Raw genomic sequence first — 133130 nt, 5'->3', positions numbered from 1 at the left:
GGATTCATGTCTGCATTAACCACAATACTTGCAGTCAAAATGCAAACAAAAAAACACTGATAATGTATGCTAAATTCTATGCTAATTCCTTTGTCAAGGAGTGCCTCTGCGGATGTGTATACTTTAACTTAGCTATTTCAATGCTAAATTCTATGCTAATTCCTTTGTCAAGGGGTGCCTTTGCGGATGTGTATGCTTTAACTTTAACATAGCCTTTTCTGTGACCAGCCACAAGCTAATCACTCAGCCATTTCAATGCTAAATTATATGCTAATTCCTTTGTCAAGGCGCTTTGTTTCTTCTCACACAGCTTAAAGGTCGTGATCTCAGCGTGGCTTTCTCACTCCAGCGCTGTCCTCCAGACAGTCTCGTCCCCTTCACCTGATGAAGGCCGCTTGTGTTGTGGCCGAAACGTCGTGAGAATATTGTGTTATTTTATTTGATCAATTTATTATTTTATTCTCATTCTACGTGACTTTACCGAAAGAACCAAAGAAGATGAATCCTTTCAGTCACGAAAGCTTTAAATCGAAATATATGCATTGTCCTTGAAACTGGTCCACACCAGAGACAGCTTTCTTTCGAGCCTAGTCTCAATTTGGTGCTCGACCAGATGACGCCAAAAGGCGTACAGCTCAAAGACTGCAATTCTCCCAGGTTTCAGTTTTGTTGCCAGAAGAAAGGGAGAAAACCCCTATTATATTTTGGTACTGGCAAAGGAGGTCCAATGATGTAGATGCTTATCCCGAGCCCTCATTACTTTGATAGTGCATTGTCTTTGAGCTGTACGCCTTTTGGCGTCCTCTGGTCGAGCACCAACTGAGACCGATCAGTTTCAAGGACAATGCTTATATTATCAGTGTTTTTTTGTTTGCATTTTGACTGCAAGTATTGTGGTTAATGCAGACATGAATCCTCGTAAAAAAAGGTTTGAGTTTTGTTGCCAGAAAAAAGGGGAAAATCCCTATTATTATATTTTGGTACTGGCAAAGGAGGTCCAATGATGTCAATGTCACTGTTAACCGAGAGACGACTGTTCAGTCACTGGTGACCGGGCTGAGAAATCTGTTTGATCATCGGTGGGGGGGGGGGGGGGTCTGGATTACAACCCAGGGATGTCTGCGGTTCATGGGTGGCAAGGCGAAGTTTAAAACAATTAGGATTGATAAGTTCTAGATTTAAAGCTTTCGTGACTGCAAGGATCCATACTCTTTAGTTCAAAGAGTAAGGATTGATAAGGTTTATATAAAAAAACCCTCTATCCTGAAGGGCCAGTTAAGGGGTGAGGTTTTGAGGTTTATTATAAAAAAGACGCCATTTTGGGTTTTGCAGCAAGTCTGACGGTACCAGTCTCTGAAGTTTTGCCGGATTTTCACGCCATCCCTGCTGAGTTTGCCAAGCTGCACGAAGACGGTCATGCGAGCACTGAAGAGATCAACTCGCTGATCAAGTTGGCAGCAAGTCGCTTTCAGTTCATGTACGGAAAGGCCCATGGACTGGCATACCTATTAGATCCTCGCTTCATTGGAGAGGCCTTGAGCCCGGCTAATCGAAAAGAGCTGGAGAACATCTTACCGGAGACACCGATCGACGATGAGATGGCGGTTGATGGCGAGAGGCGCTCTTTATGCAGCTCACCGAGTACGTAATTTCGGCGCAGCAGGAGAAGGATGCTGGCGTGTTTAGATTCATTATGCGGCTTAAGGGACGTTAAGATACCTTGGCAGTATTGGCAGTCTGACGGCGTGGCCTGGCCCGATCTTCAGAAGATCGGCGTCGAGCCATTCACGATGGCAGTTCTATGTCCGAGGGCGTGGACTCGGAGGACTAGTACTGATCTGGGAGAATTGCGAATAAAACCATGAGGTTTATTAAGGTTTGAATCTCAAACCTCAAATTCGGATCTTAAAAAAATTGGTTTATTTCCACCCCTGCTGCGGTTACAGCTTGGCACTGACCAGTGAGCCATCCCGGGGCCAGCTCTAGAAGTGTGCAATCTTCTGAGTGAATCGCACCCGGTCACTCTACATCAGTGGCCCTTAACCTTTATTGCAGCCTTGAACCCCTTTTGGTTTGCAATATGTAGGTTTCATGAAACATTGTAAGTTGCTCTTACGTACCCGTGCTTAATTTGTTTCGATGATTTACCTTCTATAGAAAAAGTGGCCATATCTCGCACCCCCAGAAAGGGCATCTCGCACCCCCAAGGGGAGCGTGCACCCCCAAGGGGAGCGTGCACCCCCAAGGGGAGCGTGCACCCCCAAGGGGAGCGTGCACCCCCAAGGGGAGCGTGCACCCCCGGTTAAGAACCACTGCTCTACATTATCAATTTAATTCTTAGTTCTGGGTGGAGGCTCCGTCCCTCCCGAGGTTACGAACTGGAGCTCGCGGTAGCTAGGAGATGTTAACTACCTCGCCTGCTGTGCAGGAGGCCGTCGGTTTGATCTCGACCCCGACGCCTGCTGCTCTATATCTGGGGTTTGCCTGCCTCTCCCCGTGGTCGCGTAGATTTTTTCTTCGTCCACGGTTTTTCCCCTCCACATTCAGAATCGACATCATGCGTTTAGAGTATTTGGCCGCTGCTATAAATGTCCACATTATAAGCCACTTCGGTGAGCTATCATCTAGATTATTTCGATTTTGGTGCCGTAAATGTCCAAATTATTGGCCACTTTGTTGAGCTATCATTTGTGGCCAGGTCGCTTCTCAAAAATAAGTTAATACCTCGGTAGGCTTTGCCTGGTAGGATGGGGGTGGTTTAGCTGTATATGTTCGGGTGATTTGTTTATCTTTCTACTTTGCACTGCTATCGTGTCTTGTACTGTTTGTTGTTGTAACGTTCTTACTCCGTGCCCCTACTGGAGATCTGTGGAAAGAGAGCGCTCAATAGCGCATCGGATTCCTCCAGTATAAATATGATTCCGATAGCCAGGTCGCTTCTGAAAAAAAGAGCTATGTGTAGCTCAGTGGGCCTTGCCTGGTGAAATGTAAATAGTTTAGTTTTAGTTTAGAACGTCTTGTGTTGAGTTCTTGACTCCCGACTCGACCTATAATGCAAGAAGCCTGGGTCACGGGAAGGGTTACCAACCCGTCCCAGATTGGCCAGGAATCTCAACTGGAATTGGCATCGATGTTCATAATAAATAGAAGATTAATAAAATACAATGATAAATGAACTATCTCCCGGAATAGTTTTGGTCTGAGTTGGCAATCCTAGTAGAGGAAGTGGCGAGGCTCTTGTGCTGAGGGGGGGGGGGGGGCGTGCAGTGGGGGAGGGTCTTGGCTCTGGGTGCTGGTCGCGTGAGCAGCTCCCCTTTTTGAGGGAAGGTCACTGGGCAAGATGCCCAGCGCAGTCAGTGACCGCCCATGACCACCGGGTTTCACGTGCAATACGTTCTACTCAAGCCCCCTTTAGGTGGTTCACATCACCCTTGGTTGTGACCTCGATGCCGTAACTCAAAGGCCCCACGGGTCGCGTAACTCCCTGCTGCTCTGGGATGGCGGTGAGCGGTGCCACGCGGTGCCACGCGTTGCGTCGACCTTGCAGGCTCCTGCCGGGCGCGCGGAATTCCTCGCTCCCTCTCCAATTCTCTTTCACGACGCGACATCTCAGGGTGGTTGGGGGGCATAGCGCAAGGCAAGGGTCGTGACCTCATCTAAACCGCCCCCCCCTCCCCCGGTTACCGTGACCCCATTCGAAGCGTGCGTCATTGAAGGCGTAAGAATAGACTTTAATCATTGGGATAAAGCAGCGTTTCGTTACACAATCCATTGATGAACTCTGCCCGGTTACGCGTGTGACTTCGCGTGTGGACTTGCGTCTTAAACTTCCAGTGGGGAGCGGTGGCGCAGCGGTGAGCGCCCTGCCGCCACGAACCCGGCCACCCGAGTTCGATTCCCGCTCATGGCCCATCAGCACCGGTGACGATGATCTGAACCGCTTCTGGGCCCTCCCCTTAGTCGGCTCGGCCTCAATTGAGTACCTGGTACATTGTGTTATATCGTCACTGGGGAGACAAAGGCGGCCGGGCGTGGTGCTGGCCACCAGTGTGTCGTGCCGGCCTTCATAGGTGCTCGCTAACAACACTTGCCCTAACAGTCTAGTAAGGCTACACGGGGGATCTTTGTCTTTGTTGACTCAAGTCGCCCTCTTCCTCCCACCCGCTCTGTGGACCTCTCAGGGTCACACATCAACCTCTCAATGTGCAAAAGAGCTTCATAGCTCATCGGATTTCTCCATTCTGACTAAATATTCTGATGCGGTTGATGGTTCCACCACCGGTGTCTTCGAGGAGAAAGGGGAATGTCAACATCAACTGGTGATGAGGTGATGCGTAGTCACACCCGAATTAGGTTACAAACGTTGCACTGATTCCTAGGTGCCAGGTTCCGTCTGGGTGCAAGAGTACTGGTGATTGGTCATCACATGCAGTCGTTGAACGAAAAATATGTAAAGGCTTTAACCCTGGTTTCAATTAAAAATGCGCGAATTATCAAAGCACATCCGCATGTTCTACCACAAGCATGACGTGTGGTTAATGCAGATTTGATGGCTCGGAATCGGTGTCTGTCTGGTGCTTGGAACGTTTTAACGCCCCCTTGGAAAATATTGCCAGAAAGGGTTAAAACAACAACAACAACGCCTTTTCTCGAGACCGGCAAGAAACAGATTTGCTCCCACAGATATAACGATACTCGCCAAAGCGTGACCCGCCGGGGCAATGAATGCGATTAGTGATAGCGAATTTGGGGATTCCCCGTCTTTGGTATGCCAGGTATCTCGTTCCTCTCCAGAGTCTCGTTGCGGTCGTCCGGTCGCCACCTCTTGCGTCACAACGTCTTGATCTGCGGAGGACAAGTGGGCCACGTGTTATTCCATTCTAAACTAAACTAGACACCTTTTTTATTTTACCAGGCAAGGCCCCACTGAGATATGTGGCTCTTTATCAGAAGCGACCTGGCTAGGACAAATGAGATAGCTCAATGAAGTGGCTTGTGGCGTGGAAATTTCTAGCAGCAGCCAAACACTCTGAATGCGCGACGTTGATCCTAAACGTGGAGGGAAAAACCGAAGGACCCCGAGAAAAATCCACGCGACAGCGGGGAGAGAGACGCAAACTCCAAATATACAGCAGCAGGCGCCGGTGTTAGGATTGAACTCACGACCTCCTGCATAGCAGGCGAGGTAGTTAACATCTTCTAGCTACCGTGATAATGATGAGAGAGACGCAAACTCCAAATATACAGCAGGCGTCGGTGTTAGGATCGAACTCACGACCTCCTGCATAGCAGGTGAGGTAGTTAACATCTCACCACTGCGAACTCTGATTATATGGCGTAGGCCCGATCAGTTTAAAAGACAATACATAAATTATCAGAGCATGTTTGTTTTGCATGTTCACCACAAGCACTGTGTGGTTAATGCAGACCTGATTTTTTTGCAAAATGTTTATATTTGGTTTTTGAACGTCTTAACACCTCCTGTTGCAAAGGGGTAACAACTCTTCAATCCAAGTAATGTACAAGATCATTCTTTGCCGCAATGGCTAAACAAATATCACCAGTTACACATTCCCCGTTGTCCTCGCTTTATCGTTGAAAGGCCTGAACAAACTGCACAGATGGTCACAGATGGCAAACATCTCGGGCATATGGGAAAATGCCTGTTGAAATGTCGACGCGGAATGCCGACTACCCCAGTGGACTCCAAGTGATGCTGGAAGACCACACGAAAAGCAACTTTGAAATGTTCGTTGTTCATCTTGTTCACGGCAGAATAAGCGGTGGGAATATTTGCCAATTCAGTGAGTTTTATTTTGGTTTCGTTAACGAAATTGACGGGTTGGAAAATCATTCAGCGTGACGATGATGAACGACTGCCCAACCAGTACCACCATCATCACCATTACCATTACTACCACCGCTATCATTACCATGACTACTACCACCACTAGCATCACCATTACCATCACTACCACCGCTATCACCATTACCATCACTACCACCGCTATCATCACCATTACCATGACTACTACCACCCCTATCATCACCATCACGACCAACATCACCATCACGGCCACCACCAGCATCATCACCACCAGCACCACCATCGCTACCACCAGCATCACCACCACCATCATCATCACCACCATCATCATCACCACCATCATCATCAACCACCACCATATACCCAATAAAGACCAACGCGTGACTGACAATGAATGACACTGAATGACAAAAGTAAGACTTGTCCCAATCTTTGGAGTCATTTTAATAAGCAGTTTTTAAAATAATATATATAATCGGAAGCATGCTGCTTAAAAATTGGGAAAAATAGAAGATTATTATTTTGTTAGGCTGGATAACAATGCATCTTCTGGAAGAAATAATTTTAACTTTCACTCTCAACATACGGATTTAAAAAGATATATTATCCAAAATTAGAATTTTCCGATTATTAAGGAAAATTTCCAATGTTTTTTTCCCAGATAATTGTTACTGTGGAATGTCACGCGTCTTCGTGCTTACAAAAAGTGATGTCAGCCGATGCCACGGCTGACGTAACTCAATGGGAAATTCCGGAAACGTGACGTCATGTCGTTTGCACCACTTCCAGTGACGTCACGTTTCCAGATCAATCCGAGACAAAACGAAGCGAGAAACTCAATGGGAAATTCCGGAAACGTGACGTCATGTCGTTTGCACCACTTCCAGTGACGTCACGTTTCCAGATCAATCCGAGACAAAACGAAGCGAGAATCATCCGAAAATGTGAATATTTCAAATTCATCGGACACAAAAAAAGTTGTACACTTACTTACATATGGCAATATATATTTATCAATGTCACCGATCGGCCGTGTGGCTCACCCATCGGACGCGCTCCTCGCTGCTGTCGCTGTCCGACTCCTCGCTGCTGTTCGGCTCGCATCTCAAAAAGCGCACAGCGGGCGCCTCCGTGTTGACCCCCAGGAGAAACGCCTTGCACTCCCACATCGCCTGCGGTGGCGACACCAGAGCCGTTACACCAGAGCCGTTAAACTGGAGCCGTTACACCGGAGCCGTTAAACTGGAGCCATTATGCGAGAACTGTTACACCAGAGCCGTTACACCAGAGCCGTTACATCAGAGCCATTACACCAGAGCCGTTACGCCGGAGCCATTACACCCTGGAGCAATTACGCGAGTACCGTTACGCCGGAGTCATTACACCGGAGCCGTTACGCGAGAACCGTTACACACGAGAGCCGGCTCACACATTGGGGCCATCTCTGCAATAGGCGCGGCACTGGAAGCACCGGGGGCTAGCATGGCTGAGAGGAAGGGTGCGAGCGAGGGAGCCAGCGAGCGGTGCGGGGGAGCGAGCCAGCGAGCCTCACCGGAGAGGCCGTCCGGCTGAATTCACAGGCACCCTGGTCCTGCACTTGTGGCCGGCTGCAGACCGTCTCCTTCACGTCAAACTCCGCGATCATCAGCCCAACTCCCCGACTCTGCAGCATCGACATCACACCCGGGTCGGTCAGCAGCAGTGTTATTTTAGTGGCATTATCATCGCTGTTGTTGTTACGCTGAATTGCTTTACCCAGAAAAGCCTCCACCGAGTCTCAAGACTCTTTCAGGAGATTCACTCTATGAATATAAAAATAGGTGTCCTCTCAGATGCCTTCTATCCCATGGCTGCCACTTCAGTTATTAAATAATCTTAACGAGTATTGACCATCGGTAGTAGTAGTAGTATAGCACATGCTTGCCTTACTAACACGTGGAGGCAGGTAAAGTTTCAAGTCATTTTATTCTACACAGCTCCCTCCTTCATCCACAGCTCCCTCCATCCACAGCTCCCTCCTTCATCCACAGCTTTCTCCTTCACCCACAGCTCCCTGCTTCACCCACAGCTCTCTCCTTCACGCACAGCTCCCTCCTTCACCCACAGCTCCCTCCTTCACGCACAGCTCCCTCCATCCACAGATTTCTCCTTCATCCACAGCCCCTTCCTTTATCCACAGCTTTCTCCTTCACACACAGTTCCGTCCTTCACCCACAGCTCCCTCCTTCACCCACAGCTCCCTCCATCCACAGCTCCCTCCTTCATCCGCAACTCCCTCCTTCATTGGCAGCTCCCTCCTCCATCCACAGCTCTCTCCACCTGCAGCTCCCTCCTTCACCCGCAGCTCCCTCCTTCACCCGCAGCTCCCTCCTTCACCCGCAGCGCCCTCCTTCACCCGCAGCTCCCTCCTTCACCCGCAGCTCCCTCCTTCAGCTCCCTCCTTCACCCGCAGCTTTCTCCTTCACCCACAGCTCCCTCCTCCATCCACAGCTCCCTCCTCCATCCACAGCTCACTCCTCCATCCACAGCTCCCTCCTCCATCCACAGCTCCTCCTTCATCCACAGCTCCTCCTTCATCCACAGCTCCCTCCTTCATCCACAGCTCCCTCCTCCACCCACAGCTCCCTCCTCCACCCACAGCTCCCTCCTTCATCCACAGCTCTCTCCATCCACAGCTCCCTCCATCACCCACAGCTCCCTCCTCCATCCACAGCTCCTCCTTCATCCACAGCTCCTCCTTCATCCACAGCTCCTCCTTCATCCACAGCTCCCTCCTTCATCCACAGCTCCCTCCTTCATCCACAGCTCCCTCCTTCATCCACAGCTCCCTCCTCCACCCACAGCTCCCTCCTTCATCCACAGCTCTCTCCATCCACAGCTCCCTCCTTCACCCACAGCTCCCTCCTCCATCCACAGCTCCTCCTTCATCCACAGCTCCTTCATCCACAGCTCCTCCTTCATCCACAGCTCCCTCCTTCATCCACAGCTCCCTCCTCCACCCACAGCTCCCTCCTTCATCCACAGCTCCCTCCTTCATCCGCAGCTCTCTCCTTCATGCACAGCTCTAAACTTAATCCACAGCTCCCTCCACCCACAGCTCCCTCCACCCACAGCTCCCTCCTCCATCCATAGCTCCCGCCTTCACCCACAGTTCCTTCACCCACAGCTCCCTCCATCCACAGCTCTTCCCTCGCCCCTCACCCCATCACTTCTGACATCCCCACTTATCCCCCAAGTCCTCTCTCACATTCATACCCCCCTTCTTCATCTCCAGCCACCAATCCCCCTTACTCTACACTGTGGGGTCACTCCCGGTCAACTCTGTGCAGCGGAGGGGGGGGGGGGGGGTTGATGTGTGAAAGAAGTTCACCAGACGTGTGTACAGCGTGTAGTAGGGGGTAGGGGATGCTGTTGTTGTGTGGACGGCTATGGGGGACCATTGCAGGAGCAAACAAGAAGCACGTTCCTTTGTCCAGCGACATATGCCGGAGGCAACGTCACGTGGCCCGTTGCGCTGTAGCGCTCGTATATTGAACTTGTGTAGTATGTATGTTGAACTTATTTCGCACCATACGTAGCCAAGAGTGGTAACTGGAGGGTGCTGGAGGACAACAAACTAAAACAAAAAAGTAGTTCTAAAGAAATCAGTTTGTCAATTGAGAGGATTTAAAAGAGCGTAGCTCCCAGTGGCTTCCTTATATCGGAAGGGAAGAGCGTTCCAGATGGCCGCAAAAGCGCATCTGAAAGCGCACGATGCGGCGACTGTCTTTGTTCGATGGCCAGCCAAAACCCACCGCTGCTGCGAGGATGTTGACCGGGGGGTTCTCGCGCGATGATGGTTCATGCGCCTTGACGAGATCAGCGAGGTGAGAGTAATTGTACACGCGCCGCTCGTCGATTGATCGATAACCTCTTGGGGAGGGGTGCAGCGGAGGGCGCTATGTGGTGCCACGACAGCGAAGCCGCTCCGTGGGAGCCGTGCCTGCAATGGGAGTGCTGCGAGAGAGAAGCCACCAGGCTGCCGTCACGGCGCTTCCCGCACCGCCCTCCACATGAACACACCACACACGCACTCACGTAGGGCCTCGTGGGGGGGTCACCTGCCCATGAGTTTTCACCCGAGGGCCCCCCTCGTGGGGGTGCTCCACGGTTTCTCAGGGCCAGGGAATTGGCAGGCCCCCCCCAGGCCAAATGGTACTGCGGCACCGTGGATTGACTTAAAATTGCACGGCCACGGCGAACTGCTGAGAACCGCAGTGAGGAAACAGCCAAGGGCACACGCGGACCAGCAGGCAGGTGGCGGGCGGGGCGGCACAAGTTGATCCCTATGATGCGGCGCACCTTTAGTGTCGGAGGTGCACTTAGCTAAACAATGGGGGGCGGGGCGTCGGAGAGGAGGCTCCTGATTGGATGAGAAGCCAGCGGATCGGCGGCGCGTGGGCTTTGAAGTAGGAGCATAAAAAGGGATGAAATTGGGAAGCTCTTTCTCTTTTGCCTGGGGTCTTGTGGAGTAAGGGACCGAGGGGTGATCGTCCCCTGCTACTCGAACGTCTGTGAGACGGGTCGCAGAGCAGCCAGATCCAGCTCCCAGCAAAAGCCACGTGCAGCATCGTCTTTCCGCGACTTCCAATACCACGAGGTCGGATCGTAAGTACGAAGAGGAGAGGTAAGGCAAAGGGGGAAATTCTAATAGAGAGAGTGGAGAGAGGACAGGCTACATGAGTATTAGACCGTAGAGAGATAGGTTAGATCTGCCCTGCTGGTCCACACTGACACAGATAGGTTGGCTGCATTAAACCAGAGAATAAATCGCCAGTAGACATTAAACCGTGTCGTGTTGTCTCTGTGAGTACGGAGAGGGGTGCGTGGTGTGGTGAGCCTGCGCGCTGTGGTTTCTTGTGTTTGCGCACGAGCGTATATTTTGCCTGCGCGTGCGCGTTCGCCGTGCACGTTAACTTGTGAGCCCGGGCGTTGTGGTGTCCCGTGTATTCTGTACGCGTGGGTACTCTCGCCACTGCGCAGCTCGTGGTTGGTGTGTACGAAAAGGGCACAGCGGTGTATTTGTAAAGTGGTTAGTATAGACATTTAAATCATGCCACAAGGGGCAGCCGTGAGGGGGGGAGAGTCGGAGAAGGGGGGGTCACAGGAGAACGGGGAGGCGGGGGGCAGTCTCCCGAACAGCTACCCACCTTCACTTTCCGCACGCGGTACATTCCGAACAGGGTCCGCACGTCGAACTTCTCGTTGACCTCGTCGACGAGAATCTTCTCGATCTTGCCATCGAGCCGGCCTGGGTACGGGGTGGCAGCGACGCCCTGCCACTGCAGGAGGCACAGCAGCAGCAGTGGCAGCGGTGTCAGCGCAGAGACGACCCCCCCTCCTCCTCCGCCGCCAAACAAGGACACGGCCATCTCGCTCTTCCCCAAGATGACTTGGCACCGCGTGACAGACTGCTTGGGATTTGAACGACGTGGATGCTGCGGTCGTGCGTCGTAACGGCCTCAGCCGACAGGGACTTCCCCAACGGTGCTTGCTTGTGCTGCTGCCGCTGGTGCTGATGGTTCTCAATATATACACGCACGCGGACGCACGCATAGACGCGCGCACACACGTGTACAAACAAGCCGCGACAGGTCACAAGGTCCATCAGGTCAGCCGGGCATGTGGCCAATACCGGTGTCCTCCCTCCCCGCTGCCCAAATATTTGTAGATAGGGCTAAGAGACACCCACGGCAATGTTTGATCAAACCAATCGATCCAGCAAACTCTTCTTTTTTTTAAAGGAGACTTTCTTAAAAAAATTATTATTCTCTATTAAAACTTTTATATTACACATTTCACATTGTCATTCGGTTTCACTGCAATCGCACATTTTGTAACATTCGTTTAGACATGGCTAAGAAACAACAGCACCAGAAGATATGGCTGTGACACGATTTTAGATCTTCTTCCGCATGGATGTGACGTGGAGTGGCAGCTATGAAGTGAAGTCCAAGTTGTGAATCCAGCTGCTGGCTTCAGAGCGTCAATCGCTGATTGACGCTCTGCCCCGGAAGGTCGCCCGCAATGGAGATCACACAGAGACCCATAGCCTCGCGCACAGACCCATAGCCTCGCACAGAGGGCCATAGACTCGCACACAGACCATTAACTCACGCAGCGGGATATGTTCCCGGAGCGCTGCTGCTGCTGCTGCTCGACACAGCCGTGTGGTTGAACGTGCCAGCCTCGATTCTCACTGCCCCAATTCAAACGGCGTCATCGACGTCCCTCGCATGCGATGAGCTGGGCGGCCTCGGTGATCATCGCATGGCAATAGATTACTGGGAACAGCACAAATCGGATGTACTCATCCCCGCCAAAGGAACGTGGAATTCCCACCACTGGCTCAGGATGTAAACGGGAGATGGAGCACTGCCTCATTGGTCGTTTGAGCAATGTTTGTATGTATGTGTAGTGACATAGAATGGATCACTACGGCGCGTAGCGCTGGTTACTGGTAGAGAGCGGCATCGTGGGTGTAGTCGCTCGGTCTACCAGCTGAGCAGGTGAAGTGTGCCGCGGAGCGCGTAGCGCCGGTTGAAGGCAGTGAAGGGCATTTGAGGATACAGCGGCCGGGCCTGCCAGTAGGGCACGTGATAGGCACGGATGTAGGGTAATGGCGACAGAGGGGACACTTGGGGCAGAGCCTAGAACCTTCTGGTAGGTTCCATAAGGGGGCGTGGCCGAGGGCGGAGCCAGGCCACGCTGGGGAGGATAAAAGAGAGGCCCCGACGCTGGGTTGGGGCTGCTGCCGTTTGGGAATGGAACCCGTCGTCTTCACAAGTCTTCGTCCCCGTCTTCACCTCCTCGGCGGTGTTGGGTCAGGCAGTGTGCCGGCTGTCCTATAGTTATACCCTATACTGTGGAAAATGTAGAATAAACGCGTATGCCTCCTACTATTCGTGTCTCTGAAGTGGCTCACTACATATGTGTATGTTGAACTTCTTCTGCACCGTACGTAGCCAACCGTGTTGATCAGAGGTGCAACCTTTACGGTACACAAAACACTAAACTATCTTTTATTTGACCAGGTAAGGCCCCCTGAGCTATGCAGCTCTTTTTCAGAAGCGACCTGGCCAAAAATTATAGCCGTAGCCAAATACACGCGTGACGTTGATTCTACATGTCTGGGGGATCTGGAGGACCCGGAGAAAATCCACGTTACCACGGGGAAAGAGAGTGGCACGAAAACTCCGAATATACAGTAGACCAGGGACTGGCGGTCAGGGGAGGCAGTGGAGGCAGAGCCTCACCTGTCATACTCCAATGAAAATAGCTGTCCCCAAAAGTAAAAAAAGGAATAATCAAATTCAATAAATATGAAGATTTTTCCACTGATCTGTGTTACAAATGTCATTTCTGTACGATTCCAATTGCCAAATTTGCGGAGCTCCGATGCAAATACAGGAAGAGACGAGAGGTGAGGCAGCGACGAGCTCAGCCTCCCCTCTGATTGCGCAACCCCTCAGTAACTGGATGGAGCGCGGGCAATAAGCGCGTTCCTGTTACTATCTCAGTATGTCACCAATGTGATGTTTGTAGACCCCTTAATTTCATGTCCTCGCCTTCCATACTCCAGGTAATTCATTTCACGTATGTGTACAAATATATTTAGGCTCGCTGGTCTCGTCATGAAACTGCAATGAAAAAGCACCAGGGGAGGCAGCCATCACATCTGCCTCACTGAGGGGGACGAGTTTAAAACGCCCCCCTCAGTTAGGACACGCCCCCCTCAGTGAGGCCACGCCCCCCTCAGTGTGCAAATCTGCCTCCGACACGAGCCAGTGCCTCCCCAGCCATTGACCTCACCGCACGTCATTGCAGCAGACGTTAGGGTCGTGATCGAACCCATGACCTCCTCTATACCAGGCGAGGGAGAATAACATTTCGCCACCGTGGCGAGCCGGAACCATCCTCCCGTGGGCAACGGCTCGATGTCGCTGAGGTCCGCGTGCTGGCGTGTGTCCGTAGCACCGCAACGACAATCCCTCCCCGGTGGGTTTTGTGGCTCTGTCGAGACATTCTGAACACAAAGCGGAAGCGACTCACGACTGATGTTTAGGGCGCACCGTTAAGGGCCCTCCACCACCCGACGCAGCAGCCAGCGGAGCGTATTAAGGCGTCGTTCAACGAACTCGCCACAAGTTACCGTTCCAAGCTCCGTCGCCAGCTCGGTGGAAGGAACAATCCTTTACGACCGAATTCGACGGCGAGATATTTTTTGTTTGGAAACATTTCTTACGTGGGCCCCCCCCCTCCCCCCCCTCCCCCCCCCAAGCCAAAATAAAGAATGATGCTGTCAAAGTTTAACACGTGGTAGGCTATCGCGACCAATATCATCGATAATGGAGGGTTTTTTTTAGTTTGGGTTAGATCGCGTAAATATATAAATGTGTCGTTAAATCGGCCACCACCCGACACAACCAATTAGTGAGGTTTGCCACGTAAACAGAACGTGGCCAATTCGTTGCTAGTACAGCACACCGGTCTGTTGGAGAGCAAATCCACAGCATTTACAATCTGAGTACGACGTTTCGCCAGTAATTACAACTAGCTTCATCAGGCGGCAGTCAGATTTGTGGAGAGATCCCGAGACGGGTCGATGTGTAAATTACAATGGGTGTCCATTACCGGTTGGGTTCTTGATATGGTAATAAAAAAACACCCTGTACATGTCAAGCAAGCGGAGATTGTCGGAGCGGGTCAGAGCGCAATAGAAGCAAAGGAGCCGTGGGCAAACTTGGGAGTGGGAAGACAGGAAAAGTACACGCTGTTCAAATGCCACCTTTATATAACAAAAGGAAAAAAAACAATGCACTTGGAAATATGGAAGCTCGTAAAAATGTGTTTAAAAAAACAAATAAGACACAGGGGGTTAAATCCAGTAAGTTAAAACAAACAGATCAGCGGCTCTCCCCCGTGTCTTCTTCTGGTCGTAGTGCTTGCGTTGATTGCTCGGTGGAGCCCGAAGTGTCCCCCCCCCCCCACCATACCCCCTCCACCAATCGACGCCTCGCGGCTCCGTCGGTCGGGCCAATCGCACGCGGCTCAAAATCGGGTGCCTCCGGCTTTAAAGAGGTCTCTAGAGACGTCTAGAGACGTCCGCCGACGTTTCGCGCCAGGGAGCTTCACTCCAGGAACCCCGATTGAAGTTCCTGAGATGGGCTGCTCCCCGGCACGTGGAGGGATAGGGTGGAGGGGGGGGGGGAAACGTCGGACATCGCGCCGGGCACGGCAGATGCGTCGGAGAACCGTTGCAGCGCAAACTGCAAAAAAATAAAACCTACAATGGTGAGAGTTAAACGAAATATCAGTCTAGAGTTATGAACGTAATTCTCTGCAGTTTGGTTTTAAGGTAAATATTACTTTTATTTGAATTAAATGATGACCGACTACGTTAACGCCAGAACTAATTAGAGCAAGAATAACAACATCATCAAAATAAACTCGGTAAAAAAAAGAGTTACGTGTACATTTGATCTTTAGCAAAGTGGCCCAGCAGAATCCCTTGTCGGGGAAAGGACTTTCGTGCTGAACATGTTCACGTGAAAAACACGGACACGGTGCAGCTGAACGTCATCGAAAGATGACGACTCCGCCCCCCCCCTCCCCACCGACCACCATCTCATCAGCGTTCAAAACGACCCCTTTTTCTCTTCTTATTCCTCTTCGTCTTCATCTTCTTCGCCGCCGCGGGAAATTTGTACGCGCACAAAAAAAAGGCAATCGGACGCGATCGGAGTAACGTTCGAACTCGGGGGATGACGACAAAATAATAAATGGGGTCTGTTGAATGTTCGGGAAGCCGCGTCAACATGAACGCAGCAGTCTCGGACCGTACAGCGCACGCGGTAAGGTTAGCGTGGAAATTACTCGACGATTTTTTTTTTATATTGTGACTCGCAGCGAGCTGGGGGGGGGGGGGTGGTGGTGTGGGTGCTGGGCTGCCCCCCTCCCCACGTGACACGAAGTGGGGGGGGGGGGTGGTTAATTGCGGATGACGATCACCCAACACGGGAACCGATTGGCCACAGTGGGGAGCGTTCAATTCACTCCACGCGTCACGACGCCGTGGTCGGAAGCATTGTGACGTCACAGCGTTAGTGCCTTCGTTGGGTGCCGGCGGTTCCGTATCGCCATCCTCGTTAGAGCGTCCGTGTCGCTTAAGCACAAACAAAAATCGAGGACAAAAAAAATGCACTAAAGTTACACAATTCGGATTGGCCCGTTGTTTGCATCCCCTTATTGGACGTTACATCTCGGCGGACATTTCTTGTCGCCGACGAGTAGCGGTGACATTTTTGTACTTTAAATAAATTCCAGCAAGGAACGTGGCCCAAACACGCATGCTTTTGCCCATGCTTTGTTTAATTTCTGGCCATGCTTTATCCGAAAACATGCCGAGGGGCGCCAATGCTCCTCCGCTGTGTAGCCTGAAAAGACTGTCAGTGTGAGTGCTGTTAACGAGCACCTATGAAGAAGGCTGAAATGGCACACGAGGGGGTGTGTGGGTGGCCAGCACCACGCCCGGCCGCCTTCGTCTCCCTTAGTGACGATGTTTACACACCGCACCAGGTACGCATTTAAGGGCCCCAGGACCGGATCAAACAATCGTCACTGGTGTTGGTAGCCGCGAGCGAGAATCGAACCCGGGCCACCGGGTTCGTAACGCGGCGGCGCGCCAACCTGCTGCTACGCCACCGTGACGTAATTGTGGCATTGTGACGTCATCGTGTCAGTGGACCGGAGAGACGACGCTACGCCACTCCACACCCGCAGGACTTTCCACTCGTCCCGGCGTTGGCTGCGGTTGGCGCTGGGGTGTTCGTGGACGAGCCCCTGTCAGGATCCGCCGCCTGTGGGGAGGCCACGGGACTAGTGGACGGGGAGGGGGGGGGGGCAGGGTTTGCCGCGGATAACAAAATGAAGGTTTGCCAGTCAAGAGAGGCGGAATGTGTAGTTTGGTCGAGGAAGCAAGGCAGACTGACCACTTGTGTCTCTCCGGCGCTCATATTTGACCGCAGGACGAGTTCTGCTGCTGCTGTAGTGGATAACCAGAAGGCACTATACACGTTGGGAGGAGTTTTTGTTTTAGCACGGATGAGAAGTGTGGAAGGGCGCCGCACCCGCCACCCGCCGCGCTGCCTGTAGGCACATTTCATTTGGCTCCGACGTCCGACGTTCACGCTGCGACATCCTCGGCGAATCGCAGCGACCTCGCCCCCGGCGCTTCGATTCTGGCCCCGACTCCCGGTCACCCGACGACGCTCCCTAAATCCCGCGGAGCGAAGCGCCCGGAACGTCGGATGCCGAAGGACGACGACGGCGGACGAAGCCGCGGACACGGCGCTTGCCGCCGCCGCCGCCGCCGCCGCCGCCTGCGGGAGGCGCGACCGCCGAGAGCCTAACGCGAGCCGGCACCGGCCGAGGGCCGCGCCGACGGCGAAGAGACATCCCGCGGCTGCGGCCGCGCAGCAGCGAGGGCGCCGCGGGACTCGGGGGGGGGGGCTCCGTTCTGTTGCGGAGGTTTGTTGGTTCAAGCGCCCGGGGGGGGCCCCGTCCTGGTTGGTACCGCGACGCGGTGACGAACCGTGGATTCCGCACCCTCGCCCGTGTCACAGTAGAACGTTGAAGACCGCGTGACGTTGAAACCGAGGCGAGAGTTAAGCCGCGCGCTACGGGCGTCGCGGCCCAAGTGATCCCGTATTGCTCGCGAATGACTTTTATCGGAACAACGAACAGCAACGCCAATCCCCTCCTGACGAGACTAATGGACACTTTGTTCGTGTCACCTTGGGCCGCAATGGGAGCCAGCTAAAAAAACCAAAAGATACAACTACAGCTTGGCATTAATTCGAATGATTGAGTTGTGTGATGTAATTGGCAAGCATTCAAGTGTTGAATGTTTCCACCTTCCTCATAGCGATGGCTCACCATTACATGGTATGTAAAAAAGAAGTGCTTAGCTACGGCAGCAAACAGGAGAACCCGGAGGGGTAACCCATGCCGAACAGGGAGGGGGAGAGAGTATGAACTCTGCAAAGGGAAATGCGCCCGAGCCAGGAATCGAACCCAGGCATTGTTCTTGCTGCGAGGGGGCACGAGGGCTAACACTGCTGGGCGGCCAACGCTGCCACCCAAAGTGAATTGTGAATAACCGCCCCCCCCCCCCAGCGTGTCTCCAAGGGCACGCGAAAGAACAGCAGCAGCAGCAGCGTGACTCGCGATGACTCCAGAGAGCACGTGAGTGCGTGTGTCACAATGGGTAAACAGTCACGCGTCACAATGAGTAAATAGTTTTAACCCCCTCCCCGCTGTGCACGTGGAGGGGAAACAGCGATCGATTTTTTTCTCGTGGGGGCACTTTTTTTTTTAAACAAAGGACAACAAACAGCGGCCTCCCCCCTCCCCTCACACCGTGGCTTCAGGACTAGCTCAGATCAAGGTTTTGTTGACCGTCACCTCTGAACTGAGCACGAGGTGCAGGAGAGTTTATTACAACTCCTCCTCCTACGCGGGCAGAACTAGTTGGGGGGCAGGAAGGCCATATCTGCCACAAACCAGACGGTGCCCTTAGGATTAGGAATTATATCTTCACGCCAAATTTTGTTTCGTTGAACCGAGGAAAGCCTCGCAGAGCCTCAAGGGTCCTGACCAAGTTTTCCGCAGCAGGTGGGCGGGAGGGCGGAGTGGGGGGCTGAGGGGGGGGTGTTGCCGCTGTGTGCGATTCCCCCAATAGTCATTTTGCACGAAATTATTTCCGCACTGAGATGCTGCTTTGGCCAATGCCGGTTTTCTTTAGCTGTGGGAGAAAAACGGAGAACCCGGAGGGAAACCCATGCAGAACAGGGGTGGGGTGGGGGGGGGAAGAGAACATATGTCTGCACACGAAGGTGCCGGAGTCGGGAATCGAACGCAGGGGCTCTTCTTGCGAGCGTTACCCACTGCGCAAAGCCTGCCGCCCAAAACTAGAGCTACGGCAAATCACTCCTACCTCTGTTCCTTAAGATACCGGAGACCAAGCTGTGAGGAGCCATCCTCTCCTGGTTGCCGATGTCATCAACTAACCTCAATAGCTTTGAAAGCAGGCATGGCCACCACTCGTCTCGCGATCGATTTGCTCTCATGGCGGCTCCAAATCAGGTGCTTGAGTGCACAAAAAGAATGCTGTTTGAGATCTCTCGCAAAGTCTGGCAGGCCATGATTGTGGTAATGATTACAAATGTCGTATGAAAAGACCGATCGCAAGTTTAAGTAAACACGGGAGTCGTAGTGAGATTGTAACTCTCGTAAGAGTTGTTGCTAGGAATTACAGCATCGCTACCACTACATCAGCCAATCACCTGCCAGGACGACAACCCCCATGCAACATGGCCCCCATGGAGACCCCCATGCAACATGGCCGCCATGACGTCATCGTTTAGGCCAGTCTGTGGCTGAGGTAAGCATGTTGACGTTCTTAACGATGATGTTAGTGTTGTGATCGACTGCTATAATTACATGTCATTAGCTGCGCTCAGTTACTGTCGGTTACGTTCAACATGCGAGTTGTCTTGACGATGACGACCCAGACGATTTATCGTAACTTTAGAACTACACCCAGGTATCGTAACTCTTATTTCGCTCATCGTGGTGGCTACGGAGTCACAAACACTCTTACGGTGCTCTGGGCCCCCCAGTTTTCATACATTCTAGAGAGCGTACAAAGCGGAATGCACGGAAAGCATTTGTACGCATTGCGAGTGTACGTACACCACCGTGCTGCTAAAATGAAACATTGCTCGCGGTACATCAAATAGGCAAGTGCGGATCAATGCATCCGACGTGTATAGGTCAATCTTTGAACCCATGCTGTCTTAGTCAAGTGAGAATACACAAATGTGTAACTAATTGATCTAGGGCAGTGGTTCAGTATCCCCACCCTAGGACATTGCCATGTGGTACCCCCCACTCACCCCCGGTTGAGAAGCACTACTCTAGATAACTCAAGTCGGGGAGGGAGGTGGTGACAAGGGCAGAACTTGGTAAAAGTGGCTGGCGGCGGTGGTGGTGGTTCGGATCCAACAGGATCCAACAGGATCCAGCAGGAACCAACAGGATCCAACAGGAACCAACAGGAACCAACAGGATCCAACAGGATCCAACAGGATCCAACAGGAACAAACAGGATCCAACAGGATCCAACAGGAACCAACAGGAACCAACAGGATCCAACAGGAACCAACAGGAACCAACAGGATCCAACAGGACCCAACAGGATCCAACCGGAACCAACAGGATCCAACAGGAACCAACAGGAACCAACAGAATCCAACAGGAACCAACAGCATCCAACAGGAACCAACAGGATCCAACAGGAACCAACAGGAACCAACAGGATCCAACAGGCCCATCCCGGTTCACTGCTGCGGGCTAAAGAAACCGCGACGGTCCAAACTTTTTTTTGCCCAAATTTGGAAAAATGCCACCAGTCCAATAACTCAACGGAGTGGCGGGTGAGAAAGAGGGGGGGGTGGGGGGGGGCCCTTGCCTTGCACGTTTTGACCATCGCCGATAAACCCACCGACTAAATCGTTGTAACAAAAAACATATGAACGGTTATTAAACGTGGGCTCGGTGTGCGAGCTCAGACGAGCCCTTCAATCGGCGGCACGAGCGCCGCGGTTCAACCCCGGGACGCGCGGCGTTTTTGCGTTTTTCGTTTTCGCGAGAGGCCAGCCGCCCTTCCCGTCGCGCGCAGGTGACGGGAGAGGGGGAGGGGTCTGTTCCCCAGAGGCACTTTCCTAGTATTGCATCCTACGGCGGCGCGCTTGCGGCGAACAACGATAAGGTGCACGTTACGGTTGCATGTCAGCACGTGTTACGGAACGTAAAGGAAAACGGATAAAAAAATTAAAAGGAGCGACAGGCGCATCCCCAGTTCGTCACTGCGGGCGAAATGAACCACGACGGTCCCAACTTTTTTTCGTCTCCCAAATTTGGAAAAATGCCACCGGTAAAATCCACGGTCGCCCGTCGCGCGGTTTGGAGGAACGCGCGCGGTCGGACTCGGTGCTCCCGGACTCGGCGCGATAGGGCTCGGCACGCGGTCAAACTCGGCACACGAGCGACATCGTGCGGGGCTCATCGTGACCGCCGCCGGGCAGGCGCAGTCGTACGCTAAAGCCGCCCGCGGACGTTTCGGCGGGAGGCGCGAGTTGACCGGTGACGTTGGGCGCCCTTCATGGTGGGTGGAGAGGGGAGCATGGTGAGCGTGCCCGTGCGCGGTTGCTGGAGTCTCGGGTGTCCGAGCCTCGAGCGATGCCGAGAGACGGGCCCCAGCCACCAAGGCTGCACCGCTACGGTCGTTGGCTCACATCGTTGCCCGTTATTATTTTCTCGCGGTTCTCTTTCATCATCCGTTCCCTACCCATTTCTTATTTTTCTTCAAAGAAGAAACTCACCCCTCCCCCCCACCACCCTGCAGGACAGCATGAGTACAGTACAGCGGCACGGACGAGTCCTGGAGGTGGAGAGAGACAGATGGCGGTGACTTCCAACGGCCTCCGAAATGAGTTGGCGGTGGCGGCGACCAAACTTCTCCGGAGAGCCTCGCCAAACTGTGGGGGACCACCAACTGCGCGTAGACCTCGCCACCGACAGCCCTGGAAGATTTTCTGTTGGTTCTCCGGACGCGTCCGTTTACAGTTAGAAGCTTATAAAAAGGCAAGGACGCCGCTCGCCTATCGGCCGCGTCGCTCCCGATGGAACGTCCGGAGCGCCGACTGGCGTGTGGGCGGTCGCCGCCGCCGCCGCCGCCGCCGCCGCACGCCCGCGTGGAAGACGGTGGTAGCAGCCGAGACGCTGGAAGCGTTGGGAAACGGAAGGAATAAAAATGTAAAAGTCTCAGAATTTCTGCCCTCGTTTTTTTTGTCTGTTGATAGGAGGGAGGGAAAACGTCCCGCTCATGTCCAGAGGTCAGTGGGCATCATTCCCTCCTTCGTGTTGAAGGCCGGGAGAAGGTTCTCCTCCTGTAGGAAGCCGAGCGGCATGGTGACGAGGAAGCCCTGCACCTTCTGCAGCTCCTCCTTTGCCTGCGCCGGGTTGGTCTGCATGAGCGGGTTCTCACCCCAGTTCTCCAGGTCCTTCAGGCTCAGCACGAAGTCCGACGGCAGGCACATGAACACCTTGCACGGGGGAAGACGGTGCGGGTGGCGGCGGGGGGGAGGGGAGGGTTGAGAGAGAGGGGGGGGGGGTCGATGGCGTTACAGCGTTTACGTGGATCCATCTCATCATCTCCCACTCCGGGACGTCTGCAAGTTGCAGGGTCCCGTTCACCGCCGGAATCTCGGAACGTGCGAAGCGGCTCAGCGTTGATGTTACTTAGCGAGGCGTAGTAGCGTCGCTGGTTTTGAAAGACATCACACTCGTTTTGAAAAGGGAAATTACTGCTTTTCGTGCCGATATAAATGATGTATTGAAATAAATGCTTAAAACTGTGAGTTTAAAGCGAGTGTGTGGGTGAGTGTGTTGTTGTGACCTGCAGTGTGGTGAGTGAGTAGGTGGGTGAGTTAGTAGGTGAATGAGTAGGTGAGTGAGTGTGTTGGTGTTGTGACCCACAGTGTGGTGAGTGAGTAGGTGAGTGAGTAGGTGTGTGGGTGAGTGTGTGTTGTTGTGACCTGCAGAGTGGTGAGTGAGTAGGTGGGTCAGTAGGTGAGTGTGTTGGTGTTGTGACCCGTAGTGTAGCGAGTGAGTAGGTGGGTGAGTTAGTAGGTGAATGAGTAGGTGAGTGAGTGTGTTGGTGTTGTGACCCACAGTGTGGTGAGTGAGTGTGTGAGTGAGTAGGAGCGGTAGTGTAGCGGTTAGCGCGCTGCGCTATGAACCTGGCGACCCGGGTTTGATTCCCGCTCACGGCCAACACCAGTGACGATTATCTGAACCGGTCCCGGGCCTCCCCTAGGTCGACTCAGCCTTAAATGAGTACCTGGTGCGGTGTGTAAATATCGCCACTAGGGAGACAAAGGCGGTCGGGCGTGGTGCTGGCCACCCACCCCCTCGTGTACCGTCCCGGCCTTCATAGGTGCTCGCTAACAGCACTTGCCCCTACAGTCTGTTAAGGCTATACGGGGGATCTTTATCTTTGTGTGTTGTGACCCGCAGTGTGGTGAGAGAGTAGTTGAGTGAGTAGGTGAGTGTGTGGTTGAGTGTGTTGTTGTGACCCACAGTGTGCTGAGTGAGTGTGTGAGTGTGTAGGTGAGTGTGTTGTTGTGACCCACAGCGTGGTTTAAGAACACGGAGAGACTTGAGACTAAACGTTCGGTCTAATCACCCCGCTATGGCCTCACAATGGGGCTGCTGGAGTGGGCACGCAAACGCGAATTGTCATTCCTGGTCGAGGTTATCGCACACGCGGCTCGATCGTCACGTGCTGCAACCGCACGGGGTGGGGCACACACCAGGGGGCTCCACACACCACGGTTACCCTCACTAGGGGGCTCCACACACCACGGTTACCTCACACCAGGGGGCTTCACACACCACGGTTACCCACACCAGGGGGCTCCACACACCACGGTTGCCCTCACTAGGGGGCTCCACACACCACGGTTACCCTCACTAGGGGGCTCCACACACCACGGTTACCCTCACTAGGGGGCTCTACACACCACGGTTACCCACACCAGGGGGCTCCACACACCACGGTTTACCAGCGGCAACGACTCCGATCTCACCCCAACCGCCCCCTCCCCGTGGGGTATCAATCCGTAAGAGTCATTTGCAGTGTACAAATATTTAACAGGTCCCTGCAGGGTGGGCTGGTAGGAACATTGGAATTTTTCAAGTCTCTGCGCTGTCTATTGCTGATTTTACACCCACGAGATTTCACTTCGTTAAAGTATTGAAAGGGGACGGACGGACACATTAATCTATTGCAGGCTGGTACACTCAGTTTACAACTTCGTTCCTACCAGTATTACTAAAATTGTATTACTTGGCAAATCCGGAAGCGTGTTGGCGTGCGTGTTGGCGTGCGTGTTGGCGTGTTGGCGTGTGTGTTGGCATGTGTGTTGGCGTGCGTGTTGGCGTGTTGGCGTGTGTGTTAGCGTGTGTACTGGCGTGTGTGTTGGCCGGCGTGTGTGTTAGCGTGTGTTGGCCGACGTGTGTTAGCGTGTGTTGGCGTGTGTGTTGGCCGGCGTGTGTGTTGCCGTGTGTTAGCGTGTGCTGGCGTGCGTGTTGGCGTGTGTACTGGCGTGTGTTAGCGTGTGTTGGCGTGTGCTGGCGTGCGTGCCGGCGTGTGTGTTGGCGTGTGTGTTGGCGTGCGTGTGCAAGCGATGGGCCCTGCATGTTCCAGACGACGGCCAAGGGACCCCTCAATGCAGGGCCTCCCCCACACTCCGGTCCACGCGACGCCCCACCGCCACTCTCCGTCTTTCCCCGTTTGCCGATTTACTCCTCTCCATTGGAGTACAAAACAATCCCCTTCCACGCAGCGACGCGCCGTGCCCACTTACTGTTGAACGCGTCCCACTTCACACACGCAGAACACGGAAAATTCACGCACGCAATACGTGTACACGCACACACGCGTACAGGCGTACACGCGCGCACGGAACAGGCGTGCGCGCACACGTACACTGGAATTGGCTGCGTTAACGCAGACTGCACGTGGGACGCATTTAACGGTCACTGGGCGCGAGTGGCGTCGAACCAGTCAATTTGTACGTGGGAGGGGTACAACATCCGTGGGTCCTACTCCGCAGGCCCTCCACTCACCTTCTCGTAGACGGTGGCGTTGATGGCGGCGGTGCTCATCCAAACCTCCTTGTAGAAGTGGTCGGTGATGGGGTCCGAGATGTCCACGTGGGGACTGTCCAAGAGGCCCAGCACCAACCTGCGGAGAGGGTCGCACGATTACAGAATAAGAATCTTTATTTATCACGGAGAAATCCTATGTGCCATGAAGCTCTTTTGCAAAATAATGGCGTGACGCGGACGGTATCAACGATAGATCGCGCGAAGTGAAACAAGTGTGTCGTGCACCCTCCTCCACCCGACGTGGCTGATCACTAGAGTTGTCACGTGACAAACAGACGCGACCACTTTGTTCCTGCTTTGGCGGCGGTAGCGGCAGCAGCAGCGGCATCGGCGCAATGATCGAGAGGAGCGCTCCGCACACCGTTAGCGATTGGAGCGCGGGCGTTTCGCTGGCAGTTACGACCGACAGCATCAGGCAGTTGTCAGAATTGTGAAAATGTCCTCCACACTTGAGCTTTAAATAGGTGGCGTGATGCCATCATTGTGCACCTAGAGTTGAATATATTTACATAAATTATGTTAGTTTCTCATTCATTATTTTAGATATGTCAAAAGAAAAGGTATTAAAAATATTACATACCAGAGACGTGCTCCCAATCAAGATAAAAAACGTGACAGATATTACATTTCGGACGATTCAGAATTCTTCTCTAACGTGACCCCTGCAGCCCCTAGTGGCCGCTACACGAACCAAAAAATAAATAAATAAATAACAATAGTTCCTGCGCACCACGACAACTCATCGAATCGCCGGGGAAGATGAATTGTTGCCAATCACTACCCCACCCTCCCTCCCCCCCCCTCTAAGGAGACAAGGAGCCGACTCGGTCACAGTGGCCGTTCGTTCGTAACACCGCACCGGCGCAATGCGCGCGCTCGCGATCGTCATCGCCGTTCGTCTTTAATATTCAATGGGCCCCCGCCACCACCACCGCCATCACCGCCATCACCGCCATCACCGCCACCACCGCCACCTGGGAGGCGCCACCGCGTGCCGCGCTGCGGCACCAACGCGGCCGTCTCTCTCCCACGTCTCCGCCACTGGGGAGTGAACGGAGGGACGGCCGCGATGCCAACATGAGAGACGCGTGGTGACGCCGGCGTCGTTTTGTCAATGGCCTCTGCGGGGACAGCTCGCCGTGAGCGGCGTCGCCCCTTACCGGAAGCAGCAGTTGCGCAGGTTGTAGGCGAAGCGGCCGGCTTGGTAGGGCTGCCCGTCCATGACCGACTCCTGGAATTCCGTGTCCTCCACCATCACCGCCATCTCGCTGTCGCGCTTGCCCAGCATGCTGCGATCGTTGATGTTTGCCGACCCTTCAGGAGAGAGCTTTTTAACACGTGTGTGCACACGAGCGCACACGGGTACATGCGTACGCACGCGCGAAACACGTGCACGCGCATAACACGTGCACGCGCATAACACGTGCACGGGCATAACACACATGGAACACGTGCACACGCGTAAACACGCACGCACGGAACACGTGTACATGCGTACACACATACAGACTAGGTGCACGCACCCACATATCTACACCGAGATCTCAATCTTAATTGGAATCGGCTGCATTAACGCAGACAGCACGTGGGACGCGTTTAACAGTGATCGGTCGAAGGAGGCAATTCCTATTTGAATGGAAGGGCGGGGGGGGGGGGGGTGGAGGTTTTGGGTCATCAAAGCAAGGACCACCCCCCCCCCACCGCAGATCTTTTAACAACAGACTGTTGGGGCAAGTGTTGTTAGTGAGTACTACCTGTGACCTAGTGAATGCATGGATAGGCAGATGAATGGTTGAACGACGGATGGATTTATGAATTGATAAATCGATTAATTCAATAAGCAATGATTTAATTAAGTGATGGGTGGATTAAAGAGTAAATTAATTAAACGATGACTGGATGAATTAACTAAATGTTGAATAGATGGATGGGTGTAATGATTGGAATAAAAGAGAGTGGATGAATTTACGAAGAGGCTAATTAATTTTTTTTATGAACTGATTGATGAATTTATGGATTGATACATAAATGGACAGATAGATTTTATGAATGAAAAAAGTATATAGATGAATAACTTAATGCATCAATAGGTGGAGGAGTTTCTGAATGAATGGATAGATAGATGATGATTAGATGTATTATTTTATTAATGTAAAAAAGTAGGGCTAGATGAAAAACTTTATTTATGGTTGGAGGAATTTATTAATGGATAGTTGGATAAACGGATGTTATAAATGGGAAAAAGTATGGAGAGATGAATGACTTCGTTTATGAATGGATGGAGGAATTCATTAATGGATTGATACGTAGACGGATTACTTCATTAACAGGGGAGAAGTAGGGAAAAACGAATAATTAAATTTATGAATGGACAGCTGATTGTCTGTTATCTGGACGAAGGGGTGCAGCATTTACTCTCGGACAGACAGCTGAACGGAAAAACGGACGGACAGACGGAAAGAGAGCTACGCACCGTACATAGCCAACCGTGCTAACCGTGTGTGTCGAACTTCTCTTGCGCCCTACGTAGTCAACCGCGCTCACCGATGATGACGGTGCGGTCGTCGACGATCATGAGCTTGCTGTGCACGTAGATGAGCTCCGTGACGAGCGTCCCGGCCAGCTCGGCGTGCGTGCGCAGGCCGCACACCGAGATGTAGTTCATCCACGAGTTGCCCACTGCGCGTAGCCGCCACATACACGCACACACGCACACACGCAGAGACGAAGCTTCTCCCACTGCACCCGTGGCGTAGGAACGACATTGACAACTCAGGGTGGGGGGCGATCGGTCTTGTGGGGCCCCCTCTCCACCCCAACGTTTGATTAGTCCCTTCGCACGGTCGCACCCTAGGGGCGATTATCCATCGCGGCTCCTTCTCTTGCCAGATCGCATCGTCGTCACGCTCACCGTCTCGATTGTTTTGACGCCGTATGGGGGGGGGGGGGGGCGCAAAATGCAGCCACTGCAGCGCCGTATTAGCAGTGGTAGTTACCCTCTTTGCAATATAAAGTTACCGCTCTCTAATTACACTAAAATGAAACGTGGGAACGTAAATGAAAACGTTATCAGAAAAATAAATGTAAAACCGCGTTTTAAATAACATTTTGTTCTTTGACACCGTCCGTTGAAAACAAATCTCCCAGTGATTACCCCACAACTGGTAGCTTTGGCCATAGAGGGGGGGGGAGGGGGTCGGTCAATGCACCCCCTGTGGCCACGCTCGTTACGCTCACGGCTCACGGCTCTTCCCCCCTACCGCCCTCCCCTTCCCGTGCCGCCCACGGGGGGGACCCGTGCCGTCCCGTCACGCTGCCCGTGCCGGGAAGGCGCGTGGGGTCAGGGTTGGGTTTACCCCGCCCCCGCCCAAACCGTGCTGCTCGGGGCCAAGCAGGGCCCGGGAGGGGGGAGGGGGGGCGTGGGTGCCCGGTACGCCCGTGGGGGCGCGCAGCCACGCGGCGGCGTTGCCGGGTTGAGGTTTGGAAAGGTCGCACACATCGCCCAAAGAGCTGCGAGTGGTTAATGACCGGATGACGCCAACTCTTAGAGCCTTTGTGCTCTAAGAGTTGGCGTGAATACCAAAGCAGCTCTCTTTAGTCCATTATGCATTCACAAAAGGCAGTTAAACGGTTCAATGAGCTGAGTGGGCCTTGGGCAGCACACATTGCAGGATCGTGAGAGAGGTGGCGGTGGTGGTGGTGGCGGCGGTTTGGTGACGCCTTCATCCAACAGTGGATTCACCATGGCCGACGATGGTGAGCGAGCGAGTGAGCAGTGGGTGCCACTTACTGTCCACCTTCAGCCGCTCGATGATGGAGTACTTTCCTCTGCACAGCGTCCTGAGAAGCAAGAAAATGCAGGAGGGCCCTGGTCAGCACCCTCTCTTCAGTCGCCAAATCAACGGGTTAGAGGCGCAGCCCCGCAATTCCCCGCTTCTACCGCTGCTTCCTCTCTCTAGCTCCCTCCGCCAGAGGGAGCTAGAGAGAGGAAGACCACCTTGGGAGGGTGTTTTTGGCCTACTTCTCCACGCTGGTCGCAAGTCACGGAAGAGGGGGAAGCGCCGACGCGCTCAGCGAGCAGATCGCCGTTTCACATTCGTACGCCGTTGCACGTCAAAAGAGGTTTCCCCACGTGACCCCGCAGCCGCTAGTGGCTGCTACGCTCACCAGGGGGAACTAGCCAAGCACTGTTCGGGTCTGGCTCTGCGACAGTCGTGAAAATGCCCGCCGACCAATCACGATACAAATGACAACACTTGAATTTTATATAGCGGCGTGATTCATGCCAACAGCATCCCAAGAGCGGTGTAAATTGCTTATACGGGACTCCTCTACTTACGAACATTTCGACTTTCAGAGACGTGAACAAACCTGTCCGTAAGTTCAACTGCAGCGGTGATGACATCTACAGAACGTGAAGAACCAGTGGAATCTACATCTACAGGAGATTATATAACTTTTAAAGCCATTCCCCGTGTTTAGTGTACACGCCGTACAACATGTTTGGAATCGATTTACGAACAGACCTCTGGAACCTAACTCGTTCGTAAGTAGAGGAGTCCCCATACACAAGGACCAAACCAATACACACGGTTGGCTTTGTACGGTGTGAAACAAGCCCCCCACACACACACGCGCGCACACACATACACACCAAGCAAATGAAAACCCCTACTGCTACTACTACCGCTTCTACCGAGCAAATTCAAAAGCACCGAATAAACCAATCAAGATAGGGCACCGAATCAAGGAGCGCAAACAACGCCTGAAAAGTGATCGCAGCGAAGGGACGAGCCCCATCGCTCCGTCAGGTGGCGCTCGTGCCCTGCTTGGGAGCCAAGAGGCAAGCCACCAAAGCACATTTATACTGGCGGAGGAATCCGACGATCCGCGTAGCTCTTTGTCACCGATGTCCAGCAGGGGCCACGGGGGCTTCAGACCGTTACAGGAACGGCGCGGCACGGTTTCGGCTCCGGTCTTTATCGACGGTCGCCCGTACTCCCCGCCCCCCCGCCCCGCCCCGCCCCCCCACCCCACCTGACCTGTAGTTGAAGTGCAGCACGGCCTGGATGGCGCTGCCCCCGCCCGTCGAGATGTCGCCCTCGAACCCGGGCAGCAGCGGCACCACCACGTAGACGCGGAAGCGCCGGCCATCCCTGCGCACGCACGCACGGAGAGTCGGCTTGAGCGAGGAGGACGCCAGCGGCGCCGTCGGCCGTGGTGGCGCCGAGAGGGCTCGGTGGTGGTGGTGGTGCTGGGACTCTGCGGTGGTCACATCCACCGGGGTCATCTTAAAAATAAATAAAAAAACTACTAACTATTTTACCAGGTGAGGGCCCGCTGAGCTGCGTAGCTCTTTTTCAGGAGCGACCCGTCCATCGCAAATGATAGCTCCACGAAGCGACCCAACGCGTGGGAAATGTAACGACGCAGTCAAATACACGAAACGCACGACGTTGACTTTAAATGTGGAGGGGAAAAACCGGAGGACCCGGAGGAAAAATCTCACGACCACGGGCAGAGAGCGACACACGCAAACTCCAAATACACAGCAGCAGGTGTCAGGGGTCGAGATCGAACCCATGACCCTCCTGTGTGTACCAGGCGAGGTAGTTAACATCTCGTTACCGTGGCGCCCAAAATCTACCATCAACGTCAACATCCACCCTCCACATCGATATCATCACCCACCTCGAACATCCACATCACCAACATCACCAACATCACCATATCTCACCGTCATAATCCACATCAACATCACCATCACCTGCACCGTCCACAGTAACATCGCCACCACCTCCACCATCCACATCAACATCATCAACCTCCATCACCATCACCGAGAGGGGTCAGTGACCTGTGAGCCTCCAGGATTTTGTTGACGATGGCGTCTCCGATGCCGTTCCACACGATGCGGTTGTCCGTGCAGCTGATGAAGAACTGGTTCTGTGTGCGGGGCCACGGAGGAGAATCAGAAAATCAGGCAAAGGCGCAGCCGTGCAACTGCTGGTGGCAGGGGCCGTCTAGAGAGCCTCGCTCGAGGGGATTCTGGCCTACTCTTCCGCGCCGGCAAGACGTGCGGGGAGAGGTGGGCGCGTATCCCCGCACACTTCACCCCAATGCAGAAAACCTCCCTCCCACCGGCTCCACGCATTTCTTCCCGATCGCCACGGGGAGTGGCGACTTCTGTCTCTGCCGACCGGCCGTTGCAGCCGCCTACACCCTGGGCGGGGGGTGGGGGGTGGGGGCAGAGAGCCGCACCTCGATGTAGATGTAGTGGCGGCTCGTGCGGATGGCCTCCACGTACGCCTTGTGAATGGACTCCTCGTGCTTCTTGATTCCCACCGACCAATCGGAGGCCGACCTCAGCACCTGGGCGGCACGCGCAGCATCGTCCGGTGAACCCCCGCGGTGCGCCCGGCCGCAGAGACACCCCGTGGCTAGGAGGAGGCTCAACGGGGGACACGCGGACCCCTCCCCCTAGCCCCCCCCCATCGCAAAGTTCCACCGACGCAGAGTGGGAGGGGTAGGGAGGGATGGGGGAGGGCGCAGGGAGGGCCCAGGGAGGGCCCAGGGAGGGCCCAGGGAGGGCTCAGGGAGGGCTCAGGGAGGGATGGGGGAGGGCCCAGGGAGTGGCGTGGAGGGTGCGACCGCACCTGCACGTTGGCAGGGACGCAGCCCGTGACGACGTAGGGAATGCGGTCGGCCATGGAGAGCGACTTGGGCAGCAGCATGGGGAAGTGCTCGATGGACTTTTTCTTCTTGACCGTCTGCACGGGGGCGGGAGACGGTGAGAGACGGGGTCCCACGTCGTCGCAAGCAAACGACGCGCGTGCCGCTCGCAAGCAAGAGACCCGTCGATTCACTGCCTGGGTGAAAGCTTCCCCAAAGGCCTTCGAACAACACCGCGTCGTTGACGGACGGAGAGAGAAAGAGAGAGGGATGACCGCACGACGCCCGGGGGGGGGGGGGGGGGGGGGGGCCTCGATCTTTGCGCCGAATGAAACCCGCGGCTGTTGAGACCCCACGCTCTCTCTTTGTGTTGCGACGGGGGCCTTGTCATCGTCACTCACAGGTTGGACTCCACGGAGAGAGGGAGTGATGGAAGAGAGAGAGAGAAAGGGAGTTGCACGACGGGGTAACGGTCCAGCCGGTTTTACCGTCGGTGCGCGGTAGCCACGTGAGCAGGCAACGAAACAGAATGTGCTTGGCAGCGATGGCTAGACGGTGCTGGTGGCGGTGGTGGCGGCGGCGGTGGTGGTTAAGAGAGTGACCGCGAATCGGCAGTGCCACGAAACGTCGCACGACAGGAAGCTCCGTGGCAATCGACTCGCCCGTTTTTGGCGTTGCTCGTTTCTTGTTTAGTGAGCGAATCTGTCGCTGACGAACTCGCGCAGACGTCCGGTCACTATCACTACCACCAACAACAAACAACAACCGCCATTCGTCACTAAGTGGCAGTGACGTCACCACGACGCTTGTGCCAGGCCATGTGCACCTTGAGGCCACGTGAAGTGTCGAACGCCCGCTGGCAGGAGGTCACGGTAAAGACCCAGGTGCCACGGGTCGACTGACTGAGATGACTGAGATGACTGGCTGATGCACCACCTGTGCCCCCTACTGTGCCAACTTGCTGTGCTTTAGCCACCCGGCGCTCCGCTCGTTGTTGTGAGCGTCGCTCCACCGCCTTCCGTTGTTGTTGGAGGGCGACTGCCTCCAACTGCCCAGTAGCGTCCTTCACGAGCCTCCTCCACAAAGGCCGATCTTGACACCACTGGTACCAATCATCGTTAAGTCCACTCAGCTCCACGTCCTCCTGTACCACATCACTCCATCTCTTCTCTAGCCCGTGCCGCACCCGTTTAGCCCCCTCGATCCGGCCGAACAAAAGCTGTTTCGGCATGCGGTGGCTGGGCATGCGGGCTACATGACCCAGCCAACGCAGCCTTGCCTGCCGGAGGAGGTCACCGATGGGACCTTGCCCAGATCTTTCGAGGATTTGTGAGCTCCTCACACAATCCAGCCTGGTTAAACCCAGGATGGAACGTAGGCAGGCTAGCCTAAATGTTTCTAACCACCACCACGACCACCACCATCACCACCACTACCACCACCACACCACCACCACGACCACCACCATCACCACCGCCACCACCATCACCACCGCCGCCACCATCGCCGCCACCACCACCGTCGCCACTCACCATGGCGAAGTTCCACCGCTGGATGAAGTGTCTCGCAACGTCCCGGGCCGCGTGGCCGTGCACCACGGCGCCGATGTCGTGCCACGGCATGCGTGGCGTCGTGTAGCGGTCGATGAAGTCTGTGCCGGGCGGGGAACAACGCCGACCGCGGTTTTAGTTTCGGCGAGAGCGGGCGAGGCCACGGTCCTTCCCCTCGCGGCTCGCGGCCACTCATCACACCTTGCCTCCTCCTCCCGGGAAAATACTTCCGCAACCGGCACACCACGTCCAGTCACGGAACCTCTCCCCCCCCCCCCCCCCCCCCACCGAGCCTAACATAACATACCTACGATTAACACGGTCGGCTATGTACGGTGAGAAAGAAGTTCAACCCACACACACACGCAGAACAAGAACGCCAAGACACATCCCTCGTCCGACAATGGAGGCTAAGGCCCCTCAATAACAATTACTAATTCAGCTAGGAATACCGCATCGAGTCCGAAGACTCTTTTTGAGGAGGGTCCTGCATTGGGATGTTTGGCCAACACCAATTATATATAGAATGTTTTTTTTTATTCAGCTACAGGAGGAAACTGGCAAAAACCCGGAGGGAACCAGTGCAGTAAGGAAGGGGGGGGGGGGGAGATGGAACACAGGGCCCTTCTTGCGTCACCGCCACGTGGGGGTGGCCAAGGTGGAGGGGGGGGGTGGGGCCTCACCATCGAAGGGCTTCTCCAGCTGCACCCAGTCCTTGAGCACGAAGTTGCAGTAGTCCTTGCCGTGCCAGAAGCGCGCTTCGCCAAACAGCTCCACGCTCGTCCTCCTCGTCGAGCCGTAGTCTACGCCGCACGCCGGGACACGCGCCTCCAATGAGCGCCGTTGGCTACGTACGGTGCGCGAAAGACGTTCAACGCGCGTACAACAGTGCGTGCACAAGCGTGCACGTTCCGCAGCGTTTGCCGGAGGGCCTCGTGGAAGGTCGACGCCGGCGTTGTGACCGTCGCGACGTCGGCCATCGCCCGGCAACCTCGGCGACGGCAGCCGCGCCGCCGTGCCGAGTGGGGGTGGGAAGGTGGGGCGGGGGAGGCGGGGGGTGGGGGGGGGTGCGGCACTCACCCTCACGGATGTGCATCTTGTGCGTGCGCAGAGGGTACTTGGGCTTGTCGAGCCACCGCTGCTTCAGCATGCTCCTCCAGCCTGCGCGGCGGACACAGCGGCACGGTGTCATTCGCCTTGGCCGATTAAGCTTGTGTCAACAACAACAACTATTTTGATGTAAAGCTTTCGTAAAGTCCCGTAGAATTTTATTGTTTTCTATTTTTATTATTTTATTGTTTCCCTTCCACGTGACTTTACCGAAAGAACCAAGAATAACAACAACAATGATGATAACGACGCAGTTTGTAGTGCGCGCAATAAGGCGCGCTTAGAAACTAGGCGAGAGGTCGTGGGGCTTTTAAAGAAGGTGACGGGGCCTCCAAGCGTCTCCGAAATGTCGGTGCGGATTGAATGCTGCGGTCTGAAGACGATGACGATGATGATGACGAAAACGATGATGGCCGTGTTCCGGCAAGGGGGGGGGGGGGGGGTGCGAGGTGGGGGGGTGAGATTTATTTTTAAAATCGCCAAATTCTGGGCACCAACCCCTTGGCCCAATTTGCCCGGTTTGCTCTCTCGGTGGTGAGTCACTAACCACAACGCAGCTTGACCCTCAAGTTTCATCCACGCCGGCTCATCTTTTCGAGTGTTGTACATTTGGAGTTTGCGTGCCTCTCTCATTCTCTCCACGTGATCGGGGTCCTCCAGTTTTCCCCCTCCACATTTAGAAACGTGCGTCTATATTATTCAGATTATGTGGCTCCTATAAATGGCCACGTGATGATAGGCCGCTTTGTCGAGCTATCATTTGTGGTCAGGTCGCTTCGGAAAAATAAGCTAATAGCCCAGTGGGCCTTACCTGGTAAGATACAAAAAAAACGTTGAGTTTTATTTGTGTATAAATGTTTAAGTGATTTTTTTTTACCTTTCGGACACTTTGCACTTTGTTGGCAACGGCCCCCCAGCCACTGCCCAAGAGTGAATGCCCCAGCGGGCTTAGTTTGGTTGGATTGGGATGGTTTAGTATTGAATTTGTTTGTGTTTGGGAGATTTATTTACCCTTCTTGTACTTTGCACTCCTATCGTGTTTTTGTAATTGTTTGTTGTAACGTTCTTACCCCGTGGCCCTTACTGGACATCTGTCAACAAAGAGCTTTATAGCTCATCGGATTCCGGTGTGCGGCGCGACGTCTCTCACGGTGCACGATGCCGTCCATGACGTCGTTGCTGTTCTGCCGCGCCGCCTCCGCGTCCTCCTCGTCCATGCTGTCCGTGCGCCGCCGCGTTGCCCGGTACCTCTGCTCCTCCCTCCCGCTCTCCGCCGACGCCGTTTTCATCGCCTGCATCGCCCGCTTCCAGCCGGCCATGCCGGGCCTCGCGGCCGCCTCCGCGGCCGCCTCTGCCGAGCCCGCCGGCCTCTCCGCGTCGGTGGAGGACTCGCGTAGGCCGGAGGCGCCGGCCTCCTGCGGGGCGGCCGCGGAGTCGACGACGTCCGGAGAAGCCTCCTCCTCCTCCTCCTCCGGCTGCTGCTGCTGCTGCTGCTCCACCGTCAGGCCCGGGTTGCTCTTCCCGTTGGCCTCCTCGGCCTGGCGGCGACACCGGCACTGGCGTCAGTTTCATCGGCCTCAACCTCCGCGGTCGAAGTGTGTACGCGCGTGCGTGTGCGTTGAACTTGTCTCGCGCCGTACGTAGCCAACCGTGCTGATTGGAGGTGTGGGCAAAGGACAACAAACTGTAGGTCTCTGTGCGAGTCTATGTGTGTGTGCGTGTAAGTTGAACTTTTTTTGCACCGTACGTAGCCAACCGTGGTGATCGGATGTGCGGTAATGGACGGCGACCTGCGACCGCGTCCACACGCCGTCCCCGCCGGTATTTGGCCTACTCATCCGCACCGGTCACAGCTCTTAGGAGCGGTGGGAATTGCCACGCTCTACCACACCACACACGACCTGCGGACTGGCTAACTTGCCGTGGGCCCAATCGTACTGCCGGACGGACAGAGGAGGCAGGTTCAAGAAACCCACTCCCCCCCCCCCCGCCCCCCAATCGTTTCAACCGCCGCGCCGGAAGATGGAATTGAACCGTGAGCGGCCAATGAGACCGCTCGTGATTTATCTAACCGGGTAAGAGCACAGATCGCAACAGCGCACCACCCCCCCCCACCCCCACCCACCGCCGACAGATTAACGGCCACTCTATAGGCCGGCGTTGCCTTCGCCTTGAGCCGCACAGGGAGAGCTGCCAGCGGGGGGACCGCCCCCCCCCCCCACACCCTGCCACAAGCCCAGGGCGCATCGAGGCGCACCGCACTGGGAGGCACGGCATGATTATCAAGCAACGGTGATGACGACGGCGACGACGGCGACGACGACGAGGACTATGATGACGACGACGGCAATGACGACGATGACAATGACGACGACGACGATGATAACAATGACGACGATAATGATGACGATGACAATGACGACAATGATGACAATGATGACAATGACGACGATGATAATGAAGACGATGACAATGTCGATGACAATGACGACGATGACAATGACGACAATGACGACGACGATGACAATGACGACGATGACAATGACGACGACGACGATGACAATGACGATGACGGCAATGACGATGACAATGACGACGACGACAATGACGACGATGACAATGACGACGATGACAATGACGACGATGACAATGACAAGGACGACGGATCCGGCGCACCTTCGGCTGGCGCGAGGGGCTGTCCGTCGCGGGCACATTGGTGCGCTGCACGCTGCCGATGTCGGTGAGCCGGTGCTGGTAGTCGTCCCAGCGGCCGTACGCCAGGTCGATGCCGCCCAGGAAGGCCACGGTCTGGTCGATGATGACCAGCTTCTCGTGGTGCGCCCAGAACAGCACCGTGGAGGACACGTGGTCGGGGTGGCGCAGCACCTGCACGCACGGAAGAGGGCGAGAGAGAGGTGGGGGGGGCGATGACGGAGAGCAGGGCGGACGTGGAGGTAGCGGTGGCGTCGTCGATATTGGCGATCGTCATTCGTTGGCGCGACGATCATCGTCGTCGTCGTCACAGTCATTGCCATCGTAGACGTCGACACGGACACCATCGTCATCACCGTCATCATCATCATCATCGTAGTCGTCGTCGACATGAGTGAGCAACAAAGCACCATTAGTGCCTCCACTGCCGCTTCCCCGGTGAGCGTTCACGGTGCACCAACACTCGCGCGGCCACCGAAGGCAGAGAGGACTTCACGACGAACGCCGCGACGCGATCAGCAGGAGCGGGCGAGCGAGCGAGCGAGCGTGCGGGGTGGGTGGAGAGGCCTTGCCTTAATGTTGGGGTGGAGTCCCATGAGCGTCTGTTTGCTGTAGTCGCTGTTAAGTCCAAGAGCCAAGCCCACCTCCTTGTAGAGCAGCACAAAGACCCTGACGCCGGCCTCCTGCGCCACACGGACCGGCGTTGAGCATGTGTGAGGAGCGGGCCGCGCAGTTCGGACGTCAGACAGACGTCAGGAACCGCCACCGCCGCTGCTGACATCCTGGGCTCGAATCCGGGGTCAAGCCGCACGGCCACCCCCGGCGATTGCGCCGGGCGGTCGAGCGCAGCGACTCGATGGGCTCATCGCGAGATTCAACACCGGGTGGAGACCGATTGACCCACGGATTTGCGTAGCGACGCGTGCGCTTGCACGGGGGGGGGGGGGGGGGGGAGGGGAGGACCCGGAGACTCACGGGCTCACAACCCCAATTGTCAGTGAAGCAAAGCGTGAATATTGTTCCGCAAATTCAACGGTGAGTTGAGCTCGAGCGGTAGTTACTGGGAGCGTCGTCAAAACGCTTGTGTGCTGCGTGGCAGCTCAATTTGGTTGGCCGCGTTGGGCGGTGGAGGGTTCTTACAACAGACACATTTGTCCAGATCTTTCCGCAGTGGCCTAACCCCCCCCCCCCCCCCCCGAAGAGATACATCACGAATCGTGGGAACCGCGTAGGGACGGCGTCAATCAACGTTGCCATCCGACGACACTCACGGCTTTCCTCTTCAGCACGGAGTCGAGCCTCCAGTAGTTTCCCTCCACTGGCGGCCTCTTCAGGAATATCTCGGGACTTAGCCTGGAACGACGCACGGGGGGGGGGGGGGCGGGGGCAGACCCAGGTGGCGCCACCGTTAGGTGACACGCAACCCACCGCGTGTTCACCAATTTAGCGGTTTGATACATGTGTACAGGGCGGCCCACAAGTCTGGAATCGTAGTGAGAAATAACTGATATTTTGTTTGTTTCAGTAAAGGAGGAAGGAGTCTAGATAATTCTATTCGTAGGAAATCGGAGTCGGAGGGAGGTCCCCGTTGAATTTAACAGACTGCATCCAGACCGCGAGCCAATAACACAGAGCTGTGTTTTTCCTATGATTCCAGACTCATGGGGGGGTAGGGCAGGCAAGGAGGGCGGTGGCCAGAAGTGTCCAAAACAATTGTCCAAGCTCTGTGGTCCTACGGTGGGGATGGGTTCGGCCACCTCCATGAATCGAGCGTTTAGACAATGTCAGTTGGCAGCGTAAATTGGGAGTGTAAATTGGGAGTGTAAATTGGGAGTGTAAATTGGGAGTGTCAATTGGGAGTGTCAATTGGGAGTGTAAATTGGCACGCCGCAAGTTCCGTCTATGATCGGCGGGTCGTGCATTGTGGGTAAAGTGTGGGTAACTCCCACGTTTTGCCAGATGCCTGACCGGCGTGGAAGAGAAGGCCAAATACATAGACCGCCCTAGCGGGGCTCTCGTGAGCTCGCACAGAGTGGAGGCCCTTTGTCATAGGGCAGTTGCTGGAGCGAGCAATTGCAGGGGCTGCGCCTTTACCCTTCGCGCGATTGCGGCGTTTGCCACCACCCGTGTCCAGGTGGTGTGCCGGTCGGAGGGTCAGGTTGGGGGGGTTGGGTGGTGGGGCAGGGCGGTGGGGCCAGGCGGTGGGCCGGGGGGGAACCGCAGAGACACTCACCACCAGTCAGTGATGAAGATCTCCTCCTTGGCCTCCTCCAGGGCGTAAGCCATCTCCGTGAAATACCCAGAAGAGTTCACGAACCTACAAAAGGCAAAGATCACCCACCGTACACGGCCTTACCAGACTGTTGGGGCGAGAGCTTTTAGTTGACGCCTATGCAGGCCGGCACGGCACACGAGGGGGTGGGTGCCCAGCTCCATGCCCGGCCGCCTTTGTCTCCCCAGCGGCGATGTTTACACACCGCACCAGGCACTCATTTGAAGCCGAGTAGACCAAGGAGAGGCCCAAGACCAGTTGAAATATTCGCCCCCTGTTATTGGTAGTGACCGGGAACTGAACTCGGGTCGCCGGGTTCGTAGCGCAGTGCGCCAACTCCTCGCCCAACCAATATACACACGGACTCACATGCACACCATACACACAACCATGGCCACACGAGGGCTAGGGGCACTTATGAGGCCATCACGGGAAGGGTCGCAAGCTCGCTGGCAGCAGGCCTCAGGACACCGACTGGCATCGTGGGTTGACTGCTCCCCACTCGCCGAGTGGTTAGCGGCGCGGCGCTCCACTCGTCGTTGCGAGCGTCGCTCCTCCGCCCTTCCCCGTTAATATTAATAATATAATTATAATTAAAATGTATAAAGCGCATTCCATCCTAGGATCCCAATGCGCAGTGCATGAAAAGCAGTGAAATTAAAACAAAAGCAGGGGGGGGCAACCGACCAAACTAGAGAGGCAAGGCCGCTCCAGAGAGACGGGGTTTTCAAAGCGGACTTGAACACATCCACCGACTCCCGATTGCCCGATTTCAAGTGGCGCGGGGTTCCACGGCTTTGCGGTTTCCACGCGAACAAAAGCACCGAGCACCGAGCGAGCGCGCAGCCTAGGCCCGGGAGATGCCAAGGAGTTGCTTGAAAGCCGACCGCCCTCCACAACGGTCCGGGCAGCGACGCCGAGGACGCTGCAAGCGTCGCCGCCCGGTCCTCACCATCTAGCGAGCGTTTTCTCCCTGACCGGAGCGAACGCTTCAAATCGGTTGGGCTGCATGTAGTCCTTGCCGTGCGTCTCCGCAAACTGCTGCAGGGACTTCCCCCACCACATGGCGTGTCGGAACGAAGGGCACTTGATCGTCAGAGTCCTGCGGGGCGGGTGGGGGGGGGTGGGAGGGTATCGTGGAGATGGACGGGGAGGTTTTGTGGAACGCGGAGTGACACGAACATCGGCCAGGATTTATTTAATTTATTCGACCTTACTGAGAACAGCCGCCCCCCCCTCCCCCGAACCCCCCACCACCCACCAAAAAAGGTCCACTAATGCCAAACGGCCAGCCACAAACAGAACTCCTGAAGGAGTAATAGATAACATTTACCATTATTCTCCACATCATGAGATGCTCCGGGAAGTAAAATATACCTCAAACTTGTGCTTGGTGTAAAATAAGATCATATAAATCCGGTCAAAGATGAAGATCGCCAGCACAGCCTCAAGAGACTGTTGAGACAAGTGATGTTAGTGAGTAGCAGCACCTATGAAGGCCAGCACAGCACACGAGGGGGTGGGTGGCCAGCACCACGCCCGGCCGCCTTTGTCTCCCGAGTGTCAATGTCTACAAACCGCACCAGGTACTCATTTGAGGCCGAGTCGACCTAGGGGAGGCCCAGGACCGGTTGAGATAATCACCAACGGTGTTGGAGGCCGTGAGCGGGAATCGAACTCGGGTGGCCAGGTTCATAGGGCGGCGATATCGCTCGCCTCGGTAGTGAGACGCGGTGGTACAGCCACACACAAATACCCCTACAGGCTTACAAAACATTAAATTCTTACTTGAACACACAGAGAGAAAACGGGCCTCAATCTGGAGAGTAGCGTAACACCTTTCTTGAATGGAGCAAGATGAGGGGTTACTGGGAGACACGGACGATGGGAGGGAGGGAGGGTTCCAGAGCGGAGCGGTGCGAGGAGAGGAGCAGAGAGAGAAGTGTTATGACCGGCATTGAGGTGAGTGAGTGGGTGAGTGGGTGGGTGAGTGGGTGGGTGAGTGGGTGGGTGAGTGGGTGGGTGAGTGGGTGGGTGGGTGAGTGGGTGGGTGAGTGGGTGGGTGAGTGAGTAGGTGAGTGGGGTGGGTGAGTGGGTGAGTGGGTGAGTGGGTGGGTGGGTGAGCGGGTGAGTGGGCGGGTGAGTGGGTGAGTGGGTGAGTAAGTGGGTAGGGTGGGTGAGTGGGTGAGTGAGTGAGTGGGTGGGTGAGTGGGTGAGTGGGTGGGTGAGTGGGTGGGTGGGTGAGTGAGTGAGTGGGTGAGTGAGTGAGTGTGGGTGTGCTGTTGTGATCTGCAGTGTGCTGTTGTAAGCACAGTGTGGATGAGCCACACAACAGCATCTGGTAGAACCGAGTCCTCAACACGAATGAAGGAATGAATGAGTGAAGCTCACAGGAACAGTACCAATGGTGGTCGTAGTAACCAGTAACCGTGACGAACAAGGAATCATCTGTACTTACCGATGCCAGAACAGGACTTTCAAACAACCCATGCCAACCGAACCGCACCAACAGACGGACAGGTGAGATGGGGTGAGGCAGGCGAGCGGGCGGGCAGGCGAGCGAGCGAGCGGGCGGGCTGAGGGTCTCACCTGGTCAGGTTCTGGATGACGACGCCACTGCGCACCTCCGTGTGCTGTTGGCCGATCTTGACCACGAAATCCGAGTCGAAGAGCATCACCGATGAGATCTTCCCCTCGTCCAGCTTCATGTAGAGCACGAAGGAGTCCTTCACCGCCAGCCACCTAGAACACGCCGCACCACCACAACCACCGTCACCCACCGGTCGTCCCTCTGCTATGCATGTCTGGTGAACTTCTTTCGCACCGCACGTAGCCAACCGCGCTAATCGGAGGTACGGGGGAAGGACAACAAACTAAACACAAAAAGTAGTTTTAAAGAAGTAACTTTTCAATCTCGCTCTTCCGTCAGACGTCATCCGCTCACCGCCAAATGGGGTCAGAATCGGAATATTTATTTATCCTAGAGAAATCCGATTAGCTATGAAACTTTTTTTTTTACATAGATGACCTGTGTTCCAGTGACTACCCCCCCCCCCCACCCTCCGGGCCACTGTGAAGCTTTTGTATAAATCACGATTTGTTGCAGATTTTTAAACATGTTGGCTTCATGCTTGACACACGGTGCGGGCAATGGGTGAAGCAAGTAGTGGGTGGGGCTACCTGAATAGTGGGCGGGTCTATCAGAGTTAGTGGGCGGGTCTACCTGAATAGTGGGCGGGGCTACACGAATAGTGGGCGGGGGCTACCCTGAGTAGTGGGTGGGGCTTCTCGGGCAGTGAGTAACTCCCATCATTGAGTAGGTCCAAACTTCCCTCCCTAAAACCCTCGGCTGCAAGACCTCCCAGTAGGTCCTAATCCAGGACCTACTCAATGATGGGAGTTACTCAAAAATTAAAAGTGATCCTACTAACAGCCTAACGATAAAAACCAACACCACCTGGTCAGTGAATTAAAACATGTACATCTGGCCCTCAAGATGAACGGATACTCTGACCGTACTATCCGCCAAGCTGTTTCTTCCACCATACAGATACAACCACCTGATACTCCGATCAAAATCATCACGTTACCATACATAGCAGGCGTTACCAAAAAGATTTCCAAAATTCTAAACAAACACAAGATCCAGGTCGGTTCAATACAGCACACAAACTCCGTGATCTGATCCCATCCATAAAGGATGTCATTCCTGACTTACAGTACCCCGGTGTTTACAAATTGATTTGTACCTGTAGTGACTGCTATATCGGGGAGACGATACGACATTTCTGATCGAATCCGCGAGCACAAATCATATTTGAAACACGGCAGAACGAATTCTTCGGCCGTGGCTGATCATTGTTTCAACACAGCGGGTTCCCATGATATCGTTTTCTCTGATACCAAAGTTCTCTGCAAACCTCCCGGTTATTACCAGAGATTTGTCCATGAAGCCATCCAGATACACAAACACAGACACAACTTCAACGAGAGGATGGTTTCAAATTGAAGCAACCATTGGAAAGATGTCATAAACCAAGTCAAACGTTAGCTGCCTTATAATTGTACAGCCATTGCTCTCAGTGGGTTGTATGTACTGGTGCATCTCTCCCCCCGAACCCCCTGCAGCATAACAAAAGGCGGCTTAACTCAGCCCTCCCCCTCACCCACGTCCCTTTTTGGCTCCTCCCAGCTAAACTATTAACCTGTATATATAATCCCGGTCGTCTCAAGAGCTGTCCACATGGTACAGCGATTCTGCTGTAACTGTTCCACCTGAAGACGGAAGCTTGCGTTGCCTCCGAAACGTCGTGATTTAATTTAGTTGTTTTATTTTATTTTACCTACGTGACGTTACCGAAAAAACAAAGAGTATGAATCCTTGCAGTCACGAAAGCTTCAAATCCAGACAGTATTTGTTAGGGTGCCACGGTGGCTGGGAGATATTATCTCCCTCGCCATGTATGCAGGAGGTCGTGGGTTCGATCCCGACCCTGACGCCTGGATATTTTGGAGTTTGCGTGTCTCTCGTGGCCGCGTGGATTTTTCACTGCGGTCCGCCGATTTTTTCCCCTCCACGCGATAAGCTACTTCTCATTGGGCTACGATTTGTGGCCGGGTCACTTCTGACAAAAAAAAATCTGTTTTCGCTCAGTGGCTTTACCTGGCAAAATAAAAAAATAGTTTTAAGTTTCTATCGATGAGGGCCTCTCGAGAGCTCCCACGAGCGGAGAGGCACCCCCACACCTCTGCCAGCAGCGGCGAGAGCGAGACATTGCAGGGCTGCCCCTCTACCCTTCACCTGAGCGGCACTGCCGCTTGAGCTCCGTACCGTTTCGACCACCGGAAGCAGACCTCGCGCTTCCCGCAGCAGTGTAAGCCGGGCATCTTGTAGCCACCCGATCGCTTCTCAATGTAGCCCTCGCTGCAACAGATCAAATCATTACATCGGTGAGGATTTAATTCCGGCTCCCGCCCATAACAAGCCATCGTTCCAAAGCCATTTGCATAGAAGCAGAATTAGAATATTTAATTATACTGGAGGAATCCGATGAGCTATGAAGCTCTTTTTCACAGATGTCCAACATCGGTCTAGCCCCGCCCACCAACCGTCCCTTTTCTCCACCTGCCACCGGCGCCACAAAAAGTTTTACCCAGCAGCCACCGCTGCTGCAGGCGACGGTGACCAATTATTGTGCGGCTGCTTGGGGAGATCAGGGGGTCACGAGAGGTGGTGTCGGCATGGGGAGGAGGCCTTCATCCAGCAGTGGATTGACCACGGCCGACAATCATGATGACGATGGTGATGAACCAACGCACGTATAAATAAATGTAATTTCCTGCATCGGTGTCGTAATTAACCCAAGTGACTGAGCAAACAAAGAATACTCTGAAACGTTGCACCGAGGCTCCTGCAAATTGGTTCGTAGGAGTCGTCTCAGTGAACTCCATCAATGGGCAGGGGGCTGCCACCTGTTCCACTGTAGACCAAACCCAGACCTATACCTCACGCGGCACTGGGTCTATCGTCAGAGCCACGTGGCAGCCTCCTGCAATGACGTTCAACGCAACACCCACCGGTCGCAGATCAAATCGCTTCCAGCAACCGCCCGAAACACAGACGCCAATTCCCGGACTGTTGGGGGTTCTCAAACCCGGGGACAGGCGGTCTCTTGCCGGAGATGGCAGAGAGACAAAACTCACATGCCCTTGGGCCCCAGGTCCGCGATGAAGGACAGACCGCTGACCTCCAAGAACTCCAGCTGCATCACCCAGGGAGAGGAGACGAGAGAGAGAGAGAAAGACGCAGGTGAGAGAGTGGATTCACAAGCCGCGTAGAAACACTCCTTCATGTAGTTAGCAGGCAACATCCAAACGCAGGAACCACAAAAGATATAAAAGACAAAGATCCCCCGTATAGCCTGAACAGACTGTTGGGGCAAGTTCTATTAGTGAGCACCTATAAAGGCTGGCACGGCACACGAAGGGGTGGGTGGCCAGCACCACGCCCGGCCGCCTTTGTCTCCCCAGCGGCGATGTTTACACACCGCGCCAGGTACTCATTTGAGGTCGAGTCGACCTAGGGGAGGCCCATGACCGGTTCAGATAATCGTCACCGGTGTTGGCCGTGAGCGGAAATCGAACTCGGGTCGTCGGGTTCAAAGCGCAGCGTAGCGCTGACCACTCCCACACACACGGGCGTCGTACTCGCCACCCCCCCTCCCACCCCCCCCCCCTCTCCACGTGCGCGGTGTCAGCCTTCATAGGCACCACTAACTAAAAGCACTTGCCCAAACAGGCCGAAAACCTACACCAGGGGATCTTTGTCTTTGGAGGAGCTGTAGCCGAGGGGGGAACGCTCCCCGCGCCACCCCCCCCTCCTCTGCCACCCACGCCCCCCTCCCTTTGTAGCTCGGTGCCCTGAGCCCCCCTCCTAGGCCCCTGGGCGCTGGCGCCGCCTGCGCTCGGTAGCTCCGCGCCACCGTTTCACAGCCCGTCGTGCTAACAGCCCCGCTTGCGATTTGGGAGATTACATGAAGGGGCCCCTTATCTGTGGACATGCGTCTCCTCGCTCGAGTGTGAAAGGTTGGCCGCGTGATGTCAAGGTTGTTTGAGCCAAGTGCGTGCGCGTGGGTGCGTGCGTGCGTGCGTGCGTGGGCGAGTAGATAGCATCGAGATGTGGTTTAATCTGCTGGGTGGATGATTGGTGAATCCAAGACGCTTCCCATACGAAACGGAAAATCCACCCAGACGTGGGTCAAGGTCAGCAGATCGTCGTCGTCACCTCAAATATTCTGCGATCTCTTTAAGATATTCCACAGCGAGGAATTGCTGTCCGTGAACACGGCGGCTTCCTGGGATCAACGTTTCCCAGCAAAAATTTGTGGAGCTGCCCTCACCCGCCCAGATGTTGCCTGCCAAATCGAATGCTGCTGGCAAGCCAGCGGCCCCACAAAGGCAACTCCCCCCCCCCCCCCCCACACACATTAGGCAGGGCAGATTCCTCCAGCCTGTCTAAATAAAGATTCAAAATTCTGACAGGAGACGTTCACAGCCGCCTCGGGCATTGCTGAACGAAGGGGCCGGGCCGTCGAACCAAGAGGGCGAACTGGCGGATGAGAACCGCTCACAAGCCGTGCGGCCGCTCCCTACCGCGCTGGGGCCCCTTACCGTGGCCGCGTGGTTCCTGTAGACGGGGTACTGCAGCAGGCCGCTCAGGTAGTTCTCGATTTGTTTCTGGAGCACACACGGAAGCGGAAACGTCACGGGGGCAACGTCTCGCCTAAAAACGTGCTTTCATTTTTTTCGTATTTCATACATCTCACCATAATAATTGACAATAATTTACACTTCAATAGCGCCTGTCACTCCCCGGAGGTCACAAGGCGCTGTATATATCGCGTACAATAGAGGGTGCTTAAAGAAATGCTAACACTTATATGGGACCATCGTCGACTATCTGTAAGATGATAACAAATGTATGCTAAGAGTTTCAAAACATCAAAGGGTCCCCACATTTTTCTCCATCATTCTGCTCTCCAGGCACATTTCTTGTGGTGTTGTTGCAAACTCTCAGAGGTGTTTCCATTTTTGTGAAGCCCCCTCTATACCCCGTGCGTGTTTCCACGTACGAGATCAATCTGCAGAGGGACGCCCGCCGCCGAGCGTGGGTGGCGTGGGCCCCCACCCACCCACGTCACATGACGTCATTCAACAAGGTGTAGGCGGGTCACGTGCGGCCGGTCTCGCGTCCCCACTTTGCCAAATCTGACGACTACCGCGTGGCTGCCCTCGCGCAGTTGCCCCCGGACTGTGTGAAGTCGCACCGCAACATCGGTCCGGCGAGCTCCGGCCGGCCCCGGCGAGGGACCGGAACCCACCCACCTTACGGCTGGACACGTAGTCCTCCCTCCTGGCGAACGGATCCTCTCGCCGCGTGCCCTCCAGGCGGCACGGCAGCTCGGGGATCTTGGAGTCGGCGCCCTCCCGCTTCGGTTTCACCGTGCGGCGGCGCTCGAGGTGGCTGCGGGCGGGGAACGGAGGCGTCGGCGGTGGCGCCGGCGAGAGGGGGAAGATGCCGAGCGACGAGAAGCTACGCGCGCGCTCGCACGGATTTTTGTAACGGCCCCACCCCCCCCCCCCCCCCCTCCTTGCCGTGACCGCCGCGGCGTTGGGCGGAGGGGCCCTCATCCAGCAGTGGATTGACGGCTGGGCGAGGAGCGGCGCGGAGGAGCTGCGGCCGCGGTGACGTCGCTGAACTCAAGCGCAGCACGGGCGGCTCGTCGATTGGCCAGCCAGACCCGCTCGTCACGAAAACAACCCCAAACAAATACTCGCCTGCTTATTGTAAGCATCATCACCTGCATCGTGTCTCTTCCCATTGATAGAGGTTTTTTTTTTGTTGCAACCTCTATTTATGGATGATATTGGCCGTGAAAGCCTACTTGTTAAACTGATAATTAATCTTCACTCCCACTGCTCCCCCCCCACCATCCCCCGCTAACCCCCCCTCCCCCCATGCAGGCTTCTGTACCCCCACCAATTTATGAGACCCACAGGCGGCCACCGCACCGCCTCCGATGGAGCGTGCACGATTAAAACCTAAACAAACATCGTCCTCCTTGTCTACAGCGTCTCTCTCTGTCATGTGGCCTCGCACGGGAGGAGAGACTGGTGGGGGGGGGGCATGTGGGGGGGGGCATGTGGGGGGGGGCATGTGGGGGGGCATGTGGGGGGCATGTGGGGGGCATGTGGGGGGGGCATGTGGGGGGGGCATGTGGGGGGGGCATGTGGGGGGGGCATGTAGTAGGGGCCATGTGGGGGTGGACATGTGGGGTGGACATGTGGGGGTGGACATGTGGCAGACATGTGGGGGTGGACATGTGGCGGACCTGCGGGCGGGCTCCAGGATGCGGTGGAGTGCGCGGTAGCGCTGCAGGTCGTGGTGGAGCTGCTGGAAGTCCTTGTACTTGCGCTTGATGTCCCAGGAGAAGTCGCCGTGAGTGAACCGCACCGTGTACATGTTGGCACGTTCCATCTGGGGGGGGGGGTCGTGGCACAGAAGTGCGGTGAGAACGTGGGGCACGCGCAATCGGCCGCATCGGCTTCCCGTTACCGCGCTCCCGTTACCGCGCTCCCGTTACCGCGCTCCCGTTACCGCGCTCCCGTTACCGCGCTCCCGTTACCGCGCTCCCGTTACCGCGCTCCCGTTACCGCGCTCCCGTTACGCACAGTCTGTGCTTCCCGTTTCCTGGCTGGTTCCTGGCTCGGTTCCTGGCTCGGTTCCTCTCCGGCCCAATGGGTTCTCAGAATCAAAATATGGTTTATTTATACTGCAGGAGGAATCCGATGAGCTATGAAGCTATTTTTTCACAGATGTCCAGTAAGGGTACGGGGTCAGAACGTTCCAACAACAAACAACACGGATACACGATAGTAGTTCAAAGTACATGAAAAGGTAAGCAAACTAGAGGCCCACCGAAATTCGTTTTCTGTTTCGGCGCCAAAAGTTGGCAAATGGCCTCTTTCGGCATCGTTTCTGTTTCTGCCCTAGCCAAAAAGTTAACTTTAGGTTTCGGCCCAAGCCAAAAAGTTAACTTTAGGTTTCGGCCGAAAGTACATTTTTAACTTTCGGTTTCGGCCGAAACCAGAAATTCAGTTTCGGTCGGCCTCTAAAGCAAACCACCCAAACACAAATTTTCTTATCTAAAGCATCCCCATCCTACCAGGCAAAGCCCACTGAGGTATTAACTCTTGAGTAGTGGCTAGAGGTCTTTGCCACCGAAGCTAGCTGGGTAACTGGCTAAATGGGATTTTTATTTGTCAAAAAAAATAAAGCATGGAATTGCATTCAAACGGCCGAATAAGATGTTGGGAAGAAATGTAACAGATAGCGACTCCGAACAGTTGGGACTAATGAACACGGACCACGGTTCATTTGAACATTACTCTAACTTCTCAATCTGCGATCCTGTTAATGCTATTAATATTCTTTCAATCTTAGCGAATATATAAAAAAAAAAACATCACGAGGAAATACATCTTTGCATCGTATTATTACACACAAAAGCGGACACGTGTGTGTGTGTGGTCCGAGTACGGGATCGTTGTGCCAACACTACGAACATGACTGCTGCTGTCTCCTATTTTCTGTTGCAGGTTAAAGGGTTCTCTACCACTCATCAACAATTGTGACTTATTATTACACTTGTTTACCCAGGAAAGCCTCGCCGAGTCTCACGAATCTGTACGAATCTCTCTTTTATGGCGAGCCATGGGAGGGAAGCCCACGCAGAGAACTCAGAGAAAACCCACTCAGAACCGGGGGAGAGAACACACAAACTCCACGCAGAAAAGGTGCCCGGGTCAGGAACCGAACCCAGGTCTGTGGACACTGCGAGACACCAGCGTGACGTCACGGCGATACACGACTCCGCCGCTCCTGACACGGTTGCGTCTGGCTTGACCACCTGAATGTGACATTGTAGTCTTTTTGCTTGCTCGGCATCTGCACATCAGCAGCAGCCGTACAAAACAATGAGGAAGACGGCGGCCAGGGTGGTGACCACTGTGCGTTGTTGTTTAACAGAGAAAGAGAATAAGAGGAGGAGGAAGGTGCCGAGTCTGGCAGGGAGCCGACAGCACAGACCTTCTTGGAGTTCCCCGTCTTCTCCACCTCGGTGACGCGGACGCGGATGGGCGTCGAGTCCAGGAACACGTAGCCCTGGGCGCTCTTCACCTGACTCAGGTGGAAGACGGCGATGAAGGGAATCCTTCCTTCGACTGCGCACCGCGCACAAAGACAAAGGCCCCCCCCCCATCGCCGTGACCGCCGGGGACAAGTGCTGTTGGCGGAGTCTGAAGACTTCCGTTTGGGTTACGTGCAATCTGAGGTTTTATGTTTTTATGAGCCGTGGGACGAAGAAAAATCGGACGACGCGTAGGAAACCGAGCACACAGGACAGGCGGAAGAGAGAGCGGGAGAGAGCGAACTTTTACGACGCATCAGATATCGGAATATTTATTTATTGCTGGAGGAGGAATGTGATGGACTATGAAGCTCTTTTTTTCAGAGATCTCCATTAAGGGGGCACCGGGGTCGGAACGTTACAACGACAAACGATACAGAGGAAAAAAAAACACGATAGGAGTGCAAAGTATAAGAAAGGTAAACAAATTACTTGAAAAATGCACAAACGAAACTACATTCTTTTATCTCACCAGGTGGGGCCCACCGAGGTGTTTTACTTATTTTTCAGAAGCGACCCCGGCCACAAATGACAGCTCAACAAAGTGGCATAATCACGTGGACATTTACAGCAGCTAAAACAATCCAAATAATCTCAATGCACGAAAAAAAAAGATCCACGGTGGAAAGAGAGAGACGCAAACTCCCAAAATACAGCAGCAGGCGTCGTCAGGGGTTGGGATCGAACCCACAACCTCCTTGCAAGGGGGCACCACGACCCGCCGCTCACCCGTCCGCCGGTGCGAGTCGGTCTCCTCGGTCCCTCCGAGCTCCTCCAGCTCCTCCTCGCTCATCACCAGGTGGGCCATGCTCAGCGAGAGTCCGGGGCTCGACGGTGGCGGGGGACCGGCGCCGCCGGTGCTGTCGCTTGCGCCGCCGAAGGCGTCCCGCGGTGGACGCTGCGGTGCGTCGAGGGTGGCGTCGGCGCCGTCGGTCTGACGGGGCATGTCGGGCCCGGCGGAGTCACGGTCCCCTCCGGGACAGCAGCAGGAGGGCCTGCGCGGCGGCACGGGGAAAAAAAAAAGAGATTTCCCCGGGCGTAGACTTTAGCGGACCGTCGGGGGAAGTGCCGGTTAGCGAGGGGCTGCCTTTGTATCCCCAGCGCCGATGTTGTTTACGCACCGCCTCAGGCGCTCGCATTTGAAGGCCGAGTCGACCCAGGGGAGGGCCCAGGACCGATTCAAATATTCGACGTCATTATTGGTCGCGAGCGGGAACTGATCTCGGCTCGCCAGGTTCGTAGTGCAGCCCGCCAACCGCTACGCTTCCGCGTAGCACACGTACACACGTTATAAGCGTTACACAGGTTACACACACACATACACGTTACACAGGTTACACACACACACACACGCTATGCACGTTACACAAGTTACACACACACACGCACGTATTCCCATAAAGCCAGATATAGGGGCGCTGCCGTGGTTTAGTCAAGCAGCTTGGGCAAATAAAACTCGTGCCAAGCAATCTCGATGGGACCGCGGTGTGGGCCAGGTGGCCACAGAGCCCCTGCGTGCTCACCATCACTCAGCCGCGTGTGTGCGAGCCATCCGTGGTCATCGCGGCCAAGGCCGCTGCTAAACGCCGGCGTTCTATCAACGCGGAGAATTCAATGCCCCCGCGGTGTGAGGTTGATCGACGGGGCCAACGCGTTCACGAGTTTAACCCGGCCACTCGCTCGCCGCTCTGCTATCACCGCTGCTATCGTTGGTGGTTCCTCGATCACACCCTGTGTTGAGGACTCGTTGCTGTACCAGACACCGACTGTTTCCGCCTCATCCACCATCACACTACAGGTCACGACAACGCAAAAAGACAAAGACCCCCGTATAGCCTCAGCAGACTGTAGGGGCAAGTGCTGATAGCGAGCAGCACCTATGAAGGCCGGAATGGCAGACGAGGGGGTGGGTGGCCAGCACCACGCCCGGCCACCTTTGTCTCCCCAGTAGCGATGTTTGCACACCGCACCACGTACTCATTTGAGGCCGAGTCGACCTAGGAAATGCCCAGAACCGGTTCAGATAATACTCGTCACTGGTTTTGCCCGCGAGTAGGAATGGGACCTCGGGGCCCGCCAGGTTCGTAGCGCAGCGCGCTGACCCGAGTTTGCTTCCCGCTCGAGGCAGACATCGGTGCTTCTTCACCAACCTGCACCGCCCAGCACGGCGGAGCGTGCTCACGCACACGCCCCGTGATCGACCTGGCAGGGGGCGTCGTTTTCATCGAGCAGAGGGTTAAAGAGGTTTTCGTCGTTATTAATGACCGCAGGCTTATCGGACATTGGGGGCAAGCGCTGCGTCAGGGAGCACCTATGAAGGCCGATGCAACGCGCGAGGATGCGGTGTGGGTCAGCACCACCACGCTTCAGCTTTTCCCTGCAACAGTGGTGGCGAGATGTTAGCCACCTCGCCTGGTATGCAGGAGGTTCGTGGGTTCGATTCCAACCCTGATGCCTGTTGCAATATTTAAAGTTTGTACGCTCTCCCCGTGGTCGCGTGGATTTTTTCTCCGGGTCCTCCGGTTTTAACCCCTCCACATTTAAAATCAACATCACGGGTTGAGTGTATTTGGCTACCGCTGTAAATGTCCACGTGACAATCCACTTCATTGGGCTATCGGCTGTGGCCAGGTTCGTTCGTGAAAAAAAAAACAGCTACGTAGCTCAGGGGGCCTCACCTGGTAAAATTAAAAATAGTTTATAGTTCAGCTTGGGAGTGTCTATCTGCCTAAACGAGAGCGATTTAGTACACGAGCCACGGCTAATTGCCCGCGAGAGACGGTGTGCCACGTTTAACTCCCCCCCCCCCCCATGTCATATCTCACCCCGCGTTTAACCCTCCACTCCTCCCCAGCGTCAACACTTCCCCCCCCCCCCCGCGTGTTTAACTCTTCCACCACTCCATTGCTGCACCACTCCAGCCACGCCAACCACGCCAATCACGCCGGGCACGCCGGCCACGCCGGCCACCTGTGCTTGGGACCCACAGCCTTACAAGTAGACCCACAGACTGGAATCGTACCCACAGGCTCACATCCCCGGTGATCGTCCAACAGTTTACCAGTTTTAAACCACATGCCAACGCTGCTCCAACACTGCACCTTCACTTGGGATTCGACCAACAGACTAACACAGCATCACAGACTAACACAGCACCCATAGACTAACACAGCACCCACAGACTAACACACACCCATAGATTAACACAGCACCCATAGATTAACACAGCACCCATAGACTAACAAAGCACCCATAGACTAACACAGAACCCATAGATTAACACAGCACTCATAGACTAACACAACACACACAGACTAACAACACCCACAGACTATCACAGCACTCACAGACTAACATATAACCCATAGGTTAACATATAATCCATAGACTAATACAGCACCCATAAACTAACACAGCACCCAGAGACTAACACAGAACCCATAGATTAACACAGCACCCATAGAATAACATATAACCCATAGGCTAGCATAGAAGTCGTAGACTAATACAGCACCCACAGACTAACACAGCACCCATAGGCTAACATAGAACCCACAGACTAACACAGCACCCATAGACTAACACAGCACCCATAGGCTAACATAGAACCCACAGACTAACACAGCACACATAGACTAACACAGCATCACAGACTAACACAGCACCTAGACTAACACAGCATCACAGACTAACACAGCACCTAGACTAACACAGCACCCAAAGACTAACACACACCCATAGACTAACACAGCACCCATAGACTAACATAGCACCCATAGACGAACACAGCACCCATAGACTAACACAGCATCAGAGACTAACACAGCATCACAGACTAACACACACCCACAGACTAACACAGCACACATAGACTAACACACACCCATAGACGAACACAGCACCCATAGACGAACACAGCACCCATAGACTAATACAGCATCACAGACTAACACAGGATCACAGACTAACACAGCACACATAGACTAACACAGCACCCACAGACTAACACAGCACCCAGACTAACACAGCACCCACAGACTAACACACACCCATAGACTAACACAGCATCACAGACTAACACAGCATCACAGACTAACACAGCACACACAGACTAACACAGCACCCACAGACTAACACAGTACCCACAGACTAACACAGTACCCACAGACTAACACACACCCACAGACTAACACAGCACACAACCTAACACAGCACCCATAGACTAACACAGCATCACAGACTAACACAGCATCACAGACTAACACACACCCATAGATGAACACAGCACCCATAGACTAACACACCATCACAGACTAACACAGCATCACAGACTAACACAACACACACAGACTAACCCAGCACCCAGACTGACACAGCATCTCAGACTAACACAGCACACACAGACTAACACACACCCATAGACTAAAACAGCATCACAGACTAACACAGCACCCACAGACTAACACAGCACTCATAGGCTAACATAGAACCCACAGACTAACACACACCCACAGACTAACCCAGCACCCAGACTGACACAGCATCACAGACTAACACAGCACCCACAGACTAACACACACCCATAGACTAACACACACCCATAGACTAACACATCACCCATAGATTAACACAGCACCCATAGATTAACACAGAACCCACAGACTAACACAGCACCCACAGACTAACACAGCACCCACAGACTAACACAGAACCCATAGCTTAACACAGAACCCACAGACTAACACAGCACCCACAGACTAACACAGCACCCACAGACTAACACAGCACCCACAGACTAACACAGAACCCATAGCTTAACACAGAACCCACAGACTAACACAGCACCCATAGATTAACACAGAACCCACAGACTAACACAGCACCCACAGACTAACACAGCACCCACAGACTAACACAGAACCCATAGCTTAACACAGAACCCACAGACTAACACAGCACCCACAGACTAACACAGCACCCACAGACTAACACAGAACCCATAGCTTAACACAGCACCCACAGACTAACACAGAACCCACAGACTAACACAGCACCCAGACTAACACAGAACCCACAGACTAACCCAGCACCCAGACTGACACAGCATCACAGACTAACACAGCACACACAGACTAACACACACCCATAGACTAACACAGCACCCATAGATTAACACAGCACCCATAGATTAACACAGAACTCACAGACTAACACAGCACCCACAGACTAACACAGAACCCACAGACTAACACAGCACCCACAGACTAACACAGCACCCACAGACTAACACAGAACCCACAGACTAACACAGCACCCACAGACTAACACAGCACCCACAGGCTAACACAGAACCCCAAGGAGACCAGCACATGCCACCTGTGCTCCGCGCGCGAGAACTTCAAGTAGTGCAGGGTATTGATTGTCGCTATAAAATACGATTATACTTAGGCTTATCCACACGCGCGCACACGCCGTGCTCACTGCATCGCACCGAACATTCACGGGCGGTGAATTCAACACTCGGGCTGACACGCCGCACGCGGTCAATAGCAGAGTGGGGGCGCCAGATCGATATCGGGGGGCACTCCTCACCCACCACCACCCACCACCACCACCCACCACCCACCGGGCCAGTCGTTTGCTCAGTCGAACGTTCGCCTCGAACCCCCCCACCGCCACCCCCCGGAACACTCACGATCTTTGTTTATTAACTCCCCCCCCCACCACCCCTCTTCTCCCTCCACGAACTCGGTGGTCAGTAAATGCGCGCCGCATCAATAATGCACCGGCGGCAGCAGGCAGAGCGCAGGGCGAGCGAGCGAGCGAGGGTCCATTACAGCCCCCGCGACGAGACACCCGGATCATCAGAGCCCCCCCCCGCTCGAGCAACCGCCGCTTACAATTATTTTAAGTTTCACGCCAAAATCCGCCGGATTCTCGCCGGCGTCTCGAGCCGCGCTCATTACGACTCGATGCGTTCATAATAACAATACGTGCGCGCGTGAATTTATTTTGCCGTGCTCTATCACCGAGTGCTGAAAAGCCTCGTCAGCTCAAGTCTACTCACGTCACCATCTCACGTCGCACGGTTCGAAGGGCCACCCCCGGTGGCAGCTGTCCCTGTGTGGACCAAGCTCACTGAACAGCGGACACCCTGTAAGTGGGCATTAGTCTCCTGTCAGCAGCAGCGGGCGATGATTGCCGCTGTGCGGTCTAGCCTAGGGCACCCCCAAGTGGCAGCTGTCCCTGTGCGGCACAGGGTGACTGAGCACCTGGCCTGTGAGTGGGCATTGGTCTGCCAGTAGGGGGCAGTGTGATTGCTGCTGTGCGAGCGATTCCAATTTGCGCAATGTGCGGTGCAACTTCTTCAAATGTGGCAACTTTGGACCGTGACGCCATCACACGCAGTGGTTCTACTTATTTACGGATCGTGACGCTGTCACACGCAGTGGTTCTACTTATCTACGGATCGTGACGCTGTCACACGCAGTGGTTCTACTTATCTACGGATCGTGACGCTGTCACACGCAGTGGTTCTACTTATCTACGGATCGTGACGCTGTCACACGCAGTGGTTCTACTTATTTACGGATCGTGACGCTGTCACACGCAGTGGTTCTACTTATCTACGGATCGTGACGCTTTCACACGCAGTGGTTCTACGTATTTACGGATCGTGACGCTGTCACACGCAGTGGTTCTACTCATCGTAAATAACGTCGGGGGGATCCTTGGCATCAACTGCGAATGAAGCGGACGGCGCGTGGCAATTTACGGTTCCACGCACACTGGAGCACAGTCCGTGTTCGCAATCAGTATATTTATACTGGAGGAATCCGATGAGTTATAAACCCTTTTTTTCATAGATGTCCAGTATGGGCATGGGGTAAGAACGTTACATCAACAAACAATAAACAAAACACAACATGACAGTCGTGCAAAGTACAAAAAAGGTTAACAAATGACCCAAACACACACAAAACAAAAAAAACTAAACCATCCCCACGATACCAGGCAAAGCTCAGAGGTATTAACTTATTTTTCAGAAGCCATCTGGCTGCCACAAATTGACAGGTTAACAAAGTGGCCCCTCATTTGGACATTTACAGCAGCGAAAATAAACCAAATAATGTCGGTTTCTAAACTGTGGAGGGGGGAAAAAGAAAACCAGAGGATCTCGTGAGCTACGAGCACCCTCCACACCACGTCAGAGGCCCGATGCTTTCGTGATAACAAAACCACCTAGTGAATTGTACAAGCGTACACAGATGAAAAATTCCCCCGTGTAGCCTGTAACAGACTGTTGGGGCAAGTGCTGTTAGCGAGAACCTATGAAGGCCGGCACGGCGCACGAGTGGGTGGGTGGCCAGCACCACACCCGGCCGCCTTTGTCTCTCCAGTGGCGATGTTTTTACACACCGTACCAGGTACTCATTAGAGGCCGAGTCGACCTAGGGGAGGCCTAGGAACGGATCGGACACTCGTCATTGCAGTTGGCCGTGAGCGGGAATCGAACTCGGGTCGCCGGGTTCGTAGCGCAGCGTAGCGCTAACCGTTTCGCTACCGCTCCCCACAAATGCACACGCACACGGGTGGGGTTCAGGGCATCAGCGTCCGCTATCGTTACGCTGCTCACGCATTGCCGCCTGCCACACACAAAAAAAAGCGCCCAGGATCTAGCGTCATTGGAGTTTGGCAGCTCATCTGTTAGCTCAGTGAGCAATGAAACGATGAGGCACGGGGGGAGAGAGAGAGAGAGATGCACGCCAGGAATTGCAATGAGAAGACAGGAATGAGAACGCACACGGATTGGAAGCGTCGCCGAGACGAGATTTTAACCACCTCGCCTGTTCTATCCCGACCCTGATGCCTGTTGTCGATTTGGAGCTTGCGTGCTCTCCCCGTGGTCGCGTGGAATTTTTCTCCGAGACCTCCGTTCCATCCTTTCACATTTAGAAACACGCATTTAGAGCATTTGGCTGCTATACATTCCCACGTGATAAGCCACTTCTCGTTGAGCTATCGCTTGCGATGGCCAGGTCGCTCCAGTCGTGGGACCTTACCAGCTAAAATATAACCAAAATAGTTCCTAACAGTTTGAATATGCAGGCCAATCGCACCGTCTACGAGACCCACGATGGAGTGGTAGCGGCCCAGGGGGGGGTGCTAAGAGGGGCGGGCGACCTCAAGGCGAAGCGACGGGAGTCGGACCGCCATGCGTGCAGCTGCCCGGTGGATCGACGGCGCCGCGCGACCGTGAAGGGAGGTTGGGGAGTTGTTATTTGACTTGTTGTTGTTATTGTATGACTTGCATCCCACTGGGATTTTTGCACACAGCGTTGGTGTACGGTGCTATTTCAGGAATATTTTGATGTTTTTTTTCTCCTGGATTTTCTGTTTGCACAGTCACATAGTCACTTTAAGATGTTTTCTTGTTCATGTTTTTGTTTGTTGCGGTTGCACCCGATTCAAGAGCCGAATGGCTCACAGGGCTATACCAAATAAATTAACTATGGAACTATGGAGTTCTCCATCCAGCAGTGGATTGATCATAGCCGAAGATGATGGTGATGATGATGAGTTAATTATTTTTTGTGACGTGTCATGGCTGGATTGGACGACAGACGGTGGTCCAGACTCATAAAGGAATGTGAGCTTGGGGGGTGGGGGGGCTGACTTGAGAGGGGGAGTGCTGGCTTGCGGGCGGGGGGGGGGGGCTTGGGGCGCATGGGCTTGGGGGGCGGGACAGCACTTGCAGCAGTAGCCAAGGACGATCCCTCACCACCTCAACTAACCTCAGCAGGAGGGCCCCCCCCCCCCTGTACCCATCGTCGGCTTTGCCCCGTACGCAGAACGCCACGGGCGCAGTTGTACCCCCACCCCCCCTGCTGTCACTAAACACCACGGGCGAGCCGCTCGCGTCTCTCGTGGATGCCAGGAACCCCCCCCCCCTCCCCCCCGTCCGCGTGGGCCACGCGGGACGAGTCGCCCATTTGTTGCGCCACTGCGATCGGCGGTTCTCCGGCGTCATTAACCCGGCACGGGCGTTCGTGACATCCCTTCGCTCGATGGAATCAAGGAGACGCCGCGCGCCACCCCCCCCCTCCCCCTCCCACCCCCTGGACGAATCACCTCCAGTCAGAAGCTTAGGAGACGAGCCCTCGCCCGAGTGTTAGCGAACTGTGCGGCACACACCACGGAGTTGCCTAAGCCGGGATTGAAGCCAGATCCCAGCGTGACAGCCACAGAGAGCTTCTCTCTGTCTCTCTACAAAGACTGAGATCCCCCCCCCTCCCCAGCCCCCCTTACACCTCCTGCCCCTCTATAGCCTTGAAGGATTGTTGAGGCAAGTGCTGTTGGAGCGCGGAGCACCTACCAAGGGCGGCACGGCGCACGAGGGGAACGGTGGCGAGCAACCACCCCAGTGGCGATGTCCGCACATCGCAACCGGGTATTTGGAGGCCGAGTCGACCTAGGGGAGGCTCAAGACCGGCTCAGATCATCGTCACCGGTGTTTGGGCGTGGGCGGGAATCGAACTCGGGTCGCCGGGTTTGTAGCGCAGCGTAGCGCTAACCGCTGCGCCACCGCTCCCATTTTCCTCGACACATACCGATAGACGCACAACACAGCTGATCGAGAATGCATGAACCTCGTCATCAACGTCATCTGGCGGCATGGTGGCCATGCTTGCGGCTCACAGCAAGCAAAAACAACATTTTCCTGGGTTAGATTCCCGACTCGGGCGCCTTTCTATGTACGTACATTGTGTGTACGTATACGTGTGTGTGCGTACGTGTGTGTGTGTACGTACGTGTGTGTGTGTACGTACGTACGTTGTGTACGTACGTACGTGTGTGTACGTTGTGCACGTACGTACGTGTACGTACTTGTGTGTGCACGTACGTGTGTGTGAGTGTACGTACGTGTGTGTGTACGTACGTGTGTGTGAGTGTACGTACGTGTGTGTGTGTACACGTACGTGTGTGTGTGTACATACGTACATATGTGTGCACTTACGTACATGTGTGTAGGTCCGTGTGTGTGTACGTTGAACTTCTTTCGCACCACACGTGACCAAGCATGCTAATCTTGAGAGCTGCTGCCGAGGGCACTGTCGTGAGGCCTACTCTTCCATCCTGGCCACACATTTTTGGGGAGAGGTAAGAGTTACCCACACTCTACCCCACCACACAGGGTGTGTGTGTGTGTGGGGGGCATTCGTTTCAATTAGCAGGTTAGTGCACGGTGGGGTAAAGCGTGGGTACTGACACCCCTTTCCAATAATAATTTTAACGTATAAAAAGCCCTTAAATATTCGTTCTCAGGGTACTGTGCACGAATAGACGGAGGTAGTTTAACATCAACCAATAGTTAAAGAGAGGGAAAGTAATTTTAAACGGAGACTTTTTGTTGCTGTCGAGATTTGTAGGTCTGTAAAGTGTCTCGGTAGTGCCCTGACATCGAAGGGGCAAGGGGGACTTCCAGAGTTCAGTTGCCGCAATGGCAAAAGTTCCGTCACCACCCCCGAGTGTGGAGCCGAGAGAGAGGGCTGAACGATTTGGGGGAAAATATCAAATTGTGATTTTTCTGGCAGACATTGCGATTTGATTTGCGATTAAAGTTTTTTTAAAGTCAAGCTTCAGTTCAATATTCAGTGTGTAATAGATTTAAAACATGTGATGGAGCATTACCATCATGATACCATCAAAATATGAACTGCTCTCTATATTCTAATGCAAGGATGATAACTTAAAATATATTAATTGCTTCCAACATGTATTGTTTTTTTACCTACGTGACTTTACCGAATAGAACCAAAGAGTATGGATCCTCGCAGTCACGAAAGCTTCAAATCTAGAATTGAAATAAAACAATCAAACATAAAACAATTAAGTTAAATAAATAGAGTTATAATCATAAAAAGATTAAACGATTCCAATAGGATTGTAATAGGACTTTTCAAATCGCAAAAAATCGCAGCCTTTGCAATTTTCTAATTGGCGAGCAACGCGCGATCTGATGATCTTAACGATCTTGGTGGAACATTCGTGGCTGAAGGAGGTCACGGGTGTAGGGGCAGGAGCAAGTCCGTTTCAGGCCTTGAATGCCAGCAAGAGAATATTAAAATCAATACGGGGCACGGACCTGGAGCCAGTGAAGCGACAAGAGGGACAGTTGTGTGATGTGGATTCCCAAAGGGTGTATAGCGGTTAGCATCCTGGCGGCCCGCATTTTTAACGTACTGCAGCCTATTCAGAAGCTTTCTCAGGGTTACAAAAATTCATGGACATGACTGCAATCAACGCGGGGGGAACACAAATGCGTGGATTTAAGGAAGCGTGGCAGAGTATGATAAATACCCTCTGGAGCGGGGGGGGGGGGGGGGGTTGATCCTCCCCTCCAGGAGAGGCCCTTCTGCCAGCAGTGGCGTGAGTGAGCAATTGCAGGGGCTGCGCCTTCACCTTTAAAAGGTGTACGCACGGCTTTGCACGAAAGCCCAGTGCGGAGATCGGTAAACATTTGAATGACTGCACGCAAGGACATAGTGACGCGTGACCTTTCACGGATGCAGGGCAATGGGTGTCAATAGAGAGAGAGAGAGGAAAAGAAGAAGCGTAAAACCAAACTAAACTAAACTTTTCATTTTACCAGGTAAGGTCCACCTGAGCTCAGTAGCCCTTTTTCAGAAGCGACCTGGCTAACACAAATTGAAGCTCAACCCAAGGTGGCTTATTGTCACGCGACAATTTACAGCAGTAGCAGCCAAATATTCTCGACGCCTAAATGCGGAGGGCAAAACCGGAGGACCCAGGGGAAGAATCCACGCGGCGACGGAGAGAGAGAGACGCAAACTCCAAATACACAGCACGCGTCAGTGTCAGGATCGAACTCACGACCTCCTGCATACCAGGCGAGGTAGTTAACATCTCCTAGCCATCGTGATGATGTAAAGAGAGACAAGCAAACTCCAAATACACAGCAGGCGTCAGTGTCAGGATCGAACTCACGACCTCCTGCATACCTGGCGAGGTAGTTAACATCTCCTAGCTACCGTGATGATGATGATGATGAGAGAAAGAGACATGTAAACTCCAAATATACAGCAGGCCTCAGTGTCAGGATCGAACTCACGACCTCCTGCATACCAGGCGAGGTAGTCAACATCTCCTAGCCACCGTGATGATGAGAGAAAGAGAGAGATGCAAACTCCAAATATACAGCAGGCCTCAGTGTCAGGATCGAAGTCACGACCTCCTGCATACCAGGCGAGGTAGTTAACATCTCCTAGCCACCTCAGCGCCCCTGACATTTTAAGAATCTGACATTTTAAGTGATCTCACTGTAACACAACCCCAGCGTGACTCGGCCACGTTTGTACAGTGCACAGAAAACGTCCCTGCACTGTTTGACTACCAACTAATCTGTCCCAGAGTACAGTTTAGGTTTTTTTTGTGTTCCACAGCAGGAATTGTTTTTAGGCTGCGTCATCCTGACCGCACGCCAAAGCGAATTCCTTCTCGAAAGAGCCACACCGAGGCATCGCTGCTCATATTCCACTTGCAATCCCCGAAGAGCCAGCGGTGGAAATTCCACATTCCTATGGCAGGGGCGAGCCTCTACATCGGGCAAGCACTGCAGACTCCCTCCCCCCACCCCACAAAGTTGGTACTCGTTTTATCCACCCCGGAGAGAGGGTTGATGGGCCGAGTCGAACATCTCAACCGGGATGAGAACTCGCAAACCTTGCGATCGTGAGCCTCCCCTCCCCGCCCTGTGACTGAAGCCCCCGGACCGGATGGGACGGAGACGACAACGCGCGCGCGTGTGTGTGCCTGCCCGTGGGGCCACGCGGCCCGTGGGGCCACGCGGCCCGTGGGGCCACGCGGCCCGTGGGGCCACGCGGCCCGTGGGGCCACGCGGCCCGTGGGGCCACGCGGCCCGTGGGGCCACGCGGCCCGTGGGGCCACGCGGCCCGTGGGGCCACGCGGCCCGTGGGGCCACGCGGCCCGTGGGGCCACGCGGCCCGTGGGGCCACGCGGCCCGTGGGGCCACGCGGCCCGTGGGGCCACGGTCACGTGACGCGGCCACCGCAGGACTCCCGCTTGTTGGGCAACAACTCTCCTGGAGCGGCGCTTGTGGTGACAACCAGAGAGAGACGACAGAGAGAGACGACAGAGAGAGAGGCGACAGAGAGAGGAGACAGAGAGAGGGGCGACAGAGAGAGACGAGAGAGAGACTACGGAGAGAGGCGACAGAAAGAGACGACAGAGAGAGACGACAGAGAGAGAGGCGAGAGAAAGACGACAGAGGGAGACGACAGAGAGAGGCGACAGAGAGAGGCGACAGAGAGAGACGACAGAGAGAGGCGACAGAGAGAGGCGAGAGAAAGAGAGGCATGACAGAGAAAGGACGTCGTATTCTATTATTTATTTTCTTTTCTACGTGATTTTACCGAAAGAACCAAAGAGTAATTCCTGCAGTCACGAAAGCTTACAATCAAGTTTGAACCATCTCTACGGGGAGGATTTACACACAACTCACACTTAACTTCAAATTTAGCAATCTTTGGAAGAATGTAATCAACCAGGCTATGCGTTAACCGTGTGTTGGCCGACTCTCTGTGTTGCATTGCATTACATTTCCAAAATTTTGCCAGATTTCTTTTCTCGGACTTCCCATTTCTCTCTCTAAAATGTATTCGGCTTCCCACTTCACTTTTTTTCTTATTCATTTATACCTGATGACGGTTGCTTGCATTGCAATCGAAACGCCGTAGTTTATTTTCTTTCTACGTGACTTTACCGGAAGAACCAAAGAGTAATTCCTGCAGTCACGAAAGCTTCAAATCAAGTTTGAACAACAGTATTTCTTACACAACCCATTATTATCTGCACGCACGTTCTTCTGGGAGTCCACTGTTTCAGCAGCCTGAGATGTCATCGTGGCCACAAGCCGTTTGATAACTCAGTCGCGGTATTGGGAGGCCCTGAACCATCAGAGGGGTTTACAAACCGCTGTAGATTTTTATTGTTGTTATCATCATCATCGTTAATACAGCCATGCAGACTGTCGAACCAAAGTGCTGTTAGGGAGCACCAATTAAGGCCGGCATGGTGCACGAGGGAGGGTGGTGTGCCGATGGTGATGATGGAGATGATGGAGATGACGCTCATTGGCGCCACGGTGGCTAGGAGATGTTAACGACCTCGCCTGCTCTACAGGAGGACGTGGGTTCGATCCCCACCCTGACGATGCCTGCTGTACATTTGGAGTTTGCGTGTTCTCCCCGTGGTCGCGTGGATTTTTACTCCGGGTCCTCCAGTGTGCCCCTCCACGTTTAGAAACACGCGTTTAGAGCATTCATTTGCCCGCTATATATTTCCATGTCATCAGTCGCTTCTTTGAGCTGTCATTCGTGATAGCCAGGTCGTGTCTTGAAAAGAGCGACATTGCTCAGCGGGCCTTACCTTAAAAAATAAAATGTTTATATATATAATTTAAAGTACTTAACTCCCACCCCAGAGAGATCCACTCCTGGTTGCAGGAGTGGATCTCAGGCCGTTGAATGGATCGCTTAACCTCGACATCAAATCACGACCGCGTCCCCAGCCATACGAAGAAGAAGATGATGTCGCGTGAAGACCCTCTTGAGCTGCGCGAGCGCGATTCAAGAGGGGCTTCACGCGTCGTCGAGAGAGCCCTCGAGACGTCTCGCGTGATTCCCCGACTCAATCTTGTCGTCTGCCCGGCGCTGGCATTGCTGAAAGACGGCGAAAACCTCTTGGCGGTGGCGTCTACGCTGCACCGAGCGGCGACCCGTTCCGATTCCAGCCCCGCGGAGGCAGCGGCCGCGGCGCGAGCGAGAGTTTGTGGATCGCACACGGATGGGCTGCGAAACTCCCGTCTCATCATCACGAGGCGGTGTGCGGCAAAATCCAGCCTCATCATCTCCATCTGTAACTCCCCATCGTTCTGGGACGGAGCGTTGTCTCTCAGGGAAACTATTTTACCATTGCCATTTTTATGCCTTTTTTGCAATATATTATTTCACCAAAATCCTCACTTTAGTAAAATATTTAAAGGGTGCTTTCGTAATATACTCTACATGAGTTGATTTCTAGCAATGTTTTTTCTTCATTACCTATTTATCTTTTATTTAAATGTTTCTGGCGACCTTAGCATGATATTATCAAGGATTTTAAACAGCACTTTGGTCAAAGCACTTTACAAGCATTATAAAGGGTACATTATAGTAATTGGCCGATGGGGAAAAGAGATGATGGACTTTGAGTGTTGGGGAGGGGAAGGGATGGGCAAAGAAGGGCGATGATAGGGAAAAGGGGGGGGGGGGGGGCTGGCGATGTTTATGATACGTTGTGTTTGCCAAGTAAATCGACGATGCTTTTGTTGATGAAACCCTATTCAAGAGCTTGTGAGCTCACAGGGTACTTCAGAATGAACCCACAACTTAACTTGAACCCATCGCACACGTGGAGTTTTCTTCGGGCGCTCTCAGTTTCCTCCCGCGGGCACGAACATTCGTTGTCTTGGAAGTGTCTCAATATACAAGACCACTTTGCCCCTGCCACCCCAATCACCTCTCATTGACGCTCAGCCTGTCGCCCTACTCACCCGACCCTATCATTCCGTACACTCACTTCGTACCGTACTATCCACCCCACGCCACCCCCTTCCTACCAGAATCATCCACTATCACGCACCACCCATTCCTCCTTCACCCCCCCCCCCACACCGTTGCACTATCGCCTCCTTCCCCTGCTGCCCACATCTCATTCCTTTGCCAAACCCGGTCACAAACGGCCATAGTAACCCACTCACCCCATCCACCCACCCCACCCACAACATCCACCCACCCCACCACACCCCACCCACCCACCCTCCCTTTACTCACTCCACCCTCCCCTTACTTTGCCATTAATTTTGTACCGCAGTCAGCAAAAGCATTGTCCAGCGCCTTCGCGAAAGGCGCTTTACAAATCCAGAAGAGAGCGGAAGAGCGGTGATCGCAGAGCTTGTCCAACTATTGGAGTTAGCTCAACGGGCTGCTACAATGCATCCCCTAGGCCCCAGGGTGCACCGAACCGGTGACTCCACCCCCCCCCCCCCCAGGGCACCACCAACGCGTGTCAAAGGAAGCCGACCGCCCCCACGAGTTGACGCTTTGGGGCTTTGCTCGCGGCGATCGGGCGAAGGAGGTTAACCGAGGCCAGGTCGTCTTCTCGAGTGACCCGAGTCTACCGCCGGGGTGAGAAGCCAGACCAGTATTTCCACACGGTCGAAACCTTTTTTTTTTGACAAATTTGTATTGGGTGTCCGGAATAAACAAATAAAATAAAAGATTCAACAGCACCAAAAAAAGAAAGCATCCATTCGCAAAGGAATGCTGTGGCACAAATAATACTGCATCGAGATGCACATACGACAAGCGAAAAACAAAGCAACGTTACCGGCCAGAGCACATTCCCTGCCAAAAATAAAAACGACAGTGATTGAACCCACCCGCATCCACCCCGTCCCAGCTACCGAGTGTGTAAGGAGGCGCGATAGCACCGGGCCCGGCGGGCGGCAAGTGCCCAGGTGCCGGACTACGAAGAAGGGGGGACACATCGCGTAGGGAGTGCCGTGGTTATAACTGGGGGCAGGGGGGGGGGCGCCCTCCCTGGCACTGCCGGATTCATGCGTTGGCAACCGAGGAAGGAAGTTGTGCTTCCGGGCTTTTCTACGAGTCTTGTATTCACCCACCCGCACTGACCAGAGTGGTGAAAAAGAGCTTCATAGCTCGTCGGATTCCACCAGTATAAACAAATATTCCGATTCTGAAGTACGGTCAAATAACCCCCCCCCCCCCATGACTCACGCGGCACGGGAAGGCGGCCGTCCAGCAGTGGATTGATAGGAAGATCAAATGGGATTGGACACGGGTGGCGGGCACATTTCATTCCTTGTATCAAGGCCGTGGATCGTGTTGCCACAGACCAAGGTGATGAACGTTGTTCTCAATCAGCGTAGGCCTGTCCATCCTGTCCATCCTGTCTAGCAGAATGCAACGAAGTTCAACGCAATGTCACCAGATCTCAGTCGCAATCAATTCCCAACACCTGGACACACACGCGCCAATTCTCAGGCACGTGGCAACCCTCGTGGGTAAGTGAACGTGGCGCCGAGTGGACGGGTGGGTGAGCGAGTGAATGCGAGAGTGAGCGGGCGGGTTACTTGCCAAAGTGAATGAGTGAATGAATGAGTTGGTAAAGTGCAAGGGGGGGGGGGGGGGTTGCCACTTTATCCACTGTAGGCCAAACCAGGAAATATTCCTCAGTGGGCACTGGGTCTATAATTTTCAGAGCTGTGCTCAAGTTTACTGTTATAGTTATCAACACAAAACCGCCGTCGACAGACCTCGACATAAATCACTCCCTGCCACCCGAACACAGACGCCAATTCCCCGGGCTGTCCGGTCCAAACCCGGGTGGGTCCGGGAAACGAGCATCTAGCCCGGGGAACATTCGGACGCGGGGGGGGGGGGGGAAACCGAGGCACAGGAGGCAACGCAAGCCCATGCCACTGGGTCAGCATCGCCAAACTTGCGTCGGCCCCGTAGGAAAGGCAAAACCGATTGGTGCTGCAACGTCGGAAGAGTGGAAGCAACGCGAATAAATATCACGCGCCGTCAGCAAACGCCACACACGCGCCAAGCTGGATGTCGAAATGTCACCGCGAGTGGCTCCGGGCTTAACGTTGAGCCCAAATGAAGCTTCAGCTGATGCTGGAATGCTGTCGCTGTGTGGTGCAACTCTAAAGCATTACTGCACAGCGAAGGCCTCCCCCCTTGTCATCAATCCACTTGTGGATGAGGGGGGGGGGCTCCATCCGCCCCCCCCCCCCCAAGCCCGGCTGGGTATTTGCCAACACTTCACCAAGCCGAGTCAAGTCGCTCTTTCAAGCTTATTTCGTCGATTCAACCAGGTGAGAACTTGGGAGAGGTCATTTGCAAAAGTAACGGGGGGGGGGGGGGGGGGGTGGCGAAGGTGGGCAGTGTGGTGGACAGCAGGAGCGATGAAGTGTGATACAACATCCTTATTTTTGTTGCACTGCCCCCCGTAGCGCCCTCCACCCCCCCACCCCCCCGCATTATCCTGCGAGTCCAAACGCTAGCCAGGCCTAACCAAGAAAAGTGGGTACTCGCTTTATCGACCCGGGAGAGATGATGGGCCGAGTAAAGCAGGATTAGAAGCGAGTGAAAGCCTCCCGGCGCTGTTGACGGGCCGTCTCGCCGCTGGCGGACCACTTTCATTCGAGATCGCGGCCCCCTGCCATCGCGCGAGATTCATCCCACAAGCTACAAAACACAAACGTGCAACATCACTGCAACTTTGTGCTGTCGTGAAAGTGGCAGGAACCTTCTTGGATAGTCACGAGACTCGCTAAGGCTTCACCGTGTCATCAAGCACAGCAGCAACAATAAGAACTTGTATCATTTGCAGCTCACACAAAGACAAAGATTCCCCCGTGTAGCCTTAACAGACTTTTGAGGCAAGTGCTGTGGGCGAGCGCCTATGAAGCCAGGCACAACACACGAGGAGGTGGGTCGCCAGCACCACGCCCGGACGCCTTTGTCTCCCCAGTGGCGATGTCTACAGACCACACCAGGTACTCATTTGAAGCCGAGTCAATCTTGCGGAAGCTCATGGCCGGTTCAGATAATCGTCACTCACCGGCGTTGGCCGTGAGCGGCAATATAACCCGGGCGGCCGGGTTCGTAGCGCAGCGCTCTACCCGCTACACTACCGCAACCCGCACACACACTCACGCACGCTCGCTCGCTCACTCACGCACACTCACGCTTACTCACACTCACGCACACTCACGCTCACTCACGCTCACTCACGCTTACTCACACATCGCACACACGCTTACTCACACTCACGCTCACACTCACGCATGCTCGCTCACTCACGTACACTCACACACACTCACGCACACTCACTCACACTCACGCACGCTCGCTCACTCACTCACGCACACACGCTTACTCACACTCACTCACGCACACACGCACGCACACACACGCACGCACACACACTCACGCACACACACTTACTCACACTCACTCACGTTCACTCACGCACACACGCTTACACTCACGCACACACACTTACACTCACTCACGTTCACTCACACTCACGCACACACACTCACGCACACACGCACGCACGCACACTCACGCTCACAGACTGGGTCTTCCGCGATTTTGCAAGCGGTTTGGTGTCCGTGCGTACATGGCACCGATGGTGTTCCCACTGCCCGCACCCACCGACACAGAGACCCAGCCTCGTTGGCAGCGATCGCTCGTACCTCGTTATGAGCGGCGCGACGAGCAGAGGTGGTGGTGGTGGGGGGGAAGGAGGTCGGGCGGCCCCTCCTCCTTTAGCGAGCGGCGTCGGCGGAGAGTTCGCGACTCACCGGGGTGTGCGAGTCTGGGGGGACTCTCCGAAGAGAGTCGCGGGGGGGGGGGGGGCGCGTTGGGAGAGCCTTTCGCTGGGTGAGGGTGGAGAGCGGTGAGCGCCGTGGAAGTGGCTGCGCGTGAACCTGGCTGACGAGTGACTTAGGTGGCGCTCAGGACTCGGGGGAGGTGGCATTTGCGGGGTCTACTAAAACCCGCTCGGCGAGTTCTTTTGCAGCGATGTCTCCACCACCACCACCACCCCCCTACCCCTCCGTTTAGATTGATAAAATAAATAATGAAGACGAAGATCACTCCCGTGTCGCCTCTAACAGACTGTGGGTCAGCCGTAGCAGCACCTATGAAGGCCGGTACGGGGTGGGTGGCCAGCACCACGCCCGGCCGCCTTTGTCTCCATAAGAAAACAACAATGCCTGGGACCACTCCTACTCCACAAAACTCCACGTGAGGTCCCCACCCACCTTGCCTTGAAGATGGAAATGACTTTCTGTTTTTTTCTTTCTCAAAATATTTGTGGTCGCTAACGTGAGCACGTGGACTTTGCCCGCATCAAAATCTTGCCGAGTGAGTCTCTGCCATTCTCCCTCACCCCCCTCCACCCTCCCCCCGCCCGCTACTGGTGCCACCACGGCAGCGTGGAGGCAGTCCTCCCGCCACCCCCCACCCCCCGTGGGAAATGAAAAACGCGCGCGCTTGCTACGGCGCGCGCAGCGAAACGTCGTACATCGTCGCGGGGGAAACAACCGCCCCCACCACCCCGGTAAAACGAATTGGAGAGCGGCAGGGGCCACTCGACCGCAGCGCGCCCACAGTCAATGCGACTCTTCATGAGTCTTTTATCTTATACAGATGTATATATATGTGTGTACACAGATGTATATATATACACACAGATGTGTACATATAGACAGAGCGCAGTATTATTCTGCGGCGCCGGGACGGGTGGGCCGTGGGTTACATCGCGGATCGTGGCGGAGGCTCGGGGAGGCCTTCATCCAGCAGTGGATTGATGACGGCCCGTGATGAAGACAAGTCGGGCTCGAACACGGACGGAACAAGAGTAAAACCCCTTTTTGCGCGTTATAGCAAACACCCTCGCTACAGCAAAGACAAAGCCGCCACCACCCCCCCCCCGCCCCGCGTATAGCCTCAACAGAGTGTTGGGGCAAGTGGCGTGAACGAGTAGCAGCTGTAGAGGCCGGCACGGCAGCGCACTAAGGGGTGGGTGGCCAGCTCCACCCAGGACCGCCTTTGTCTCCCGAGCGGCGGCGATTACGACATACCGTACACCCATGTACTCGACCTGGGGGACCGGTTCAGACATTCGCCACTCGCGTTGTGGTCGGTGGGGGAGCCGTGAGCGGGAATCAAACTCGGGCCGCCGAGTCCGTAGCGCTGTGCCGCTCCCCGCGGTTGCTGTGTAGCTGCACGCACGCAGCATCCACGCCCGGCCGCCTTTGTCTCCCCCGTCGCGATGTTTGCACACCGCGCCTCGCACGGACGCGCCGTTTAAAGACGAGGCTTCGTCACATCAAAATGCGCAACTTTAAATAAATATAGACAACACGTTCTACTTAATTAAATAGACTTTTTAATAAATGTTGTCTCCTACAACATCAGAGTGCAGCGCCACATAAAATACGCACTACAATGACAATAGTTTAAAGCGATTTGAAGCATGTTTTATATATATATATTTTTTTTGGGGGGGGGTAGAGCTTTGTGACGTCATATTTGAGGGGGGGGGGGTCTGACTTTTTGTGACGCCGTGTGACGAGGGGGGGGGGGGGGACAAAAATCGTCCAAAATCGCGTGACGTCATTTATGGACGGCCCCTAAGGCTCACCGAGCTACGGAGATATTTTTCAGAAGCGCCCTGACGATCACAAATGATGGCCCAACGAAGATGGCTTATCACGTGGAAATGTGTGGCAGACAAAGTGCAAACCGCATGTTGATTCTAAACGTGGAGGGGACAAGCCGGAGAAAAATCCACGCGACCACGGGGAGAGAGAAAAAAAATGCAAAACTCAAATATACAGCAGCAGGCGTCAGGGTCGGGATCGAACCCACGACCTCCTGTACACCAGGCGAGGTAGTTGACATCTCCTAGCCACCGTGATGATGATGAGAGAGAGACACGCAAACTCCAAATATACAACAGGCGTCAGGGTCGGGATCGAACCCACGACCTCCTGTACACCAGGCGAGGTAGTTGACATCTCCTAGCCACCGTGATGATGATGAGAGAGAGACACGCAAACTCCAAATATACAACAGGCGTCAGGGTCGGGATCGAACCCACGACCTCCTGTACACCAGGCGAGGTAGTTAACATCTCCTAGCCACCGTGATGATGATGAGAGAGAGAGAGAGACGCAAACTCCAAATATACAACAGGCGTCAGAGTCGGGATCGAACCCACGACCTCCTGTACACCATGCGAGGTAGTCAACATCTCCTAGCCACGCACACCATTTGTTTTTTTCCTTTCCCGTCTCTGAGACATCCCCGATGGAATCGTGACATCCGACTTCACGATAGATGCGCGCCCTGCACATCGCGTCTGCGTTATTGTTATGATGCGTGTCAGATCGTGAGTGCAATCGGAGCGCGCGCGCGCGTGCGTGCGTGCGTGCACGCGAAGTAGGTGCCTCGCTAACAGCACTTGCCCCAACAGTCTGTTGAAGGCAAAACAGACGTGGGATCTCAAGGTCTCAGGAGTGGTGAGCTCACGACGGACAACAAGTGGCCGATATCTGAACCGGTTGCGTGCGCTCCCAAGCGCTGGCCAGGCTCATGCCCGGCATCGCGAGATCTCGCGACATCGCTCGCAAGGTGTCGTTCCGCGTCGCGACAACGCGGCAGCAATAAAATATGTATTGAGAACGACGGTCACAAGCTCCGGGAGGACACTTGAGATGACGAGCAGGCGCCTGGTGCCTAGCTGCACGTTATTCGAAGTAAATATATATGTCACGGCAGCTGAGGAGCACGGTTACAAAGGCACAAAATATGAAGCTGTGAACGCACATGGACCCGCGTTCCATTCAGGGCCACGCACGCCCTTGACAAATCAGAGTTTTGAAAGGGTGAGATGTAACGTACGGAATGCTAAGTAAGGCGCGTGGTGTTCCATGTTGTGCGCCACGTGTGTTTCGTCGTTCCCCGTGCACAATCGAAAAGTTATCCTGCACGGTATCCACGCCGCAAGCCTGCGCCGCCTGAAAGACCCCACTCGTGAGGGCGGGAGGGGGGCGAGGGGGGGAGGGGGGCAGGTGGGGGAGGGGGGCGGGGTTTGAAACCCACTGTGCTTCAACCACTCCCGGCCCTCAGCTGGCCCGCGCTGAAGGCCAAAGCGGTGAAGAACGGCCAAGCGACCGCCAAGAGCCGCCCGGCACGTGGGGCTGCCACCTATCCAGCAGTGGATCGGACGAACGGGATAGCCGCGCATGCACGCGGGCGCCGGCTAACCGGCGGAGGAGGAGGTGGACCACGTTCCGGCGTCGGTTCGTGGCGAGCGAGAGAGCCGAGCTCTCACCTGCTGCTGGCCCGAGAGGGCGCCCCGCGTGGCCATGGCGGATGACCTCCTGACCCCGGCAGACGGCGCGAGAGGACCGGGTCCTCTCTTCTGCTCCTCCTCCTCCTGCTGCTGCTGCTCCGCCACGGAACGAGACACAAATCAGGATTATTTACATCGGCATCGTCAGGGCTCCACCGGATGCGGTGTGCCCCGTGCTCAAATATTTTCCGGGCTGCTGACCAAGACGCGACTGGAGCTACGCCCCTTTTATTCTTTCTTTCGTACGGCTGTTGCTGCTGTTGCTGCTGCTGTTGTAGGTGCAGAGCAACAGCTACAATGTCACATTCAAGTGGTCAAGCCAGGCTACCACCTGCCACTCTATGATATTTAATCTGAACCTCATGACGAGCGCCAACTAGGGCTGGCACGATCCCACGGTTTATTTGCCGCGATTCGGATACGTGCGTTGCAGCGGGCTCATTTGAATCCCCGCAGAAACGAGAGGCCGCTGCGCCAACTATTTAAAAAAAAATTAAATTATATTTTATTGTGTTGACCCCTGTATTGTGCCGAATTGATGTATTCACGCATTTTTAACTCATATTTTGTGATTTATTTTCCTATCGTGTTTTGTACTGTTTGTTGATGTGACTTTCTGACCCGCCCCTACTGGACATCTGTGGAAAAGAGCTTCATAGCTCTTCGGATTTCCACAGGATAAATTAAGATTATGATTCTGTTTTGGGGGAGGGGTGAGGTGAAGTGGGTGGCTGGAATTTCCAGCTAACCCTTTATTCACTACATGCAAATAAAATGCAAACACGTGTAAACCGCAATACAAATAATACGCGAACAATGAAATTACGTTAATCTCTGAAACATACAAACAGGTGTGCAAGCGAGCCCAAAAGAAAACACACGTGGCTTTATCGAAAGAACCAAAGAGTAATTCCTGCAGTCACGAAAGCTTCAAATCAAGCTTAAACACACACAAAGTAAAAAAAACAACGGACAATGCAAACAAGACAGTCGCAAATAAACTCCCGTCTTACACCGAAATCATCCCGAGACGGGGGATGCGGTGGGATTCAGGAAATCATCCGGACCCTGATCAAGGACCTCTCGGCCCGAGTTAAAGGATCTCTCAGCGAGCTGCCCAGGCACATTCGTCTTCATCACGGAGGCGGCAACGAGAGAGCGTGACGCCAGCGAGTGAGTGAGCGAGCGAGCGAGGAGCGAGCATTCGAGCCGGCGCTCTCCAATTCACCCCGACAGATGTGAAGATAGCTGCTGAGAAGTAAAATACTCGGTTGCGGTGGCGTAGCTGCCCTAGCCAGCCTGCTACGTTTATAACCGGGTTTCCAGGCTTTATTTAACCAGGTAAGGCCCACTGAGCTAGGTAGCTTTTTTTTATATAAGCGACCTTGCTATCACAAATGATAGCTCAACGAAGTGAATCGTCACGTGGAAATGTCAAGTGGCAGCCAAATATTCTCAACGCGTGATTGTTGATTCTAAATGTGGAGCGAAAAACAGGAGGGCCCGGAGAAAAAAAATCCACGCGTCCACGGGGAGAGACACGCAAACTCCGAATATACAGCAGGCGTCAGGGTCGGGATCGAACCCACGTCCTCCTGTATATCAGACTAGAGGGAGATAACATCTCACCACCGCGGCACCCCAAGGGACATTCACCCAAGTCCCTTTTTTCAAGAGGCTCCTGCCAAGTGTTTTTATTGTGTCAGTAAGGGGCAATGTTGCTGCCTCTGTGTAAACCCAATTGAGATCATGCTTGCAGGCAATATTAAAGCATTGTGATGATCACGGCCAATGCCGGTTAACATTTTTGTTTAGCTGCGGTGCTTGTGGGTGGCACGGGGGGTGAACAGGAGGTAATCCATGCAGACCAGGGGGGAGAACAAACACACGCCACACAGGGCACCCCAACCGGGAGTCGAACCCAGGGCCTTTCTTGCTGCGAGGCACGTGTCACCGCTGCACCGCCGTGCTCACCCGGAATGTATTTATCGTATTATAAATTACCGTTTTACAATGAATCGATTCATTAATGCCAGACGTTCGTTTGGCACCCCGCTCCGACCAATTACTCCGTGTGAATTGTCCCTTCGTTGAATTGGCTTCTTTCTTTCCGTCGCTAAAACTATTTCATCTGCTCGATGAAACATCGATGGCACGCGCAGGCTTGGGGGTGGGTGCGAGGGTTGGGGGGGCAGGAAATACTGTCGTGACCTGGGATGACACGTGGGGGACCCACCACAGGGAGCCGTGCCGAGCTCCTCCTTCCAGACGGGGACGCAAGTTGTGCATCTCGTTATTAATGCCCTAAGCCTTGGCGTTACGGCACCACCATTTGTCAGGATATTTATCAGTAACCCAAAAGGCGACTGTTTAATGTTATTGCTCGCTTTAAGGACTGGGCATAGATCTACCCACCTCCACCGCCCCACCAATCACCACGGCGACCTACTGTGTAATAAACCACGATAAACATTGCGCAAGAGCCTGGCTGCTCACTGAACAGCGGCTGCGTGCAAGCCCGAGGTTCTACCGCAGTACGTTGGATCTCTTTCGCACCGTAACACGTAGCCAAAAACGCGCTCATCCGAGCAACCTCGTTCCATAAGTGCGCGATTACACGACGTAATATTAAGTGGCCGTACGCGTGAGGTTGTTAAAACCATTCTCTATCCACTGCTGGTCAACCCATTTGTTTGTTTGCCCAAAAGACGACTCCCCCCCCCCGTTCCCGACGTCGCTACATTGCCAGCACTCATTACAACGACCTCCAACCTACCGGCACTGACCGGCGCGGGGATGTATGGTCAATATGACGACCACTCTCCCACCGTCTGGCAACCGCACGCCGTGGGTCAGGCCCTCATCCGTGGGTCAGGCCCTCATCCGTGGGTCAGGCCCTCATCCGTGGGTCAGGCCCTCATCCGTGGGTCAGGCCCTCATCCGTGGGTCAGGCCCTCATCCGTGGGTCAGGCCCTCATCCGTGGGTCAGGCCCTCATCCGTGGGTCAGGCCCTCATCCGTGGGTCAGGCCCTCATCCGGGGGTCAGGTCCTCATCCGTGGGTCAGGCCCTCATCCGTGGGTCAGGCCCTCATCCGTGGGTCAGGCCCTCATCCGTGGGTCAGGCCCTCATCCGTGGGTCAGGCCCTCATCCGTGGGTCAGGCCCTCATCCGTGGGTCAGGCCCTCATCCGTGGGTCAGGCCCTCATCCGTGGGTCAGGCCCTCATCCGGGGTCAGGCCCTCATCCGTGGGTCAGGCCCTCATCCATGGGTCAGGCCCTCATCCGAGGAGAGACATACAAACTCTAAATATGCAGTAGGCGTCAGGGTCAGGATCGAACCCACGACCTCCTGCATATCAAGTGAGGTAGTTGACATCTCTCCACCGATCTGGTCTGGTTTCTCACGTGCACCAACAACAATTGCCATACACTATTGACCGAGTCGTCACCACGGCACGGCGCTTGTGCCAGGGCCTAGGTGCACCTTGGAGGCCATTACCTGAAGTGTGGAAGGCTCGCTGCTGGCACGAGATTACGGGACAGACCCTCCCAGGTGTTATAGGGTTGACCGACTGAGACGACGGGCAGATTGCAACACTGTGCCAAAACCCACGGAGAAAACACAACCAACGTACAACACAAATGCACAAAGACAGATGCCTCCTGTATAGCCTACACAGGCTGTTGGGGCAAGTGCTGTTAGCGAACACTTTTAAAGACCGGCAAGGCACACGAGGGGGTGGGTGGCCAACACCACACCGGCCGCCTTTGTTTCCCCAGTGGCGATGTTTTCTCACCGCACCAGGGGCTCATTTTAGGCTGAGACAACCTAGGGAGGGCCCAGAACGGGTTCAGATATTCGCCAACGGTGTCGGCTGCAAGCAGGAATTGAACTCGGGTCGCCGGGTTTGGAGTGCAGAGGTCTGGGCTAACCGCTGCGCCACCGCTCCCCACACGCAAAACACACTGGACAAAGATCCCCCCCGTATAGCTATGTCAGACTGTTGGGGGAAAGTGCTTTTAGCGAGCAGCAACCTATGAAGGATTACAAAACACACCAGGCAATTGTTGGATTAAAATACAGCGGGGTGCGTTGTATAATCCGGAGAATGCCGCAGAAGCCAACGTTGTTCGGAACATTTGGCTCCGAATGAGATCCATTCGGTAGCTCAGAGCTACGGCAAAACTGGGCAACCAAATACAATAATAATACATCAGCGTAATAAAACTCCCACGGAAATGGAATGGTGGCGAGATGGATGTTCAAGGGATACACAGATCCCTCCGTATAGCCTCCAACAGACTGTCGGGACAAGTGGTGCGAGCGAGCAGCAGGACCCTATGAAGGCCGGCGCGGCACACGAGGTGGCTAGCACCACGTGGCGATGTTTAGCTTACACACCGCAACCAGGTACTCATTTGAGGCCGAGTCGACCTAGAGGGATAGCTCCATGTGTACATCCCGTTTGTCAATCCCACCGTTGGATGATGAGGGGGCCTCAATCATGCCGCGTGGGTTCGCGGGGGGTGGACGGCGGGGGCGGGCGGGCGGGCGGGGGGGGGCGTGGAGGAGGGGGCGTGGAGGGGGGGGGGTCATTCGACCGCACTCAGCCATGCTGCTCAGCACGTCTCGGCAGGGTGGTGGGGGGGGGCACGAGGCAGCACAGAGGCACAGCAGCAGCACGAGGCGCACGCGCGGCGTGTGTCCTCGTTTAACGCGCGAGATGCGCTCCCGACGAGCGGTGCTCGCACGGCGAAAACCGCGACATCGCGTTGAACGCCACGCGCGTGAAGCGACGAGGCCTCGGCGGGGGGGGGGGGGGGGGTGGGACACAGCCACCGGCGCGCCGCCCATGCCAACCCGCGGTGTGGTGCGGCGGTGGTGTCGGCGATGGACAGGGGCTCGACGCCTGCTGAGCTTTCCGAGACCGCACGGCGACCAGGAGCACGTGCCGGGGCGAACCTGCGCATCCCCACGAAGGGCCGCACTTTTGTTCGCCGCCGAAGGCCGCGACACATTCCAATGGCGCGTTCGTCTTCCCACCGCTCAAAGCCGTCGGCCAGCTTGAAAAATAACCCCCCCCCCCCCAATTCTTATTTGGGCCCCGTTTCGGATGCCGTGACGAGCAGCCGACAAAAAAGCTGGGCCGGATTGATTATCGCCAAACAAAGCGCTCCCGCGCACCTGGGGAATGAACGCGCCGAGACGGACGTCGAGCTCGCGGCAGGCAAGCGGTGGCCACGGCTTCTCGTTTCTAAGAACGGGCGAACTCAAGGCCAAGGGCTGGAGAGAGGAAGCGCGCGTGCCTCAGTCGGGGGAGAAGGGGTGGCACGCGTTCCACTCCCCACAGCTCGTACCAAGCGCGCGGCAGCATCGAACGGCAGAGCCGAACGGCGCCTTGCTGGCATCGTGGCGGTGTTACGAACAGTTGGCAGCGGCACCGGACTTACAACGCAGGCGGTGGCCGCTTTGATTCCATCTCCCCCTGCCCCCACCCCCCCCTCCACTGTGTTAATTTGGGTGCCAGACGGCGAGTCGACAGGCAGGCTGGGTCACACGTGGCGAGTTAAAGTGTGGGCCCTCCGACCTCTTCCAATACTCCAATACTTCCAATACGTCTCGTGCCAGCAGTTCCAAGGTTGCATCTTCAGCTCTCTGCCATGCTGGCCGTCTTGGCGACCAAGCAGGATCGACTCGCTACTGTGGTGAACCCATTTGCAAGAGTGAGGGAGGTCATTTAAGCAAATTGCACCATTGTCTCAACTTTCCACGACGGGAGATCAATCCAGATTTGCGACCTTTGGATTGCAAATCCAGTGTGCTCACAATTACGCCACTGCAGGATCCTTGGCGTGTACTCTGCGAATGGCACTGGTGGACATCGGTGACGATGATCAGAACCGGTCCTGGGACTCCCCTAGGTCGACTCAGCCTCAAATTAGTATCTGGTGTAAACATTGCCACTGGGGAGACAAAGGCGACCGGGCGTGGTGTTGGCCACCCACCCCCTTGTGTGCCGTGCCGGCCTTTATAGGTGCTAATCGCGAACAGCACTTGCCCCAACAGTCTGTTCAGGCTATACGGGGGATCTTTGTCTTTGTTTCATGCGTGTATATACACACACACAAGACACGATTTTCATTCAGAATATTCAATTTCCCCATGCCGTTTCCATCTCTGTTGCACAGATAGCCCAGGGGCGCTCCGTTTACAAATGCAACGCCAGCTGATGTCAAACTGGATTTCATCCAAGAGTGCGACACGGAGGGGGGTAGGGGGTGGGTAGATAGGGGGCTTGATGGAGGGGGAGGGAGGGGGGGCGTCTCGAGACTCCTTGCTGTACACACACTACAGACGCTGTCCACATAATAAAGACAAAAATATCTTCCCGTAAAGCCTTAACAGACTGTTGGGGCAAGTGCTGTCAGCGAGCACCTATGAAGGCCGAGGGGGTGGGTGGCCAGCACCACGCCCGGCGCCTTTGTCTCCCACGGTGGCGATGTTTACACACCGCACCAGGTACTCAACAGAAGCCGAGTCTATGCACACACACACACACGCGCGCACTCGCAATGGACAACGCCTTTATTTCGAGTCCGTGTGCTTCCGTGACTCAGCCACTCCTGCATAGACGCGCCCTGATACATTATGTCGAAGCCGGTTCATATTTGTTTGCTTTGAACCAACACTGATGAAACGATGCACTCCCGCGAAGACCGTGGCGGCTGATGGGATGTGTAAATAAGTATATGTACGTGTCAAATGTGAAGCTAAAGCAAAAGTGACTCTGCTTATGAGCAAATGAATGTCGAAACCGGTCCAGAGTTGTGCTCGCATTGAATCGATGCTGCTGATGAGACGCACTCCCAGTAGAAGCACCGTGCGACTGATGGTATGTGTCGCAACAGATATGCGGAGGAGGCTAATTGTCTGGGGAGATGGGGAGGGCAACAACATCCATGTGAGTCTGAGTGTGTGGGTCTCTGTGTGAGTCTGTGGGTCCCTGTGTGGGTCTGTGGGTCTGAGTGAGTCTATGGATCTCTGCGTGAGTCTATTGATCTCTGTGCGAGTCTGTGGGTCTCTGTGTGAGTCTGTGGGTGTCTGTGTGAGTCTGTGGGTGTCTGTGTGAGTCTATGGATCTCTGTGTGAGTCTGTGTGTCTCTGTGTGAGTCTGTGGGTGTCTGTGTGAGTCTATGGATCTCTGTGTGAGTCTGTTGATCTCTGTGTGAGGCTGTGCGTCTCTGTGTGAGTGTGTCGGTCTGAGTGAGTCGATGGGTCTCTGCGTGAGTCTGTGGATCTCTGTGCGAGTCTGTGGGTCTCTGTGTGAGTCTGTGGGTCTCTGTGTGAGACTGTGGGCCTCTGTGTGAGTCTGTGGGTGTCTGTGTGAGTCTATGGGTCTCTGTGTGAGTCTGTTGATCTCTGTGTGAGGCTGTGGGTCTCTGTGTGAGTGTGTCGGTCTGAGTGAGTCGATGGGTCTCTGCGTGAGTCTGTGGATGTCTGTGCGAGTCTGTGGGTCTCTGTGTGAGTCTGTGGATCTCTGTGCGAGTCTGTGGGTCTCTGTGTGAGGCTGTGGGTCTCTGTGTGAGGCTGTGGGTCTCTGTGTGAGGCTGTGGGTCTCTGTGTGAGTATGTGGGTCTCTGTGTGAGGCTGTGGGTCTCTGTGTGAGGCTGTGGGTCTCTGTGTGAGTCTGTGGGTCTCTGTGTGAGTCTGTGGGTGTCTGTGTGAGTCTATGGATCTCTGCGTGAGTCTGTGGGTCTCTGTGTGAGTCTGTGAGTCTCTGTGTGAGTCTGTGGGTCTCTGTGTGAGTCTGTGGGTCTCTGTGCGAGTCTGTGGGTCTCTGTGTGAGTCTGTGAGTCTCTGTGTGAGTCTGTGGGTCTCTGTGTGAGTCTGTGGGTCTCTGTGTGAGTCTGTGGGTCTCTGTGTGAGTCTGTGGGTCTCTGTGTGAGTCTGTGGGTCTCTGTGTGATTCTAGCAGCATCAGAGTAGGATGGACTTCCCACGGAACGGAGGTTGTGATCGGATGGACGTTTTGTTTGGCACCGAAACATTTTTTTTCCACTGCACAACCGAGCCGTGCCAGGGGGCCAGCGCTGGTTCGGGAGGTGCCAGGTTGTCCCCCCCCCCCCCCCACCGCGTCACGACAAATGACACTGGTCTACACATGTTTTTAGACGTCGTCTGCTTCAGAGATGGAATGTGCCGTTCATTATGGATTTTCACGTGCCGAATTCAAATATGACAATTAAAACAACCGATTGGCTACTCTTCCCAAGATATAATGCTCCCCTTCCCCCCAACCAGAGCCAGATTCAAACGTCGTGTGGCCAGATATTAACGGTTCGATTCACGCTCGGCTTGTCTCGGCAAGTATTCCAGTGTGTGTGTGTGGGGGGGGGGGGGGGTGGACAAAAATAAAACACCCAACGCACTTTAGCGAGGGCCTTGCGGCTGATGAATGCGCAGCTCCGAAGATTTGCCGGTGGCATCGCGGCTAATCGGTCCCGCCTCATTACGCACCTCAAGTCGTCTCGGGCAGAGCGGTGGCCAATTCCTCAGCCTCGCCCGGCTGTCGTCTCTGGCACTGAAGCGGGCTTTCATCGCCGAAGCCACCCAGCCACGACGAGATTGCCGCGACAGAGAGGGCTTCCCGCACGGCTCTCCATCAAGCCGCACCGCGGCTTACCGCAACACTTGCGATTCGCGATTGCGTCATTAACGTAGAATGCAATAATGATAAAATTATAGAATGCAATAATAATATTATTATTATTAAGACTCGTAAGGGGCCGTCCATAAATGACGTCACGCGATTTTGGACGATTTTTCACCCCCCCCCCTCGTCACACATCGTCACAAATGTCTGACCCCCCCCCCCCCAGGTGCGTGACGTCATTTATGGACGGCCCCTTAGCGTGTGTGTGTGTATAGATTGCGGGGAGCGGAGGTGTAGCGGTTAGCGCGCTGCGCTACGAACCCAGCGATCCGAGTTCGAGTCCCACTCACGGCCAACACCAGCGACGATGATCAGAACTGGTCCTGGGTGTGGCCTAGGTCGACTCAGCCTAAAATGAGTACCTGGTGCGATGTGTAAACATCGCCACTGGAGAGACAAAAACGGCCGGGCGTGGTGTTGGCCACCCACCCCCTCGTGTGCCGTGCCGGCCTTCATAGGTGCTGCTCGCTAACAGCACTTGCCCCAACAGTCTGTTGAGGCTACACGGGGGATCTTTGTCTTTTTGGTGGGGATTTGATGTCGGAAAATGCAGAGGGAGGAGGGGGGGCTGTGTCCGCTTTCTTTCAGCTTTGGTGCCACACTCCACCGAAGGCAATTTACTTGGTGCACTGATGAATGGTGAGCAGGAGAGGGCCGGGTCGATTGCCGAGACGGGGGTTGTGGGGTCGTCCCCACGAGTCGGGCCAGGTGCTGGGATACTGGTAGGCGAGGTCTATGGGTCTCTGTGCGAGTCTATGGGTCTCTGTGCGAGCCTATGGGTCTCTGTGCGAATCTATGGGTCTGTGTCAGTCTGTTGGTCTCCGTGTGAGTCATGGATCTCAGTGTGAGTCTATAGGTTTCTATGCGAGTCGATGTGTCTCTGTGTCAGTCTGTCTATGTGCCTGGGAGTGTATACGTCTCTCCAAGTATCTAGGTTCATGATGTTTGGGTCTGAAGCACGTTGTTGTCAGAAAGGACGGCCGCGCGTAATTCGAATTGTGGATAATCCAACAGCATCGATTTTCTGCGGCTCTCGAAGCCAAAAACTAACGATCGATGCACGTGCTCGGCCCACTAGATGGATGATAGCAGAGCCACGCCAATAAACATCAATCAAACTCCTCCCACTGTTGTAAAGATATGGCAACTACCGTACTGTAGAGGTGTTCACGTGGGTTTCAGATTAAACCCGGAGCAACATAATTATTCGGTTCAAGCACGTGACTTTTCATAAAAATTTCCAAGAATAACGATGTATGACTGTTTTTTAGATTATTAATTTGGGCTTAAGGGAAAATCCACGAGTTATTAATTTCTGTCACATTTCTCAGGTGCGCGGTTAATCCGCAAATCGTCAAACCCCACGCGGATAATTGAGAGTCTACTGTGTCATTAACTGCGTGTGGCCCGCTCTCCAACACGCCGGTCTGGCACGTTTTGTTTGACAAGGCCAACTTTGTGTCTATAGGTTTTCGTCGGGTGGCGGAAGGCGGACGACACAACATTTCAACGATTGCGCTATTATCGACACCAAATACGAAGCCCTCGTACGTCGATCAAACGTAAGAGAAGACATCGCCCTCGGTAACGGCATCCCTGTATACAGTGCAGGATTAAGCTAGTGCGGGGCCCATAGCATATGTTAGAAAGGGGCCCTAAATAAAAAAAAACCCACTAAACATTAAAACACAAATATGTAAAGTGCACAGTGAAGTAATTGTATTTTTTCATTTGCTATACAGCCAGTTAATACGTCAAATCGCTAACCTTAAACAACTGGCCGTTCATAAAAGTTTAAGGCGGTAAAGTACTATAAGTAATAGAGCAAGTGCAGAATCACTGAACCGGAATTGATAGCTTGAAAGCATTTAGCATGGGCCCTTGAAATTGCGGGGCCTGTAGCTACATATGTAGCTACTTTTGCTACTAAGACAATCCGGCACTGCCCGTATACGCAACGGCACAACGAATCCCCATTTTTATTTTTGCAAACGGTTTGACGAGTGCTCGCTTCTCCGGGAACGCATCGCGAGGGCGCTTTGGGCCAGGTTCGAGTGCGGTTCTCTGGTCCTCTGCTATTATTTACCAGAAGCAAAGAAAAAAAATAGTTGCTCAATTGGGTTCACGCGCAGCAACATTGCCCCCCTTACCGTGAAATAATCGCTGCAAGATTGTCCGTGGAAACACTGTGCAGCGCCTTCCTTTGCGACGATATCCCAGCGCCGTAAGGAACGCCAGGCGCCAGTAACAAATGGACTAAATAATTATTATTTTGAACGTTACTGTGAGATATTATTCATTTGTTCCGGCGATATGTTTACGATTCAGAAGCAGAATACGTTTTTTTTATACCGGAGGAATCCGATGAGCTATGAAACTCTTTTTCATAGATGTCCAGTAGAGCCATGGGGTAAGCACATCACAACAAACAATAACAAAAAACATGAGAGTAATGCAAAGTAAAATAAAGGTCAACAAATCATCAAAACACACACACAAATTAAACTAAACCATCCCCATCCAACCAGGCAAAGCCCACTGAGTTATTAACTTATTTTTCAGAAGCGACCTGGCCACAAATGATAGCCCAACAAAGCGTCCCCCATCATCTGGACATTCATAGCAGCAAAATAATCTAAATAATCTCAATGTCCAGTAAGGGGAGGGTCAAAAAGTTTAAACAAACAATATACAAAAATAACCCGAAAGGTGTGCAAAGTATAAGAAAGGTAAGACAAGTAAAACTAAAACTCAACTATCTTTTATTTCACCAGGTAAGGCCCACTGAGCTATGTGGCTCTTTGTCAGAAGCAACCTGGCTGTCACAAACAATAGGGCCACTTTGTTTTGACATTTATAGCACTGAAAAATACTCTCAATGCACGTACCACAGAGGTCGGCAAACCTAGCCGATAAAGAAAGATCTCGAAATATATGTTGAATCACGCTCCGCCCCCCCCCACTCTTCAGAGAGAGAGAGCGAGCGAGCGTGACAGGGAGACGCTTCACGTGCAGAATGAGAACGGAGGAGGCGGTGGAGCGTTTGCAATGTCACTTTGCCTGGAGGCGGGCAGTCAAGAACCAAAAAAAAATCTTAGGGACCTGTGGGTGACATCAGCCCAGCAGCAGTCAGAGAAACTGGACGAGCAGGCTTCTTGCTGCTCCTGCATGTGACTCCTCTGCGCCAGCCATCGTGATGACATTAACAACAAACTCTAACTCTCACTCCACCGGGGGGGGGGGGGGGGGGCTGCTGCGATGCAAATAAAAAAAGAAAGCCATTCTTTTTAAAAATTATTTTGCAGCAATAAAATTGTCTAAAAAAGAAGAAAAAAATCCAGCGATGGTGTTACAATATGTCCGCGATATGTGTTCAGGTTGTTGTTGTTGTTCGTAAGAGGTTTTTGTGGGTTAGGCCACATTAATATAAACGTGTCCTTAAACCCTCCACAGCCATTTAGTAAAGCTTGTCACGTACACAAAACGTGCCAATTCAAAACGTGCCAAAATCAGAACATGCCAATTCGTTACCAGCACATCACTCCGGTTGTGTGTTGGAGAGTAAACCCACCACAACATTTACAATTCGAGTACCGTGATGTTTCGCCGGTAATTAGAACAACTAGCATCATGAGGCGACAACCAGCATCATGAGGCGACAACCAGCATCATGAGGTGACAACCAGCATCATCAGACTCCACACACACACACTCACTACACAACACGTGGAGAACACACAAACTACACACACTCACTACAGAACACACATACTACACACACTCTCACTCACTACAGAACACACAAACTCCACACACACACTCACTACAGAGCACGTGGAGAAAACACAAACTCCACACACACTCACTACAGCACACACAAACTCCACACACACACACTACAGAACACACAAACTCCACATACACACACTCATTACAGAACACACAAACTCCACACACACACACTCACTACAGAACACACAAACTCCACACACACTCACTACAAAACACGTGGAGAACACACAAACTACACACACACTACAGAACACACAAACTACACACACTCTCACTCACTACAGAACACGTGGAGAACACAAACTACACACTCTCACTCACTACAGAACACGTGGAGAACACACAAACTACACACATACACACACACTTACTACAGAACACGTGGAGAACACACAAACTCCACACACTCTCACTTACTACAGAACACACAAACTCCACACACACACACTCACTACAGAACACGTGGAGAACACACAAACTTCACACACTCACTACAGAACACACAAACTACACACACTCTCACTCACTACAGAACACGTGGAGAACACACAACCTCCACACACTCACTCACTGCAGAACACGTGGAGAACACACAAACTACACACTCTTACTACAGAACACGTGGAGAACACACAAACTCCACACTCTCACTCACTACAGAACACGTGGAGAACACACAAACTCCACACTCTCACTCACTACAGAACACGTGGAGAACACACAAACTCCACACTCTCACTCACTACAGAACACGTGGAGAACACAGACTCCACACACTCACTACAGAACACACAAACTCCACACTCTCACTCACTACAGAACACGTGGAGAACACACAATCTACACACACACTCACTACAGAGCACACAAACTACACACACTCTCACTCACTACAGAACACACAAACTACACACACTCTCACTCACTACAGAACACACAAACTCCACATACTCATTCACTACAGAACACGTGGAGAACACAAAAACTCCACACACACACACTACAGAACAACGTGGATAACACACAAACTACACACACTCACTTACACTCTCCTCACAACAGGGGGGGGACACGCCGCTCAGACAGTCGCCCCCGTGTCTGGGAATCGAACCCAGGTTGTGTGCTTGCTTCTTGCTGCGAGGCCTCCCACCACCACTGCCTCATCAGCTCGGCACCACCGTTGCCCGTGTGGTCACGAAGGGCTCGGAGCGCCTTGCACCGAACCCCGTGGGTCAGCAAGCGGCGTCGGCTTCTCGGAATCACACGGCCCCCTCCCCTCCCCCCACCGTTAACTTCATCAGAGGAAATGAATCATCGATTTGCCACTCGGCTCAGCCAATTGAATGCAAATAGACATTGATTAGGTAGGGAGCCGGGGGGGGGGGTGTTTGTCCGCCTCTACGGGCAGACATAACAAATAAACAGGTCCCCCGTGTAGTCTTAAACAGGATGTTGGGGCAAGTGCTGTTTGCCTATGAAGGCGGGCAAGGCACACGAGGGGGTGGGTGGCCAGCACCACGCCCGGCCGCCTTTGTCTCCCCAAGTGGCGATGTTTTACATACCACACCAGGTACTCATTTGAGTCGACCTAGCGGAGGCCCAGTACCAGTACCGGGTGAGATAATCGTCACTGGTGTTGGTTGTGAGCAGGAATCGAGCTCGGATCCCCAGGGTCGAAACGCAACGCGCTAACCGCTACACTACCGCTCACACAGACACAGACGCTCTGACACACAGATACACACAGACGCACTCACACACACAGACACACACACACAGACGCGCTGACACAAACACAGACACACACAGACGCACTCACACACACACAGGCGCGCTAACACAAACACAGACACACACAGACGCACTCACACACACAGACGCGCTAACCGCTACACTACCGCTCACACACACACACAGACGCGCTGACACAAACACAGATACACACAGACGCACTCACACACACAGACACACACACAGACACACAGACGCGCTGACACAAACACAGACACACACAGACGCACTCACACACACAGACGCGCTAACCGCTACACTACCGCTCACACAGACACACACAGACGCGCTGACACAAACACAGACACACACAGACGCACTCACACACACAGACGCGCTAACCGCTACACTACCGCTCACACACACACACAGACGCGCTGACACAAACACAGATACACACAGACGCACTCACACACACACAGACGCGCTGACACAAACACAGATACACACAGACGCACTCACACACACACACAGACGCGCTGACACAAACACAGATACACACAGACGCACTCACACACACACACAGACGCGCTAACCGCTACACTACCGCTCCCACACACACACAGACGCGCTGACACAAAAACAGATACACACAGACGCACTCACACAGACGCGCTGGCACAAACACAGATACACAGACGCACTCACACACACACAGACGCGCTGACACAAACACATACACACAGACGCACTCACACACAGACAGGCACACAGACGCGCTGATACAAACACAGATACACACAGACGGACTCACACAAACACAGATGCACTGGCACACACACAGACACACACAGGCACACACACAGACACACACAGGCACATACACAGACAGAGACAAAGAGCGATAGTGTAGCGGTTAGTGCGCTGCGCTATGAACCTGACGACCCAGTGACACACACACAGGCAACAACAACAACCGCCATTCGCCACTAAGTGGCGGTGACGTCACCACAACGCTTGTGCCAGGCCATGTGCACCTTGGGGCCACGTGAAGTGTCGAACGCCCGTTGGCAGGAGGTCACGGTGCAGACCCAGATGCCACGGGTCGACTGACTGAGATGACTGGCTGATGCACCACCTGTGCCCCCTACTGTGCAAACCTGCTGTGCTTTAGCCACCCGGCGCTCCGCTCGTTGTTGTGAGCGTCGCTCCTCCGCCCTCCGTTGTTGTTGGAGGGCGACTACCTCCAACTGCCCAGTAGCGTCCTTCACGAGCCTCCTCCACAGAGGCCGACCTTGACACCGCTGGTACCAGTCATCGGCAAGTCCACTCAGCTCCACGTCCTCCTGTGCCTAGCCCTCTCGATCCGGCCGAACAAAAGCTGTTTTGGCATGCGGTGGCTGGGCATGCGGGCTACATGACCCAGCCATCGCAGCCTTGCCCGCCGGAGGAGCTCACCCGATGGGACCTTGCCCAGATCTTTCAAGGATTTGTGAGCTCCTCACACAATCCAGTCTGGTTAAACCCAGGATGGATCGTAGGCAGGCCAGCCTAAATGTTTCTAACCGGCGAAGATGTTCCATTAGGGGGGTCCACGTTTCGCAAGCGTAGAGAAGGGAGGGAATGACAGTGGCCGAGAAGACCTGAAGCTTAGTGCGGAGCGACAGACCAGGTAGCTTCCACACAGCGTTACGCAACCGATGAAAATATATTGCCGCTCGACTGATTCGGAGTGAGACCTCTGCTGTTAAACTGGAGCCGGTCATAAGCACACTGCCCAGGTATGGAAAACTCTCCACTCTCTCCACAACTGCCCCATCACCGATTGGGAGTTGTGGGGGTGGAGTGTCCGATGGTACAAATACCCAGGCAGGTGCTTAGTTTTGGTGGGGCTGATGGTAAGGCCCCATTCTCTTAGTGGCACGCTCCAGTCTCAGCAGCAGCGTCTCCAACTCCTCCTCTGAATGAGCAGCTATTACCAAATCATCAGCATACATAACGTGGTTGAGCAATAGGGAGCCATCCCTTGACCGCACCCGGGCATCGATCAGCCTCCCATTATATCTGTACCATACGGAGATTCCCCTGGTACAGCTATTGAAGGCTTCACGAACTACGTGGTCAAAATAGATGTTAAATAATGTGGAAGCCAGAGGACATCCCTGTCGCACCCCAAGGTGTACAGGGAATGGCTCGGACTCCCAGCCACGTAGTTTTACCCGGGCCCGCTCACCATCATGAAGGTCCTTAATGATCGTGAGCAGAGGGTCAGGTACTCCAAAAGCACTCAGAACAACCCAGAGCCCAGGCCTACTGATGGTATCATAGGCCTTGACTAGGTCAATAAAGCTGAGATGTAGGTCTTGCTGGAATTCCCTACACCTCTGCTATAGCAGACGGACAGAACATATGGCATCTGTGCAGGACCGCCCTTTCCTGAAACCGCATTGGGGCTCCGCAAGCCTCTCCTCAGCATGCCTGGCAAGGCGATGTTGAATAATCCTTGCCAGGACCTTTCCCGGCACACTGACGAGTGAGATGCCCCTGTAGTTGTTACAGTCTTTTAAAGACGGGGACCACCAGGGCATCCTTCCAATCCTGCGGAACCCGTCCAGTGGTCCAGACTGTTGTTATGATGTCATATAGGGCAGTCTGTGCACAAACGCCACCTCAGCATTTCGCTTGGGAGATCATCTCTGCCCGCTGCCTTTCCTGGTCTCAGACTCCGGATCGCTTTCAGTACTTCCTCAACAGATGGCACTTCAGCCAGCCACTAACAGGGGGTGACTTCTTCCAATATTTGAGGCACCACAGGCTCAGCAGGGTCATCCTCACTTTGTGCCACGATGTTTTCCTGGCTGAGGGATTTTCCCTCCCCCAAGACCTCACAGAAATGCTCAGCAAATTTGCAAACCTGTTCCTTGGGGTCGGAGATTGGATCACCATTTTTTCCCCCTAATGATGGTAATAGGTGTGGCGCTGCAGGTTACTTTTTTGACGGAGTTAAATAGAGATTTGTGATCGCGGGTCACTGAGGCAGACTCCATCTCCTCAGCAACCCGTGACCACCACCCATCCTTGCAGCGACTCACGGCTCTCCGAACCTCCGAGCGAAGGCTGCGGTAAGCCTCCTCATTCTCTGACGTGGGATTCTGTAGCCGATGACAGTGGGCCTGTTTGCTTTTTTCAACCATCCTGAACACCTCCTCTGTCAGCCAGGGTGTCTGGGGAGGTCTGGATCGCGTACCCAAAGCAGCCATTGCAGCTGCATGAGTCACAGTCCTACCTTGCCCATTTACCCTCGACATCAGGAGGAGTGGGGGACGATGCCAACCCCAGCCGCAGGCGATGATGAAATTCTCGCTTGCAACTTTCATCAGATAACTGAGACCAGGCCACTTTTGGTTGGAATGGGGTCCTGGGTGTACATCCACCACCGGAGCGGAAATGGCAAGTGCATCTTACAGATGACAAGTCGATGGTCAGAGGGCAGATCAGCTCCACGGTAGGTCCTGGTGTCAAGGACATGGGCTCGTATTCGCTGGTCCATCACTATGTAGTCCAGCAGATGTTCTTGCTTGGACCCGGCATGCATCCATGATGTTGTGTAGATGCGCCGATGCCGGAACAGCGTGTTGGTAATTACAAGTCCATGGGCTGCACAAAAATCTAGCAGTCTCCTACCGTTGTATTGAGCTGATCTGCCCCATGCCCTCCAATCACTCCAGACCAGGTGCCAGCATCATGACCAACTCGGGCATTGAAGTCACCCAACAAGATGACTCTATCCCGAGGGGCCACTTTAGCCAGCACCTGTGACAGGTCATAGAAGGCATCTGACTCATCGGCTTTGCCTGCATCCCTCCACGGATGTTCGTCTTCGGTGGGGGCATAAGTGACCACGACCACCAATCCTCGCCTCCGATTGATGGGAAGGCGAGTCCAAAGTAGCCTGGGGCTTACAGCTTCCCACACCTCATCGCCACACTCCCACGCCCCCTTCATTCTTTTGTTCAAAAGAAGAGCCACACCCTGTTGTTTGGCAGTCTGCTGCCCCGAGTAGAGGACTGTCCACCCCTCATGGTGGCAGGAGCCAGAGCCGGTCCACCGGACCTCCTGAATGCCGCATAGATCCAGGCGGTACCGGTCCAGCTCCCGACAGAGGAGTGGCAGCCTCTCCTCTGCAGTGAGCGTTCGAACATTCCACGTGGCCACCCGTAGTGGCTTTTCGTTGTTTCTGGAGTAGCCCCGAGGGTAGGTATTCAATCTCCTGGCTCCGCCAATTGGGGTTTGGCCAGGAGACGTCATAGACGCCTGGCCCCCCGGGGCCTCCGGCACAAGCTTAGTTGTTACATATTTCAGTTTAATTCGTGGTTTCGTGGTAATTAATTGAAGGTGGAGGGGTTACCAGCCCCTCGCACCCGTCCAGAGCCCCCGTTTAGCCCCTGTGGTGGACACATATGCCATGAAGGGAGGAGCCAATCGGAATTGGCCCTCCCCCCACTGTCCACGACAGAGTTGCTCGTCCGGCACCGCGAGGAGGTAGGGGGTTGTTTTGCCGGACCACACACACAGACACACACTGCGGGGTTTCCCAAACTCCCGTCCTCACGGACCACAACGACGATCCGTCTTCACCAATTTACCCCCCCCCCCCCATCACATTCAAATGATCTCGTCCCATTGATTGTTAAACACGTTCCACGTGAAGCGCTACATACAGACAGAATACGTGTGCACGCACACAAAGACAAAGATCCCCCGTACAGCCTGAACAGACTGTAGGGGCAAGTGCTGTTAGCGAGCACCTATGAGAGCCTGCATGGCACACGCGGGGGTGGGTGACCAGCACCACGCCCGGCCGCCTTTGTCTCCCCAGTGGCGATGTTTCCACACCGCACCAGGTACTCATTTGAGGCTCAGTCTACCTAGGGGAGGCCCAGGACCGGTTCAAATAATCGTCACTGGTGTTGGCGGTGAGCGGGAATCGAACCCGGGTCGCCAGGTTATTAGCCCAGCGCGCTAACCGCTACACTATCACACACGTGTACACACACGCGTATACGTGGAACACGTGGTGTACACGTGCACACGAAACACGTGCACGCGCACTGAGTATCGAAATCTTAATCTGAATCGGCTCTATTAACGCAGACGGCGTTAACCGCTCGTGGGACGTGTTTAACAATCATCGGGCGCGCGCAGCGTTGGACGAATTCCTTCGAATGGCGGTGGTCTCGCGAGGAATGGAGTTGTCTGGGGAGAGACTTCCTGGATTAACATTTCTCGGGCGTGCATCGCGAGTCGTCGTCTCGAGGGTATAACGCTTTCATTTTTTTGTAACCTTCATTTCCTCCGAAGGGTCCTTCCCCCCCCCACCGCAGCGGGGTTTGCAATCTCAAAAAGGGAACACGGAAATCCCCGAGCTTACACGCGGGTATCTGCGGTGGCTCGGACACGCATCGAGAACGTGCCGACACGCGCGCTCGCGCACCGCAACCAAATATTGGGCGCTCGTTTCAGGCTGAGTCGACTCCGGGAGGGGGAGGGGAGAGGGGGGAGGGGCGGGGGGGAGGGAGCGGCGGAAAGAGGGGGGAGGGAGGGGCGGAAAGAGGGGGGGAGGGCGGGTAGGAGGGGGGAGGGGTGGGCGGGGAGGCGGGGGGGAGGGCGGGGAGGCGGGGGGGAGGGCGGGGAGGCGGGGGGGAGGGCGGGGAGGCGGGGGGGAGGGCGAGGAGGGGGGAGGGGAGGGCCGGGAGGCGGGGGGGAGGGCGAGGAGGGTGGAGGGCGAGGAGGGTGGAGGGCGAGGAGGGGGGAGGAAGGGGGCAGGGCAGGGAGGAGGGAGGAGGGGGAGGGCGGGGAGGAGGGGGAGGGCGGGGAGGAGGGGGGAGGGGAGGGCGGGGAGGAGGGGGGAGGGGAGGGCGGGGAGGAGGGCGGGGAGGAGGGCGGGGAGGGGGGAGGAGGGGGGGAGGAGCGGGGGGGATTTGAGATATTTTCCCAACCCAGATTGGAGTTTGCGGTGCGCTTTGAACTCGGCCACCCCAAGTTTAATTCCCCGCTCGCGGTCAACATCCAACATCCAATACGAACATCTGGGCATCCTCTAACCAAGTACAGTATCTGGGTGCGGTGCGTAAAACTGCAGCATTCGGGGAGACAAAAGCGGGCGTGGTGCTGGCCACCGGCACCCTCGTGTGCCGTGCCAGCCTTCAAAGGTGCTTGCTCCAACAGCAACTTGCCCCAACAGCCTCTACATGTTCAACGGGGGGAATATTTAGTCTTTGTATCCTTCATAGGGTTTTTGTTACACTGATTCTGTATGCTCCATCGGAGTTGATCAGCTATCCTTCACCGATATTCGCTTCAACAAGCCCGCATTGTACGGCTCTCGGTCATCAACCTACCGCTGGATGATAGACTCCATCCCCCCCCTCCCACACCGTGGCCTCAAGGCACGGGAGTTGTTTGACCATACTTCACCACGCTGATCGGTGATGGGTGAAGGGGTGTGAGACCACCCCCCACCTCCCGGATCGGTTTCGATCCGATCCGATCACTCGCCACTTTTATTCGGAAGCCACTGGAAGCCATGAAAAGTCATTTCTTTAGAACCGATTTTTGTGTGGTAGTTTGTTGTCCTTCCCCCGCACCTCCGATTAGCGCGGTTGGCTGCGTACGGTGCGAAAGAAGTTCAACAAACATGCGTACAACCCAACGCTGGTTGATGGTCTCCCCCCCCCCCCCCCACCGTGGCGTCAGTCATTGGAGTTGTTTGACCATACTTCACCACGCTGGTCGGTGATGGGTGGAGGGGTGCGATACCCCAGGACCGGTTCCGATATCATCACTGAATCGACACGTCGTGTTGCTGGCTGCATAGCGCAGCACCTCCAACCACTGCTCCACCCAACTTTTTTTTTTTACCCGCCTGTACACGACGATGACTAACACAATTTGGCAAGTGATCCCGTTGTTGTATGTAGCTCATGCATGCCATTACATAACTGGCCGTGCCCGATGTCATGCGTGTGTGTGCGTGCGCGTGTGCGTGTGTGTGCGTGCGTGTGCGTGCGTGCGTGCGTGTATGTGTGCGTGCGTGTGTGCGTGTGCGTGTGTGTGCGTGCGTGTGTGTGCGTGCGAGTTAGATTTGTCCTACGGCGGTCTATGGCTCGATCCATCCCGGGATGGCTACTCCGCCACTCCCTGCTCCGGAGACAATCTCAGAGGCGCGCTTCGTCACTTCAACTAAAACTACTAAACAACTAAAGAACTCAACTACTAGACTACTAAACAATGTTCATTTTTATTTTACCAGTTAAGGCCCGCACTGAGCTCTGTGGCTCTTTGTCAGGAGCGACCTGGCTATCACAAATGAAAGCTTGACAAAGTGGGCTCATCATACGCGTCATCATCGCGTGGAAATGTACAAGCAGCCAAATAATCTAAACGCGTTAGCGATGTTGATTCTGAACGTGGAGGGAAAAACACGGAGGAGTCCTCCAGAGAGAGGGTACACGCAAACTCCAAATATACAGCAGGGGTCGGGATCGAGTCTATGACCTCCTGCGGACCAGGCGAGATTTTTTGGTCCTATCAGCAGAGTCGGGCGTTGCGTGGCCTCACAGTGGATGATGTCGCCACAAGAATTAATCTAGCGGCGGTGAAACGGCGACACCACGCCGGCTAAGAGATGTTAACAATCTCGCCTGGTCATTCTAGATTTGAAGTTTTCGCGACTGAAAATCATCATCAGGCGTGACAACCACAGCACACCTGATGATGATTGCTCGTGTTGCAATCGAAACGTCGTGATTTTATTAATTTTTTTTTTTCACCTACGTGACTTTACCGAAAGAACCAACGAATATGGATCCTTGCAGTCACGAAAACTTCAAATCTAGAATGACGAGGCGAGATTGTTAACATCTCTTAGCCGCCATGGTGTCGTTGCGAGCGACGCCGGGCCGTTTCACCGCCGCTGGATTAATTATTGTGCCAACATCATCCACTGTGAAGCCACCTAACGCCCGACTCTGCTGATGGGACACTCAACGTCGAAACCCAGCCCGGAGTGCTCTTGCATGTGAACCGATGGTTCAAGCAAGCGTCACTGCTGATGAGAGAACTTGCATATCGTCAACGGTTCAGAGGTTTGTCGGTATTGAATCTATGCTGCCTATAGGATGCTTGCCCAGAGGGAGCGCGTGTGGCTGATGTGATGTGTAAACAAATTATTTTCACGCGCAGCGGCAGATGCGTTAAGGAGGGGGCGGCGAATTGCGTGGTGACCTCTCGTGTTACTTACATTAACTCTACAACGACGCTCGACCGCCATCCGACTTCACATGGATAGAGCGCATTTGCCCAAGGCGCTTAAGGAGAGGACTGCTTAATGTACAGGGACAGTGTTGAGTCTATGGTGTAGTGCTGAGTCTATGGGCAGTGTGGAGTCTATGGTGCAGTGTTGAGTCTATGGTGCAGTGTTGAGTCTATGGTGCAGTGTTGAGTGTCTATGGTGTAGTGTTGAGTCTATGGTATAGTGCTGAGTCTATGGGCAGTGTTGAGTCTATGGTGTAGTGCTGAGTCTATGGTGTAGTGCTGAGTCTATGGGCAGTGTTGAGTCTATGGTGCAGTGCTGAGTCTATGGACAGTGTTGAGTCTATGGTGCAGTGTTGAGTTTATGGTGCAGTGTTGAGTTTATGGACAGTGTTGAGTCTATGGTGCAGTGTTGAGTCTATGGGCAGTGTTGAGTCTATGGACAGTGTTGAGTCTATGGTGCAGTGTTGAGTCTATGGGCAGTGTTGAGTCTATGGGCAGTGTTGAGTCTATGTTGTAGTGCTGAGTCTATGGTGTAGTGCTGAGTCTATGGTGTAGTGCTGAGTCTATGGGCAGTGTTGAGTCTGTGAGCAGTGTTGAGTCTATAGGCAATGCTGCTCGATGTACCAGAGAAGTCGATTTCAGTGGAGGGAGAAGGACCGAACACGGGGATTGGCCACGGGGAGTTGGAGCTCACAAAGACAGAGAGAAGATTGGGAACGAAGAGGACGAGACGAGGTGACGTGGCAGGAGACGAGAGAGGCGAGATGAGGTGGGGCAGGGTCATGGAAAGATTTAAAGGCTCGCAAGCGTCAGAGGCATTCGAGTGGAGACAGCGGCGTTAGTGAACGGGAAGCCGTCAGTAAGTGTTCTGTATCTCTGCGCTGGGCGGCAGGGTGACGGCACAGGGGTGATACTCGCGACTCGCAGCAAGAAGTCCCTGGGTTAGATTCCCGAAGCGGGCTCTGTTGTATGTGGAGTTTGTATTCTTCCCCCCCTTCACCCACCCCACCCCCGTCTGTTCTGGGGGGAGGGGCTTCCTCCAAGTTCCCCATTTTCCTCGCGTATCTCAGCGCGCACGACCACGCGGGAGTGCACAACCGCTCTTGGCCAACGCATCCCGAATGCTAAAAAAATTGCCCTGAAAAATAAATGACTCGACTGGGATCATCATGCAGCTGCAGCAGCAACAGCAGCGTCGCACCCACCTCTACCCCCCCCCCCCCCCCCTTTCTGTGAAAACTTGGCAGGACAAAAAAGGGTCTTGAAACTCAGTGAAGGGCTCTCTCGTGAGTGATCCAGCTCGATCATCATGAAAATGAGAGCAATGTCCCACAACAGCAGCGTTGCGAGCAGACGGGCGGCATTAACCGGAGACGCACCACCGGTTTTTGTTGCGTAACGCGCGCGCGCGAGTGCACGGCGTGGGGGCTAGGACGCGGGGCTGTGTCGGTACCGCGTCCCAGGCCAATGCTTGGGCAGTGGCAGCCGAGGGTGCGGACTGACCCCGAGAGGTCGCGACCGCTGCGGGAACCAGGCGGATCTCGACATCTCACAAGGAGGGTGGTGCAGCTTGCGGAGGAATTCACCCAGCAGTGGATCGAACATGGTTGATGCTGCTGCTGCTGCTGATGGTGCTTGCACACGAGTTAGCCGCCCGAACCGGTGCGGCAATTTCTGGGCGCAGTTGCTACGCTAAGCGCGGCGCAACATTCCCGTTTCGGGCAAAGCGAAGCACGCTCCGATTGCCCCACAGTAACGTCGACACTCTAATAATCGCACACACTTCACGGCGACTTGCGGAATGCCCGCAGCGCCGACTCGCAAAGCTCATGGCAAGGTCGCGGTGGCGCTGGCAGATACGCTGCACCACTCACCCAACCACTCACCCACACACTCATCCACACACCCACACACACACTCACTCACCCACACACCCACTCACTCACCCACACACCCAACACCCACCCACTCACCCACTCACTCACCCACACACTCACCCACACACTCACACACCCACATCCACTCCTCACTCACCCACTCTCCCACACACCAACGCACTCACTCACCCACCCACGCAGTCGCTCTGCTATCGCTGTTACCATGCTTACTGAACTCCACTCGTTCATCCCGCCTCCTCCACCCGCGTCGAAGACTCGGTCTGCACCAGTCGCAGCCTGTTTCCCCTCAACCACCACCACCACGCTGCAGGTAACAACACCACACCCATGCACTCAAAGACAAAGAGCCCCCGTGTAGCCTTAACATAATTTTGGGGCAAGTGCTGTTAGCGAGCACATAAGAAGGCCGGCACCGCACACAAGGGGGTGGGTCGCCAACACCACGCCCGGCCGTCTTTGTATTCCTAGTGGCGATGTTTACACACCGCACCAGGTACTCATTTAAGGCTGAGTCGACCTAGGGGAGACCCAGAGGCAATCTCACTCAGTTCGCCGTATTTGTAGCGCAGCTCGCTAACCGCTACACTACCGCTCCCCACACTCACTCACCTACTAACCCATCCACACTCACCCACTCTTACTCACCCACCCACTCACTCACCCACTCGCCCATCCATACTCACCCACTCTCACTAACCCACCCACACTCACCCACTTTCACACCCACCCACTCACCCACTAGCCCATCCACACTCACCCACTCTCACTAACCCACTCACTCACTCACCCACTAGCCCATCCACACTCACCCACTAGCCCATCCACACTCACCCACTAGCCCATCCACGCTCACCCACTAGCCCATCCACACTCACCCACTAGCCCATCCACACTCACCCACTCTCACTAACCCACCCACTCACTCACCCACTAGCCCATCCACACTCACCCACTAGCCCATCCACACTCACCCACTAGCCCATCCACACTCACCCACTCTCACTAACCCACCCACTCACCCACTAGCCCATCCACACTCACCCACTCACTCGCCACACTGCAGGCCACCCCGCGTACCCCCCCCCCCCGGGTTCAGAACCACTGGCCTAGGGGACCGCCCAGTGCCAGCTGTCCGTGTGTGGAACAAGTTAACTACTCTGCACCTGGCCTGCGAGCGGGCATCGGTCTACCAGTAGGGGTCCCAATCGAGTAATTTACGGTGCGATTGTTCTACAAAGAGCTTCACAGTTCGTGGAATTCCTCTCGGAATGAATATTCCGATAATGGCACACCCGTTCATGAGCAGCGGGTCAAGGCACCCCGCAGGCCGGCGAACTCGAACTCCCCTCCCTCCACAACGACAGCAACAACAAAGACAACAACAACAACAACGTGCCACCATTCACACGTGTGCCCTAAAATCCATTAGCGCCATTCCACAGCCTCTTCCCCGCTCGTCGCAGTTGTCGTTCCTGGAGCGGTCGCCGCTACGGTCGCGTTCCCTCTCGCTACCCAAACCCCCCCCCCCCCGCCGTGCCCCAGGCTGACAGTAACACCACGTGGCCCCCCAAGGGGGGGTAGGGGGGGGGGCGCAGACGACACCAACCTCATGGTCGCAACACGCCACCCACTCAACACTCGACGCGGTTGTGCGGGGCTCGGGGTGGTGGGGGAAATTGAATGTCGAATGGAGGATTCAAAGAAACCCCTCGATGAAGAGTGGGTGCGATCGTGGCCATCCCGAGCGGAGACGGTGCCACGTGCATGTGTGAATATGTATGTGTGTCTATCACGACGCGATGGCCCGATCCACAAATGCGAAGGAGGAGACATCATCACGGCGATGATGATACACTTACTCCGCTTGACCGCATCAAAATATAGCAATAGGTTTCATACCCTTTTTGGCAATGAAAACAGTCGCGTTAAGACGTTAAAACACCAAACAGAAACGCGTGGTTAATGCAGACACGATTCCTTGTAGAAGGTTTCTGTTCGGTGTTTTGACACCTTAACACCTCCTGTTTTAACACCTTAACACCTCCTGTTTTAACACCTTAACACCTGTTTTAACCCCTTAACACCTGTTTTAACACCTTGACACCTCCTGTTTTAACACCTTAACACCTCCTGTTTTAACACCTTAACACCTCCTGTTTTAACACCTGAACACCTGTTTTAACACCTTAACACCTCCTGTTTTAACACCTTAACACCTCCTGTTTTAACACCTTAACACCTCCTGTTTTAACACCTTAACACCTCCTGTTTTAACACCTTAACACCTCCTGTTTTAACACATTAACACCTCCTGTTTTAACACCTTAACACCTCCTGTTTTAACACCTTAACACCTCCTGATTTAACACCTTAACACCTCCTGTTTTAACACCTTAACACCTGTTTTAACACCTTAACGCCTCCTGTTTTAACACCTTAACACCTGTTTTAACACCTTAACACCTGTTTTAACACCTTGACACCTCCTGTTTTAACACCTTAACACCTCCTGTTTTAACACCTCCTGTTTTAACACCTTAACACCTCCTGTTTTAACACCTTAACACCTCCTGTTTTAACGCCTTAACACCTCCTGTTTTAACACCTTAACACCTGTTTTAACACCTTAACACCTCCTGTTTTAACACCTTAACACCTGTTTTAACACCTTAACGCCTCCTGTTCTAACACCTTAACACCTGTTTTAACACCTTGACACCTCCTGTTTTAACACCTTAATACCTCCTGTTTTAACACCTCCTGTTTTAACACCTTAACACCTCCTGTTTTAACACCTTAACGCCTCCTGTTTTAACACCTTAACACCTCCTGTATTAACACCTTAACACCTGTTTTAACACCTCCTGTTTTAACACCTTAACACCTGTTTTAACGCCTTAACGCCTCCTGTTTTAACACCTGAACACCTGTTTTAACACCTGAACACCTCCTGTTTTAACACCTTAACACCTCCTGTTTTAACGCCTTAACACCTCCTGTTTTAACACCTTAACACCTCCTGTTTTAACACCTTAACACCTCCTGTTTTAACACCTTAACACCTCCTGTTTTAACGTCTTAACGCCTTCTGTTTTAACACCTTAACACCTCCTGTTTTAACACCTTAACACCTCCTGTTTTAACACCTTAACACCTCCTGTTTTAACACCTTAACACCTCTTTTAATACCTTAACGCCTCCTGTTTTAACACCTTAACACCTGTTTTAACCCCTTAACACCTCCTGTTTTAACACCTTGACACCTCCTGTTTTAACACCTTGACACCTCCTGTTTTAACACCTTAACACCTCCTGTTTTAACACCTTAACACCTCCTGTTTTAACACCTGAACACCTGTTTTAACACCTTAACACCTCCTGTTTTAACACCTTAACACCTCCTGTTTTAACACCTTAACACCTCTTTTAACACCTTAACGCCTCCTGTTTTAACACCTTAACACCTGTTTTAACCCCTTAACACCTCCTGTTTTAACACCTTGACACCTCCCGTTTTAACACCTTAACACCTCCTGTTTTAACACCTTAACACCTCCTGTTTTAACACCTGAACACCTGTTTTAACACCTTAACACCTCCTGTTTTAACGCCTTAACACCTCCTGTTTTAACACCTTAACACCTCCTGTTTTAATGTCTTAACGCCTTCTGTTTTAACACCTTAACACCTCCTGTTTTAACGCCTTAACACCTCCTGTTTTAACACCGTAACGCCTCCTGTTTTAACGCCTTAACACCTCCTGTTTCAACGCCTTAACGCCTCCTGTTTTAACACCTTAACACCTCCTGTTTAACACCTTAACACCTCCTGTTTTAACACCTTAACACCTGTTTTAACACCTCCTGTTTTAACACCTTAACACCTGTTTTAACACCTTAACGCCTCCTGTTTTAACACCGTAACGCCTCCTGTTTTAACACCGTAACGCCTCCTGTTTTAACGCCTTAACACCTCCTGTTTTAACGTCTTAACGCCTTCTGTTTTAACACCTTAACACCTCCTGTTTTAACGCCTTAACACCTCCTGTTTTAACACCTTAACACCTCCTGCTTTATTGCCATGAAGGATATAAAACCCATTCTTGTTTTGTAGTCGTTACTCTGCGTCTATCACAGCCGTACGAAATACGAAGAAGCAGATTGGGATGGTACCGTTGTGGCCTGGCTGGAGATTCCCGAGATTCCAAACCTCAACTGCGTCCGAGTGGAATCCAGACAAAGCAGACTTGCATTGTGCAGTTAAGAATCAGAATTATTCATTTACACTGGAAGAATCAGATGAGCTATAAAGCTCTTTTTCACAGATGTCCCGTCGGGGCGGTTAATAACCTTACAACAACAAACAGTACGCAAACACGATAGTTGTGCAAAGTATAAGAAAGATAAACAAATCGCCCAAACAAACACAAACAAACACAACACGAAACCATCCCCATCCTACTCGGCAAAGCCCACTGAGGTATTCACTTATTTTTCAGTAGCGACCTGGCCACAAATGATAGCTCAACAAAAGTGGTCCATCATTTGGACATTCATAGCACCATCTCAATAATCTCAATGCGTGTTTCTAAAAGTGGAGAGAGAAATAAAAACGCATCCACGCGACCACGGGGAGAGAGAACACGCAAACTCCAAATATACAGCAGGTGTCAGGGCCGGGATTGAACCCCCGACCTCCTGCTGACCGGGCGAGGTAGTTAACATCTCACCACTGAGATGTTAACTACCTAACGACTTATTGTTGGTAGCTCAGCTGATTGGAGAATATATAGAGTTTATTGATAACATTGAGGTAGTTTATATTTTAGTTTTTTTTATCTGTTTACTATATGATATTCATTATATAGTGTAGTGTATACCCAGTTGCTGTTAATAGCTCTGCTTATTGAAGAATATATTGAGTACATTTATTATATTGAGTTAATTTAGACTTAGGTTTTCCTCACATCGGTTTACTGTATGATAGTTGAGTTGTTGCAGCTCCTTTGGCGTCCATGCACTAGGTGTCTCTGTGGATGTGTAGGCTTTGACTTAAACATAGCTATTTCTGTGACCAGTCACAAGCTAATCCCTCAACTGTTTCAATTCTAAATTCTCCTGTTTGATATGTAAACCCCTTTGTCAAGGTGCCTCACTTCTCTCAAACAGCTTAAAAGACGCTGCGGATCTTAGCAGCGTTCATTGTAGCTCTGTCGTCCCGACAGGTTTGTTCCTTTCACCTGAAGAAGGCCACTTGTGTTGTGGCCGAAACGTCGTGAGAATGTTATTGTTTTATTCTCATTCTACGTGACTTTACCGAAAGAACCAAAGAAGATCTCACCACTGCCTGCAGCGCGTCGCGTTCATGCGATAGCAGCGCCGCGCGCGCTCTGGCTCCGTGCGCACCGCGGCTCTGGTTTTGTTTTGTTTGTGGTCAAGGGCGTGGTCGCCGCCACCACCACCACCAATGACACCACCAATGCCACCACCACCAATGCCGCCACCACCACCACCAATGCCGCCACCACCACCACCAATGCCGCCACCACCACCAATGCCACCACCACCACCAATGCCACCACCACCAATGCCACCACCACCACCAATGCCACCACCACCAATGACACCACCACCACCACCAATGCCACCACCACCAATGCCACCACCACCACCACGCCCGCTGTAAAACTCGACGAGACAGTGGCCGCTTGGGGGTTGCAGAGTCAATATTTTTTCGGAGGGCGGTGGTGGTCGTGCCACAGCTCCCCCCCCCCACAACAGCTCACAGAACTTCGCCTCCACGCGCTGTATGACCCCCCCCCCTCCCAGCCCCAAGGTTTCCGGCCAGGCCGAATCTCACCCAGTGAGCAAACCACCCCCCCCCCCCAACGCTGACCGACTCTAAAACACGGACCCCACTGCGCACGTCAGTAGCCGTCGCTTTATCGGAACATCCCCGTGGCGAAGGTCGAGACCGCAGCCCTTCAGTTGCGTTGCTCACACACCACCGCTCGCGACAAGCCCCCCCCGAGAGAGCCTCTCCCTCTCCAGAGAGAGAGAGAGAATCTACTCTGTGTGTGCCCTGACTCTTCCACGCTGGCGAGAGGCATCCTCTGAAGCGGTGGGGGTGGCCCAAATGTGAACCTCGCCGCGCCATCGACTGTGGTTGCCGCTTGCTGAGACAGGGAACAGGCGAGGTCCGCATTGCCAAGTCGAGCACGGGATGCTCCACCTGGCAACTCCACCGGACACTCTGGATTGCTCTACCGTAGTAACATTGATGCGAGTGTAGCGTGGTCATGGATCCTCAAATGAGGGGGGGGGGGGTGTGCCATGTTCGTTTCACCCCAACTCCTTACCCCACCCCCTCCCCAATCACTTCGTCACATCAGTGGTGTTGTGATGGTTGGACAGGATCCTGGTGAAATTAATTAAATGGACCCCCCCCGCCCCCTTTCCAAAGTGCCCCCCCCCCCTGATTATTTCCCTCTTCTGAGCCTTGTGCAATTGCACCGCCTGCGCCCTCAGCAGCTATCACGTCCTGTCGAGACCGCAACGCGCGCGGTCTGTGTGTTCGGCCCAATGCCAATCCCCTCGGTGAACATCAATGAACTGGAGCCCACTTCCTCTCTACACTCCATGATCCATTCCATGATCCATCCCATGCTCCAATCCACGCTCCATTCCATGGTCTATTCGTTGCTCAATTCCACGCTCCACACTGCATTCCATGCTCTAAACTCCATTCCATGCTGCCCACTCCATTCCATGCGCCGCTCCACACTTCACACTCCATTCCATACCACACTCCACGCTCCCACTCCACTCCTCTTTCCTCGTCTTCTCTCGCACCGCCCGCTCCACTTTGGAATTCTCCTCCCACTCTCTTGCTCATCCAGGGAACCTGTTAACCCCTAACAACAACAAAACACTAAATCCACACATTCGCCATTACCCAAAGCGTCACCGATTATATAATTGTTTCTCTTCGGGCCACATTGTGTTCTTGAGAAAGACGTTAAGTATGTTTTTATTATAGGCGCTCGTGCACCCCTGCCAAAACGGCAGCTTCCCCAAATAATCTGTTGACAACTTAAAATCTTCAGGGCAGTATTCCAACTTTTTACCTTGCTGTTTTGTTTGGGTACAGTATTTGGGCCTGGCGCGCTCCCTCCCCGTTGTGTCAATAACCAAGCGTCATAATCCCGGAGAATCCTACAGCTCACCCCCCCCCCTCTCCATCCATCCTCTCTCTCTCTCTGCGAGCCCCTGGGTGATAAGTACAGAAGCTCGAGGTGCGATTTGGACAACCTCTGTGTTCGTATGAAGGCTGGATGATGGCAGCCGGAGGATGCAGACGAGTATTTGAACGTCGCTCAAGCTCAGAAGATAAACGGCTTACGGGAAGAACGCTTCTTCACGGATCCCAGCGCCTCTTGCCGTACCGACCAGCGTCGGCGGCTGGACACCTGCGAGCTAAAGAGCTTTATCGCTCATCGGATTCCCCCAGTATAAATATTCGGATTCCGATCGGCGAAATCCTAACCGGCCTTCGCCCAAACCCACGTTTGACCTGCGTGGCGAGGTGTTGGTCACTCGGCTCACGGGAATAACGCGTGTCACGTGCAGATCCGTGACTTTTTTTTAATCGTCAGTGTTCAGTGTTCGCATGGGTGCCTTAAACTACATTTTTAATTTTTATTTTACCAGGTAAGGCCCCACTGAGCTATAGATAGATGTTTTTAGAAGCGACCTGGCCACAAATACAAGTTCAGCAAAAGTTGCTTATCATCACGTGGACATGTATAGCAGTCAAATACTCTGAACGCGTGATGTTGATTCTCAATGTCGAAGGGGAAGAAGGGAAGACTCGGGAAAAAAAAATCCACGACCACGGGGATAGAGAACGATGCAAACTCCAAATATACAGCAGGGGTCAGAGTCGGGATCGAACCCACGACCTCCTGCATATCAGGCGAGGGAGTTAACATCTCCTAGCCACCGTGGCGCCTTAACGAGGTTGTGTATTACAACAGCGACAAAAAAAAACAAATATAAGTTAGGGGATGAACGCTCAACCACGAATGTCTTTGCATAATTTAATAATTAAATTACTTTGTGGTCTCATGAGCGGCGAGTTGACGATGTGTCGCGGTAGATGTGTAAATATTCCCCCCCCCCCCCCAAACTGAACGCGCCGCTCGTACGAAAATATTTCGAGGCTCTGTCTTGTAAACGAGAATCGGAGCACATACAACAGGGTTCTGTGGTTAACCATTGCACTAGGGGACATGGTTACACATTGCACGAGGGACGTGCCAATAAGTGGTCTGAATATTGGGCATGCGTCAGTGTAGGTATGTTGAACTTTTTTCGCACCGTACGTGGCCAACCGTGCTAATCAGTGACCCGTGACACAGGGGCCATTTTCAAAGGAAAAATAAACTGCCCATACTCTGACCCACCAACCCACGGTGACCAGCGTGAAGTATGGTCAATCATGTTCCAGGGGGTAAACAACACGTCTTCACGGCTGTACATGCAGATTAAACAAAAAAAATCAGAATCACAATAATTTATTGATCCTGGAGGAATCCGATGAGCTACAAAGCTCTTTTATCACAGATGTCCAGTAGGGGCACGTGGTCAAGCAAGGCGCATGCCTCGTTAGCGAGTCGGCCAACATCTGTGGCATCCGAGCGCTATCCGAAGCGGTCGCGAGCTGGTGCCCGTTCAGCCAACGCACACCAACCGGCGCAGTGAAGTTATGGTAAGAACGCCTCTCGGGAAAAAAAAAAAACGAATGCGTCCTCATGAAGCCACCGTGTGTGGCTGCTGTCACCGATTATCGCGTAAACAGGGCACGAGAACCCTTTCCACATATGGTTGCTGAATGTTCACGGGCCTCCCCCCTCTGCCCCCCCCGACCCCCTCTGACCCCCACCCCCCCCCGCCCCCCCACGAAGGGACTATAATCGGCACTTCGGTGAAGCTCTGCCCACCAGCGTCACGCGCCTGTCCCACGGTTCGTCCCGAGCTCCGGATCCCGTCGTCAGATCCTCGCAAGCCGAGCGGAGCGCGGGAGGACCGCGTGGGGCCCGTGGCGATTGACGGGAGGTTTCACGGCGGCTGTTTTTTTGGCGCAGAGGGCGAGTGGAGCGAACAACACAGTCGGTCGCACCACAACTGTGCTGCGCTCAGATGGCCGTGCCCTCCACAACAACGTTCACCAACGTGCGATGACAAAACGTGGTGAAGTATGGTCAAAATGTCACTCAGGTCCCGCAAGATATGGGAGATGGGGGCTGCTCATCCAGCAGTGGATCGAAACAACATTCTGTAATTGTGCATCTACTACCATTCAGGGGGTTGCAGTAAGTACGATTCCAGTATATTTGGGTGGCAGTGCAGTGGTTAACACGAGTGCCTCCCAGCCAGAAGGACCTGGGTTTGATTGCCGACCAGGGCGCATTTCTGCGATGGAGCGTCGTACGTTCTCTCTCCTCCTGTCCTGCATGGGGTTGTCTCCCGGGGTTCTCCGGTTTCCTCCTCGCATAGCTGAAGAAAACCCCACATGCCATGTATGTAATAGCTACGGTAGTGGACAGGCCATCCCGATGCCGAATACCTGAAAATTACTCTTAATGTAGCGTTTTCAGAGGGGTGGGGGCCCACTTTCGCCGCCAAGACATCATCAGTGCGAGGGTCGCCACACATTTGAAACCAGGACGATGATAGGGGGGGGGGGCACACGTCTGGGGACGCAACTGAAGGCCACCAGGGGCCAGCCAGAGGCCCGCGGGCCTTGCAATGAGGAGCACCGCCTCGATTGTCATCGCACACGCGGTGGCTTCATCGCCCCTCTCCTACTGCGACAAACCTGGCAGGAGCATCCTGAAAAAGCCCCCCCCCCACCCCCCCCACACCCCACCCCTGAGACTCGGTGAGACTGTTCTGGGTTGAGCGTAATAAAGGATACACATTAATTAATTTATAAGGGAATGTATGCAAGATGAATAATGCATGACTGTCCGAGACAAGGGGGTTTCGCATTTGCGAGCATCTTTAGTCAATGGCCGTTGCTACGCGCGGTGCATCATGTGCAGGACTCCAACTGGGAGTGGGCGGTTGAGTGGTCAGGGCGGCTGAGTGGTCAGGGCGGCTGAGTGGTCAGGGCGGCTGAGTGGTCAGGGCAGACGTGTGTGACGGTCGGAGTTGTGGGGCTAGCAGTAGGGATGACGGACGTTACACCTGTGCCAGGTTTCACTGGTTAGCCCTGACCGTAGCTCTGCGGCCAGCAGGGATACGGTCATGCCATGGGATCTTTTTTTGCCAGCATCAGAGTATGAAAAACAGGAATAGGGCTCTACATTTCTGGCAATAAGACAGGCGTTGAGATGTTCAAACACCAAATATATCAAACCCTTCGCAAGTAATCAAGTCTGCACTAACCACACGCGGGGACTTGTGGTGAACATGCAAACAAACATGCTCTGATAATATATGGATTGTCTTTGAAGGCCGTCTCTGGGTGTAGGCAAAGATAATTATAATCAGGGCATGCTTGTTTGCATGCTCACCACAAGTAGCGTGTGCGGTTTACTGCTGTACTTGATTCATTGCGAAAGGTTTCTATTTGGTGTTTGAACATCTTAACACCTCCTGTTTTATAGCCAGAAAGGGTAAAACCCATTATTGTTATTGTCGCTGTTCAGGGATGGTCAAGTCAACTCGTCCTCCCCGATGCGACTGCAATTTCACGGTCGGACTTGCCAAAATTACTTCCTAAAAAGGGGGTCCTTTTAGCAGCGTGGGATAGGGTGGGGGGGGGGGGCTACGCCGTATTTGAGGTATCTTGAGGTATCTATTTCACCGTGACAAGCCGTAATATTTTGCCGCTAACGGAGCCGTGACGGATTAAAATTAAAATGCTCTTCGTCCGAACAAAGCCGTTTTGTGGATTGAGCATTCATCCCGACTGATACTTTGCTGCTGCTGCTGCTATTTCCCGTTATTCACAACCGGCCGTTCGAGTAATTAAATGGGTCCTTAAAGCTTAATCAATGTTGCCGTGAATGATAACCCCGTGACGCGTGAGAGAGAGGGGGGAGGGGGGCCGCTGGCGTGGCGGTGCAGCAGCCTGTGCAGCAATTACACTCCTCTCACTTGCAATCCCAGAGCGTGGCGGTTTAAACAATGGGATAGGGGATGCAGGAGGGGGGGGCAGGAGGGGTGGGGAGGCAAGAGGGGGGGGGCTAGAGGGGGGGGGGCGCAGGGGGGGTGAGGGGGCTAGAGGGGGGGGGTAGAGTTTCTTAAACTCACCCGCACCAACCACCCAGCGTCTCTGCCGTGACCACCACAGCAGTGTGTAGTATTAGATTTGTTCCACACGTAGTAGGTTTGTTCCACACGTAGTAGGTTTGTTCCACACGTATTAGGTTTGTTCCACACGCTGAACTTCTTTCGACCCGCATGTAGCCTACCGTGCTAATCGGAGGTGCGGGGATGATACACGGATGATGATGATGATGAGGCTGACGATGACGGCGGTGGTGGTGATCCCGGTCGCACGGCTGTTTCACACGGGACGGGCAGCACGAAGAGAAACTCGACGTTGTTGCAGAGAGCGAGAACCGCGCAGTCTGGACACGCAAAGCGAGTCGATCCGCAGGTGTCGAGTGTGGGCGCGGGTACAACGTGGGGACGATCACATCGATCACAATAACAATGACGACGACGACAAGAAGAGCGGGAGCGTAGCAGCTGATGAGAGCTCACGGCCCAACCGGAACCAGCGACGATTATCTGAACCGGTGCTGCGCCTGCCGTACGTAGGCTCAGCCTCGAAATGAAGACTTGGTAGGATGTGTAAAACGTCGCCACAAGGGGAGACAAAGGCGACCCGGGCGTGGTTGCTGGCCACCAACCCTCCCCTCCCCCTTGTGTCCTTTCACAGCACTTCCCCCCAAACAATCTGTTAAAAAGGCAATACGGTGGGATCTTTGTCTTTGGGGTTTACAGTGTGGGTATCCCCACCTCCTCGGGGCTGTACCTTTGGCTGGCGCAGCCGCGATAGGCGAGCCCATTAAATACCAAAACACATCACACCTCCGTGTCACCGGGGGATGCCACCGTACACAAAGCAACACAGGCGCCAGTTTCCCCCACACCGCGAGTCGCCGGGGCATCACACCCAGGCGATTTACTCGGACCGTAAATAAGCGAGAGAGAACGAAAAAGCAACACACGCTTGGAGATTTGTGCTGTTTGTTGTTGTTGTCGTTCGCTGTGCGATTTGCCGGCATGCACAACCTCCCCTCCCCACCGCACGCGCTCCAAGAGGCGTCCGGCGTCCCCGCCGTGACGCTCAATGACCGCTCCGCGTGTCGGTGCCGAGCCGCGTGTCGCAACTGCGCCCGTGAACCCGGCCGACCCGGGGCTGGAGTGGATGCACAATACCCCCCACACACACACCCCACCACCAACCCCTTTACACACCCGCACTGACCAGCGTGGTGAAGTATGGTTAAACAACTCCCCCTGGATTGTAGGTTATGTTAAGTACGACGACGATGATGACGATGATGATGATGGCCACATTGGAGAGGTGCTGGGGTGGATCGTTACACCGCAGGATGGGGAGTGAGGTGGATGCTTTCATCCAGTAGTGGATTGAACACGGCTGACGACGTCTTCGAAGTGACTTGGCGGAATGCGACGAGCAACGGAGGTTGTGACGTCATTTGTAGCCTGGCCCCACCGGTCACGTCCCGGGCAGCGAGCGGGGACGCTCGCACGGGGGTGGGGGTGGGGGCGACTTTCATCAGCGGCCGTGCGCGAGACGGCGTTGGGCCACGCCCCGCGTTTATAAGCACACAGCGACGATGCGAGGTCGGCGTCGTTTATAAGCACACAGCGACGAGGCGAGGTCGGCGTCGTTTATAAGCACACAGCGACGAGACGGGGTCGGCGTCGTTTATAAGCACACAGCGACGAGGCGAGGTCGGCGTCGTTTATAAGCACACAGCGACGAGACGGGGTCGGCGTCATTTATAAGCACACAGTGACGAGACGAGACGAGGCGAGGTCGGCGTCGTTTATAAGAACACAGCGACGAGACGAGGTCGGCGTCGTTTATAAGCACACAGTGACGAGACGAGGCGAGGTCGGCGTCGTTTATAAGCACACAGCGACGAGACGAGGTCGGCGTCGTTTATAAGCACACAGCGACGAGGCGAGCAAGAACGGGGCTCTCTGACCGTAGGCTGCTAGAACCTCACAGTCACACTCCTGCCAAGAACCCTCGCCGCTACCACCACCGGCCCCTTTCACAGGAATGGTGGATTTATTTGTGTTCGTGTACCCCAAATCCCAAAGGTAACGAGACCCCCATCACGATTGCGCAAACCCATAGGAATCTTAAAGCCAGCCGAGGCGGAACGATTGTAAGCCAATCCACCCCCTCGCGTGGCCAAAGCCTGGTGAAGGTGACCGTTTCACCAGAGGTGCAGGGGAAGGAGCCCTTACCCATAATTGAAGGTCGCAACAAAACGTTGCGTTCTCATAGACCAGGGGTCGCGGAAACCAATTAGAATCGGAGAATGTATTTATTCCCGAGGAAATCCGATGAACTGTAAAGCTCTTGTTGCACGGCGACGCTTGTGGACGTAGTTTCGCCGCAGGCAAAATAACGATGGGGGAGACATTTTTTTGTTTGCGATTTCGGTGTCAGTCAAAAAAAAACCACGCAACTCAATATTTAAAGAGCCGCAATGCCCTGCTGGTGAACACGAGACGTTTGGTGGTCCGTAATAAACAACTGTCACGTAGCAGCAGCAGCAGCAGCAGCGGCGGCGGCCGCGGTCCCATTTAAAGAGCCATCATCCGGCACGCGGCTCTGGACCCACAGGTTGCCGACCCCTGACATAGAACCTCCGGCAGGCAACAACAATAGCGCACGCCAAGGCAACAACAACAACAAACAACATCAACAACAGCAGCAGTAGCAGCAGCAGCAGGAGCAGGAACAGCGATGACGCTACGTGCGATCGGGGCTCGCTGTGACGGCGGGCGAGAGCGGGCCATAAAATTCAGTCGCCCTGCGAGTGGCCCATGGGTGCGGCTGTAAGATTCTTGCCGGCCACGGATACAAAATATCGTTCGTGCGATGTTGCACGGGAAGGTGCGACATGAAGTCTCGGCAGTGCGAAAATAAGTTTTCGGGTCGTCTGAAAATGATAAAATCCACTTGGTTGTGACATCATTTGTGGCCAGGTCGCTTCTGAATAAGAAGCCAATAGCTCAGTGGGGTTTATCTGGGGAGATAAACACATTTTTTTTTAGTTTTATTCGTATTTATTTTTAAGCGATTTCCTATACTCTGTACTCTTTTCGAGTTTTTATGTATTGTTTGTTGCTGTAACGTTCTGACCTGCCGCTGACTAGACATCTGTGAAAAATAGCTTTATAGGTCATCGGATTCCTCCAGTTATAAATACTGATTCTGAACTAAGATGGTGGTAAAATCTTGACTGAAAGGTTTCGTGACTGCAGGAATTCATATTCTTTGGGTCTTTCGGTAAAGTCACGTAGAATAGGTTCAAATAAAATAAACTACGACGTTTCGATCGCAACACAAGCGTTCGTCATCAGGAACGAACGCTTGTGTTGCGATCGAAACGTCGTAGTTTTTTAAAATTACTTTTTGTTATTTTCTTTGAACCTATCTACGTGACTTTACCGAAAGACCCAAATAATAATATGGTCGTGTCTGGCAAATGCGGCTGTTGTGCCCTCCCCGACCCCCCGCCCCTCCCCCACCCTCCCCCGCCCCTCCCCCACCCTCCCCCGCCCCTCCCCCACCCTCCCCCGCCCCTCCCCCGCGCGTTACATAAGTCCCATTGCGAAGCGAGCGCGTCGACTCCCATGGCTCACGATGAGTTGAAACCACCAAGCGCCGTGGGGGCCTTGGGCGAATGCCCAATTCAGATCGGGGCCACGGCATCTGGGATTGTTGGGGGGGGGGGGGGGGTCCTAGCGCGTCCCCTCGTGTTGTGTAACAAGTTGCGTGCGCGCGGTTATACAAGTACAGGCAGTCCCCGGGTTACGGAAGGGTTAGGTTACCGAGAAACATCCGTAACTCGGGGACTGCCTGTGTTCGAGTGGCCAGCAGAGGGAAAGGCTCGTACCGAAAACAACGTGGGAAACACGATAACAACAACAACAATATTTTGTATTCAGTATTTGTGTGTAGTTTGCTCCCCACCACCACCAGCCGCCACCCCTCCTCGAGACCAGCGGCAAGTAATGAATGTGCTCCGTGTGGATGTATAAACGGAGGCTGCGACTTCAAAGACTCCCCCTGTTGCATAAATTTGACGCGATGTATCCGTGCGCGCGTGCGTGGAGCCTTTAACGCTCACCGCGAAAACCAACAATAAACCCACAATACACGAGCGGTGGTACTGTATATGTTCATGCTCGCCGCATTAATGGGCTTTGATTAGCTCCCAGCATTTGGAATTCGAGCGGCTAAGAGAACACCACACACACAGAAGTCTCATTCACAGCGTTTTTTTCCTCCCCCTCTCTTCTCACGGATACGAATGAACAAGGGACCTCCTCTGCGCGCGCTCTGAATGCGCCCTGAAACAAAACGAGCACGAGAGCGCAACAATCCCCATCGCAACTCGGCAGCTCGGCACGAGTTTGAGGCTCCGATTCGTCCTTTTAGACCAGTGGGGGTGCCGGGTGGGTGGAGGTCGCGACGCAGTTACGCGGCGTGGATCATTGCGCCGCGCGTTTTCTCCCCGGGCACTTAGGTCTCTCTTTGGCACGCGGCCAAACGCTCGTGGCCATCGCGGGCATTCACGAACCAAATTTATTACAAATTACGCCGGTATTTAAATATCTTCGTGGAATTTCCCCACCCTACCTCGCTCCCCCCTCCTTCCCCCTCCTCCCTCCTCCTCCTCCCCGTCCCCCCTCTCCTTGTGCACAATCCCCGTGTTGCCGCTACTTGCCCCTACTTGCACCCCCCCGCCCTGCACTGGAACAAATTTCCTCTCCACGTGACGAGCACCCTCCCTGTCTCCTCCGTCAAGACGTCCACCCACCTCTTCTCCCTGGCCCCATCCTTCCCTCTCCATCCCTAGGCACCCCCTTAATTCCCGTACCCACTGACCGCCCTCCCTATAGCCCCCCCCCATCCCTTTTCACAGCATCACTTTTAGTTACCCTCATTGTACCAGTCATAACTCTTGTAAAGGTCCTCAGATAAAAGCACAATTAAAATATAAGGTAAAATAATCGCGTGCGCACACCGCGAGGCTATTGCTCAGGAAACAACGCGTCAAAAAATAACCACATCGACCACTTCCCCCCGCCAGGTATGTGGAGGTCCCTCCATCCAGCAGTGGAGCGACACACACGCACACGCACACCGAGGTGCGTATTACCATCACGTGGCCTGGCCATCCGAACCTCGGGGCAACGCCACACCCGCCTCCCCGCGTGGGCGGCGGGGCTGGCCGTGTCGGACAATTATCGCCGACCACATTAAGTTTTCATCGCCGGGCCACTGGGAGCCCATCCCACCTCGTCCCCCTGTCCTCCCCGACCCAGCAGCGTAGTGGAGAGAGCGGGCGGGGGGTGCGAACGAGGGCGCGTGAATGAGGAGGCCCTGCGCAAGGGAGGAACTTGGCACTTCTCCTTCGCGCTCGCTCGGCTCGCTTTCTCTCTTCACGGGACGTGGTGGTGGCGGTGGTGGTGGCGGTGGTGGTGGGGGAGGAGGGTCACATGGGGCCTGCTGGCCTTGAAGATGCGGGCAGGGTTAGTGAATGTGGAGGCGTACAGCTACTCAGGGGGGGGGGGGGGGGAAGAGACACGGGGCGTGATGCGGTCAATGTTAAACAACGTGAAAAGAATGTTTAACCGCCCTAACCTTTACTGCAGGCTTGCAAGCCCTTCGGTTCCCTATCGTAAAATGTTTTATAATGTTAATAAATACACAGGGGTTTGATGAAACAAAGTCAGTTGTTACTTAACGTGCCCGTGCTTAATTTGTGTTTAGGATTATTTACCTTCTAGAAACATAAATCTGGCCGTGTCTCGCACCCCCAGAAAGGGCATCACGCACCCCTATGGGGTGTAACGTGCACACCAGGTTAATAAGACGAAGAAGAGTACCCACTGCCGTAGACGATGCGAGTTGCGACGCTCGGTCTGCACGAGTCTACCATGCTCCCCCCACCCACCCACTCACCAGGTACTCAATTAAGGCCGAGTTGACCTAGGGGAGGCTCAGTACCCGTTCATCTATTAATCACCGGTGATGAATAGCAATGGAATTGGAGCTACGCACTGGTTTTGTGCAGCGTGCTAACCGCTGCACCACCGCTCCCCCCCATCCAGCTCGCACGCAAGCAAGACACGAGGAGTTTCCTTCCACGAAATAAAAAAAACAAAATGAGAAACGCAACTTTGCTGTTACACATAAAATACTTCTCACGCGGCGTAAATATCTCGCAAATTACAGCCACCATTGCTCCCTGATCGAGCGAACTCGCACAGAGGCAGGAACCCCAAATATCACCCTCCCCGCCTCCCCCAAAATCCCAGTGGATTAATGCGTCGCATTGGCAAGTCCACGACAGCAGATTAGCCGTGACTGTAGCCACACGAACGAGAGCCGTGGACTTAGGGGTCACGTGGCTCCCGTTGGCAGTGGCGGTGCAAGGTAAGGAGGAGAGTGGGCATTCACAGACTCGGCAGAGCGCACCGAGTCCGACGATGCTCAAACAGAGGACTCTGGAATGATCTACAAAGAGCGCGTGAGTGATGGAAAAACATTTCTGTCGTTGATTAAGATCCAATGAGCATTACAAAAAATATACAATTTGCCGAATAAGCTAATAAATAGTTATCATCTATATCTCGTCTGCATCTCTCTCCTCTCATCCCACCCCACCTCTGCCTCTTGCCTACGTCTCTCTCAATTTACGACCTCTGTCGCATCTACATCGCGCGCTCTCTCCTATCATCTCACGGCTCCTGTCTCTTGTGCGAGTAAAAAAAAGAAACGAGCGAATTCCCGCGGCCCGAAGTTCTGTGGCTCCTGATTGAAAGGGTGGCCATCAAGTATCAGTTAAAATCGATAGGCTGATAAACAGCACAAGATAATGAATAAAGGCCCCAGTTAGAAATTGCACGAACCGCAGTCTATACCACAAAGCGATCTGCAAGAAGCACGGCACGCATACGCGCCACTGTACCAAAGACAAAGATCCCCCGTATAGCCTTCAACAGGTTGTTGGGGCAAGTGCTGTTAGCGAGCACCTATAAAGGCCGGCATGGCACATGAGGGGGTTGGGTGACCAGCACCACCCCCGGCCGCCTTTGTCTCCTTAGTGGCGATGTTTACACACCGCACTAAGTACACATCGCACCTAGTGGAGGTCCAGAACCGGTTAAGATAATCGTCACTGGTGTTGGCAGTGAGCGGTTTCGAATACGGGTAGCCGGGTTCGTAGCGTAGCGCGCTAACCGCTAGACAACCACTCCCCCACTACCAATGCGAGGCAAGGTGCGCTGTGAGGCCACGTGAAGTGTCGAAGGCTCGATGCTGGCAGCAGGTCACGGGGCAGACCCTGTAGGTGCCCTGGGTTGACTGAGATGACTGGCAGAGGCACACCAGCCGTGCCACGTGCCGCTGAAGAAACGACGATTCCGCTCAACTCGTGCAGAGTGAGACCCTCCGCTGTCGAACCCGAACTGACCGGTTTGGAAACATCTCCACCCCTCTCCACAACTGCTCCATAACTCGTTGGGACTTTCGGTAAAGTTACCTTACCGAAAGACCCACGAAAGCTTGAAGTCAAGATTTGCTCCATAACTCATTCTGGCGTTGAGGGGGTGGAGTATTTGATTACATAAAACACCCAGAGAGGTGCTCTGTACTTGTAACCACACAGCAAGTTTAGCAGTCGAGCCTCCAACGCATTCTCAAGATAGTGGAGCAACAATCATCGCATTGTCAGCGTGCGTACACTTTGGTGGGCCAATCCGGGAGCCGTCCCTCGACCGCACCCAGGCATCATCAATCAGGCCTCCGATTGTGTCTGCACCAGCTGGAAAGTCTCGAAGTGGTGAACGATGACTTTAGGTAGAGAGCATGGTGGTCACAAGGGAGGCCAAGTTGAACGGAGGAACTGGCTACGACCATATGCTTTGGTTCTTTCGGGAAAGTCACGTGGATATAAACAATAATAATAAAATTAATCAGCGGTGCAGCTTTACCCGGGCCCGCTCATCGTGAAGCGTTTTTCACGATTGTGAGCAAAGAGTTATAACCCCCGAAAGCATGACGAATAACCCACAGCCGTCGATGCCTAACGTTTACAAAGACAAAGATCCCCCGTATAGATGTTTATATTTTTTTAACAGACTGTTGGGGCAAGTGTTGCTAGCGAGTACCTATGCAGGGCCGGAAACTTCACACGAAGGGGATGGGTGGCCAGCACCGTGCCCGGCCGCCTTTGCTTCCCCGGCACCGATGTTGCGCACGCCGTACCAGGTACTCATTTGAGGCCGAGTCGACCTAGGTGAGGCCCGCGACCGGATTCAGATAACCGTGCCTGCTGTTGGCCGTGAGCAAGAATTGACTTCTGGAGGCCGGGCTTTGTTACGCCGCGTTGCGCTGACCGCTAAGCTTCCGCTCTCCCGCACGTTCACGCGCACACGCGCACACGCACGGGTTGCATCTGTTAGAATTCTTTCAATGTGAGTTATTAAAATGTGGGGTTTGCGTGTGTATCGCTTCCTGTTTAACAGTGGGAGCTCACAATGGGAGCTCAGAGGTGGGTGGAATGTGCGGGCAGCCAGTCTCGTTAAATTACCAGCGAGAGATTAATATTTTGCATCAACATTGATATATATTTTTTTGCTACTAAACACAAACTAAAAAAAACACCGCATCAGATTTCTCACGATGACGACGACGTTGTTGTTGTTGTTGTTTTTACGGCTCTTACCCGGTGTCGCTGCCGAGATGGTTGGCCACAGGCTCAGAGAAGAAGCGGAATGTGGAGGGAGGTGACCCAGAGGTGAAGTAGATGCGGGTGATGGGCACCAACTCTTCCCGATCAACTCGAACTTCTGTGTGGAGTCGTGTCCGATGAACCGGTTACAAACGCAGACAGCCACCACCACCAACGCCGCCTCCCTCCCCTGCTGCTCCGAGCCACACACAACACGCACAGCGAGATGGAAACAGCCAACCCAGTGTGTGTGGGGAGGGAGAGGGAGTGAGAGGCGGAGAGACGAGGGGGGATGGGGTGAAGGGAAGAGGCAGGGTACGCGTGAGCAGCGGTTGGGCGGAGTTTGGTTGGGAGAGAGGCCGAGATGGAGAGGGTTGGGTTTGAATAGGGCTGGATCTGGTTACAGAGACGAGGCAAAGAGAGTGGAGAGGTGTCGATCGGAGGCGTGCGTGCGGATGCAAGCGAGGAATCGCTACCGCGCCCGCAAAGTATGTTGAACTTCTTTCGCACCGTACGCAGCCAACCGTGCTAGTCGGAGGTGCGGGGCGAAGGACACCAACACCGAAGCACACACAAAGAGCAGTTCTAAATAAGCGAGTTTGTTAGTCTAGATGATGATTTAAAAGTGCATCATAGCTCCCAGAGGCGTCCTAACAGCGGAAGGAAGAGCGTTCCAGACGGCCGCAGAAGCGCGGCTGAAAGAGCCGCGCGATGCGGTGGTGGCGTCTTCGGTCGACGGCCCAGCCAGAGGCCGCGTGTTTAATCCTCAATGTGAATGCGTGCGAGGGCGTTTTTTTAAGTTAGATCGCGTATAAATATATAAGTGTGTCGTTAAACCCGCCACCACCCGCCACAGCCAATTAGTAAGGGGTGGTTTAACACGTAGGCTTTCGCGACCAATATTATTCATAATAAAGGTTTTTGGGTTAGATCGCGTTATTTATAAATGTGTCGTAACCCTCCACCACCCGACACGGCCAATCAGCAAAAAAAGTGTCACGTTGACAAAAGACAATTAGTTAATTACTTTAGCCCACCGGTGTGTTGAAGAGTGAATCCACAACATTTACAACATTTACAAACACACCGGTGGGCTAAAGTAGTGAACTAATTGTCTTTTGTCAACGTGACACTTTTTTTGCTGATTGGCCGTGTCGGGTGGTGGAGGGTTACGACACATTTATAAGTAACGCGATCTAACCCAAAAAACCTTTATTATGAATGGTAAGGGTTGTCGCGTAAACAGAAGGTGCCAATTCGTGGCTAGTACAGCACACCGGTGTGTTGGAGAGCAAAGCCACAACATTTACAATCTGAGTACGACGTTTCGCCAGCAATTACAACTAGCTTCATCAGGCGATAACCAGTTATAATTACTGGCTGTCGCAAGTAATTACTGGCGAAACGTCGTACTCAGATTGTAAATGTTGCGGCGTTTTCTCTCCAACACGCCGGTGTGCTGTACTAGTGACGAATTGGCACGTTCTGCTTACGTGACAACCCTTACTACATGGCTATGTCGGGTGGCGGCGGGTTTAACGACATATTTTTTTATGGATGCTATTGCTCGCGAAAGCCTCCTACCACGTGTTACACTGCGTGAGGGCGTTGCTCTCGTTGGTTGAAGGGGTGCCCGAGGAAACGTGGCGAGGAGTGCTCTCGCCAAGAGCAAAATCCGGCGAATTCAGCAGAATGTGGCGAACCCCGTTTGTGTGTGGCCGTTTGCTTAAATAAAAGAAGGGGGCGACACGCAACTCCGCACATTCACCCCTCCTTCACTTATCTGCCCCTGATTCAGACAACGACAAGTTTGTGTTTTTTTTTTACACATTCCATCAGCCACACGGGGGGGGGGGGTGGTGCACGTGTGTACGCGTGTGCGTGCACGTGTGTACGCGTGTGCGTGCACGTGTGTACGCGTGTGCGTGCACGTGTGTACGCGTGTGCGTGCACGTGTGTACGCGTGTGCGTGCACGTGTGTACGCGTGTGCGTGCACGTGTGTACGCGTGTGCGTGCACGTGTGTACGCGTGTGCGTGCACACACACGCTGTTTGGCAGATCGTGGGGGTTATTTGGCCGTACTTCACCACGCCGGTCAGTGTGGACGCATCGAAGTAGAGCGGGATAAGAAAGTGGCTTCCCATTTGTCTATTTCCAGGTCTCGGATGCGTGAACTGTCGATGGTTTGTTTTCTCAGGTGCTCCAATTTCCGCTCGCTCTCTCGCTACGCCCAGCTCTACTGTATACATATATATCATACATATATTAAAAAAAAAAGCCACGGAACTGGTTCTACATCTTAGTCGCAGAACCTTCCAGAACAAGTCAAGCGGGTTGCGGTGGTGGGGGGGGGGGGGTTTGTTAAGCGGAAACGAACCTAACCAGCGACGTTGAAGACTCGGTGATATTGTATGGCACGCGCGACATGCGACTCGAGGATTCATTCCGCCGCGGTGATCCGGCCGTGCGCGGGTTGTACCGGTACCGTCCTGTGACAACCCCTATGCACTACCCCAGCCCGCTCCTACCCCCCTACCTCCCAGTAACCCAAGGCCGTAATTATAATAGATATTGAGGGGGACACATCCCCCCAAACAATGCTCAAAATGCCCCCCCCCCCCACAATATATTGGTATAAAATAGATTCCTGTTTATATGATTGTGGTTACGGCTGTACTTTGTTAATCCCTAATCTCTGCCATTACATACAATGAAACAAGAAAAAGTAAAAAAAAAGTAAAAACAGAGCAATGTAATAAATACAATACACTCTTAGACATTATTGTAAAAAAATAAATAAAAAGTTCATCCCAAGTGTTAGTGAATTTTTTTAAATATTTTAGGCAAGAAATGGCAGGAAATGAGTTTTCAAATTTAGATTTTCTTTCTGAGGGGGGTGGGGGACCCCCATACTCCATGGAAGATTTGGTCCCGCCCAATGTTGGCTCCAAGACTACGGCCTTGCAGTAACCCCACCGGTACTGCACAGGGGTTGCACTGCACAGGGGTTGCGCTGCACAGGGGTTGCGCTGCACAGGGGTGGCGCTGCACAGGGGTGGCGCTGCACAGGGGTGGTGCTGCACAGGGGTGGCGCTGCACAGGGGTGGTGCTGCACAGGGGTGGCGCTGCACAGGGGTGGCGCTGCACAGGGGTGGCGCTGCACAAGGGGTTGCACTGCACAGGGGTTGCGCTGCACAGGGGCGGTGCTGCATAGGGAACGTGGGAACAGTCGTCGAGATGGAAACTAAAAGTTCAGGCGATGCGAGAGCTGAAAGGAGGCGTACGATGCCCTGACGCACCAGCATCAGGCAGCTGTGGAGGAAGGTGCTTGGTCTACTCTTCCGAACGTTTTCAGAAGACGTCTTGGAAGTGGCGAAGGGAAGCAGTCGACCACGCTCGACCGCACCAGGCCGTGGTGTAAAGGTTGACGTCACGACTTTGATTCGATCTCTGGGCGCGGCAGTTGAAACAATGCCGCAGGTTTCTTAAATACCGCCCCCTCCCCCGTTCCAACCACATGCAGACGTTGGCCCAACGTTCGCCCAAGGGTTCCAACCACATGCCGACGTTGGCCCAACGTCGGCATGTTCACTGGGAAGCGATTCCGCGGGTTTCAGAAAGCGTGGGAGCCACTGCTCTTAGAGCTCCATCTAGCGGACGCGTAAGCACAGCAATTGCAGGTCCGCGCCTTTGCCTGCGCGACCTGAGTTCGATTCCTACTCGGGGCCAACACATGTGACGATTTTATACCTGCACCGGTCCTGGACCTGCCACAGGTCGACTCAGCCTCAAATGAGTTATGCCCTTGGTGCGGTGTGTAAACATCGCCACTGTGGAGGTAAAGGCTCCCGTGCGTGACGCTGGCCACCCACCCCCGTTCGTGTGCCGTGCCACGGCCTTCGTCGGTTGCTCGCCAACAGCAGCAACCTTGTCCCCCCAACAGTCTGTGGAAGGCTATCAGGGGGGGGGGGGTCCTTGTATCCGTGTGTGTCGTGCGAAGCGAATCGACTCTGCGAGGTGGAGTGACGGGCGCGGTGCCGCCGCCACTACTGCTGCTGCTGATACTGCTGCTGCTACTGATACTGCTGCTGCTACTGATACTGCTGCTGCTACTGCTGCTGATACTGCTACTGCTGCTGATACTGCTACTGCTGCTGATACTGCTGCTACTGCTGCTGATACTGCTGCTACTGCTGCTGATACTGCTGCCGCTACTGCTGCTGCTGATACTGCTGATACTGCTGCTACTGCTGCTGATACTGCTGCTGATACTGCTGCTACTGCTGCTACCGCTGCTACTGCTGCTGCTACCGCTGATACTGCTGCCGCTACCGCTGATACTGCTGTTGCTACTACTGCTGATACTGCTGCTGCCGCTACCGCTGATACTGCTGCTGCTACTGCTGCCGCTACTGCTGATACTGCTGCTGCTACTGCTGCTGATACCGCTGCTATTGCTGCTGCCACGCGGCGTGCATGCGAATTCGCGTCCGCGTGGCTTGCGCGCAAGCTAAGCGACGGTGGCTGATGAACCCAGCAGCAAGCGCGAAATCTGCCTCGATACCAAGATCAGTTGTCCGTAGAGTCTGTCCGCCCCCCCCCGCCCGCCCCGGATAGCGTCCGAAGCAATACGTTAGAAGGTCGCGCTCATTACACACAAAGCGCTTGCCACAAATGAACCACAATACCTTTGCTGATCTCGTCCAGGAGCATAAACCGACATCAGTCAAACTCCGGGCATTCTCGTAACAGCGGATTTTGGCTAAGCCATCGAACAAAGACTTGGGTCACCGCATCATCGCGTCCTTTCAAACGTGCGCTTCCCGCAGCCGTCTGGCACGCTCTTCCATTCCGATATCAGGAAGCCACTGAGAGTTTATGCACTTTCAAACAGTGCCAGATGAAGCTAGTGCGGGGCCTCTAGCATGATGTTATAAAGGGGCCCTAATAAAAAAAAAACATAAATATGAAAACATAAATGTTTAACTTGCACAGTAAAGTAATTGTATTTTTTCATTTGCTATACAGCCAGATAATACGGCAAATCGTTAACCTCAAACACCCGGGAGTTCATAAAAGTTGAAGGCGGTATAGTACTATAGTAATAGAGCAAGTGCAGAATCACTGAGCCGGAATTGATAGCTTGAAAGCATTTAACGCGGGGCCCTTGAAAGTGCGGGGCCCGTAGCATTTGCTACTCTTCCTACTATGATAATCCCGCACTGCTTTTAAATTATCATCATCATCATCGAGATTGACAAACTCATTTCGTTCGTAACGATGTTTGTGGTCAGTTTGTTGTCCTTCCACGCCACTCCGATTGCCACGATTGACCACAAGTACGTGCCACGCCCGCCCGCCAATGCGGACATTCCGCAACAACCCTGAGGCTAAATTTCGATTTAAAGCTTTCGTGACTGCAAAGATTCATCTTCTTTGGTTCTTTCGGTAAAGTCACGTAGAATGGGAATAATGAAGCTCTGTCGTCCCGACAGGTTTGTTCCTTTCACCTGAAGAAGGCCACTTGTGTGGTGGCCGAAACGTCGTGAGATTTGTATTGTGTTATTTTATTTTAATATTTTATTATTTTATTCTCGTTCTACGTGACTTTACCGAAAGAACCAAAGAAGATGAACCCTGAGGCTGTTTTGGTAATGCACTTACAGTGTCTAGTTATTATACTGACCGCTACAGGTGGAGTGGGTTGGGGTGGGGGCTAAGGGGGGAGGGGGCAGTCTGGGAGTAATCGTCACGGGGAGGCCCATTGAGAACCCTCGCTAAGGCCACTCTGTGGCGGCTGAGCCAGGCCACAAGCGAACCGGCCAAGAGTCACGTGGGCCCCAAGTAGCTCTCAAAGCCCCCCTCGCACCTACCCCCCTCCCCCCGATTAAAAGTGTGACATGAAATATCAGTTTAAATTTAAAGACTGATAAACATCACGATGATTAATCTCTCTCTATATCTCTCTATCGCTTCTCTTTGGCTGCCTTGCCTACATCTCGCGGCATACACTAAACTTTTTTTTTAATTTCACAAGGTAAGTCCCCACTGAGCGACCTGGCTATCACAAATTACATCTCAGCTAAGTGGCAGCTTATCATCATCATCATGATCGTGGGCATTTATAGCAGCTGTCAAACACTCTAAACGCGCGATGTTGATTCTAAATGCGGAGGGGAAAAAAACTGAAAGACCCGGACGAAAAATCCACCGCTGTCTTTTTCCTACATCGCCCCCGTTTCTCTACATCTCTGTCCCGTTTGTGCATCTCCTAAATAATTTACCGAGATCTCTAGCATCGCTCTACATCTGTCTCATCTCATGGAATCTCTCTCTCGCCTCTCTCTCTCTCTCATCCCTGTCTCTTCTGTCATCTCACGAGGAGTTTATACATTGGACGGGGGAGGGAGCACAGTTTTAAATATTTATTTTCTGATGCGGGTCCGCCTCCATCGCCCACCGCTCCACCCCTCAAAGGCCGACAACACGCACCGACTGTGTCCACATTGACTAAAAATAATTCCTCCCTATGGCAGGGATGCCATGCGGTGCCAAGAGGCGAGACAATTTAATGGGAACTCGTCAAATTGGAGACACTAAAAGCAATGGGTGACTTCGCAACTGGTTCATTGGTATGCGCTGTCGCTGTTCTTTATTCGTGCCACGGTGTTCCGTGGCACGGGTGAGTCTCTTTATGACGTCATCACACGCACCAACACCCCCCCCTCGGGGGGGTCGCTACGTTTAGCCGCCGCCCCGAACCCCCTCCTCACCCCTCTTTGTATCCCCTTCTCCGTACTTTCTGGAACCTTTTCCGACTCGCCACCAATCCCTTTCGTCTCCTCGCAGGGCGTTCTCAAAAACCGACCCCTCATATTCTTAGCTCTTTCGGTAAAGTCACGTTGAAGGGAAACAATAAAATAATAAAAAATATATAAAACAATAAAAATTCTCACAACGTTTCGCTCATAACATGTGACTTTTTCCGAAAGAGCTGAGAATATGAATTACTGCAGTCACGAAAGCTTTAAATAAAAATTTAACCGACCCCCCATTTACATTATGGGGGTTCCCCCCCTCCCCTGACGTCCAATCAGATTGAAAACTTTATTTATTTTATTTTTTTGCCAGGTAAGGACCACAGTTTTGGGAGTAGGGGGGGGGGCGCTGTAGTTGCTGTGTGGGTTCCAACGGAGGAGACTTGCGGGGTTATTTTTCGAAATGTGGCAAAGTCGGACCCTGATAACAGCGCACCACGTGCCTACTCTTGCGACCGCGCATAGCATATTAAACTAAGGAGCCGTCCATAAATGACGTCACGCGATTTTGGACGATTTTTGACCCCCCCCCCTTTCATCATACGACGTCACAAAACGTCAGACCCCCCCTCAAATATGACGTCACAAAGCTCTGCCCCCCCCCCCCCCCAAATAAAACATGCTTCAAATCGCTTTAAACTATTGTCATTTTAGTGCGTATTTAATGTGACGCTGCACTCTGATGTTGTAGGAAAAACACTTTATTAAAAAGTCGATTTAATTAAGTAGAACGTGTTGTCTATATTTATTTAAAGTTGCGCATTTTGATGTGACGTCACATTTCTCAAACCCCCCCCCCCCCGTCGTAACAAATGTCTGACCCCCCCCTCCCTAGGTGCGTGACGTCATTTATGGACGGCCCCTAAAACTATTTTTTATTTTTCCAATTAAGGCCCACTCAGCGGCTTTCTAGCTCTCTTTCAGAAGCGACCCAGTGATCACAAACGATAGCCCAACGAAGTGGCTTACCACGTGGACATTAATAGAAGCAGCCAAATGCTTTAACGGCGTGGTGATCTCGATTCTCAATGTGGAGGACCCGGAGAAAAATCCACGCGACCACGGGGAGAGAGAGAGACACACACAAACCCAGTGTTATTGTTCACCCATACCAATGAACAGGTTTATATAATCTTGATTTGAAGCTTTCGTGACTGCAGGAATCCATACTCTTTGGTTCTTTCGGAAATGAGCATGTAACTGTAGGATAGGAGGAGAGCGGCTTCTCTCTCTTCCTATCTTACAGTCACATGCAAATTTCTCACATTAACATCACCAGCCCCGGCCACTTCTTTATGACCCTTGGGCTACACCCATTTCAAACCTTTTAAAGCAGTCTGCCTCAGCAGCAGGCCAATGCTTTCCCACCTGATGACGGACGCTTGGTGTTGCGCTCGAAACGTCGTGATTCATTTTATTTTATACCTACGTGACTTTACCGAAATAAACCAAAGAGTATGTTTATATAACACGGGGACCTCCTTTGGCAGTACCAAAATATGATTATGGGTTTTACCCCTTTGTTCTGGCAACAAAACAGCCGTGTTAAGATGTTAAAACACCAAACTGAAACCTTTTACAAGGAATCACGTATTCTTGGTTATTTCGGTAAAGTCACGTAGAAGGGAAATAATAAAACAATAAAAATATAAAACAATAAAATTCTCACGACGTTCGACTGCAACACAAGCAATCATCATCAGGTGTGAAAACCTTCTACGTGGTGACTTTACCGAAAGAACCAAGAATATGAATCGCTGCAGTCACGAAAGCTTTAAATCAAAATTTAAGGAATCTCGTCTTTTGGCGTCCTGTGGTCTAACACCGTTTGAGACGAAGAAAGCCGTCTCTGGTGTGGACCAATCAGTTCCAAGGACAATACTATATATTATCAGAGTAATATTTCTTGTTTGCATTATGACCACAACTATTGTGGTGAATGCAGACGTGATTCCTTGTTAAAGGTTTCAGTTTGGTGTTTTAACGTCTTAACACAGCTGTTTTGTTGCCAGAAAAAAGGGGAAAAACCCTATTCTCAGGTTTATATACATTATGCGGAGGAAACAATGCGGTGAGATGGCTTGGATGTGGCGTGGACAAAAGCATTCCCGGAACGGCATAGATTACCGGACTGTTCCGGCCGAAATGAACGGCTGGTTTTAGCCCATTGAGCCGTATTTGTTGAAATATGAACTAAACTTTTTTTATTTTACAGGAAAGACGCACTGAGCTATATGGCTCTTTTTCAGAAGAGACCTGGCCGTAAATGATAGCTAAACCAAGTGGCTTATAATCTGGAAATGTATATCAGCCAAATAGTTTAAACGCGTGATGTTGATTCTGAATGTGGAGGGAAAACCCGGAGGACCCGGAGACAAATCCACGCGGCCACGGAGAGAGAAACACGCAAACTTCAAATAAAACAGCAGGCGTCAAGGTCGGGATTGAACCCACGACCTCCTGTATACCTGCCGAGGTAGTTAACATCTCATAGCCACCGTGATGATGATGAGAGAGAGACACGCAAACTTCAACTATACAGCAGGCGTCAGGGTCGGGATTGAACCCACGACCTCCTGTATACTAGGCGAGGTAGTTAACATCTCCTAGCCACCGTGATGATGATGAGAAAGACACGCAGACTCCAAATGTACAGCAGCAGGCGTTAGGATCGGGATCGAACCCACGAACTCCTGTATACCAGGCGAGGTAGTTAACATCTCATAGCCACCGTGATGATGATGAGAGAGATAAACACACAAACTTCAACTATACAACAGGCGTCAGGGTCGGGATTGAACCCACGACCTCCTGTATACCAGGCGAGGTAGTTAACATCTCATAGCCACCGTCATGATGATGAGAGAGATAAACACGCAAACTTCAACTATACAACAGGCGTCAGGGTGGGGATTGAACCCACGACCTCCTGTATAACGGGCGAGGTAGTCACTGTGTCTTCAAGTCGTCGCTGTGTCTTCAAGACGTCACTGTGTCTTCAAGACGTCACTGTCTTCAAGACGTTGCTGTGTCTTCAAGACGTCACTGTGTCTTCAAGACGTCACTGTCTTCAAGTCGTCACTGTGTCTTCAAGACGTCACTGTGTCTTCAAGACGTCGCTGTGTCTTCAAGACGTCACTGTGTCTTCAAGACGTCACTGTCTTCAAGACGTTGCTGTGTCTTCAAGACGTCACTGTGTCTTCAAGACGTCACTGTCTTCAAGTCGTCGCTGTGTCTTCAAGACGTCACTATGTCTTCATGACGTCACTGTGTCTTCAAGTCGTCACTGTGTCTTCAAGTCGTCATTGTGTCTTCAAGTCGTCACTGTGTCTTCAAGACGTCGCTGTGTCTTCAAGTGGTCACTGTGTCTTCAAGTCGTCACTGTCTTCAAGACGTCACTGTGTCTTCAAGACGTCACTGTGTCTTCAAGACGTCGCTGTGTATTCAAGACGTCGTTGTGTCTTCAAGACGTCACTGTGTCTTCAAGTCGTCGCTGTGTCTTCAAGATGTCACTGTGTCTTCAAGTCTTCAAGTCCTCGCTGTGTCTTCAAGACATCACTGTGTCTTCAAGACGTCACTGCGTCTTCAAGTCGTCGCTGTGTCTTCAAGTCTTTAAGTCGTCGCTGTGTCTTCATGACGTCACTGTGTCTTCAAGACGTCACTGTGTCTTCAAGACGTCACTGTGTCTCCAAGTCTTCAAGACGTCACTGTGTCTCCAAGACGTCACTGCGCCTTCAAGTCGTCGCTGTGTCTTCAAGTCTTCAAGACGTCGCTGTGTCTTCAAGACGTCACTGTGTCTCCAAGTCTTCAAGACGTCACTGTGTCTTCAAGACGTCACTGTGTCTTCAAGACCTCGCTGTGTCTTCAAGACGTGGCCGTGAAGCATCTTCAATAAAGAAACCCTCATCCGTCAGTGTGTCTGACTGATGAGGGTTTATTTACACTGCAGGAGGAATCCGATGAGCTACAAAGCTCTTTTGTTCCACAGATGTCCCGTCGAGGCACGGGGTAAGAGCGTGACGACAACACACCGACCCACAAACAGCAGCTCGTTGTAATTACTGGCGAAACGTCGTACCTCAGATTGTAAATGTTGTGGCTCGGCTCTCCAACACACAACCGGTTAGTGCTGTACTAGTGACGAATTGGCATTTTCTGTTTACGTGACAAACCTTACTAATGGCTGTGTCGGGTGGTGGCGGGTTTAGCGACACACACTTTTACGCTCTCTACCCCACAAAACCTCTACCGTGGATATTGGTTGCGATCGCCTACTACGTGGTAAGCCGAGCACTGGACGTCGGCAGCTATTGTGTGTCCAGCGGTGGACACACAGCAGCTGATGATGGTGATGCTGACACATTGTCTACTACTGTCGGTGTCTCTGCCTAGCTGTGCGGATGAGATCACCCCGGAACGGTCCGTGCGATTAGGGGTAAGCCTTGTGACATTGTGACAACAGATTCGACCTCCCCCCCCCCTCTCTCCAATCCGGCGAGTCGGGCTTAAGCGGGAGATGAAATTGTAGTTGACGTCAGCGCTTTGGGGAGGGGGGCGGGAGAGGCGGGGGTGGGGGGCACGTCGCTGTGAAGGAATTGAAACACATCCACGTGCAAACCACGTGGCACGGGCAGGCCAAACATCACACGTCTCGTAATAAAGGTTTGTGGGTTAGATCGCGTTATTTATAAATGTGTCGTAACCCTCCACCACCCGACACGGCCAAACAGTAACAAAATGTGTCACGTTGACAAAAGACAAATAGTTCACTACTTTAGCCCCCCTGGCGTGTTGAAGAGTGAATCCACAACATTTAAAAATGTTTTTGTCTGTCACGTGTCTGTCTGTCGGAGGCGAGATGTAAGAAAATCATAATGAGCAGCAGTTGCTTTTGGGAGATTCGCGACGGGAGGAAATTGGAGCACCCGCAGGGAAACCCATGCAGAACAGGGGAAGATCTTACAAACTCCACTCACTCACAATCACCCACACACTCTCACTCAAACACTCACACTCACTCACTGCAGAACAGGGGGCGAACATACAACCTCCACTCACTCACTGCAGAACAGGGGGCAGAACATACAAACTCCACTCACTCACACTCACCCACACACTCTCACTCAAACACTCACACTCACTCACTGTAGAACAGGGGGCGAACATACAACCTCCACTCACTCACTGCAGAACAGGGGGCAGAACATACCAACTCCACTCACACTCACCCACACACTCTCACTCAAACACTCACACTCACTCACTGCAGAACAGGGGGCGAACATACAACCTCCACTCACTCACTGCAAAACAGGGGCCAGAACATACAAACTCTACTCACTCACACTCACCCACACACTCTCACTCAAACACTCACACTCACTCACTGCAGAACAGGGGGCGAACATACAACATCCACTCACTCACTGCAGAACAGGGGGCAGAACATACAAACTCCACTCACTCCACGCAGAAAGGCGTCCGAGTCGGGAGTCGAACTCCTGTTGTGAGTCACGAGCTGTTACCACCTGCGCCACCACCAACCCTGCCAGTTTGTAGCGCCCTGCGCTAACCGCTGCACCACCGCTCCACCCATACAGTAATGAAGTCTCTCTCTCTCTACGTAATTATTTTCGCTCGCCGTCTTCACGTTGAAACATTTAACCGCTGAGCGGGCTTCCGCTCATTTTCTCTCCGGGGGGAATGTAAAATATCGTTAAAGTCAAACCGGGCCTGGAATTTGCTCGCTTAAACAAATAAAATTGGTCTAAAAAAAACACCCACGGGTTAGATGGAAAGTAAATAATATTTTTTTTTATTTTTTAGTGGCAGAGAAGATTTCACGAGCTCTGGTTATACATACACTTTTATGATGCGTACATTATACGCAGGCTGTAGGGGGCAAGTGCTGTTAGCGAGCGCCTATTAGGGGTGGATGGGGTGGCCAGCACCACACCCGGCCGCCTTTGTCTCCCTCCCTCCCCCAGTGATGATGTTTTGCGCACAGTGCACTAGGTACCCATTTAAGGCCGAGTTGACCTAAGGGAGGCCCAGGACCCGTTTAAATATTGATCACTCTATACTGGTGTGTAGTAAGGTGACCACTACGGAACTATGCTGCAGCGCCTCAGTACATAACGAAGACAAAGAGCCCCGAATAGCCTTCAATTGCCTGCTGGGACAAGTGCAGTTAGCGAGCAGTACTTCTGAAGGCCAGAACGGAACACGAGGGGGTGGGTGGCCAGCACCACGCCCGGCCACCTTTGTCTCCCCAGTGGCGATGTTTACACACTGCACCAGGTACACATGTTGAGGCTGAGTCGACCTAGGGGAGGCCCATGAGCGATTCAGATAATCTTCACTGGTGTTGGTCGTGAGCGGGAATCGAACTCGGATTGCCAGGTTCGTAGCGCTACCCCCACGGTCGTCACACGTATGCAATCACCATCATCATCATCTGCCATGATCAATCCACTGCTAGATTACGGCCCCCCTCAAGCCACCGCAGCCACTCGCGGTCCTGCGATGACGTAACGACCCAACCGGCTCCTTTCACGCGATCCGATTCCATCGCTCCATCTCCGTGGCTGACACAAATCCCCCGCACACGGAGAATGGCGCACCGCGTATTTTTTTACATTTTAATTAAAAGCCACCCAAATATACAGAAAGTAACATGTTATTTGGTGATTTTATTTACACAATGAACAACAACAACAACTACCCAACGGTTGAATGTGATCAGCGCTGGCGCCGTGGGGAGTCCACGGTGCAGGGCCCTGCACTCCTCCCCCACAATGCCTTTGCCTCCCCCCAACCAAAATCTACTGCACCCCCCCCCAATATCCCCTTTGCCCCCCCCAACCAAAATCTCCTGCCCCCCCCCACACAATTCCAGAGCTGCAGCAAGGCCTGGCTGTGATCGTCGTTGAGAGTTTCGCAATGATCTGTGGTGATTATCGGAGTCTCGCACAATCAAAAAGGCTTCTTCGTATTTGTGTTTAGCGTTGCATATCCCTCCCCCCCTCGCCGCACCTCCGATTAGCACGGCTGGGCCACGTACGGTGGTGGGAAAGAAGTTCCAACGTGGCCACACGCGTGCGTTGTTCACGATGGTAATCGCGTTACACGAGAACGGGCCGTGATGGTTAACCGAGACATTTGTTTTGTTTTAGGAGGCAATGCGACTACACATAACGACGCCCTCTACTTACCCCCCTCTCCCTCGCAGGAAAACCCCAAATGAGTCTCAGGACTCCTCATCGGGAGGATCCTGCAAACATTGTCAAATGGCATCCCACGTTTGCGGGTGGCAGGAATTGGTTTGTGTTGCTGCGTTGAACTTCTTTACAGATTTCGTAATCCCGACTGAGTGGCGTCAGAATGTAAAAAAAATCAGTCCCGAGCAAGCTGTACGTGTGATTTACATGTCTGTACAGGAATCCATCTAAAATTACACCCTCGTACATTAAAGTGATGCTCGCGTGTGGGTGCGTACCGCACTGGGCAAAGATCCCCCGTCAAGCCTCATCCAGACTATGGTGAGCACGTGCTGTTGGCGAGCATGTGCTGTTGGCGAGCACGTGCTGTTGGCGAGCACGTGCTGGTGGCGAGCACGTGCTGTTGGCGAGCACGTGCTGTTGGCGAGCACGTGCTGTTGGCGAGCACGTGCTGTTGGCGAGCACGTGCTGGTGGCGATCACGTGCTGTTGGCGAGCACGTGCTGTTGGCGATCACGTGCTGTTGGCGAGCACGTGCTGTTGGCGAGCACGTGCTGTTGGCGAGCACGTGCTGTTGGCGAGCACGTGCTGGTGGCGAGCACGTGCTGTTAGCGAGCACGTGCTGTTAGCGAGCACGTGCTGGTAGCGAGCACGTGCTGGTAGTGTGCACGTGCTCTTAAGCGAGCAGCAACCCTTAGAGGCCGACACGGCACACGAGGCGATGGGGTAGCCAGCACCACGCTTTGGCTCCACTTGTTTTGAGCCGCACCATAGGGGAAAGCGATATCGGAGCGTTGAGCGCAGTTGTGGTTCTTAAACCTCTACGGCAGCCTTGCACCGCTTTTGGCTTCTCAGTCGTAACAAAACAAATCATGTACACTGTTAAATAAATACGTAGGTCATATGAAACAGCGCGAGTTGGACTTACGTGCCCGTGTTGCATTCGCGTTTCGATGAATCGCCTTTCTTAAACAAATCTCGCCATGTCTCGCTACCCCCACGGTCATCACAGATTGAGGAGGTCCACCGGGTTAGCGCAATCCTATTTCCCTCGTTCACACCGCTAACATCAGTGACGAATGTCTGAACCGGGTCATGGACCTCCCCTTAGGGTCGTGGGCCGCCTCTCTTTCGGTCGACTCAGCCCGTCAATGCGTACTTCGTGTGGCGTGTCAACATCACCACTCGGCGTGGGTAGCGGGGGAGACAAAGGCGTCCGGGCGTGGTCCTGGGGCACACCGCCCCTTCGTGCGCCACTGTGCCGTCCGTCATAGGTGCTGCTGCTCGACTCGACGACAGCACTTGCCCCGACAGTCCGTCAAGGCTATACGGGGGATCTTCGTCTTTGTATGCCATGGTGTGAGCGTGAGATGTGTGTCAATGCGTGGGCCCGCCCGTCGGCATTTGAAAGTCTCATTCAGCACTCGGTTAAATCAAATATTACCCCATCCCGTCTTAATAGAATCGCCACTCGAACACAATCCTTTTAGACGCCGTAATTCCTTAACTCGGCTGAAGAAGAAGCGGTTGGCAGGTTTATGGGGCAACTCCGCCGGGTGCCAACACTCAAACGACCCAGGGTTCGCCTTGCCACCCCCCCACCCCCGAACCTTCACGCCCACGCGGTCCTCCCCTAGGTGAGCAACACTGGTGCGCTCTGTGTGTGAACATCAAGCACCGGGGAGACAAAGGCGGTCGGGCGTGGTGCTGGCCACCCACCATCTCGTGCGCCATGCCGGCCTTCATAGGTGCTACTCGCTAACAGCACTTGCCCCAACAATCTGTTAAGGCTATACGGGGGATTTTTGTCCCCATATTCGATCCTGTAGATCTA

The 133130-nt window shown here is 53.6% G+C and overlaps 1 protein-coding gene across 4 annotated transcripts; it reads right to left on the bottom strand.

Moving 5' to 3' along the window:
- Window positions 1-14637: 14637 nt before the first annotated feature.
- LOC116954540 (phospholipase D1-like) lies at window positions 14638-117549 on the bottom strand. 4 transcript variants are annotated; one of them, XM_032975122.2, is made up of 28 exons: window positions 117253-117549; window positions 72754-72867; window positions 50458-50723; window positions 49629-49762; window positions 47872-48017; window positions 46865-47003; window positions 46151-46216; window positions 44684-44742; window positions 43812-43904; window positions 41570-41722; window positions 39933-40082; window positions 38942-39025; window positions 37980-38061; window positions 37281-37391; window positions 36673-36882; window positions 35147-35534; window positions 33967-34047; window positions 33570-33689; window positions 32869-32987; window positions 31321-31434; window positions 30926-31036; window positions 30522-30610; window positions 29707-29820; window positions 28455-28504; window positions 27209-27343; window positions 25825-25978; window positions 24623-24740; window positions 14638-22035 (listed from the first exon to the last, which is right to left on the bottom strand). In XM_032975122.2, the coding sequence occupies exons 3-28, from the start codon at window positions 50672-50674 to the stop codon at window positions 21814-21816; spliced, it is 3459 nt and encodes a 1152-aa protein (XP_032831013.2). In that variant the 5' UTR covers window positions 50675-50723; window positions 72754-72867; window positions 117253-117549; the 3' UTR covers window positions 14638-21813. The 4 variants fall into 4 exon arrangements, with proteins under 4 accessions (XP_032831013.2, XP_032831014.2, XP_032831015.2 ...); XM_032975123.2 differs by having other exon boundaries at window positions 72754-72864; XM_032975124.2 differs by having other exon boundaries at window positions 72754-72861.
- Window positions 117550-133130: the final 15581 nt, after the last annotated feature.

The sequence above is a fragment of the Petromyzon marinus genome, chromosome 55 (genome assembly GCF_048934315.1).
Source record: "Petromyzon marinus isolate PM22_M1 ecotype Great Lakes invasive population chromosome 55, UKy_Petmar_22M1.pri1.0, whole genome shotgun sequence".
Lineage (NCBI taxonomy): Eukaryota > Metazoa > Chordata > Hyperoartia > Petromyzontiformes > Petromyzontidae > Petromyzon > Petromyzon marinus.
This window is presented reverse-complemented; position numbering and strand designations above follow the sequence as displayed.

Coding starts and splice junctions, on each gene's coding strand:
- LOC116954540 (XM_032975122.2), bottom strand. CDS start 50,674: ATGCCCCGTCAGACCGACGGCGCCGACGCCACCCTCGACGCACCGCAG. Junction 34,048..35,146: donor CATGGACGGCATCGTGCACC/GTGAGAGACGTC, acceptor TCCGCCGCGCAG/GCTGGAGGAGCATGCTGAAG. Junction 24,741..25,824: donor CTGCGCAACTGCTGCTTCCG/GTAAGGGGCGAC, acceptor CCCTCTCCGCAG/GTTGGTGCTGGGCCTCTTGG.